Source organism: Musca domestica, unplaced genomic scaffold, assembly GCF_030504385.1.
Source record: "Musca domestica strain aabys unplaced genomic scaffold, Musca_domestica.polishedcontigs.V.1.1 8, whole genome shotgun sequence".
In the NCBI taxonomy this organism is placed as follows: Eukaryota; Metazoa; Arthropoda; class Insecta; order Diptera; family Muscidae; genus Musca; species Musca domestica.
Genome location: NW_026712409.1, coordinates 21,092,956 through 21,237,134, shown reverse-complemented (window position 1 = coordinate 21,237,134; position 144,179 = coordinate 21,092,956). Strand labels below are relative to the sequence as shown.

The 144,179-nt window shown below is 35.6% G+C and overlaps 9 protein-coding genes across 10 annotated transcripts; 8 read left to right on the top strand and 1 right to left on the bottom strand.

Moving 5' to 3' along the window:
- The first annotated feature begins 27,062 nt into the window (after positions 1-27,062).
- Positions 27,063-27,979, top strand: LOC101896328 (uncharacterized). Its single transcript, XM_005177688.4, has 3 exons — positions 27,063-27,220; positions 27,294-27,494; positions 27,562-27,979. Exons 1-3 carry the CDS (start codon positions 27,182-27,184, stop codon positions 27,868-27,870), a joined length of 549 nt encoding a protein of 182 aa, XP_005177745.1. The 5' UTR covers positions 27,063-27,181; the 3' UTR covers positions 27,871-27,979.
- Positions 27,980-37,502: 9,523 nt separating this feature from the next.
- Positions 37,503-38,309, top strand: LOC101898763 (Apolipophorin-3 precursor). Its single transcript, XM_011298347.3, has 3 exons — positions 37,503-37,661; positions 37,738-37,956; positions 38,027-38,309. Exons 1-3 carry the CDS (start codon positions 37,620-37,622, stop codon positions 38,300-38,302), a joined length of 537 nt encoding a protein of 178 aa, XP_011296649.1. The 5' UTR covers positions 37,503-37,619; the 3' UTR covers positions 38,303-38,309.
- Positions 38,310-72,377: 34,068 nt separating this feature from the next.
- LOC101898933 (trichohyalin-like) lies at positions 72,378-76,248 on the top strand. The gene is made up of 4 exons (XM_020034743.2): positions 72,378-73,653; positions 75,398-75,502; positions 75,577-75,673; positions 75,737-76,248. Exons 1-4 carry the CDS (start codon positions 72,463-72,465, stop codon positions 76,108-76,110), a joined length of 1,767 nt encoding a protein of 588 aa, XP_019890302.1. The 5' UTR covers positions 72,378-72,462; the 3' UTR covers positions 76,111-76,248.
- A 3,432-nt stretch (positions 76,249-79,680) lies between these two features.
- On the top strand, positions 79,681-85,634 carry LOC109611668 (coiled-coil domain-containing protein 96-like). Its single transcript, XM_020034739.2, has 3 exons — positions 79,681-81,329; positions 83,057-83,153; positions 85,171-85,634. The coding sequence occupies exons 1-3, from the start codon at positions 79,770-79,772 to the stop codon at positions 85,542-85,544; spliced, it is 2,031 nt and encodes a 676-aa protein (XP_019890298.1). The 5' UTR covers positions 79,681-79,769; the 3' UTR covers positions 85,545-85,634.
- Positions 85,635-88,089: 2,455 nt separating this feature from the next.
- On the top strand, positions 88,090-92,630 carry LOC101896505 (uncharacterized). Its single transcript, XM_020034741.2, has 2 exons — positions 88,090-88,228; positions 91,553-92,630. Exon 2 carries the CDS (start codon positions 91,569-91,571, stop codon positions 92,466-92,468), a length of 900 nt encoding a protein of 299 aa, XP_019890300.1. The 5' UTR covers positions 88,090-88,228; positions 91,553-91,568; the 3' UTR covers positions 92,469-92,630.
- LOC101896866 (prolyl endopeptidase) lies at positions 88,094-117,190 on the top strand. 2 transcript variants are annotated; one of them, XM_005177691.3, is made up of 2 exons: positions 88,094-88,228; positions 114,625-117,190. In XM_005177691.3, the coding sequence occupies exon 2, from the start codon at positions 114,702-114,704 to the stop codon at positions 116,979-116,981; it is 2,280 nt and encodes a 759-aa protein (XP_005177748.1). In that variant the 5' UTR covers positions 88,094-88,228; positions 114,625-114,701; the 3' UTR covers positions 116,982-117,190. The 2 variants fall into 2 exon arrangements, with proteins under 2 accessions (XP_005177748.1, XP_058987084.1); XM_059131101.1 differs by lacking the exon at positions 88,094-88,228 and adding an exon at positions 112,068-112,126.
- LOC101897036 (prolyl endopeptidase-like) lies at positions 88,123-125,084 on the top strand. Its single transcript, XM_059131102.1, has 3 exons — positions 88,123-88,228; positions 122,603-122,633; positions 122,706-125,084. Exon 3 carries the CDS (start codon positions 122,717-122,719, stop codon positions 124,898-124,900), a length of 2,184 nt encoding a protein of 727 aa, XP_058987085.1. The 5' UTR covers positions 88,123-88,228; positions 122,603-122,633; positions 122,706-122,716; the 3' UTR covers positions 124,901-125,084.
- On the bottom strand, positions 104,132-105,413 carry LOC101896687 (muscle-specific protein 20). Its single transcript, XM_005177690.4, has 3 exons — positions 105,254-105,413; positions 104,745-105,077; positions 104,132-104,672 (listed from the first exon to the last, which is right to left on the bottom strand). The coding sequence occupies exons 1-3, from the start codon at positions 105,281-105,283 to the stop codon at positions 104,481-104,483; spliced, it is 555 nt and encodes a 184-aa protein (XP_005177747.1). The 5' UTR covers positions 105,284-105,413; the 3' UTR covers positions 104,132-104,480.
- A 2,288-nt stretch (positions 125,085-127,372) lies between the features above and the next one.
- Positions 127,373-129,674, top strand: LOC101899280 (prolyl endopeptidase-like). The gene has a single exon (XM_059131104.1). The coding sequence runs from the start codon at positions 127,457-127,459 to the stop codon at positions 129,638-129,640; it is 2,184 nt and encodes a 727-aa protein (XP_058987087.1). The 5' UTR covers positions 127,373-127,456; the 3' UTR covers positions 129,641-129,674.
- Positions 129,675-144,179: the final 14,505 nt, after the last annotated feature.

Below are 144,179 nucleotides of genomic sequence, written 5' to 3'. Positions count from 1 at the left end.
ATTTTATAGAAACTTTTTCATTGGCCTCTTATGGCCTACATAATCGTATAGAAAAACTTTCGTTAAACTCTCGAGGTATACAAAATTTTATGTACAATCTTTCCTTGGCCTCTCAGACCTACAAAATCTTATTAATAAAATATTCCTTGGCATCTGGAGCCAAAAAATGTTATAGAATATTTGTTGTTGGCCCAGACTATAATAGAAAAATTACATGCATTTTCTTCACAAAAATACAGGGTGAGATGAAAAATCTGCAACCAACTTCAGACTGCTGTCATTTCCAAGCCACTCGTCCGACAGTTGTTAAAATTATTCCAGTCAAATGGTTCGAAAAGTAAAGAAGCGACTTGATTGAAACCCGCGTCGCAGTGGCCGAAAAATGGCTTGTGAGCTGAATATATCGCAATATTCCATTCGGCAAATATTGAAAAAAGCCCGGGGTAAAGCCATTGAAATTCCAAGAAGTGCAAGAACTTACACCGCAACAGAAAGAGCTAAAGAGTTGATTCGCTTGGCCGAAAGTGGTGAACTGACGAATTTGGTTTTCTCCGATGAGAAAATATTCGTTATCTAGAAGTTTGTAAACAAACAAAATGATCAAGGTCAGCTGAAAATCTGCACCTTCGGTTGGCCACCAGAACTCAAGCGCCGGCCATGATGATGGTGCGGGCCGCCATAACAGCCGATGGTCGCTCTCCGCTCGTATTAATCGCTCGACCGTGGCATCAAAATAAATGCCGAATATTATCGCGAAAATATTCTGGAGGGTGTATTAAAGCTTTGGGCACGCAAACATTTTGGACACAGGCCTTGGACATTCCAACAGGACTCAGCACCATCGCACTCAGCACGCGCCACCCAAGAATGGTTACAAAATGAGGTTCCTCGTCTCAGTTCCAGCGCACAATGGCCAACAAAATCTCCGGATATCAATCCGTTGGACTATTGTATCTGGAGTATTTTGGAATACAAGGATGGCACTAAAAAATACCAAAGTGTCGATCACTTCAAGCAAGCGCTTCGCTGGGAATGGGCCACAATACTGCGGAACAACATTCGGACAGCGTGCGACGGTTTCATTGGCCATTTGAAGGCCATAATTCGTGCCAAAGGTGACCAATTCGAACAAATTTAAACTTATTCTAAAATTTGATGCTATTTCCGACATTTCTAACTTCAATAAAATTTGAATAAAAAAGTTTGACTTTGTTGCTGTTCTTTTATCTCACCCTGTATGGGAACTAAAGTTATATCTGAACCGATTTCCTCCAAATTTGACGTGCTTGCTTCTAGACTGAATTTGGTCGGATGTACCCATAAGGTCATTTGGAGTGATATTGGGTATTCGGTGCATAAAAAACCCGAAATAGGTTGAATCGGTTGGGAGCTATGACTAACTTTGTGCCAAACAAATATGGTTTGGAAAATTTAATCTCAATCAGACAACAAATGCGACCTGCATTTTGTTCACAAAAATACATGGACAGACGGACGGACAGACCGACTGACATGCATAAATCGACTCAGAAAGTGATCCCATGGAGATCCTCAAAAGTAACTATGGGTCTATCTCGCTTCCTTCTCCATGTTACAAACAAATGCACAAAGACATAATACCCTTACCACTATGTGGCGTGGGTTATAAATATTTGCAATGAGTCGGAATCCTACAAAAATATTCCTTAAAATCAAATTTTTTTGAAGATTGAAAAATGTTATTTTCAAAATAGCTTTTCAAAATATATTTCAATATAAAATTTATTTGATCTGAAGCATTTTTATTTTTCTTTAACAGAACTCTTAAAATCTGCTTGTTTTCCTCTTAAATCTCCTTGAGTACTGCTTTCAAAAGCTGATGATAACTATGACGCTGTTCAATGCTTTGCAGTTCCATCAGAATGGAACGAATTCCGTCCAGACGAACTAACGAATCGGACAAAGCCTTGACCAAGTCCTTGTGCTGGGAACTGTTGTAATCATCTCCGTTCGTTTGTGTTGTCGATTTAACCAAATATTCGATATGGTAAGCATCATTTTTCAAATCTTCCGTATATTTATGATATTGATTTATTGCCAAATTGAACTTGTCCAAATATTCTGAGTGGGCCTGATTCAATATTTCACTATTTCGTGGTGAATAATTTAGGGCATGCGTCATTTTGATAATTTTTTCACCACTGTCTTCGTCATCAGCTTGAACATGGTGAGAACTTGGATGGCTTTCAGACGGGCCTGTTCCAACAACGTGATAAAAAAAATTCATATCAGGTGGAAGAGGGAACTTAAGAGTTGTTGGTAGCGTTGGCATCAAGAACACTGCGGGTGCTTCTGTAATCGTTTCGTCGGAGTCTGATTCATTTGATTGTCCAGCGTAATCATCATCATCGTAGTTAACCTCACTATTTCCATTTTTATCTTCGTTGCTCTTTGAATCATCATCATTGCCACTTTCATGTTTCTCCTCGGTCTTCAAATAAATGGAATATTGCAAATGTTGTTTCTCACTTGATTCCTTGCTCTCAGGCGAAGCGTCTTGTAAAATATGCTCCTCCTTTGATTCCTTGCTCTCCGGCGAAGCGTCTTGAAAAATATGCTCCTCCTTTGATTCCCTGCTCTCCGGCGAAGCGTCTTGTAAATGTTGCTCCTCCTTTGATTCCTTGCTCTCGTCCGGCAAAGCTTCATGTAGATTTTTCTCCTCCTTTGATTCCTTGCTCTCGTCCGGCAAAGCGTCTTCAGTTTGGAAATCAATGTCATGGTGCGCTACTTGCCACTGATAGTCATAATCGAATTCATACATTCCTGGCCCAAAGTCTCGATTGTTAAAATTTCTTGGATAATACTCCGGAAAGAACCGACCATGCACCATGGCAAGGGTGCCAAAACTTAGAAAAAGTATAAATAACTGCATTGCTTGGTTGTAACTTGAAAATGCTCAGCTTGGAATATTGGTCCACACTGAATCCCTAGCCTCCAGCGGTGTGCCTTTTATATGGAAATTATTTGTGGAAAACACTTTTTTTTTCATATTTAGCATCTTTTCATTCTCTCTGAAAAACCTAACAATAACAACAACAACAAGTGATAAGAATCGCATGTAAATGCGTTTTAGTTGACAAATCACAGAAACGGGAAGTGTTGTTGCAATTGTGGAGATATCGCAAGGCGATGCAAATAATCTTGATTAGGCGATTCATTAAATAAATGTGTTTATGATGCATCCAATGAATAAAGATGGTAAATCCCAAGTCAGGATAGATCAAAACAACCGACAATTGAAAGTGAATTTCTAGGTTTTAATACCCTCCACCATTGGGTAAAAAACAGTCTTATATACAATTATCTGAATTTAAACGAGCTCCACTTTAAACCGCAAATACCAGTGAAACCGGTCGAATAATGCTGTTAAATTTTTCAAAAAACTATACAGAGGGTGAGGCCCGCATGTGGAGGCCATACCGAAACGGGAACCTCCAAAAACAATTTTATATTTCAAGGATTGTCACCTACAAAATCTTCTTAAATACCAAATTTGAAACAATTTACTGACGTAAATGTGACTAGGATTACCAAAGTACCGAATATCGGTGGGTATCGTTATACTTACAGGGTGAGATAAAACAAGTTAAAAAGCAGTAAGTTCGGCCGGGCCGAAATTTAAATAACCTCCACAATTTGGATCGAATTTGGCTATTTCAAAAAAATAAAATCGATTAAAAATTCTGTTAAAATTCTAAAAATACCGAATGTAGCCGTTATATTAGAGTCTATAGGACGACGTGGACATGCATAGGCAACTTTTGTCATAAGCTATAACAATATTCAAATGCGAAACCTAAAAAAATAGGTGAATAATGTAGCTGAAATCATCAAAATACCGAATACAGGGAGGTACCGTTATATGAGGGATATACGAAGACGTGGACTTGCACAGACAATTTTCTGTCTTAGGCTGTAGTATCCATTACGAACCTCTAATACCAAATTTGAAACAATTCCGGTGAATAATGTCGCTAAAATCATCAAAATACCGATTATCGGAGGTACTATTATATGGGGGCTATACGAAGACGTGGACCTGCATAGAAAATTTTCTGTCATAGGCTGTAGTATCCGTTAAGAACTTCAACAACCAAATTTGAAACAATCCCGGTGAATAATGTCGGTAAAATCATCAAAATACCGAATATCGGGAGGTACCGTTATATAGGGGCTTTACAAAGACGTGGACCTGCACAGACAATTTTCGGTCTTAGGCTGTAGTATTCATTGCGAACTTCAAATACCAAATATGAAATAGTTCCGGTAAATAATGTCTCTAAATCATCAAAATACACAATATCGGGAGGTACCATTATATGGGACCTTCAAAAAGACGTGGACCTACATGTATTATGCTGTAGTATCCATTACGAACTTCAGAACCCAAATTTGAAACAATTCCGGTGAATAATGTCGCTAAAATCATCAAAATACCGAATATCGGGAGGTACCGTTATGTGGGGGCTATACCAAAACGTGGACCTACATGGCCCATTTCCAATACCAAAAGTTCTGCAGACATAATATACATTTAAGTAACATTTTATCAACCTACTTCATTTCGTTCGGAAGCTAGAGTGATTTCCACAGACGGACAGACATCGCTAAATCGACATACAATGTTATGCTGATATAGACAATTTTTTATTTCTAGGATTGTCATCTACCAAATCTTCTTAAATACCAAATTTGAAAAAATTTTCCCACGTAAATGTGACCAGGATTATTAAAATACCGAATATAAGTAGGTATCGTTGTATGTGCGCAATGGGGAAACGTGGATCATGCTTGATGCAAATGCCAATTTTTAGACAAATCTGTGGAAAAATGTGGCAAAAGTCATCAAAATACCGAGTACCGGGAGGTACCGTCATGTGGGAGCTATACCAAAACGTGGACCTATACATACAATGTTTCGCCACAAGAGCAAGAACCCATTATGACCTACAAATACCGATTTTTAGACAAATCCCTGGAAAAATGTGACAAAGATCATCAAAATACCAAATATCGGGAGGTACCATTATATGAGGGCTATACCAAAACGTGGACTTATATATAAAATGTTTCGCATCGCAGCTAGAGCTGATTATGACCAACAAATACCAATTTTAAGACAAATCCGTGAAAAAAATGAGGCAAAAGTTTTCAAAGTACCGAAATACCAAATATCCCAGACACTGTACCGTGATTTCAACAGACAAACGGACATTTTTAAATAGACTTAGAATTTTATGCTGATCATGAATATATATACTTTATGGGGCCTACAACGAAAATTTAGGGATGATACAAACGTAATATACCCTCCTTACTATGTTTAGGGTATAACAAGTATATCTGGTCCTTGAAACGAAATTCTTAAAGACATCCAAGTTTTTAGCATTGATATAAATTCCTAAAATATACACGAAGGCTATAATCTTCACAGCCCTAAAAACCAAATTATTTAAAAAAAAAATTAGAGTTCTGTCAGTTCCGGAAATTTTTAGTTTTAAAATATTTTCTTTTCTTTGCAAATACTCCTTATTTTTTGTCATAGTAGCCCTTAAAAAAATTCTTTAAAATTTCATTTTTTTTGGGTCCTGGTCCTTGAGCATAACTTTAAAAATCCATATTTATGAGTCGGATGGTCCTTGAAAAAAATTCTTCAAAAATCCACGATTATGAGTCTGATGGTCCTTGAACATAACCTTAAAAACACATATTTATGAGCCTAATGGTCCTTGAACATAACTTTAAAACACATAAATTTATGAGCCAAATGGTCCTTGGATTTTTTTTTAAATCCAAGTCTATAAGTATGATGGTCCTTTGAAAAAAATCTCTAAAAAATCCACGTCAATAAGTCTGATGGTCCTTTGAAAAAAAATCTCTTAAAAATCCACGTCTATAAATCTGATGGTCCTTTGAAAAAAAATTCTCTAAAAAATCCACGTCAATAAGTCTGATGGTCTTTTGAAATAAATTCTTCAAAAATCCACGATTATGAGTCTGATGGTCCTTGAACATAACTTTAAAAACACAAATTTATGAGCCAAATGGTCCTTGGATTTTTTTAAATCCAAGTCTATGGTCCTTTGAAAAAAATCTCTAAAAAATCCACGTCAATAAGTCTGATGGTCCTTTGAAAAAAAATCTCTTAAAAATGCTCGCCTATAAATCTGATGGTCCTTTGAAAAAAATCTCTAAAAAATCCACGTCAATAAGTCTGATGGTCCTTTGAAAAAAAAATCTCTTAAAAATGCACGCCTATAAATCTGATGGTCCTTTGAAAAAAATCTCTAAAAAATCCACGTCTATAAGTCTGATGGTCCTTTGATATAAATTCTCTAAAAAATCCACGTTTATGGTGTTCCTGAAGAAAATTCTTTCAAAAATCCACGTTTATAAGTCTGATTGTCCTTAGAAAAAAAATATCTAAAAATCCACGTTTATGGTGTTCCTGACAAAAACTCTTTAAAAAAATCCAAGTTTTTTGGTGTTCCTGGCAAAAACTCTTTAAAAAATCCAATTTTTTGGTGTTCCTGAAAAAAATTCTTTAAAAAATCCACGTTTATGATTCCAAAATAGTACCTTAAAAAATCCACGTTTATGATTCCAAAATAGTACCTTAAAAAATCCACGTTTATGATTCCAAAATAGTACCTTAAAAAACCCACGTTTATGGTGTTCCTAAAAAAAGTTCTTAAAAAAGTCCACGTTTATGGATCGAAAAAAATGTTTTAAAAAATCCACGTTTAGGGTCTAAATTCCCCAATAGCCTTTGAAGAGTTCTTGTTTAAGCTAAAAAGTATCAGTCGGTTATGTCGACAGATGTATACTCTCAGCCAATGTTCGATTGTTTTGCAATATATTTTGAATTCTGTTATGAATACTCAAATTGTTGTATCATATGGAATATGTTCCGAAGGAGCGAATTGCTGACTTGTTTCGGAAGATATGACAGATAAAAGCATTGAAAACTGTAACCCTTTGTATTAAGAGAACCGGATGCTAATTTCGAGGCACCGATATTGTCCATATCCGAACTATAACTAAGTTTGATTTAAATATTACCATGTACCAAATTAGGATCAAATCGGATACTCCCTTCCAGAGTTATCGTGCACACCAGCCAGACAGACGGACATCGGTAGATCGACTCCAAATGTCCTGAAACTTATTTGGTCCAAAGAGACCTAGGGTCAAAAACCGTTATTGCGATGGGGCACGTTTTGACCGTATCAAATGATATATACCCTCTCTAGCCATGTGGCTGAGGGTATAATAATCCAAGTTTATGGGTCTAATGGTTAATGAAAAAATTGCTGAAAAAATCTACGGTTATGGGTCTGATGGTCTTGGAAAAATCTCATTACAAATCCAGCTTTATGGCTCTGAGAGTTTTTGAAAAAAAAAAAAATAATAATAAATACCCACTTTTATGGCTATGAAGGTCCTTGAAAAAATCCACGTTTATGGTTCGAAAATAATTTTAAAAAATTCATGTTTATTGTGCTCTTGAAAAGACATTCCAATTCACGTAAATCCTGATCCATCCACACCGTAAATCCTGATAATCGACCACTCTTCATCCCGACATCCATTCATTTGAAGTTTCCAAATACCTTCAAATAATCAACATTCCGAACGTCGACATCAATTCTAACACTTTTTCCGATTTTTCACACCAACCAACATCTGTAGACCATACACATTCGGGGTGAGATAAAAAATTACAACAAAGTCAAACGCCATAATTTTTACATTTTTTTTTTTTTTTTAATTTTATTGAATGAAAGCACAAAATGTCGGAAGTAGCATCAAATTTTAGAATAAGTTTAGAATTATTCGAATTGGTCACCTTTTGGCACGAATTATACGGCCAATGGCATACTGCGATATGTTAAGCTCACGAGCCCTTTTTCGGCCACTGCGACGCGGGTTTCGACCAAGTCGCTTTTTTATTCACTTTTACATGTTGGAGTGTTCTAACGATAGCCACCTTAGCCACACTATCATCACGAATAATTTTTTTCAGGAAAATTCTCACCAAAGTGCTTTTGTACCCTTGTAAACAATATAATGAGCTGTCACTGGTATAATTTTAAAAGCTGTCAGACGAGTGGCTTAGAAATGACAGCAGTCTGAAATTAATTGCAGTTTTTTCATCTCGCCCTGTAGATTGTAATTTTGCTAATTAAGTGGAGCGCCACATAACAATTAAAAGTTTTTATGGGAGAATTCAATCATACACGCTATGATTATAATTATAATTTAAAGTTCAAAGGACTAAATATGCCGAAGCATTTGTATCTTTTAAATTCGGAATTGTATTGCCCATTTGGTGCACAATTAATTTGAAATTGGATAAAGATATATATATGGGAGCTATATCCAAATCTGAACCGATCTCGATAAAATTTGGCAAAGATATTTCCGTATTTGATATATTTCCCTGAATATCGTTGTTACGGAGTGCATATGACGGTTGTGGGTAACAAATCGGATGAATAATATATATGGAAGCTATAGCTATATCTGAAGCGATCTTCACCAAATTTGAAATACTAGCTTCTAGACTCAATTCGGTCGTAAGTGCCAAATTCCATCCCATTTGGACAAATATTAGACGTTTGGTGCACAATAAAAGGCAAATCGGACGAAGTTATATATGGGAGCTATATCCAAATCTGAACCTATCTCGATAAAATTTAGCAAATGTAATTCTGAGCTGTATTTGATATATTTCCCCAAATATTGTTGTTGCATAGTGCATATTACGGCAGCGGTGGACAAAAATAACAAATCGGATGAACAATATATATGGGAGCTATAGCTATACCTGAACCGATTTCGATCAAATTTGGCATACATATTTTCAGGCCTAATTTGGGTGTATATGCAATTCCAATTCCATACAATTTGGGCCAATAAAAGGGTAATCGGACGAAGATATATATGGGAGCTATATCTAAATTGTGACCGATTATCTCCGATTTCAATAGGGTTCGTCCTTGGGCCAAACAAAAGATCTTTGCAAAATTTCATCTGGATCGGGCAATAAATGCGACCTGTACTTTGTTTACACAGACAGACGGACGGACGGACATGCATAAATCGACTCAGAATGTGATTCTATGCAGATCATCAAAAGGAACTATGGGTCTATCTCGTTTCTTCTGCCTGTTACAAACAAATGCACCAAGACATAATACCCTGACCACCTTGTGGTGTAGGGTATAAAAATGCAATTTCATATCCTGCATAAATAATTAACAAATGCATGTCCTGGTTTTAGAAAAAAAAAATTATATATATATATATATATATATATATATATATATATATATATATATATATATAACACACGTTCTCGTCATGGAAAATAAATTTAAAAACCCTCCAAATCCAAATATTTCTAAATATATAGTCCAAATCCTTAAAAAAATAATTTCAAAACTTGAATTTATTGATATTATCATATATGAAAAATGAAGTAATAAAACAGTACCAGTAGATAATATTTTTTTATGTTTTTATGAATGTTTTTTTTTTTCAGTCGATTTTCCAGAATTCCTTTAGATTTTTTCTCAGATTTCCTTGAGTATTGCCTTCAAAAGCTGGTTCAATGAATCGGACAAAGCCTTAACCAAAACCTCATGCATGTGGCTATTATTGTCGTCTCGATTGTTTTGCGCTGCCATATTGACCAAAGGTCTCATATGGGTAGCATAATATGGCAACATTTGTTGATGTTGGTGCAATAGCAATTTGAATTTGTCCAGATACTCCAAAAAGGCGCGGTCCAATATTTCACTATTCACTATTGGTGGTGAATGATCGATGGCCTTCAATATTCCGATTTCATCTGAATTGAGGTCGTGGGTGAATTCCGAAATACCCAAAATATGACCCTGGACGATTTCTTCGTCGCTGTCGATGTCACAATCATCTTCCTGAGAAATGCTAAGACCGTCATCCGAAGTATGGCCCTGAATAAAATCCACTGTGCTCGAAATTGTACTTGGGATATTTCCTTCACCACTCTCTTGGTATTCGTTATCCTTGTTAGAGATTATAGCAACTGCAACCTCCATTAGTTTCTTTAACCCGGTTCGAAGAACTTCCCAATCGGATTTGCCCTCAGCTTTTGGCTTTTCAGTCCTCTTCTCAAAGATTGTGGTGAATACTGGAAAAAATATATCTTCGAAAATATTCTTGGGTGAAATTCTAACACCTTCATCGGAACTATGACCCTGGAAAAAATCCACTAGTTTCGTCATTTCGATGTCATGCGAAATGTGCACCTGGCTAAAATCTTCAGGCACCCTCATTTTGGGCTCATGCGAAATATGACCGGGCATGATTTTAAGACCTACATCCTCCATTAGTTTCTTTAGCAAGGTTCGAACAACTTCCCAATCCGCTTTGCCTTCAGCTTTTTGCTCTTTGGCCTTCATTACATCGATTGTGGTGAATATTGGACAAATTATCTCATCCAAAATGTGGCCCTGGGATGAATCTACATGCCCCCTCATTTCGATCTTATTCAAAACATGACAGGGCATGATTTTTTCGCCGCTAACTTCGTCATCCGCATCCTTGTGAGAAGTTGTAAGACCTTCATTCGAAGTATGTCCTTGAATTTCGTTTTCGCCACTGATAGTGACTGCATCAACCTTGGGTGAAATTCCAACACCTTCATCCGAACTATGACCCTGAATAATATCCACTGGCTTCATCTTTTCGCTTTCATTCGAAATTGTGCTTTGGATATTTCCCTCAATTATAACAACTGCATCCTCCATTAGTTTCCTTGACAAGGTTCGAAGAACTTCCCAAACCGTTTGGCCTTCAGCTTTTGGCTCTTCAGCCCTCATCTCAACGATTGTGGAGAATACTGGAAAAAATGTCTCTTCCACAATATCCTTGCGTGAAGTTCCAACACCATCATCGTAACTATGACCCTGGAAAATAGCCGCTGGTTTTGTCATTTCAATGTCATCCGAAATGTGGACCTGACTAAAATCCTCAGGCACCCTCATTTTGGGCTCATACGAAATGTGACTGCCGCTAACTTCGTCATCCGCATCTTTGTGAGAAATTGTAAGACCTTCATTCGAACTATGTCCTAGAATAACTTGTTCGCCACTTTTATTTTCCTCAGCATATTTGGGTGGCATTGCAACACCCTCATCCGAACTATGGCCCTGAATAAAATCCACTGGCTTCATCTTCTCGCTTTCATTCGTAATTGTGCTTTGAATATTTCCTTCACCACTCTCTTGGTATTCGTTATCCTTGTTAGAAATTATGAGACCTGCATCCTCCATTAGTTTCCTTAACAAGGTCCGAAAACCTTCCCAATCCGGTTTGCCATCAGATTTAGGCTCTTCAGCCCTCGTTACATCGAATGTGGTGAATATTGGAAAAATTATCTCTTCAGGTGATTCGTGGGAGGTGTGCTCATTCGAATCTCCATTAACCTTATTATCATCTTCATTCATAGCTTCATTACTTCGTAAATTGTCCTTCTCCTCTGAATGATGGAAATTTTCCTCTGATTCCTTAACTTCTTGAGCAGTACCTGCTCCAGTCCGAACATCCATTCCTAGAATCCTGTGATGACTATTCATGAGATATCGCTGACGCTCATGATGGTCCATTCTTGACAACATGTCTCGATCCGAATGATACCCTCTATAATCGGGAAAGAACCTACCCGTCACAACGGCAAGACTGCAACCGCTAATCAGGAAGAGTAGAGCAAACTGCATTTCCGTTTTTCGCCTCGAATAGATTTTGCTGGGAGTTTTCGAGCAAACTAAATGTCTGCCCTACAATGGCCGGCCTTTTATATGGAAATTATTTGTGTTATCTGTTTACTTCTTATACGGAAAACCCGAACAACAACAACAACAATAGGTGAAAAGAATCTATTGTTACTTCATTAAAGTTCTACGAAAAGCGTGCAATTGTGATTATATCTTAGGCGATTTAATCAAATCAATGATTCATGAGCCATTCAATCAACGACATAAGTTCTCATTCAAAACTAATTTATCGTCGGGAAAGTTGAGAGCATTGGGAAATATTAGACTATGGCGTAGAAGTTTTTTTTTTTTTTCTATAACCTTAGTCATATGACTCATTTGATACGGCCGCAACGTGTCTTCTTGAAATAACGATTTTAGACCCCAGGACTCTTTGGATCAAATACATTCCACGACTTTTGGAGTTGATCTAGGGGTGTCCGTCGGTCTGTCTAGCAGATGCCCATGCTAACTCTCGAATGGTAGTATCCGATCTGGCTCAAACTTGGTACATCGTATTGTAATTATCAAACTTTGATCAAGTTCGAAATTGGGCCAGATTGGTCAACTCCTTTTGGTACCTCCCCCACAAAAGGTCAAAATTGTTACGGAAAATAAATTATCGTGTAGAAATAGAGAGACGATCATCAATTTCTGTGAAGCGAAGCCTGAAGTAAAAAAAAAAAAACAAGAAAAAAAAACATTAAGTTCGGCCGGACCGAACTTTTTATACCCTCCACCTTAGGGTAATGGAAACATTAGAACCAATTATAACCCACATATAGGGCTACACCAAAGCGTGGACCTATATATACAATGTTTCGCCACACGAACTAGGACCCATTATGACCTACAAATACCAATTCTCAGACAAATCCGTGAAAAAATGTGGCAAAAATCATCAAAATACCGAATATCGGGAGGTACAGTTATATGGGGGCTATACCAAAACGTGGAATGTTTCGCCACCGGAGCTAGAACCCATTATGACCAACAAATACCAATTTTTAGACAAACCCATGAAAAATTAGGCAAAAATCATAAAAAAGCGAATATCGGAAGGTACCGTTATATGGGTGTTACACCAAAACGTGGACCTATACATACAATATTTTGTCACCGGAGCTAGAGCCCACTATGACCAACAAATATCAATTTTTAGACAAATCCATGAAAAAATGCGGCAAAAATCGTTAAAATACCGAATATCGGGAGGTACCGTTATATGGGGACTATACCAAAACGTGGACCGATATGTGTCATTTTCAATACCAATCATCATAGACACAATACAAATTATTCTGCTAAATTTTGACGCTCTACGTCAAATAATGTGGCCTGTATCGTGATTTCAACTGACGGACAGACAGACGGACATCGTTAGATCGACTTAGAATTTTATGCTGATTATGAATATATATACTTTATGGGGTCTACGACGAATATTTAGACATGTTACAAACGGAATGACAAAGTTAATATACCCTTCTTTCCAAGCTGGAGGGTATAAAAACAAGTAAAGAAAGGCTATAGTCGTACGGGACCCACTATGTAATATCCTACAACACCACAATATGTTAGAGGCCCTTTTATGTCCAAATCCATTTTAGAAGATTTCGCTTTCGAAATTATGTCACGGAGCACTGCCCAGATATTACCTTTAGCATTTTGAAAAGGTACACTTGCCCAATATTTACGCAGAAGTTCGCCTTTTGTGTATTTCGGATATCATCTGTAAGTAATGTTGGTATTTTTCACGCAAAAGTAGTGGTCCACTCTACCCGCTGTCCTAAACTCTAACTTCATGCGAGATTTTGTGTCCTTTGGTTTCTATTTGTAACCTTTATAACGGCTGCGAAATCAGGAACATTTTTGTTGGTCCATTTCAACCCCTGAACACATTGCGGACATCTTTGAAAACAATATGCCTAGCCCTTCTGAGCTGACAAATTCTGAATTGACAAAATTTTTCTAAAACGGCCCAGGCATTCTTGAGATATAAGCACTAACATCCTCTTCCTTTGTATATGTACATTGTATATATTTCGCTATATATATCCGATATATTTACTATTGGCATCTACGTAACGGTCAGAATTGACCTTTTCGTCTATTTGTGATTTCGCCGGGATAAAAAATATTCGCGGTTTAATGAAAAATTTGACATTTATTTAAAACAATTGCTATGATCTACTTCACCCACTAAATATTATCCGATGACCATCAAAATCGGAAGATTTCTACCCAGTCCTAAGATCTAGCCCCATGCAAACTTCCGCATCGATTGGTCCATAATTGTGACCTGTAGAGCAACTACAAAATCAGGAAAATTTTCCTAAATATTATGCGATCACCTCTAAAAGCAATAGGCTTCTATTAGGGCTCTAATCCCACCTCCATTCTAAATTTCGTGAAAATTGGGCCATAATTGCGACCTGTAGAGTGATTACAAATTAACATGGACAGACGGACAGACGGACGGACGGACATACATAGCCAGGTCGTCTCAGCTCGGCAAGATAGGAAGATCCATATATACTTTCCTATGTGGGAAACCAATATTTCGAGGTGTTACATAATTTTTGGCCCAATCCAACTTATGATACCCCCAACACATAGTGTTGTAGGATATAACAACTTAAGTTCGGCCGGGCCTAACTTTTAATACCCTACACCATTTTAAAGATATTGAAATTGAAAAACTTAAAAAAATACCCATTAAATGAGAAAGAACTGTTATATGGGGGCTATATTAATAGGAGGACCTGCATTAGTAATTTTTAATCATAGGCTGTAGTACCGATTCCGAATTTTAAATAAAAAAGTTATATCAAATCCGGTCTATAATGTAGCTAAAATCATCGAAATAACGAATATTGAGAGGTACCGTACGAAAACCTGGACCAACCAATTAAAAAAGAAAGCAAAGGCTATAGTCGTGTGGAGGCGACCATGTGATAGCCTACAACACTACAACGTATGGGAAACCCTCCTTAGGTCCAAGCCCATTTTAGTCTTTTTTTTTTCAAATAAAGCCATACAGTCCTGTACAAATGTTACCTTTCGTTTTTGACCGGGGCATTTGTCCTATACTTAACCTTACCTCCATTTCGTGAGAAACAGACGAATATAATTCCCTCAAAAAAAAAACTGTTGCAGGGTGTAAAAAATAATAACAAATATACAATTCAAAATTATAAGTCAAATATGAAAAAATCGCATGCGATGCGAAAATTAAAAAAAAAAAATCAGTTTTTTATACCCTCAGCCATATGGCTACAGAGGGTATATATCATTTGATACGGCCAAAACGTGCCTAGTCGAAATAACGGTTTTAGACCCTAGGTCTCTTTGGACCAAATCCGTTTCAGAACATTTGGAGTCGATCTAGCGATGTCCGTCCGTCCGTCCGTCCGTCCGTCTGTCTGGCTGGCTGGTGCGCACGATAACTCTCGAAGGGAGTATCCGATTTGGTCCAAATTGGCTACATCGTAATATTTTTGTCAAACTTAGATCGAGTTCGGAGATGGGCAATATCGGTCCACTCCTTCTGGTACCTCCCCCACAAAAGGTCGAAATTTTCAAAAAATATATTTTTTTGCACAGGAAGAGAAAGGATAATCCGAATTTGCTCCAACTTTGCAAATCCTAATATTTGCGTCAGTGCTAGGTCAGGTGTGAAAATGGGCAATATTGGTCCACTCCATCAAGTACCTCCCCCACAAATGGTCAAAATTTTGAATTATTACAACTCTCATAAAATGTTATGTAACAGTCCGATTGTCTTCAAATTTCACACATCCCAATATTTATATTAGCCCAAGGACTGGTGTTAAGATGAACAATATCGGCCCACTCCTTCCGGTACCTCCCCCACAAAAGGTCGAAATTTTCAAAAAAAAAAAAAAAACATATTTTTTGCACAGAAAGAGAAAGGCTAATCCGAATTTGCTCCGACTTTGCGAATCCTAATATTTGCGTCAGTACTAGGACAGGTGTGAAAATGGACAATATCGGTCCACTCTATCAAGTACCTCCCACACTAATGGTCAAAATTTTGAATAATTACAATCTCATTAAATGTGATGTAAAAGTCCAATTGTCTTCAAATTTCACACATCCTAATATTTGTATTCGCCCATGGTCTGGTGTGAAGGGGGAATACATCGGTCCACTCCTTCTGGTACCTCCCCCACAAAATATTGAAATTTTGAGTACCCATGAAGCTCATAAATCGCCAAATTAACATCCGACACATCTGTCGAAATATTTATATCATATTTTGGGTCCGATAGGAAATGGGCAATATTGGCCCATTCCTTGGGGATCTGCTCCATAGAGGGTCAAACGTTTGAATAACCTTAACACTAGTCAAAATAAATTTAGATAATCGAACATAGGCTGAGGGTATATCTCTGGCGGCAATACCGACTGATACTTTTTAACTTGTTTGGCTATTTTTTGACATATTTTTCGCGATTTTCTTATATGTTATCCTTTTCTGACAAGAGGCCATTCCGAATTGGTGAGAGTTGCCAAAAGGAGTCCAGCGGTTTTTCACTTATAAGCGAAATAATTAACATACATGTCATGTGACGGTCTCATTGGCCATAATTTCTGCCAGTCCATTTGGGCTGATATTAGTCTCGATAATAATCGATAATCTCGATCAAATTTGACAGACATATTTTTGAGCTGCATAAGTTATCTGGTACCAAATATCAATCATGTCGGTTGCATATTTCGCATTTGACGGACTTAAAACCCCAAATTGGATGAAGCATATGTATATATAGAAGCTATGACTATATTTGAGCCGATTTTCTCCAAAAATGATGTACTTGCTTCTAGGCTGAATTCGGTTGGATGTGTCAAAATTCAGGCCATTTGAACATATTTTGTCCATTTGGTGCACAAAAAAACCTGAAATCGGATAAAAATATATATGGGAGCTATATCCAAATCTGAACCGACTTTGACAAAATTTTTACCACATATTTCTGAGCTGTATCTGATATCTGGTACCAAATATCATATCGGTCGGATGTGCCAAAATTCAGGTCATTTGTTCTGATATTGGCTATTCGGTGCACAATTAACCCAAAATCGGTTGAAGATATATATGGGAGCAACATCTAATATTAAACCGATTCTCACCCACGTTCATGGATCTGAAAGTTCTTTCAATATTTTTTTTTTTTTTTTTAAATTCACGTCTATTGTTCCTATGTCTTGTTAATCAACGTTTAAATCCACAAATACTTCAAATCTACATTTATGGCTGTAAAACTTCTTAAAAAATTGTTTAAAATATGCATTTCTAAAACAGTTTTTTAGAGTTTAGAGTAAAAAAGGCCCTAACATATGAAAATACTCATAAAAAAATTAAAACCTGTAACACACTTATCCCTAAAAGTCCGCTTTTACAGCTCCAAAAGTCTTTAAATTGATTTTTCCTAACTAGTTTTCAAAAAAAAAAAAAAAAATAGTAAAAATAGTTTTTCTTTAACATTAAAAAGATCACAAAATTTTATTTGAAACATAGAGTAATACCAAAAATAATACTAATACAACATTGTTTTCTCTTACAATTAATTGGAATAACCTTAAATCATTCTTCATCTGAATCGATTTCATATTTTGGCTGGGGTTTTCTCATTTCTGCTTTCCGCTCCAGCTGAGGACTGTTCATAAGCAGCCATTTATATAATTCATATTCATCCGGATAATTGTCATACATCTCTTTGCTATCGAGCTCTGTATAGAAATTGCGATTACTCTTCGATGTGATCAAGCCATCATCAACATCACCATCAGATGTATCTTCGTTATAGGGTTTTGTCTGTGCCCTTCCTGTAACGGCAATTATCAGCAGCAAGACGACCAATGACACCATGGAATACTTCATTGTCTTGGATGATTTAAATGTTGTGCTGTTGGAGATTGGAAAACTATAATTTCTCAAGAAACCCCCGTATGCGGTATTTATAGCGGACGGGCACAGACATCAGTAATCTGTTTCGATGCATTGCGTTCTCCAAAGAACGTTGATAAGCCGCAGGCAGAGACGCACTGCGTTTTATTGCTCCGGGTTTCGTTCTATAATTAAAATAGGAAAAAACAGTTCAGATCAATCATGGTTTTTCTTGATCACCCTACACCGAATATTTTCATAATATTTTGATATTGATTATTGAGATATCGGAAAATGAGGGAAACTGTGTGTGTTATTTTCCCTTCTACTCCCCCTTTTTTATTTTTATTAATTATTCCAAGTTCGATTAACTCAATACCGAAGAGAACTTATTTAATCGAAAAATAATTTGGAATTGATTGATTTTCAATATTTTTGATGATATTCTAATCATCAGAGCAAGAAAATCAATCCAACTGTTAGCTTGAATGTTTTATTCGTCAGCCAGCAATAAGTACGGACGTATGTATGTATATTTGACAGCATATGATTTTATAGCATTCGTTGCTGATAAAACAAATGGTTGTTTTGACAAAATCCATCGCATACTTCTAGGATTGAAAATAATATTATTAAATTTATTTCAATTGCGGATTACTCGGACAGAAATGTTGTAGCACTTAAGGCAGTGATACAAATTTACTCTGGAATACAAAAATAGAACAAGTTAGGAGATATCAGACGGTTTGGTGATAGATATACAGGGTTAGATAACAAAACTGCAATAAAGTCAAACGCCATAATTTTTACATTATATTTTAAATTTTTTTAAATGAAAGCAAACCAGTAAAAAAGTTGTATGTTCGGCCGGGCCGAACTTTGAATGCTCTCAAAAAAAAAAAAAAAAAAAAAAAAAAATAAAATCCGTTAAAAATTCTGTTAAAATTTTCTAATTTAAAAAGACATTAAGTTCGGCCGGGCCGAATTTTTAATACCATCCACCCTAGGGTAAAGGAAACATTAGAAGAAATGTGGCAAAAACCATTAAAATGACGAATATCGGAAGGTACCGTTATATGGGGGTTATGACAAATCATGCAATGTTTCGCCAAAGAGGTTAGAACCCATTATGACCTACAAATACCAAATTTCAGACAAATGAGGCAAAAAACATCAAATTACCGAATATCGGGAGGTACAGTTATATGGGGGCTAAACCAAAACGTACACCTATAATTACAATGACTCGCCACACGAACTGGGACCCATTATGACCCACAAATACCAATTTTTAGACAAATCAGTGAAAAAATGTGGCAAAAACCATCAAAATACCGAATATCGGAAGGTACCGTTATATGGGTGCTATACCAAATCATGGACGCATACATGCAATGTTTCGCCACCGGAGCTGGAACCCATTACCAATTTTTAGACAAATCCGTGAAAAATGTGGCAAAAAAATTAAATTACCGAATATCGGGAGGTACCTTTATATGGGGTTAAAACAAAACGTGGACCTATACATACAATCTTTTGCCACAAGCACAGAGACCCGTTATGACCTACAAATACCAATTTTCAGACAAATCCGTGAAAAAATGTGGCATAAATCATCAAAATACCCAATATCGGGAGGTACCGTTATATGGGGACTATACCAGAACGTTAACCGATATATCTCATTTTCAATACCAACCATCCTAGACACAATGCAAATAGCTCTGCTAAATTTTGGAGCTCTACGTCAAATAATGTGGGCTGTATCGTGATTTCAACAGACAGACGGACGGACATCGTTAAATCGACTTAGAATTTTATGCTTGTACAAAATACTTTGTACATCCTTTTGTGTGCGGTTGAGGCGCTGGGAAAATCCAAAAATTAAAAATAAATATTTAAACATTATCAGTTTCCCAGCGGTCATAAAATACCACATGTATACAATTCAGTGATCTTGTGCGCTGTCGCATATGGTAATGTGTAAAATAATAAAGTCCATGACCCACACACACACACAATTATCGATGCGCCAGTAGGTAGCCAAGACCACTTGAATGAAGGGACAAACAGCTACGCAATGGTTCATTGTAAATCTAAAAATAGATAAGGACAATTGTGTGGCTGCGAATAGGTTAAGTTAGATCAGTTTTTGTAGCAGTTAAGAATATTTTTGAAAATAAAATCAGATTTAAACCAGCAACCCAAACGAGCGGTTGTGTTTTATTTCTCAGGAGTGAGATTTGGAACTGATCTCAACACAGAGTGTTTGGTTTCTCTTCTCATTCAATGCTGATTATGAATATATATATTTTATGGGGTCTACGACGAATATTTAAGGATGTTACAAACGGAATGACATAGTTAATATACCCTCCTTTCCAAGGTGGAGGGTATAAAAATATTGAATGTAGCCGTATATTAGGGTCTATACGACGACGTGGACCTGCATAGGCATCTTTTGGCATAAGCTATTATAATATTCAAATGCGAAACTTGAAAAAAGTCTGTTTATAATGTAGCTAAAATCATAAAAATACCGAATATAGTGAGGCACCACAGATGTTATAAAACGTGGACCTGCACGTACAATTTTCTGGCATCGGCTGTAGTATCCGTTACGAACTTCAAATGCGAAATTTAAAACAATTCCGGTAAATAATGCCGCTAAAATCATCAAAATACCGAATATCGGAGGGTAATGACGGACGGACATTGCTAAATCGACATAGAATTTTATGCTGATCAAGAATATATGTACTTTGTGGGGTCTAAAATGTATATTTCGAGGTGTTACAAACCGAATGACAAACTTAATATACCCTCCATACTATGGTGGCGGGTAAAAGTCGGAAATAACATCAAATTTTTGAATAAGTTTAGATTTGTTCTAATTGTTCACCTTTGGCACGAATTATGGCCTTCAAACGGCCAATGAAACCGTCACACGCTACGCGAATGTTGCTCGAAGCAAGCGGCGAAGAGCTGATGCCACGGTCGACCATCACCATGGCCGGCGATTGAGTTCTGGTGGCCAACCGAAGGTGCACATTTTCAGCTGACAGCTTTGTGCAAGTAAACACGATCATCTTGTTTGTTTACAAACTGCTGGACAACGAATGTTTCCTCATCGGAGAAAACCAAATTCGGTAGTTCACCACTTTCGGCCAAGCAAAGCAACTCTGTAGCCCTTTGAGTCTATTTTCTTTATGTTGCGGTGTAGGTTCTTGCACTTTTTGGAATTCCAATGGCTTTACCCCGAACTCATTTTTCATTTGTGGTGTGGTGTAGAGTATAAAAAGTTAAGCACTTCTTCCCTTTTAGCTGCAAATTTACTAATAATTTAGACAGTTTTGACCATATACAAAGGGACTCCAATTGGAAATATATTTCCCAACATTTAGTCTAGATCTTTGAAATTTGGATTACATCCAGAATTATTAGTAAAAAATGGATTATATTGGTCCACCTATTGGTAAAGCCCTCCCATTTTATCTATTTTTTACGTTTTAACCATGTTTACCATTTCAATACCCCAAATTCTGCCATTTTGAGTAATTATTATTTTTTAAAAAAGGTATCAATATATTAGTCTATCTGCAAATTTCCAAATTTCTGGAAGTGGGAGGACTTGCCCCCTTCTATTTTTAGCTCTATTTTCATAATCTGCTGAATTTGCCATGCATTATATATATACATATATATATATATATATATATATATATATATATATATATATATATAAGAAAGTTGTGTTAGTTACTACGCTTATAACTTAAGAACCGCTGGACTGATTTTAACGATTCATACAAATTCGGAACTGTCTCCTTTCCGAAAAGGATAATATCCAAAAAAAATCGCGTAAAAATGTGATATATTAACATTTTCATTTTGACTTTTGAAATGTACAATAGTAATGTTTTATTTTGCATGATTTTTTTCCATTTTGACTTACTTTTTTCTAATGTACATTTGTAGTGTTTTTTATGTTTTATTTTTGAATTCGAATATTAATATCAATTTATTTAATTGACTTGATTTCTTGAGAACTGAAATTGATGGCGGGTTACATGGAAGTGTAGTACCGAATTATGTGGGGGCGAAACGGAATAGATGATATCGAAATAATTTAACGCGGTCACACCAAAGTGAAAAAATAATTTATTTTTCAAAATCGCTAAAAAATCACGAAAAAGAAAGAAAATATTCAATGGAATCGAATTTTAAAATAATAGTACAAACTTTTTAAGGATCTTTAAAAATTTGCTGTAAAAATCAGCAAACATGTTGAAGATTTTTTCAATTTGTTATTCTTTTTTTGTCAATTTTTTTCAATTTGTATTATCATATTGAATTCAGTGGATTTTTTGTGAACAGAATAAAGAGTAATTTTTCACTATATACAATTTCATACCAAAAAATGAAATGAGTGCGAAATAGGATGTTAACTGACATCTACCTTTCAACTCCAGGGCCAACATCGTGGTTCAGCTGGAAGATGCGAACACACTTAAACAAACAAAAATGACCAAAAAAGCCTAATGGGGCTCATTTCAAAGCGTGGACCTACTTTTTTCATGTGACAATAATCCGTCCAATGAGAGCTCAAAATGCAACATTCTTATTATTTGCATCTTTGTTTCTAAGGGGATAGAGAATCTCTACGCATAAAATTTGAAATTTTCAGAGTAGGGCCCATTTTGGTCTTGACCACATTCATCAATTGATTGGCTAAAAAATGTTATTTATGCTACCCTGGGTTAGGGAACCATCATACAGATAATTGCCACATAGGAATTTAATTAAGTAAAGCCCCCACATTGGAGTATCCCCAAGTCCACTTTCACATCTAATTTGTGGTCAGAAAAGAAAATTTTGTATTCTATTGAATTTCTATCCCCCAAGAGAATATTGGTTGGGTCACGTTTTGGAATAACCCTCATATGAATATATCCCTGATTTCAGCTATGACTGTGGTCTTGGCCACGTTTTTAATTGATTAGGTTATTATTTGGCATCTTGGCTTTTCTATTTCGAGGGTCTTGACCACATTTTCCAATCGATTTTGCTGTATTTAGGCTACTTTGTGAGTAGAGAACCATCTTACAGAAAAATGCCAACATAGGTAAATATTTTGGTACAGTCCCCATATAGTTCCCAGGGCCGCCGATCTATAGTGATTTTTACCGATTGGCGGACAACAACACGGGCATTGTTTAATCGTCATTGAATTTTACTATGAACAAGAACATATACTTTTTGGGGACTCTAATGCGCAATTTGAGGTGCTATGGTAATGGGTGTAAAAGTGTAATTAACTTTGACTATTCAGAAATTATTTTGCCCTTCTTCCATAGGTATTGTTCACCTTTATGAGCCAGATTTGTGAAATATTATTGTATACAAAATTTGCATTAAAGACTAAAACTACGGACCGGCAACGCGGACCGGGCCAGCTAGTATATATATATATATATATATATATATATATATATAAGTTTGTCGCACAGTGTTATTTGTCACAAAAGTCCTAGACAAATGTTCGAAATATCAATGCTTTTTAAAAGGAAGGTCTTGATATAAAATTGTTAAAAAATATATGCTCCTTTTCTTTAAAACTCCTGATATTTAAGATCAATCCACGGTCTCAAAATCTTCGAAAAAAATCTTAAAAACATCAAACTTAAAATAAATTCAATTCTTGAAAAATGTTCTTCAATAATACAGGCACTTTAAAATTTTTAAAATATCATAGTCTTAAAAAAATTAACATTCCGTTTGCAACACACCCTATCACTTCAGAAAACTAATTTAAAGCCAATACAATTGTATTGTGACAAAAATGAAAATTGAAAGTGACAAAAATTGAATTGTTTACGAGCATAGCTAAATTAAATGCAATAACGCTGAGCACTTCATTCCGAATTCAGTGAATTCATCTCCAAACATCTCTACGCTTCTGTCAACGCGGATATAATTTTCCACTCGAAATTAGGTTGAATTGACAAGAAATACTTTCAATTATAAGTCAAGTCAAGCAAAGCATTATATATATTTTTTTATCAGTGCTGATGCGGCATAACAGCCTCTACAGTTCAGACAATGCAAAAAACGAAATAAAGGGAGCCTGGCTGGGACAGTGGACGACAAAGATAGTATAACCATTTTATTTTTTTATACCCTACAACACTATGTGTTGGGGGTATTATAAGTTTGATTGGGCCAAAAATTATGTAACACCTCGAAATATTGGTTTCCCACATAGGAAAGTATATATGGATCTTCCTAGCTCGCCGAGCTGAGTCGATCTAGCTATGTATGTCCGTCCGTCCGTCTGTCCGTCTGTCCGTCTGTCCATGTTAATTTGTAATCACTCTACAGGTCGCAATTATGGCCCGATCTTCACGAAATTTAGAATGGAAGTGGGACTGGGGTCAGAATAGAACCCTATTGCTTTTGGAGATGATCGCCAAATGTTTAGGGGTTGAAATGGACCAAATACTGAAAAAATGTCGGATTTTGCAGCAGCTATACAGGTCGCAATTATAGACCAATCGACGCGGAATTTCGCATGTAGCTAGTGCAGGGAAGAAGCCTACCAATTTGGGTGGTCATCGGATAATATTTAGCGGGTAAGATAGACCATATCTTTTGTGTCGAAAAAATTCAAAATTTTTCATTAAACCGCGAATATTTTAAATCCCGGCAAAATCACAAAGCCATGACAAGGTTACTTCAGATCTTTACATTGATGTTAACATCCAACAAATCGGATATATAGCAAAATATGTGCGATATATATGTCTATTAAAGAAGATATGCTTGAAAGATCTCTTATATGTCGAGAACGGCTGAACTGATTTCGACAGTTCTCATTAATTCAGAATGGCCTCTTGGCAGGGAAGAAAAAACGTCTAAAAAAATCGCATAAAAATATCTCTCTAAAGATGAAAATATTGATTTTGTAACATTTTCTCATATTTTTTTCAATTTTGTCATATTTTTGGCATATTTTCATTTTGAATTAAACATTTGGTAATATTTCTACAGCTAACAAAACTAAGTAGTTAGGATATCAGGATATCATATACAGATCGCATTTATGGCCCGATCCTTACGAAATTTTGCATGGGGATAAGATGAGGGTCAGAATAGAAGCCTACTCTTTTTGGAGATGATCGTCATATATTTAGGGGTTGAAATGGACCAAAAAAAACTGCAAAATTGTCAGCAGGTCGTAATTATTGCCCGATCCTCAAGCACATTTGGATGGGGGTTATCTTTTGCCACGTCTGAGGGATTATAGGTCTTTGGGAAATATTGGTTCCAGATCTAGGAAGACCATTTACGTGCAACATCTACCAAAAAATTGGAAATGAGCAAATTAGTTTAAGTTGCTATTTTTCGAAAATTAGAGAACGAAACCTGATGGTTTTCTTTTATTATTTGTCACAATATCTTGTGGAATTCTTTCGAGTAACTCGCCTATATAAACAGTATCGTTTATTATAGTGTTGTAGGGTATTCAACGGTCGGCCCCGTTCGACTGTAGCCTTTGCTTACTTGTTTTTTTTTTTAAATTCTGGAAATTTGCCATAGGTCTGTTCATTTAATGGAAGTTTTCTAGGAAGACCTGTAGAAGGTATTTTAGCCGTAGAAGACCTCTAGAAGGCCTCCTAGCCGTAGAAGATCTTTTAGCCATAGAAGACCTACAAAAGGTCCTCTAATCGCAGAAAAAATGTAGAAGGTCCTCTATCCTTAGAAAACTTATAAAAGATGTCCTAGCCATAGAATACCTATAGAAGTCTTCTACCCGAAGGGCACCTATAGAATATATTCCAGCCGTAGGAAATCTGTTTTAGATCTTCTAGCCGAAGGAGCCCTATAGAAGGTCTTCCAACATTAAAAGACCCGTAGAAAGTCTTCTCGCCGTCGAAGATCTATAGAGGTTTTTTTAGTCGTAGCAGAACTGTAGAAGCCTCTTAGCGCAGAAGACCTATAGAAGGTCCTCCAGCCGTAGAATACTTGTTGAGGGTCTTCCAGTTTCAGAAGACCTGTAGAAGGCCCCCTGACCGCAGAAGACCTATAGAAGGTCTTCTAGCCGTAGAAGACTTTTAAGAGGTGTTCTATCCATAGAAGAACTATAGAAGGTCCTCTAGCCGTAGAAGACCTCTAACCGCAGAAAACATATAGAATGTATTCCAGCCGTAGAAAACTTTTAGAGTGTCTTCTAGCCGTAGATCACTTGTAGAAGATCTTCTAGCTGTAGAAGACCTGTAAGAAGTCTTCCAGCCATAGAAGACCTGTTGATGGTCTTCTGGCTATAGAAGACCTTCTGGCCATGGAAGACCTATAGAAGATCTTATAGCCGTAAAAACCTGAAGAAGGTGTTTTAGCCATAGAAGACTTTTAGGAGGTCATCTATCCGTAGAAGACCTGTAGAAGGTCCTTTAGCCGTAGAAGATCTGAAGAAGGCCCTCTAACCGCAAAAGACATATAGAAGGTATTCTAGCCGTAGAAGACTTGTTGAGGGTCTTCTAGCCGTAGATCAATTGTAGAAGATCTTCTAGCTGTAGAAGACCTGTAAGAAGTCTTCCAGCCATATAAGACCTGTTGATGGTCTTCTGGCAACAGAAGACCTTCTGGCCATGGAAGAGCTATAGAAGATCTTCTATCCATAGAAGACCTGTAGAAGGTCCTCTAGACGTAGAAGACCTGACGAAGGCCCTCTAACCGCAAAAGACATATAGAAGGTATTCTAGCCGTAGATCAATTGTAGAAGATCTTCTTGCTGTAGAAGATCTGTAGAAGGTCTTCTTGCCATATAAGATTTGTAAATGGTCTTCCAACTGTAGGATACCTGTAAAAAGTCTTCTTACCATAGAAGACCTGTTAAGGGTCTTCTCGCTATAGAAGACATTCTAGTCGTAGAGGACTTGTATAAGTTTTTCTACCCGTAAAGGGTTTTCTAGTCGTAGAAGTCCTGTTTAAACTCTTCCAGCTGTAGAAGATTTTCAAATATTTCTTCCATCGGCAGCTGTAGAAGATTTTCAAATATTTCTTACATCAGCAGTCACAACATCATTACCCGACACTGTTCTTTATATTTTTGCCGGCGATTGCAATGTCTATCAATCCCATACGATTCGATTCGATCCGATTCCACCTTTGACACCTCTGTAACAGTTTTATTGTTCGTTGTTTTCTTCTTCTATTTTTGTTCTGTTCTGATTGATTGGTTCACATTCGTCAGAAAAATAACAATATGTAATTGGTGCACATGCACACGGTACGATAAGAGTGAAACTGTTATACTGGGCAGACTGGTATAACATATAAATGGATTGAGGTAGATTCGACTGAAATCAGAAGTGTCTGAACTTTGGGAAGAGAAATAATACCGGCTCCTAAAAACTATAATAACAACATGAAACAAATTCTAATTATTGGTCTGGCGATTATTGCTGTAAGTTTCCACGTCATATAGGCTAAAGGAGGAGCAGCAGATTTTTATGAACAATTATTAAAATCTGTTATAGGTCGCCTCAGCTCGTGTTGTACGTGAAGTACCCAAAACCGATGATTTATCGGAAAAAATCGATTCGGGTCTCAAGGATGTGGAGAAGTTTGTCCAGGACCTAACTGGATCCAATACCGATGAAATGAAACAGAAGGCCGGCGAACATGTAGAGTTTTTGGTCAATCAATTCCATTTGTGGACTACCAAGCTGAAGGAGCAGGTATGCTACTGCATCGGAAATCTTTGTTAAGTTATTAATAAATATTTGTTTCTTCTTTTTTTCGCAGGCCAAGGAATTGGAAAACAATGACATTGTAAAGGATTTACGCCACACCATCGATCAGGGCATTGAAACCGTCAAGGAAAATGTCGATAGCCAAGTGGCCAAGTTTAAGGAGGAAAAACCAGAAGCCTATAATAATATCTCCCAGCATGTCGACACCGTGAAATCCACTTCATCGGCGATTATTGCCAAAATCGAAGAGCTGACAAATACCGAGGAGGCCAAACATTTGAAAGAGTCATCATTGAAATTCATCGACGAAGTCAAGAAGTCACTGCTGCCCGAACACAAGGATGGTGAGAAGACAGAATAAATAGGTATTAGTGATTCGAAGTGTCATGTCTTCAAACAAAATAAAAAATTGAAATTTTTTTAAACATTTAAAAATCTAAAATAAAGTTTTTGCATAATTGACCCAGTAACCTCTTGAAAAAATAGTTTTATAACAAATCCAAATTTTTTGAAGGAAAGTTCAGACTCATGACTTTTCGGCAGAAATTCTTAAAAATATCTTAAGTTATTTTAATTAATTTTTGAATATTTTTCAGAAAATTTAATGATTTTTCAAAAAATAAAATGGTATATTTAAAAATAATTTTTTTTAATCCTAAAAATCTTAAATTTTTATGCATTTGAGGAAAATGTTGAAAAAATGACTTTGTACCAAGAAAACCTTCAAGAGTTTGATTTTTAACTCCAAAATTTTTAGACATGGAATCCTTGAAAAAAAAATCCTTTTTTTTAGCAGGAAGTTCCGTAATTATTTTAAATTGCCCAAGATTTTTACGTATGAATTCATTAGAAAATAATGGGAATTTGTAAGAATAAGCTTTAAAAATTCGCGAGTTTTCCCAGGAGTTCATAAATAAAATTTAAATAAGTCCTTATTTCGATGTTCTTATCAGAAAGTCCGTAAAAATTTGTTTTAACTAAATTTTTATACCCGGAAGTCCTTTGAAATGTTTTCTTAAAAAATCAACGACGCCTGGGCATAAAGTGATTAAAAAATTGAAAATGTACACTAGATAGATTTTACAATAGATAAAAAGATTTGTAATTACTTTTTGATATTGGTCCTAGAAATTTAAAAACAATGTAGACCCTTTGTGGAGGAGGTACGAGAAGAGGTAGGTCGATAACAGTAGTCTTAACAATAGATCTTGTGTTGGTATAAATATTGGAATGTGTAATGTTTAGAATGAATCAGATGCTTATTTCGAGTTTTATGGGCTTCAAAATTTGGGCGAGGTGTCAGAAAGAGTGGTCCAAGAATTGTCCATATTCCAACCTGCACTAGAGCTTACAAAAATATTAGGATTTGCAAAAATTGCACAAAATTGGATGATCCTTTAAATTCTATAAGCCAAATTATTTTTTGCGGACATTTTTTAACTTTGTGGAAAATTGTGGTCCGAAATTCCCCATATCCGAAATCGATTTGAGTTTGATAATAATATTACGATGTACAGAGTTTGAATCAAATCAGTTACTGCCTGCGAGAGTTGTCGTGCACACAAGCCAGGCAGACATACATGCGGAAGGACACACTGAGATCAACCACAAATGGCCTAAAATGGATTTCATCCAAAGAGAGATAGGCCCGTATCAAATGATAAATATCCTCTGAGTGTATACGGCTGAGAGTACAAAAGTAGATTCCACTTCCATTAAAAATAAAAAATACACAATCTTTTTCCAATACCAGCAAATATCTATGATTTTTTAACCAAAAAAATTTTGAAAAATGTTTAAAAACCCACACAGTCTTTGAAAAAGTTCTAAAAAAAGAATCCTTTGAAAATATTTAAAATATTACAAATATGCATCTTTTTAAAAATATATTTAAAAAAATCCAAAAAGAAGTCCTTGAAAAATATATTAAAAAATCACAATTCTTAACCAATAAATATATGATATTTGGGCTTATCAACTCTTATACCATCGATGATTTTTGCAAAAAATTCTTAGCAAATTAAAAAAAAAAAATTAACAAAATAATGACATAAAACTTTGACCACGTTTTAGCCAGAAAAAAAGAAATTCTTAAAAAATCCTTGATTTTTTTTTTTTTTTTTGTTTTTATTTTGATTTTTTAGGCACAAAGTCCCTGGAGATCCATGAAAAATATTTATAAAAATCGCTATTTTTTATGTAAATAGGAAGTTATTAATAATTGACCATGAAGTCCTGGGAAATTAAAAAAAAATCACGTTTAATATATGAACAGCAAGTCCTTGATTTTTAAATTATTGATTTAATTTACTTAATTAGTGGACTGGAAGCCCTAAAAAATTGCCTTAAAAAATCAACGATTTATTCATGGACAGGGATTCATTGATTATAAGCCAGGAAGAACTTGGAAAGTTTTTCTTAAAAAAATATTATATATTATATATATATAATATATATATAATATATATATATATAATATACATATATATATATATATATATATATATATATATATATATATATATATATATATATATATATTATATAAAGCGACTATTCGGCTTGATTCTGGTTCTATGAAAAACTGAAATCAAAACTTGTATTAAGTATAAAGGAAATATTTTTCTTTTCATAATTTCATAGAACAAAAATCCACGATTTGGAAAAATCTGTGTCCATCATCCAAGTTAAGTCCACAATTTAAATTAATTCGGAGAGCATTATTCGAGATTCTCCAGTTTTTACAACTTTTGACATTATTTCGAATGGGGGGTTAGCAGAGCAAATGGACCTATGTCCTTTCATTAAAAAAAAATGGCCTAAATTTCATAAAAAATATTACCATATTCGAAATATAAATTTGGCCGTTTGTGGGTACAAATAAACCAATATCCCCAATTTTTGCTATACTCTATATTGGCAAACAACCTTAAATCTATAGTTTAAAAAAAAAGGATTTTTTGGAACTTATTTCAGAGCTGTATCTGATATCTGGTACCGAAGATCATTGTTGTCGAGTGAATATTATGCATGTGAGGGACTCAAAACCCCAAACGGATGAAACATATATATGGGACTATATCTAAACCGATTTTCACCAAATTTGAAGTACTTGTTTCTAGGATGAAACTAAAATTCAGTTCATTTGTGCTGATATTAGCCATTTGGTGCACAATAAACCTGATATCGAATAAAGATATATATATGGGAGCTATATACATATCTGATCCGACCTCAATATTTCACAGCGGTATTTCTGTCCTGTATTTGATATCTGGTACCAAAAATCATTCTTATGGAGTGCATATTACGCATGTGAGGGACTATAACACCAAATCGGTTGAAACATATATATGGGAGCTATAACTACATCTAAAACGATTTTCACCAAATCTGATGTACTTGCTTTTAGACTGAATTCGGTTGAATGTACCAAAATGCAGGTCATTTGGATTGACATGGGCCATGTAATATGGGAGCTATATTTAAAATTGAACCGATTTTCACTAATTTCAATAGTCCTTGGGCCAAACAAATATTGTTAAGAAAATTTCATCTCAATCGGATAATAAATGCGACCTGAGTTTTGTTCACAAGAATACATGGGCAAATGGACAGGCGGACTGACTGATATGCATATTATGAGTCTACCTCGCTTCCTTCTCCATTTGACAAACAAATGCACAAAGACATAATGTGGTATAGGGCATAAATACGTTCGAGAGCACTTTTCAGTGATTGAAATTCATATGACAGAACCCGTTTTTATACCCTCCACCTTGGAAAGGAGAGTATATTAACTTTGTCATTCCGTTTGTAACATCCTTAAATATTCGTCTTAGACCCTATAAAGTATATATATATATATATATATATATATATATATATATATATATATATATATATATATATATATTCATAATCAGCATAAAATTCTAAGTAGATTTAACGATGTCCGTCTGTCTGTCTGTCCGTCTGTCTGTCCGTCTGTGTGTCTGTTGAAATCACAATACAGCCCACATTATCTGACGTAGAGCGCCAAAATTTAGCAGAGCTATTTGCATTGTGTCTAGGATGGTTGGTATTGAAAATGAGATATATCGGTCCACGTCCTGGTATAGTCCCCATATAACGGTACCTTCCAATATTCGGTATTTTGATGATTTATGCCACATTTTTTTTAACGGATTTGTCTGGAAATTGGTATTTGTAGGTCATAACGGGTGAGCGTGTGGCAAAACATTGCATGTATAGGTCCACGTTGTGGTATAGCCTCCATATAAAGGTACCTCCCTATGTGCGGTATTTTAGTTTTTTTTTTGCCACATTTATTCACGGATTTGTCTAAAAATTGGTATTTGTGGGTCATAATGGTTTCCAGCTCCGGTGGCGAAACATTGCATGTATGGCTCCATGATTTGGTATAGCCCCCATATAACGGTACCTCCCGATATTCGGTATTTTGATGGTTTTTTCCTGATTTGTCTAAAAATTGGTATTTGTGGGTCATAATGGGTCCTACTTCGTGTGGCGAAACATTGTAATTATAGGTCCACGTTTTGGTGTAGCCCCCATATAACGGTACCTCCCGATATTCGACATTTTAATGGTTTTTGCCACATTGCTTCTAATGTTTCTTTTACCCTAAGGTGGAGGGTATTAAAAGTTTGGCCCGGCCGAACTTAATGTTTTTATACCCTACAACACTATGTGTTGGGGGTATTATAAGTTTGATTGGGCCAGAAATTATGTAACACCTCGAAATATTGGTTTCCCACATGGGAAAGTATATATGGATCTTCCTAGCTCGCCGAGCTGAGTCGATCTAGCTATGTATGTCCGTCCGTCCGTCTGTCCATGTTAATTTGTAATCACTCTACAGGTCGCAATTATGGCCCGATCTTCACGAAATTTAAAATGTAGATGGGGATGGGGCCAGAATAGAACCCTATTTCTTTTGGAGATGATCGCCAAATGTTTAGGGGTTGAAATGGACCAAATACTGAAAAAATGTTGGATTTTGCAATAGCTATACAGGTCGCAATTATAGACCAATCTATCGCATGTAGCTAGAGTTTAGGGCGCGGAAGAAGCCTACCAATTTGGGTGGTCATCGGATAATATTTAGCGGGTATAATAGACCATATCTTTTTTGTTGAAAAAATTCAACATTTTTCATTAAACCGCGAATATTTTAAATCCCGGCGAAATCACAAAGCCATGACAAGGTTACTTCTGATCTTTACATCCAACAAAACGGATATATAGCAAAATATGTGCGATATATATGTCTATCAAAGAAGATATGCTTGAAAGATCTCTTATATGTCGAGAATGGCTGAACTGATTTCGACAGTTCTCATTAATTCAGAATGGCCTCTTGGCAGGAAACAAAAAACGTCTAAAAAAATCGCATAAAAATATCCCCCTAAAGATGAAAATATTGATTTTTTAAAATTTTCTCACAATTTTTCAATTTTGTCACATTTTTGGCATATTTTCATTTTGAATCAAACATTTGGTAATATTTTTACAGCTAACAAAACTAAGTAGTTAGGATATCAGGATATCATATACAGATCGCATTTATGGCCCGATCCTTACGAAATTTTGCATGGAGATAAGATGTGGGTCAGAATAAAAGCCTATTCTTTTTGGAGATGATCGCCATATATTTAGGGGTTGAAATGGACCAAAAAACTGCAAAATTGTCAGCAGGTCGTAATTATCGCCCGATCTTCACGCACATTTGAATGGGGGTTACCGGACATTGCAAAAGCCAAGCAGTTTTGGATGGCCATCCAAAAATATTCAATGTGTGAAGGAGTTTGCCAACTTTTGTAGACAAAATACGAAAATGTCCATTCCAGTGACTTTTTGGAGAATTCACTTCTGACTATTTCGTTAACGCTGATTTCGTTGAAGAATATTGTCAAATGTCTGTATCTCATATAAATGCGTTTCAGTCAAAAACCAATAATAAATGTTAATCTTTTGCCACTTCTGAGAGATTATAGGTCTTTGGGAAATATTGATTCCAGATCTAGGAAGACCATTTACGTGCAACATCTTCCAATAAATTGGAAATGAGCAAATTAGTTAAAGTTGCTATTATTCGAAAATTAGAGAACGAAACCTGATGGTTTTCTTTTATTATTTGTCACAATATCTTGTGGAATTCTTTCGAGTATCTCGCCTATATAAACTGTATCGTTTATTCTAGTGTTGTAGGGTATTCAACGGTTGGCCCCGCTCGACTGTAGCCTTTGCTTACTTGTTTTACTTGTTATAATTTTCTTTAGTTTTAATTTCAAACCAAAATACTGGGCGATAATGTAAAATACACACCATCATCAACCCGTTACCTTATGGTGTTTTCAAATTTTATTGTAAACAAATTATGGTGTAAGCACGCGACACAAAGAGCAATGTTCAAGGCCGGAAATAAGCAAAAAATATTCGATGCCTTTGTTCAAAAAAATAAGTTTGACCAAACAGCATTTCTGTAAGAACACGACAGTATGTTTGTATGTATGTATGTACAGAAATATATATGTTTCATAAACTTTTCAAATATTTCTAAACTATTATTATTATTATCTTGCATTGTTCAATGTGTAGAACATACGTAAGTGTTTGGGGAGGCTATTTTTGAAACCGAGCTCCAAGTCCAAAGTGTTTTGTGGGGAGGCTGATAATAACACAGGGAGAAATGTGTGGCAAAATATTTGTATGTTTGTCTGTTGATTAGTTGCATTGTAAATGTGTATGTGTGTAGGTATGTGTTTAAGTTTCGATTGTCGAAAACACAAAAACATGAACTTCTGGTTATGTTTTTTTTTTTTTTTGTTCTGTCAAATAAAATTCAAAACTAGAGTTAGTTTAAGTTTTTGTGATAAGAAGTAGACAGTGCTTACAGTGAAAAGCAAAAGATTGGTTTGGCCCCACAATTTGGTAGGGTGAGGGTATGAATATTTATTGTGGTATTCAATTTGCAACACCTTTAAATCTTTATGGGAAACCCTATGGAATATAATTACTTTTTTGATTAGCATAAAATTCTAAGCCCTTTAACACCTCACTCTATTGTGGTGATGTGTTTTGAAATTTGATTTCGAATGATTAACATTAAATGGGAATATGGGATAAATTTTCCCAGCAGAAAATTTCATATATACGTCTACTGTTGTGTATAGTACCTAAATGGCGGCACTTCCTAGCTTTCGATATTTTAGGGTTTCAGCTAAAATTACACTGTGCAACATCAAAAATAATAATATAAAAAAATTCAGCAAATTGATTGAGCTAAACATAGAAGACGCTTGTATCGGCGTTTTGAAAGTTGATAGCTCACAGTAACCAAAATAGAGGGGGCAAGATCTACCCTCCCTTCAACATTTTTGGAAATTTTCGAAAAAAGATTCCTTGGAATCTATTCATTTTATGCATACAGGCTGCAATGAAAAAACTGCAACCAACTTCAGACTGCTGTCATTTCCTAGCCACTCGTCCGACAGCTGTTAAAATTATTCCAATGACAGCTCATTATATTTTTTACAAGCGTACAAAAGCATTTTGGTGAAAATTTTCCAGAAAAAAATGGAATTCAAGTGTGATGGTGTGATTTCTTTATATTTGGCTGGAAACCCGCAAGTGGCTATCGTTGGAGCACTCCAGCATTTAAATCTGAATAAATCTTTTGAGTCTCGTACCATGGCTCGTTACAGTGATACTGTTAGCGTAGCCCGACGTCAAGGAAGTGGACGGAAGAAGACATCAACAGAAATGGTTCGAAAAGTAAAGAAGCGACTTGATCGAAACCCGCGTCGGGTCGTCAGCTCGTGAGCTGAACATATAGCAATATTCCATTCGGTAAATACTGAAATAATATTGAAAAATGACCTCGAGGTAAAGCCATTGAAATTCCAAAAAGTGCAACAACTTAAACCGCAACAGAAAGAAAAAAGACTCAAAAGAGCTTGGCCGAAAGTGGTGAACTGCCGAATTTGGTTTTCTCCGATGAGAAAACATTCGTTGCCCAGCAGTTTGTAAACAAACAAAATGATCGTGTTTACTTTCCAAAGAGGTCAGCTCAAAATGTGCACCTTCGGTTGGCCACCAGACACCAGAACTCAAGCGCCGGCCATGGGGATGGCCGCCAAAACAGCTGATGGTCGCTCTCCGCTCGTATTAATCGATCGTGTCATCAGAATAAATGCCGAATATTATCGCGAAAATATTTTAGAGGGCCTTGAACATTTAAACAGGACCTTGAACATTTAAACAGGACTCAGCACCGTCGCACTCGCACACTGTGAGAGTGGTGGAGAGTGCTCCCGCTTTACAAAATTAGGTTCCCTCATTTCCAGCGCACAAAATCTCCGGATACCAATCCGTTGGACCATTGTGTCTGGAGTATTTTGGAAAGCAAGGTTGGCACTAAAAAACACCAAAGTGTCGATCAACTCAAACAAGCGCTTCGCCGGGAATGGGCCAAAATTCCGCAGAGCAACATTCGGTCAACGTGTGACGGTTTCCTTGGCTGTTTGAAGGCCATAATTTGTACCAAAGGTCGAAGGGAGTATCCAATTTGGTTCAAACTTGGTATAACGTAATATGATTATCAAACTTCTTCTGAAATGAAATTGGTCCACTCCTTCAGGTACCTCCCCCAACAAAAGGTCGAACTTTTCAAAGACAGATTTTTTACTACACAGAGAGAGAGAGAGAGAGAGGGCAATCCGATTTTACAGCAACTTTGCAAATCCCTATATTCGCATCTCTGCTAGGTCAGATGCGAAAATGGACAACATCGGTCAACTCCATCAAGTACCTCCCCCACTAAGGGTCTAAATTTTAAATAATTATAACTCTTATAAAATGTGACCTAAGAGTCCGATTATCTTCAAATTAAACACATCACCAAGTTTTTATTAACCCAAGGTCTGGTGTGGAGAAGGAGTATCCATGAAACTCATAAAACGCAATATTCGATTCCATTCAGGCATCTTGGCACATCTCAATATTTCTATCAATCTGTTAAAAAGATGGTCGAGATAGGACCATTCCTTCTGGTACCTCTCCCACAAAGGGTCAACGTTTTGAATAACCAAAACGATTATAAAATTCCAAATAAGCATACGGTTCTCTTCATATTTCACACATCCCATAATTTCTACTAACACAAGATCTGCTGTGAAGATGGGATATATCGGTCCAATCCTTCTGGAACTTCCCCACAAAGGGTCAACATTTTGAATATCTATGAAGCTCATCACAGCACATGTTCTGTTATAAAGATGGGATAAATCAGACCATTCCTTCTGGTACTTCTTCAGCTAAGGGTCAAAATTTGGAATAATCACAACGCAAGTCAAAATATATTTAAATAATCGAACATTGGCTGATGGTAAACAGCTGCCGGCTAAACCGACTGATAACTTGTTTTTTGTTATTTCATATTTTTGGTAATCACCCATAACAATTCCTTAACTCAGCTTTCGTTAACTCTAGTTTTGGTTTTCCACAGCTCTCAGAGAAATCGCCGGTGTTAAACTTATATCCTGCATAAACGATTTTAGATTTTGGAAATTCGAGGTAGGGATGATTTCGAAGGTTTTTAGGTATGCCCTTTCCAAGGTTTTGTCAGTTTTCCAATATTTCTTGTATTGTGTCTTCCGTCATTGCACACGACCTAATCTTTGGCTAACTTAGTTTTAAAAGTCACATACGTCCTAAATGGGTTTGAATTCTATATTCTATTGGTACAGGGTGTACTTTCCCATTCGAACAGCCTCTGTCTCTTCAGTTCCTACAATTTCTCACTACCCACTGTACAAAAAAAAATACAAACGCTTTGATATTTTGACAATTTCCAATGCTAAGCTAGCTGATAACCACCATCAATGCGACAAATATAAGCTAGACTTGTATTACGGAACGCTTGGTGATAGCATGGAATTATGCTCTGGATGGCTTGGTGGCGGATGATAAGCAGCCAAAAGGGCATCATCATGATCACATCATCGCTGTATAAATTCTAATGGCCCGACATAGTTCAAATCACTTGTGTCTGAAACTTCGAAGGCAAAAGAACCACCACAAATCAAAATGTCGAAATTGTTCTTCCTTGTTGGTCTTACCATCTTGGCTGTGAGTATTGAGATTGTTGGCAAATGTATCCTTGAAATATCCTGGAATTAAATGTGGAATATAATTCTCTTTAAAGGCTGCCTCTGCTCGCGTTCCCCGTGAATCTGCCCCCGCCCCTGAGGTATCCGGCGATGCTGTCTTCAGTGCCATCCAAAATGGTTTGAAGAATTTGGGCAATGCCTTCTTTGAGGCCACCGGCACCAAGGATGCTGATGATTTCCAAAAGAAGGCCCTCGAACGTTTCAATGCTGCCCAAGAAAGAATGAAGGTCTGGATTGAGGGTGCCCAAAAGGATGTAAGTTTTTCGGAAAAAAAATTTCCTCCATTTGAAGGAAATACTAATTTTATTTTCTTCTCCCCCCCAGACCGAACAATTGAAGGAAACCCCCGTCATCAAGGATTTGCGCGCCGCCTTGGAAAAGCTCGGCAATGACTTCAAGACCGCCCATCCCGGTTTGAGCCAAGAAGTCTCCCAACAATTGAACAAGGTCAACGAAGGCGTTGAAGATGTTGCCAAGAAAATCAAGGCCTTGGAAAACTCCGAAGAAAGCAAGAAATTCAAGGAAACCGCCGACAAGTTGATCGAATCTGCCAAGCAACAACTCGAATCTTTGGCCAAGGAAATGAAGCCCCATGCCTAAATTTCTATGAAGTATTTTCAAAAAAACAAACACAAAAATCTAAAAAATAAATGCCAAGGCTGATTTTTTGGTTTTGGCGATAAAAAAAAATATTTTCAACTGAATGTTGTTATTTAAGAAATAATCTCCAAAGGCACTCTTTTAAAAGTTTGAAAAAAATCAAACAACCCCAGGATATTGAAAAGTGAGTACATGGACAATTTGATTAATTCAAGAATTTAGAACAACGTTAAGGTCAATTTTGTTGATGTTTGAGTTTTCTGAACACTTCACATTTGGGGGGAATTTAAATCAAATGTGAACCCAAAAATAGTAAGGTCATAAGGGACCTATTTTTTTCTTCGTCCCAGTTTGTATTCGCTGAATTCTAAATTAAAAAATGAACACCTGGATATCTGAATATCTCTAATACTTCGACATGATTGGAATTGTCGCGTGCCTTTTAATTTGAATAATCTGCAAAATTTTTTTTCGCTTTTCCAAAATATCGAGTAATATCATTATCAAATGAAAGCGGATATACGAAATTCATTGAACTATTGTGCCCCCACTTAACCTTGACTTATCTGCAAACAAACATCTTATTTTGGGAAATTTTTCGTATAAACTCTCAATTTGTTTTGACTAATTGTGAGACTGACGTGGCCTTAATTTATTATAACCACAGCATTATATCTACGACACAATATAGCCCATTCAATGTAGAAACAAGTAAAAAAGCTGTAAGTTCGACCGGGCCGAAGTTTTTATACCCTCCACCATTTGGTACAAATTTGGCAATTTCCAAAAAAAAACCGTTAAAAATTCTGTTAAAATCTTAAAAATACCGAATGCTTATACGACGACGTGGACCTGCATGGGCAACTTTTGTCATAAATTATTACAATATTTAAATGCGAAACTTGAATAAAAATCTGTTTATAATGTAGCTAAAATCGTCAAAACACGAATATGGGGGGTACCGTTATATGGGGGCTTGACGAAGACGTGGACCTGCACAGACAATTTTCTGGCATGGGCTGAAGTATCCATTACGAACTTCACATGTGATATTTGAAACAATCCCTGTAAATAATGTCGCTAAAATCATTAAAATACCGAATATCGGGGGGTACCGTTATATGGGGGCTTTTTTGACTTTGGATGAAGTATCCATTACGAACCTCAAGTACCAAATTTGAAACGATTCCGGTAAACAATGTCGCTAAAATCATCAAAATACCGAATATCGGGGGGTACCGTTATATGGGGGCTATATGAAGACGTGGACCTGCACAGATAATTTTCTGTCTTAGGCTGTAGTATCCATTACGAATTTCAAATACCAAAATTGAAATAATTCCGGTGAATAATGTCGCTAAAATCATCAAAATACCGAATATCGGGAGGTACCGGTATATGGGGCTATATGGTAACTTGGACCTACATGGCCCATTTACGAACTTAACCTGCCTACTGGGAAAATATACATGTGTGCAAAATTTTAGCCTCCTATCTCAATTTGTTCGAAAGATAGCGTGATTACAACAGACAGACAGACAGACAGACGGACATGGCTAAATTGTCTTAGAATTTTACGCTGATCAAGAATATATATACTTTGTTGGGTCTGACATGAATATTTCGAGGAGTTACAAACGGAATGACAAAATTAATATACCCTCCATAGTATGGTGGAGGGTATAAAAAGGTATCTTACTAATTTTTTAGGCCCCTATGATCGTTGAGGGGAATCCTCTTCAGAAAAATTACACATACAAAATCCGTTAACACCCTCCCACCTAATCGTCGCTGTAGTATATTCGTCAACATTTTCTATGATGATAACCAGTTGAAAAATCTATAACTGAGAGTCCGTAAACCATGTCCTGAACACTTCGTTATTTATGTAAACCCATCTTTCAAAAATAAAACCTTCCTTCCCTTGGAGATTTGAAAACGTATTGTCCGTCCGTCCGTCTTTCCATGTATCTTTGTAAACAAAGTACAGGTCGCTTTAATTGTCCGATCCAGATGAAATTTTGCACAGATCACTTGTTTGGTCCAAGGACAAACCCTATTGAAATTCGAGATAATCGGTCAAAATTTAGATATAGCTCCCATATATATCTTCGTCCGATTTGCCTTTTATTGTACACCAAACGTGTAATATCAGCCCAAATGGTGTGGAATTTTGCACATACAACCAAATTAGGCCTGAAAATAAGTATGCCAAATTTGATCGAGATCGGTTCGGATATAGCTATAGCTCCTATATATATATTGCTCATCCGATTTGTTATTTTTGTCCTCCGCGGCCGTAATATGCACTCAGTAACAACAATATTTGGGGAAATATATCAAATACAGCTCAGAAATACATTTGCTAAGTTTTATCGAGATCGGTTCAGATTTGGACATAGCTCCCATATATAACTTCGTCCGATTTACCTTTTATTGTGCACCAAACGTTTAATATTTGCCCAAATTGGATGAAATTTGGCACTAACGATCGAATTGAGTCTAGAAGCTAGTATGTCAAATTTGGTGAAGATCGGTTCAGATATCGGTTCATTCGATTTGTTATATTTGTTACCCACAGCCGTAATATGCACTTCGTAACAACGATATTCAGGGATATATATCCAATACAGCTCAGAAATATATTTACCAAATTTTATCGAGATCGGTTCACATTTGGATATAGCTCCCATATATATCTTTATCCGATTTCTAATTAATTGTGCACCAAATGGTCAATACAAGTCCGAATTTAAAAGATACAAATGCTTCGGCATGTTTAGTCCTTTGAACTTAAAATTAAAATTATAATCATAGCTTGTATGATTGAATTCTCCTATAAAACTTTTAATTGTTATGTGGAAAGTGGTGTAGGGTATCAAAAAGTCGGTTCCGCACGACTTTAAGACTTTTTTTTATTGACTTTTCCTAGATCCATTTATCCATTCCTTTTTGTTAAAGTTCCTTTAATTTTTATACCCGAACAACAATATGCATGTGTTGGGGGGGTATTATGATTTTGATTAGGCCAACAAATTTGTAACAACTCGAATTATTGGTCATTGAGCCACGATGTTATACATCGATCTTCCAATCTCGCCGAGCTGAGTCAGTTTAGCTATGTGTATACATGCATCCGTAACGCTACCGGTCGCAATTATAGGACGATCCTCTCGAAATTTTGTATTGACTAAAGGATAGGGTCAGAATAAAGGCCTATCGTGGTGATAATATTGCAAAATTTCTGACTTTACAGTTACTCTACAGGTCACAATTATAGACCGATCGACGCGAAGGTGCATGCAGCTAGAGTTTAGGACAGATCAGAAGCCTAGCATTTTGGATAGCAATTGACGTAAATATTCAGGGCCAATTCCACCGGTCAAAAACCAAAGCTAATATTTTTGCAGAACTGTTTAACTTTATTTCAAAAAGGAAATCGATCAAAATGCTTTCATTCAATAGCACTTAAAAAATGTAAAAATTGTGGCATTTGACTTTGTTGCAGTTTTTTTTATCTCACCCTGTACATTTAGTTATAAAGAGCACTTAGTTATGCAGCTTAAGTATTGATTGAAGTTCTAAACCCAGAATATTGAGTTTTAAAAACTCGAGTGAACACCGGTACTTTTAAATAATGCATGGGTAAAAATACTGTTCCTGGCTCCGACTAAAACTCCTCAAATACTTTTTACAAATTTTAAAAATTTTACGCTTAAACGTTATACATTTTCTCCACTCACTTCTTATTCGAGACACAACGTTTCAAATCTCTGTGCAATTCTCTGGTTGATGATAAGATTCTGATTTTTGTTGTTGTGTTTCCATTACTTTCTAACTTTAGATTCCTCGGGTTCAGCAAAAAAGGTCACCATTGCTGATTTCTAGGTGATGCAATGCTGAGATTATTTCCTAGAAATCAGTTTAAAATTATTAAAAAAATTGCGTTCATTTCAATAACAAGGAAGGAAGATTTTTAAAAGGAAAGAGACACAAAATCTACTGATTAAAATTCCTTTGGAGCAAAATCTTAAAAAAAAAAACAAGTTGCTATGGTCCATACGAAAAATTTTTGGGTAATATACATGATAGTAGATCCGATTTTCAGTACGGGTATTGAAGAGAAAAATCCATGTTTATGAGTTAATGGTAACAAAAAAAAATATTTTAAAATTCCACGAGTCGCGGAAAAAATATTCTTAAAAATAGCCAAGATTCCGTCTCCAAAAGTCCTAAAAAATTTTTTACTTAATCCACATGACCCTTAAAAATCCAAGACTATCGGCAGATGAGCTTAAAAAAAAATTATTCTTAAAAAAAGATCCATGAAAAAAATACTATGAAATATAAATATTTGCATGAGTTTCATGTTTATAGGTAAATGATTCTTGAAAATCTCAATGGGCTTGCTAGTCCTTGGAATATTCTTTAAAAAATCCACGTTTATGGTCCTACTAGTCCTTGTAAAAATATTCTTTAAAAAATCCACGTTTATGGTCCTACTAGTCCTTGTAAAAATATTCTTTAAAAAATCCACGTTTATGGTCCTACTAGTCCTTGTAAAAATATTCTTTAAAAAATCCACGTTTATGGTCCTACTAGTCCTTGTAAAAATATTCTTTAAAAAATTCAATTTTATGGTCCTACTAGTTCTTGAAAAATATTCTTCAAAAATTCCAAGTTTATAGTATAGCTAGTCCTTGAAAAAAATTCTTTAAAAAATCCACGTTTATGGGTTTGCTAGTGCTTGAAAAATATTCTCTAAAAATCCACGTTTATGGGCTTGAAAGTCCTTGAAAAAGGTTCTTTAAAAAATCCACGCTTATTGTTTTACTAGTCCTTGAAAAATATTCTCTAAAAATCCACGTTTATGGGCCTGAAAGTCCTTGAAAAAGGTTCTTTAAAAAATCCACGCTTATTGTTTTACTAGTCCTTGAAAAATATTCTTTAAAAAATCCACGTTTAGGGATCTGATGGTCCTTTGAAAATATTCTTTAAAAAATCCACGTTTAGGGATCTGATGGTCCTTTGAAAATATTCTTTAAAAAATCCACGTTTAGGGATCTGATGGTCCTTTGAAAATATTCTTTAAAAAATCCACGTTTAGGGATCTGATGGTCCTTTGAAAATATTCTTTAAAAAATCCACGTTTAGGGATCTGATGGTCCTTTGAAAATATTCTTTAAAAAATCCACGTTTAGGGATCTGATGGTCCTTTGGAAATATTCTTTAAAAAATCCACGTTTAGGGATCTGATGGTCCTTTGAAAATATTCTTTAAAAAATCCACGTTCAGGGATCTGATGGTCCTTTGAAAATATTCTTTAAAAAATCCACGTTTAGGGATCTGATGGTCCTTTGAAAATATTCTTTAAAAAATCCACGTTTAGGGATCTGATGGTCCTTTGGAAATATTCTTTAAAAAATCCACGTTTAGGGATCTGATGGTCCTTTGAAAATATTCTTTAAAAAATCCACGTTTATGGATCTGATGGTCCTTTGAAAATATTCTTTAAAAAATCCACGTTTAGGGATCTGATGGTCCTTTGAAAATATTCTTTAAAAAATCCACGTTTAGGGATCTGATGGTCCTTTGAAAATATTCTTTAAAAAATCCACGTTTAGGGATCTGATGGTCCCTTGAAAATATTCTTTAAAAAATCCACGTTTAGGGATCTGATGGTCCTTTGAAAATATTCTTTAAAAAATCCACGTTTAGGGATCTGATGGTCCTTTGAAAATATTCTTTAAAAAATCCACGTTTAGGGATCTGATGGTCCTTTGGAAATATTCTTTAAAAAATCCACGTTTAGGGATCTGATGGTCCTTTGAAAATATTCTTTAAAAAATCCACGTTTAGGGATCTGATGGTCCTTTGAAAATATTCTTTAAAAAATCCACGTTTAGGGATCTGATGGTCCTTTGAAATATTCTTTAAAAAATCCACGTTTAGGGATCTGATGGTCCTTTGAAAATATTCTTTAAAAAATCCACGTTTAGGGATCTGATGGTCCCTTGAAAATATTCTTTAAAAAATCCACGTTTAGGGATCTGATGGTCCTTTGAAAATATTCTTTAAAAATCCACGTTTAGGGATCTGATGGTCCTTTGAAAATATTCTTTAAAAAATCCACGTTTAGGGATCTGATGGTCCTTTGAAAATATTCTTTAAAAAATCCACGTTTAGGGATCTGATGGTCCTTTGAAAATATTCTTTAAAAAATCCACGTTTAGGGATCTGATGGTCCTTTGAAAATATTCTTTAAAAAATCCACGTTTAGGGATCTGATGATCCTTTGAAAATATTCTTTAAAAAATCCACGTTTAGGGATCTGATGGTCCTTTGAAAATATTCTTTAAAAAATCCACGTTTAGGGATCTGATGGTCCTTTGAAAATATTCTTTAAAAAATCCACGTTTAGGGATCTGATGGTCCTTTGAAAATATTCTTTAAAAAATCCACGTTTAGGGATCTGATGGTCCTTTGAAAATATTCTTTAAAAAATCCACGTTTATGGGCTTCCTAGTCCTTCAAAAATATTCTTTAAAAATCCACGTTTAGGGATCTGATGGTCCTCTGAAAATATTCTTTAAAAAATCCACGTTTAGGGATCTGATGTTCCTTTGAAAAATATTCTTCAATCTAAAAATTATGACTCCGATGATCCTTGAAAGACTATATATCTAAGTGGACATGAAAAATATTCCTTAACATTTTTAATCATATATGTATGCCCACAATGGGTTAATTTTGTTTTTTATTAATTTTTTTCCTTGTCTCAGCGAGATTTTTCTAGTAATTTATTTACAATTTTCAAACTGATCAGCAACCAAATGAACACCTCCATTAGTCATCTATGCATTTTCTAGGAATTCATTTTTCATCTGCGTTATCGCCAACGTAAAAACCCAACAACATAGAAGAGTCGTAAAGTTTAAATACGTTTTACACAACTAATCAGTTCCGATCCAGACGTCTTGGAATACAAACAACACGTTGACATCAAATAAATTCATCATGAAGCTCACAATCCTGCTGTGTCTCTTTGCATTGCAGATGTCAGGAATTATGTCACTGCCCCTCTGTGTCCCAAGTGCCGACGATGTGCCTTGTGAAACCAAGGGAAATTTCTTCCAAGTTGATTGCATGGAAAAGCTGAAATTTAAAAACTCCAAAGCTTCCTGTTTCATGAACTCAAATGAGGAATTCATTATTTTGGCCCTTAACAATCAGGGGCGCGACAAGCGATCGCTGCCAACCGAAGATCCTGAGAACTATCAATGCCCCTACAAGGGCAAAGTTGAAATTCATCGGGTAAGACGTGACGCTGTCACCGAAGATGAGCTGCGTGCTGATGTTTTGAGTGCCAAGGATTTGAACGACATGAAGAACAAGCAAAATGAAATTGCCACAGAGAGTCCTGTCGAAGAAATAACAGCAACGCCATCGGAAACACAGGATGGAGAGTCGAACGACGGCCACATTGTGGGAATTATTTTTGTCATCACTGGCGTCAGTGATGATGAGGAAAATAACGAGATAACTCCCGACCTGAATGAAACATCGCCATCGGTACATACAGACGACGATCTGGCCGAAACTCTTGTTGGGCTGTTTTTGTTGGGCGCCATATTGGATGAACTTAAGAAAACGCAATTTGCTGAACGGAATCTAGAAGAAGAAGATGACGATTAATTGAGTTCTTCTAGAGGGCGCAATATAAGCGCTTTAAAGTTTCCAAATTAAAATAATACTGAATTGTAAAGTTGTGTGTGTGAGTTTTTTTTTTTATTTTCTCAATCATAGATTTTTAAAGGATATTTCTTCAAGTACCATCTGGTCTATAAACATGAATTTTTAAAGGATATTTATTCAAGGACCATCTGGCCCATAAACGTGGATTTTTAAAGGATATTTCTTCAAGTACCATCTGGTCCATAAACATGAATTTTTAAAGGATATTTATTCAAGGACCATCTGGCCCATAAACGTGGATTTTTAAATGATATTTCTTCAAGGACCATCTGACTCATAAACGTAGATTCGATTATGGGCCAGATGGTCCTTGAAGAAATATTCTTTAAAAATTAATTCATAATTAACTTGATAGTCTATGCTTTAAAAAATCCAAGTTTTTTAATATTCTTTGAAAAATCCACGTTTATGTCCCTTGGAGTACTTGAAAAAAATATTCTATAATAGGGTCCTTGCAAAATATTCTTTGAAAAATCCACACTTATGTCCCTTGGAGTACTTGAAAAAAATATTCTATGAAAAGTCCAAGTTTATGGGCCATAGGGTCCTTGAAAAAAATATTCTATGAAAAATCCAAGCTTATGGGCCATAGGGTCCTTGAAAAATATTCTTAAAAAAATTCACGTTTATGTATCATAGGGTCCTTGAAAACTATTCTTTATAAAATCTACGTTTATGGGTCAGATGGTCCTCACGTTTATGGGTCTGCTCCTCCCTAAAAAATATCATTTTAAAAGTCTACGTTTAAGGGTCTACTACTCCTTGAAAAAAATTCTTTAAAAAATCCGCCTTTATGGGTCTGCTACTCCTTGAAAAATATGCTTTAAAAAATCCTTGAAAAGTATCCTTTTAAAAATCCACGTTTATGGGTCTGCTACTCCTTGATAAATATCCTTTTAAAAATCCACGTTTATGGGTCTGCTACTTTAAAAAATCCACGTTTATGGGTCTGCTACTTTAAAAAATCCACGTTTATGGGTCTGCTACTTTAAAAAATCCACGTTTATGGGTCTGCTACTTTAAAAAATCCACGTTTATGGGTCTGCTACTTTAAAAAATCCACGTTTATGGGTCTGCTACTTTAAAAAATCCACGTTTATGGGTCTGCTACTTTAAAAAATCCACGTTTATGGGTCTGCTACTTTAAAAAATCCACGTTTATGGGTCTGCTACTTTAAAAAATCCACGTTTATGGGTCTGCTACTTTAAAAAATCCACGTTTATGGGTCTGCTACTTTAAAAAATCCACGTTTATGGGTCTGCTACTTTAAAAAATCCACGTTTATGGGTCTGCTACTTTAAAAAATCCACGTTTATGGGTCTGCTACTTTAAAAAATCCACGTTTATGGGTCTGCTACTTTAAAAAATCCACGTTTATGGGTCTGCTACTTTAAAAAATCCACGTTTATGGGTCTGCTACTTTAAAAAATCCACGTTTATGGGTCTGCTACTCCTTGATAAATATCCTTTTAAAAATCCACGTTTATGGGTCTGCTACTTTAAAAAATCCACGTTTATGGGTCTGCTACTCCTTGATAAATATCCTTTTAAAAATCCACGTTTATGGGTCTGCTACTCCTTGATAAATATCCTTTTAAAAATCCACGTTTATGGGTCTGCTACTTTAAAAAATCCACGTTTATGGGTCTGCTACTCCTTGATAAATATCCTTTTAAAAATCCACGTTTATGGGTCTGCTACTTTAAAAAATCCACGTTTATGGGTCTGCTACTTTAAAAAATCCACGTTTATGGGTCTGCTACTCCTTGATAAATATCCTTTTAAAAATCCACGTTTATGGGTCTGCTACTTTAAAAAATCCACGTTTATGGGTCTGCTACTCCTTGATAAATATCCTTTTAAAAATCCACGTTTATGGGTCTGCTACTCCTTGATAAATATCCTTTTAAAAATCCACGTTTATGGGTCTGCTACTTTAAAAAATCCACGTTTATGGGTCTGCTACTCCTTGATAAATATCCTTTTAAAAATCCACGTTTATGGGTCTGCTACTCCTTGATAAATATCCTTTTAAAAATCCACGTTTATGTGTCTGCTACTCCTTGATAAATATCCTTTTAAAAATCCACGTTTATGGGTCTGCTACTCCTTGATAAATATCCTTTTAAAAATCCACGTTTATGTGTCTGCTACTCCTTGATAAATATCCTTTTAAAAATCCACGTTTATGGGTCTGCTACTCCTTGATAAATATTCTTTTAAAAATCCACGTTTATGGGTCTGCTACTCCTTGATAAATATTCTTTTAAAAATCCACGTTTATGGGTCTGCTACTCCTTGATAAATATCCTTTTAAAAATCCACGTTTATGGGTCTGCTACTCCTTGAAAAATATTCTTTTAAAAATCCACGTTTATGGGTCTGCTACTCCTTGATAAATATCCTTTTAAAAATCCACGTTTATGGGTCTGCTACTCCTTGATAAATATCCTTTTAAAAATCCACGTTTATGGGTCTCCTACTTTAAAAAATCCACGTTTATGGGTCTGCTACTCCTTGATAAATATCCTTTTAAAAATCCACGTTTATGGGTCTCCTACTTTAAAAAATCCACGTTTATGGGTCTGCTACTCCTTGATAAATATCCTTTTAAAAATCCACGTTTATGGATCTGCTACTTTAAAAATCCACGTTTATGGGTCTGCTACTCCTTGAAAAATATCCTTTTAAAAATCCACGTCTATTGGTCTGCTACTTTAAAAAATCCACGTTTATGGGTCTGCTTCTCCTTGAAAAATATCCTTTTAAAAATCCACGTTTGTGGGTCTGCTACTCCTTGAAAAATATCCTTTTAAAAATCCACGTTTATGGGTCTGCTACTCCTTGAAAAATATCCTTTTAAAAATCCACGTTTGTGGGTCTGCTACTCCTTGAAAAATATCCTTTTAAAAATCCACGTTTATGGGTCTGCTACTCCTTGAAAAATATCCTTTTAAAAATCCACGTTTATGGGTCTGCTACTCCTTGAAAAATATCCTTTTAAAAATCCACGTTTATGGGTCTGCTAGTCCTTGAAAAATATCCTTTTAAAAATCCACGTTTATGGGTCTGCCACTCCTTGAAAAATATCCTTTTAAAAATCCACGTTTATGGGTCTGCTACTCCTTGAAAAATGTCCTTTTAAAAATCCACGTTTATGGGTCTGCTAGTCCTTCAAAAATATCCTTTTAAAAATCCACGTTTATGGGTCTGCTACTCCTTGAAAAATATCCTTTTAAAAATCCACGTTTATGGGTCTGCTACTCCTTGAAAAATATCCTTTTAAAAATTCACGTTTATGGGTCTGCTACTCCTTGAAAAATATCCTTTTAAAAATCCACGTTTATGGGTCTGCTACTCCTTGAAAAATATCCTTTTAAAATTCCACGTTTATGGGTCTGCTACTCCTTGAAAAATATGCTTTTAAAAATCCACGTTTATGAGTCTGCTACTCCTTGAAAAATATCCTTTTAAAAATCCACGTTTATGAGTCTGCTACTCATTAAAAAACATGCTTTAAAAAATCCACATTTATGAGTCTACTACTCCTTAAAAAATCAACCTTTATGTATTTAAAAAAAAAAAAAAAAAAAAAAACATGTTTATAGGTCAGATGGCCCTTAAAAAATATATTTGAAAAATATTCTTTAAAATAATCCACGTTTATTGACTTGCTGGTCCTTGAAAAATATCCTTTTAAAAATCCACATTTATGGCTCTGGAAGTCCTTGAAAAAAATATTCTTTGATAATTCTCGTTAAAAAACTATTCATCAAAAATCAATGTTTTGGGTCTTATGAAGCTGCTGTCATACGATGAACCGATTATAGTTTGTGACCTATGTAACCTTTGTGGCTGGTGCTCGATTTGAGATTAAATGCGTAGAAATACTGATTACATGTCTATTGAGGAATTTTCTGTTTGACTCAAATCTAAAAAGGGGAATCACCGATTGAAACGAAAACATGGGCAAAAAGACATCTCGTGATTGGTTCTTGAGACCTGAAGGTCTCTTTTTGATATCCATGTGCTCTGCTGAGGTAATAATGGATATTGGAAGTTAAATGGGACAAGACTAACAATCACCCCTTTTTTGTGACCAATCGGTTTTGTATACCCTCAACCATATGGCTAGAGAGGGTGTATATCATTTGATACAGCCAAAACGTGCCTCATCGAAATAACGCTTTTAGACCCTAGGTGTCCTTGGACTAAATCCTTTTCAGGACCTTTGGGGTCGATCTAGCGATGTCTGTCTGGTGCGTACCATAATTTTCTTAACTAACTTAGATCGAGTTCGGAAATGGGCACTATCGCTCCACTCCTTCTGGTACCTCCCCCACAAAAGGTCGAAATTTTCAAAGAAAATATTTTACTGCACAGAAAGATTTTTTCTAATTTTAATATTTGCATAAGTTCTAGGTCAGTTGCGAAAATGGACAATATCGGTCCTCTTTATCAAGTACCTCCCTCACAGAAGGACAAAATTTTGAATAATTATAACTCTTATAAAATGTGATGTAAGAGTCCGATTGTCTTCCAATTGGCACACATCACAATATTTTTATTAACCAAAAATCTATTATTAAGATGGAATATATCGGTCCACTCCTTCTGGTAACTCCCCCACAAAGGGTCAAAGTTTCGAATAACCAAAACGATTGTTAAATCCTAAATAAGCATCCTGAACTCTTTATATTTGACACATCCCTATTTCTATATTCATAATTTCTATTAACATAAAATCTGCTGCGATAATGGGATACATCGGTATACTCCTTCTGGTACCTAGCCCACAAAGGGTCAAAATTTTGCATAAATTTTGAAAATTAGAATTCGATTCCATTCAGACTTAGCAAATATCAATATTTCTATTAACACAAGATCTGTTATAAAGATGGTAGAGATCGGACCATTTCTTCTGATACCTCCCCCCAAAATGTATCAAAATTTTGAAAAAACAAATAATCATAAAATCTAAAATGAGCATCCGGTTCTCATCAAATTTCACACATACCATTATTTTTACTAACACAAGATGTGCTGTGAAAATGGAATATATCGGCGCACTTCTTCTTAACCCTTCCCCCCCCCCCCCCCCCCCCCCCCTTACGTGAATATGTTATAAATATACAATATTGGCCAACTGTTTCGGAAGTTCCACCTTAAGGGTCAACAGTTGGAATAATCATAACTCAAGGCTGGGGGTATACATCAGTAGGTAAAACCGACTGATGCTATTTACCCTGTTTAAAATATATATATTTTTATATAAGAAAAAAATGTTTTCTTATAAAAAAAAATATTCCCATTAGAGAAAATCTTTTTATTTTTGAGATCAGACAACTTATATATTTTTAAGAAACTGTGACTTTATGTTCCGTACTATCCTGTTTCGTTTTTATACCCTACAACACTATGTGTTGGGGGTATTATAAGTTTGATTGGGCCAAAAATTATGTAACACCTCGAAATATTGATTTCCCACATAGGAAAGTATATATAGATCTTCCTATCTCGCCGAGTTGAGTAGATCTAGCTATGTATGTCCGTCTGTCCATGTTAATTTGTAATCACTCTACAGGTCGCAATTATGGCCCGATCTTCACGAAATTTAGAATGGAGGTGGGGCTAAGGTTAGAATAGAACCCCATTTCTTTTGGAGATGATCGCATAATATTTAGGGGTCGAAATGGACCAAAAACTGAAAAAATGTCGGATTTTGCAGTAGCTATACAGGTCGCAATTATAGACCAATCGACGCGGAACTTTGCATGTAGCTAGAGTTTAGGGCGGGGAAGAAGCCTACCAATTTGGGTGGTCATCGGATAATATTTAGCGGGTAAAATATACCATATCATTTGTGTTGAAAAAATTTAAAATTTTTCATTAAACCGCGAATATTTTAAATCCCGGCGAAATCACAAAGCCATGACAAGGTTACTTCTGATCTTTACATCCAACAAAACGGATATATAGCAAAATATGTGCGATATATATGTTTATCAAAGAAGATATGCTTGAAAGATCTCTTATATGTCGAGAACGGCTGAACTGATTTCGACAGTTCTCATTAATGCAGAATGGCCTCTTGGCCGGAAAGAAACAACGTCTAAAAAATCGCATAAGAATATCTCTCTAAAGATGAAAATATTGATTTTGTTACATTTTCTCATATTTTTTTCAATTTTGTCATATTTTTGGCATATTTTCATTTTGAATTAAACATTTGGTAATATTTCTACAGCTAACAAAACTAAGTAGTTAGGATATCAGGATATCATATACAGATCGCATTTATGGCCCGATCCTTAAGAAATTTTGCATGGGGATCAGATGAGGGTAAGAATATAAGCCTACTCTTTTTGGAGATGGTCGCAATATATTTAGGGGTTGAAATGGACCAAAAAACTGCAAAATTGTCAGCAGGTCGTAATTATCGCCCGACCCTCACGCACATTTGAATGGGAGTTACCGGACATTGCAAAAGCCAAGCAATTTTGGATGGCCATCCAAAAATATTCAATGTGCGAAATAGTTTGCCAACTTTTGTAGACAAAATACGGAAATGTCCATTCCAGTGACTTTTTGGTATATATCTCATATAGATGCGTTTCAGTCAAAAACCAATAATAAATGTTAATCTTTTGCCACTTCTGAGAGATTATAGGTCTTTGGGAAATATTGGTTCCAGATCTAGGAAGACCATTTACGTGCAACATCTACCAATAAATTGGAAATGAGCAAATTAGTTTAAGTTGCTATTATTCGAAAAATAGAGAACGGAACCTGATGGTTTTCTTTTATTATTTGTCACAATATTTTGTCGAATTCTTTCGAGTATCTCGCCTATATAAACTGTATCACTTATTATAGTGTTGTAGGGTATTCAACGGTCGGCCCCGCTCGACTGTAGCCTTTGCTTACTTGTTTTATTTTCCTTCAGTTTTTTTATTGAATTTTCAAGTATGTTTTAAAAAGTGTTAATTGCAATTTTCATTTAATTTTGTAAAATTCTCCCAATTTAGTTACATATCCACACACACTTCAGCCGGCAATTGCCAATGCCAGGATACCCAAAAGAACTATCGCAGCTGCATCTTCCTCCTCCTTCTTTTTCTTCTTCGCTTCGGCGAGTTGTTGCTCACGTTTCATATCTTCAGGCGTGACTTCTTCTTCTTCTACTTCATCAGATTCGGATTTTGTTTCCAAAGGATTCTCGGTCCACAGTTCGTTAATGCCATCCGGCCGATAGGTTGCTCCCTTGCTTTTATCCATTGTCATTATCATAAAGTCTCCATTGTCATTCATGAAACAGGTGGCCTTGGGATTGACAAATTGCAATTGTTCGGCACAGTCGACCTGATAGTATTTTCCTTTGCGATTGCAGTCCTTATCGCTGACAGGTTTACAAATTACTCCTGTGATCAGGCCAAGGACAATTACCACTAACGGTACAATGTTCATTTTAATATGAAACTGAAGCTGAAATGATGTTTGACTTGTAAAAATCTGAAATGTACTGATGGCAAATGGCGGGACTGGAAATCATATATATGATTGATATAAGTGTAAATGTAAATTGATAAGAATATTGTAAAAAAGAAACAACAACAAAAACCATACTTACCCATGCATGATCTCTTGATAGAACTTGAGAGCAAGGCTTTACACATTTTTCATAGAGATTGAAGAAAATGCATGGATGGCATTTGCAGATAATGTTGTCTACTGGTCAATGGATGGAATTGGCAGTGAGATAAGCCAAGGACCTTTTGAGGCAAATATGTAGTTTTCTTAAATACTATTTTTCAAGGATCTTCAGAGCTAAGCACTCTTATGTCTTAAAGAATATTTTTGAAGGATCTTTAAAACTAATGTCGTCGATATATTCAATTTCTTTAAGGAACTTTGGAACCAAAGTCTTGGAATAAAAAACAAAAATCAAGGACCTGTAGAGCTATAATCGAGGATTTTAAAAAAATCTTTTTCCAGGACTTTCAGAAAATGACGTGGATTTTTAATGACTATTTTCCAAGGACTTTCAGACCCTTAAACATGGATTTCAAAGACTATTTTTAAGGACATTAAGAGCCATAAACGTGGATTTTGGAATATTATATTTTCAAAGATTTTCAGAGCCATGAAAGTGGATAATTTTTTTAAAGGACTTTAGAGCCATAAACGTGGATTTTTAGGGATTTTTTTCAAGGATATTCAAGTTGAGGATTAGATTTTTTATAGAATATTTTTCAAGGACTATAAACGAGAATTTTAAAGACAAAAACGTGGAATTGATAAATAATATTTTCCAGGGACTTTTTGAGTCATCAAGGTGCATTTTTTTAAAAATATTTTTTCAAGCACATTTAAAGCCATAAACATGGATTTTTAAAGACTATTTTTTAAGGACCTTCAGACACATAAACATGGATTTTTTAAGATTATTTTTTCAAGGACCTTCAGAGCCAAAGAAATGGATTTTTAAAGAGGCAAAGACGTCAATTTTTTTTTTCAAGGCTAAGCACTCTTACGTGAATTTTTAAAGATAATATTTTCAAATGCTCTTAGATCCATAAACGTGGATTTTTTAAGACCATTTTTTTCAAGGACTTTAGGAGCATATAGCTCGTTGATTTTTAAAGATTATTTTTAGGGATCTTTAGAGCGTGTATTTTCTAAGACATGTATTTTTTAAGATCATTTTTAAGAACCTTAAGAGCCAAAGACATGGATTTTTAAAGATTTTTTTCAAGGACCTTTAGAGCCAAATATGTGAATTTAAAAAATCAAGCCATAAACGTGGATTTTTAAGATTATTTTTTTAAGGACCTTCAGAGCCATAAACGTAAATTGTCAGAGAAAATGTTTTCAAGGACTTTCAGAGCCATAAACGAGGATTGTCAGATAATATGTTTTCAAGGACTTTCAGAGCCAAAAACGTGTATGTTTTCAAGGACTTTCAGACTGATAAACGTGAATTTTTAAAGGATTATTTTTTCAAGGACTTTCAGACTGGACAAGGACTTTTGGAGCCATAAAGGAGAATTTTTCAAGGACTGATGGTAAAGGCTTAGGTTTTTTTAAAGAATATTTTTCAAGGACTGTAAACGTGGATTTTTTAAAAAATATTTTTTGAAGGACCTCTAAATTCAAAAACGTGGATTTTTTTAAAAATATTTTTGAAGGACCTTTAAATCCAAAAACGTGAATTTTTTTAAAAAATATTTTTGAAGGACCTTTATATCCAAAAACGTGTATTTTTTTCTAAATATTTTTGAAGGACCTCTAAATACAAAAACGTGCATTTTTTTTAAAAAATATTTTTTGAAGGACCTTTAAATCCAAAAACGTGGATTTTTTTAAAAATATTTTTGAAGGACCTTTAAATCCAAAAACGTGCATTTTTTTAAAAAATATTTTTGAAGGACCTTTAAATCCAAAAACGTGTATTTTTTTCTAAATATTTTTGAAGGGCCTCTAAATACAAAAACGTGCATTTTTTTTAAAAAATATTTTTTGAAGGACCTTTAAATCCAAAAACGTGGATTTTTTTAAAAATATTTTTGAAGGACCTTTAAATCCAAAAACGTGCATTTTTTAAAAAATATTTTTGAAGAACCTTTAAATCCAAAAACGTGGATTTTTTTTTTTAAATATTTTTAAGGACCTTTAATCCAAAAACGTGTATGTTTTTAAAAAATATTTTTGAAGGACCTTTAAATCCAAAAACCTGGATTTTTTTAAAAAATAATTTTGAAGGACCTTTAAATCCAAAAACGTGGATTTTTTTAAAAAAATATTTTACAAAGACTTTTAGAGCCAAACAACATGGTTTTTTAAAGAATATTTTCCAAGGGCTATCAGTGGAATCGACGAGGACTTTTTAAATATTTTTTTCAAAGACTTGCAGAGCCATAAACACGGATTTTTAAAGATTATTTTTTAAAGGACTTTCAGAGGAAAAAAAGCTGAGTTTTGGAAGAATATTTTTTCAAGGACCTTCAGAGCTAAAAAAAGGATTTTTTTTTTTTTTTTGGAATATTGGAATATTTTTTCAAGGGTCATAGACACAAAAATGTGCATTTTTTGAAAATTATTTTCGCAAGAACTTTCAGAGGAAATAAAACGGGGCTTTTCAAAGATTATTTTTTAATGACTTCCAGACCAAATCATGTGGATCTTTGGAAGCATATTTTTCAAGCACTTTCAGAGCCAAAAAAACCTGGATTTTATAAGAATATTTTATTTTTTCTTTTTTAATATTTTTTTCAGTTTTTTTTTTTTTTTTTTTTTTTTTTTGTTTCCAACCTTTGATATCTAATTTCAAAAATAAAATATCATTTTTTGTATGAAATACAAAATAGAATATTATTCACGACACACATATGCCCACACGTGTTTCTGAACAATTCTAATTAAATTTTGAAAGGATAAACTGTTGTTAGCCACCATCCAACTTGAACGTATGAATATTTCATTAAACACGTCCATCAGCGCGAACACATCAGAATTCCATTTATATCCTCTAATTTAATTTAGCTATCTCTCATGATGGGACAGTCGGAACACCACACACACGCGCACTTGCATGTTCCACTCCTTAATTTATTCATACTCCACCATGTCCGCTAATGAATGCCATAACTACTCCTAACCAGATGTGTGTAAACTAAGCAAATTTTTAAAAATAATAATTTAAATCTCTTACGACCATTAAAAAATGAAACAGAAATTAATTTGAAATGCAGCGAGGGTGTTGAATGCAGGCAAAATATGTTGAGGTCTTGGGCGGAAAGGAATATATTTTTACTGCTGCATACTAATAATGAGCTGTGGTTATGATAAGCTGGGTCGTAGACTCATAAATCATACAAACGGGAAAGAATATGTTTATGTTAATTATGCAATGTGTGAACGTGCTAAAAATGTGGAATATTTAACACAGCTGCTAATTTTTTGCATCAAATATTTTTATACCCTACAACACTATGTGTTGGGGGTATTATAAGTTTGATTGGGCCAAAAATTATGTAACACCACGAAATATTGGTTTCCCACATAGGAAAGTATATATGGATCATCCTAGCTCGCCGAGCTGAGTCGATCTAGCTATGTATGTCCGTCCGTCCGTCTGTCCGTCTGTCCATGTTAATTTGTAATCACTCTACCGGTCGCAATTATGGCTCGATCTTCACGAAATTTGGAATGGAGGTCGGGGTTGGGCCAGAATAGAACCCTATTTATTTTTGAGATGATCGCCAAATGTTTAGGGGTTGAAATGGACCAAATACTGAAAAAATGTCGGATTTTGCAGTAGCTATACAGGTCGCAATTATAGACCAATCGACGCGGAATTTCGCATGTAGCTAGAGTTTAGGACGGGGAAGAAGCCTACCAATTTGGGTGGTCATCAAATAATAATTAGCGGGTAAAATAGACCATATCTTTTTTGTTGAAAAAATTCAAAATTTTTCATTAAACCGCGAATATTTTAAATCCCGGCGAAATCACAAAGCCATGACAAGGTTACTTCTAACCTTTACATTGATGTTAACATCCAACAAATCGGATATATAGCAAAATATGTGCGATATATATGTTTATCAAAGAAGATATGCTTGAAAGATCTCTTATATGTCGAGAACGGCTAAACTGATTTCGACAGTTCTCATTAATTCAAAATGGCCTCTTGGCAGAAAATAAAAAACGTCTAAAAAATTGCATAAAAATATCTCTCTAAAGATGAAAATATTGATTTTGTAAAATTTTCTCATATTTTTTCAATTTTGTCATATTTTTGGCATATTTTCATTTTGAATTAAACATTTTGTAATATTTCTACAGCTAACAAAACTAAGTAGTTAGGATATCAGGATATCATATACAGATCGCATTTATGGCCCGATCCTTATGAAATTTTGCATGGGGAAAAGATGAGGGTCAGAATAGAAGCCTACTCTTTTTGGAGATAATCGCCATATATTTAGGGGTTGAAATGGACAAAAAAACTGCAAAATTGTCAGCAAGTCGTATTATCGCCCGATCCTCGCGCGCATTTGAATGGAGGTTAACGGACATTGCAAAAGCCAAATAGTTTTGGATGGCCATCCAAAAATATTCAATGTGCGAAATAGTTTGCCAACTTTTGTAGACAAAATACGAAAATGTCCATTCCAGTGACTTTTTGGAGAATTCACAAATACAGGAAAGACGCACTTCTGACTATTTCGTTAACGCAGATTTCGTTGAAGAATATAGTCAAATGTCTGTATCTCATATAGATGCGTTTCAGTCAAAAACCAATAATAAATGTTAATCTTTTGCCACTTCGGAGAGATTATAGGTCTATGGGAAATATTGGTTCCAGATCTAGGAAGACCATTTACATGAAACATCTACCAATAAATTGGAAATGAGCAAATTAGTTTAAGTTGCTATTATTCGAAAATTAGAGAACGAAACCTGATGGTTTTCTTTTATTATTTGTCACAATATCTTGTGGAATTCTTTCGAGTATCTCGCCTATATAAACTGTATCGTTTATTATAGTGTTGTAGGGTATTCAACGGTCGGCCCCGCTCGCCTGTAGCCTTTGATTACTTGTTTAGAATTCAGTTGAGTATTGAAAGAACTGTTACTAAAGCCTGTTCATGCATCATATTAGAGTTTTCCACATTTATATTCTTCCTTTCACATCATACCTTAAGTGTACAGGGTGAGATGAAAAAACTGCAACCAACTTCAGACTGATGTCATTTCTAAAACACTCGTCCGACAGCTGCTAAAATTGTTCCAGTGACAGTTCATTATATTGATTGGCTGGAAAACCACAAGTGGCTATCGTTAGAGCACTCCAGCATTTAAATGTGAATAAATCTTTTGTGTCTCGCACCAGTGCTCGTTGCAGTGATACTGGTCGCATAGCTCGACATGTGTCAAGGAAATGGACGCAAGAAAGCACCAACATCAGCAGAAATGGTTCGCAAAAGTAAAGAAGCAACTCGATCGAAACCAGCGTCGCAATGGCCGAAAAATGGCTCGTAAGCTGAACATATCGCAATATACCCTTCCGCAAATATTAAAAAATGAGCTCGAGGTAAATCCATTGAAATTCCAAAAAGTGCAAGAACTTACACCACAACAGAAAGAAAATAGACTCAAAAGAGTTAAAGAGTTGCTTCGCTTGGCAGAAAGTGGTGAACTGCCGAATTAAGTTTTCTCCGATGAGAAAACATTCGTTGCAGTAGTTTGTAAACAAACAAAATGATCGGGTTTACTTGCCAAAGAGGTAAGCTGAAAATGTGCACTTTCGGTTGGCCACCAGAACTCAAGCGCTTGCTATGGCGATGGTCGCTCTTCGCTCGTATTAATAAACCTTGACATCAGAATAAATGCCAAATATTATTGCGAAAATATTTTGGAGGGTGTATTAAAGCCTTGCGCACGCAAACATTTTGGCCGCAGACCTTGGACAATCCAACAGGACTCAGCATCATCGCACTCAACACACGCAACCCAATAATGGTTACAAATGAGGTTCCTTGCTTCATTTCCAGCGCACAATGGCCACCAAAATCTCCGTAGAATAAGTTTAGATTTGTTCGAATTTGTCACCTTTGGCACGAATTATGGCCTTCAAACGGCCGTGGCATCAGAATAAATGCCGAATATTATCGCGAAAATATTCTGGAGGGTGTATTAAAGCCTTGGGCACACAAACATTTTGACCGCAGACCTTGGACAATCTAGGTCAGGACTCAGCATCATCGCACTCAGCACACCCCACCCAAGAATGGTTACAAAATGAGGTTCCTCGCTTCATTTCCAGCGCAAAATGGCCACCAAAATCTCCGGATACCAATCCGTTGGACTATTGTGTCTGGAGTATCTTGAAAAGCAAGTTGGCACTAAAAAGTACCAATGTGTCGATCACATCAAGCAAGCACGTCGCCGGGAATGGACCAAAATACCGCAGAGCAATATTCGGATAGCGTGTGACGGTTTCATTGGCCGTTTGAAGGTCATAATTCGTGCCAAAGGTGACCAATTCGAATCTAAACATATTCTAAAATTTGATGCTATTTCCGACCTTTTGTGCTTTCATTCAATAAAATTTAAAGAAAAAATGCAAAAATTATGGCGTTTGACTTTCTTGCAGTTTTTTTTATCTCACCCTGTAGTTCTAAGCACGAATTGGTATTGGGAAATGTTAAATAAACACAATTTGTTATATCTCAAGTTGTTCAATTTTATTTTGAAACGTATTGGCATTTTCAATTGCCTTAACTTTGCAAATCAGTATTTCTGTGCAAATACTTTGCAACGCACATTCTTCAAATGTGCTGAGAGGGGTGTGGCGGCGCCCAAACAAAATCCGGGTGAAATGTTAAACTTTCAAGAGATGACATTTTTATTTGAATGGTTGTGGTTGGTGACAAGTTTACGTTTTGTGGTTCTATTGAATACAAATATTTCCTTTGGGTAATTTGAGCCACTTTTAGGCTTTTGGGTTGTTCGACTCGACTCAATTTCAAAGGAAAAGTCAATAGGATTTCAAAGAATATTTTTTTCAACAACATTGGGAGCACCTGATTGAGAATGTAAATGACACTGGAAGATGATTGGGAGTGACAGATACGTATATTTCGTACACATATGTACATATGTATGTTTGCCCTTTGGGATTCCTTTAATGTTTGTAAAATGTTTATCGAAAAGTTAAAAGCCAGACAAATTAAGTTCATTAAACATCTAAAGGAGGTAATTTCACTTAAACGCATGTCATTTTCAGATAATGCAGAGATTTGAGTTTTGTTGGACTCTTTTTTATTAAAACAAAAATTTATTTTATTTCAACAAAAAAAAAAAAAAAAAAACAGTAAGTGGGGCATTAGAAGAGGTAGTCTAGAAGGGGATCAGTTTTAAACAATTTTAGGAAACCTTTTGATTACTTTCTAAAGTAGGAAGACTAATTTGGGCTATTTGAAATCGCAAACTTGAATTTTGTAAGAATATTTTTCAAGGACTTCCAGAGTCATAAACACCAAAAATATCTCTCCAAGGACATTTTAAGAAATTAATTTGGATATTATAGGAACATTTTTCTGGGACTTTTGGAGCTATAAATTTGGACTTTTAAAGAGTTTTTTTCGAGGACTTTTAGAGCCATAAACTAGGATTCTATAAAAATATATTTTTCAAGGAATTTTCAGAGCCATAATTTTGGATTTCTAATTCTACAAGGACTTTTGGAACTTTAAAGATTATATTGGATTTTTTAAACACATTTTTTTTTTTTTTTTTTTTTTTTTTTGGAGCCACTAACTACGATTTTAAAAAGAATATTTTCGATGATTTTTAGAACAATGTCCGTATTTTTTTAATATTTTTCCAGGAAAGTACATTTTAAAAAAATATTTTTTCAAAGAAATTTGAATTTAAAAACAAATATTTTTGCGAATTTTTAGAGCTTTAAACGTGGATTTTCAAAGAATATTGGCCAATGTCTTTTGGAGCCAGAAACGTTGATTTTTAGAAAATGTTTTTGAGGGATATTTTTTCACGAATTTTGGGAACTATTGAATTGATTTCTTAAAGACATAAAGAAACTCTAATAAAATTGATTTTCTATAAAAATGTTTTAGGCTTAAATGCCCTTCTCCTTGCTCGTTTACAAAGACTGAAAACTGAATCCAAAAGTACTCCATCCAATTTGTCAAAAATGAGTCTCAAGGGCTTGGCGAGTCCAAAAGGAAGACTATAATTACTTTTTACAGTTCGTCAATGAAGTCTCCTTCCAGCGCATCTAGGAATACAGGGTGAGATAAAAAAAACTGCAACAAAGTCAAACACTATAATTTTTACATTTTCTTTAAAATTTTATTGAATGAATGAAAAAAGGTCGGAAATAGCATCAACTTTTAGAATACGTTAAGATTTGTTCGAATTGGTCACCTTTCGCACGAATTATGGCCTTCAAACGGCCAATGAAACCGTCACACGCTGTCCGAATGTTGTTCTGCGGTATTTTGGCCCATTCCCGGCTAAGCGCTTGCTTAAGGCGATCGACACTTTGAATACTTGATTTCCAAAATACTCCAGAAAAAATAGTCCAATGAATTAGTATCCGGAGATTTTGGTGGCCATTTTGCGCTGGAAATGAAGTGAGGAACCTCAGTTTGTAATTATTCTTGGATGCCGTGTGCTGAGTCCTGTGGGAATGTCCCGGTCCAAGGCCCTCCAGAATATTTTCGCGATAATGTTCGGCATTTATTCTGATGCCACGGTCGATTAATACGAGCGGAGAGCGACAATCGGCTGTTATGACGACAATCGGCTGTTCTAGTGGCCAACAGAAGCTGCACATTTTCAGCTTACCTCTTTGCCAAGTAAACACGCTCATTTTGTTTGTTTTCAAACTGCTGGACAACGAATGTTTTCTCATAGGAGAACACCAAATTCGGCAGTTCACCACTTTCGGCCAGGCGAAGCAACTCTTTAGCTCTTTTGAGTCTATTTTATTTTTGTTGGCGTGTAAGTTCTTGCACTTTTTGGAATTTCAATGGCTTTACCCCGAGCTCATTTTTCAATATTTGCTGAATGGAATATTGCGATATGTTCAACTCACGAGCCATTTTTCGGCCACTGCGACGCGGGTTTCAATCAAGTCGCTTCATTACTTTTCGAACCTTGTGATGTTGCTGTTTTCTTGTGTCCACTTCATTGACGTCAGGCTACGCTACCAGAACCATGGTAACGAGCGATGGTACAAGACACAAAAGATTTATTCACATTTAAATGCTGGAGTTCTCTAACGATAGCCACTTGTGGTTTTCCAGCCAAATTTAAAGAAATCACACTATCACGCTTGAATTCCATTACGAATAACATTTTTCTGGAAAATTCTCACCAAAATGTTCTTGTACGCTTGTAAACAATATAATAAGCTGTCACTGGAATAATTTTAACAGCTGTCGGACGAGGGGTTTATAAATGACAGCAGTGTGAAGTTGGTTGCAGTTTTTTTCATTTCACCCTCTACTTCTTCCAGGGTCGTCTGTGGGGTCTCCCTCCAACTCGTCTGCGCAGAATTTCTGCAGCTCGCGTATATAAATCCCAGCACCTCGTCTATAAAAACACCCAGCCGCTCATCTATAGAAATTGCCAGCTATAAAAACTTTCAACAGCTCGTAGAGTCACTATCTCTCTGCAGCTCATCTATAGAGACTTTCAGCAGCTCGTCTATAGAGACTCCCTGGCAGCTCGTCTATAGAGACTCCATGGCAGCTCGTCTATAGAGACTCCCTGGCAGCTCGTCTATAGAGACTCCCTGGCAGCTCGTCTATAGAGACTCCCTGGCGGCTCGTCAATAGAGACTCACTGGCGGCTCGTCAATAGAGACTTCCTGGCAGCTCGTCTATAGAGACTTCCTGGCAGCTCGTCTATAGAGACTTCCTGGCAGCTCATCTATGGAGACTCCCAGCAGCTAATCTATAGGGACTCCCAGCAGATCGTCTATAGAGACTCCCAGCAGCTTGTCTATAGAAACTCCATCCAGCAGCTAGTCTATGATCTAGAATCTCTACAGCTAGTCTATGGACACTTTCTCCAGCTAGTCTATAGAAACTCCCTCCAGCTCGACTATGGAGACTCCCAGCAGCTCGTCTATAAAGACACCCTCGAGCTTGTATCCAGTTCATCAAGAGGGAGACTCCGTCCACAGACAGGCTCCCTCCAGCTCGTCTATAAAAACATCTTCCAACTTGTCTATGGAGACTTAAATTCTCACACACCTACATTACATATGTATTGATGTACTCCTATATATTATGTGCGGACATACATTTTTTTCACCAAATAAGTGATATTTAATGCTATCATTTGAATTCTTGGAATTCGGTTCATTTCCATATTTGAAATGCTACAATAACAAACAGATTTACTCTTATCGGTGAAGACTCTAATGAGATTTCGTAGAAAATCGAATATTGAATGAGTGATTTCAAGATTTAAATATCCTCATTTACGAAGAAATGGTGCAAAATGGCAAATAAAAAGATGCGACTTCATCATTTACGAGTGGCTGCATTGCGACAAATCAACCTCGAGGGCGTTTTTTTTTTTTTTTTTGTTTTTATTCTCGTTTTACGATGAGAACTGCTGTTCTTCATTTTTATGACACGGAGATGCAATGATTGCCCGCTCTGGTGGTGATTTACATATTTTCCGAATAAATGAGTCTGACCAAAGGTCATAAAATACACGTTCATCACAGAGAGAGAGAGAGTGAAAAAAGAAAAGAAATGAATAAAGATTCAGCAAAAAGGTCATAAAGAGCGAGCGAGCCACCGTAGGAATGGTAGAGAATACAACTCAAATTAAGTTACGACAATAAAAACTCTGACAAAGGATAAAGTTTTAATAGTCTCATTGAGTGGAAAAAAGAAGGGGGAGCAGAGAGTGTTAAACCTCTCAAACAACAATAACAACACTAACAAAATATGTTATGACTTTAATTTGATTGAAATTAATTTGAATTATGGGATTGAATTAATGTTCGTAGTTAAATTGGTAATGGGATAATAATGGTTTTCGAATTGCTTATGGCGGAAGTGAAAGGATATCAGCGAATAGAAAAAGTGAGGTGCAACTATAATAAATATTAAAAATGTACAGGAAACATTAAATTCGTAAAAAAAGTATGACTTTTTTTTTGGTAAAAATAGAATAATCAATGAGAGGATGTAGGAAAGATTGCATCTTATTTTGAATGACTCAGGATGAAGTCCTATATTGATACTTTTTGCTCACAGACACCTGGGTAAAGGTGTTAAATCAACAGTTCCGCGCCCGATTGGTTCTACCACGTCACACAGAGATTTCTTTTCAAAGTTCTCTAACTTTTGAACCGATACATACAGGTTGAGATGAAAAAACTGCAACCAACTTCAGACGGCTGTCATTTCTAAGCCACTCGTCCGACAGCTGTTAAAATTATTCCAGTGATAGCTCATTGTATTTTTTACAAGCGTGCAAAAGCATTTTGGTGAGAATTTTCCAGAAAAAAAGTTATTCGTGAAGGAATTCAAGCGTGGTTTCTTTATATATGGCTGGAAACCCGCAAGTGGCTATCGTTAGAGCACTCCAGCATTTAAATGTGAATAATTTTTCTGTGTCTCGTACCATCGCTCGTAACCGTGGTACTGGTAGCGTAGCCCGACGTCAAGGAAGTGGACTGAAGAAAACATCAACATCAGCAGAAATGGTTTGAAAAGTAAAGAAGCTACTTGATCGAAAACCGCGCCGCAATGGCCGAAAATTGGTTCATGAGCTGAACATATCGTAATATTCCATTCGGCAAACATTGAAAAATATGCTCGGGGAAAAGCCATTGACATTCCAACAAGTGCAAGAACTTAAACCGCAATAGAAAGAAAATAGACTCACAAGAGCTAAAGAGTTGCTTCGTTTGGCCGAAAGTGCTGAACTGCCGAATTTGATGTTCTACGATGAGAAAACATTCGTTGTCCAGCAGTTTGTAAACAAACAAAATTAACGTGTTTACTTGCCAAAGAGGTCAGCTGAAAATATGCACCTTTGGTTGGCCACCAGAACTCAAGCGCTGGCCATGGTGATATTGTGGGCCGCCATAACAGCCCATGGTCACTCTTCGCTTGTATTAATCGACCGTGGCATCAGAATTAATGCCGAATATTATAACGAAAATATTCTGGAGGGTGTATTAAGGCCTTGGGCACACAAACATTTTTGCCGCAGACCTTGGACATTCCAACAAGACTCAGCAGGGCCCCCCAGAATGGTTACAAAATGAGGTTCCTCGCTTCATTTCCAGTGCACAATGGCCACCAAAATCTCCGGATACCAATCCTGTGGGCTATTGTGTCTGTAGTATTTTGGAATGCAAGGTTGGTACTAAAAAATACCAAAGTGTCGATCACCACAAGCAAGCGCTTTGCCGGGAATGGACCAAAATACCGCAGAGCAACATTCGAGCAGTATGTGACGGTTTCGTTGGCCGTTTGAAGGCAATAATTCGTGCCAAAGGAGACCAATTCGAACAAATCTAAACTTATTCTAAAATTTGATGCTATTTCCGACATTTTTTGCTTTCATTTAATAAAATTTACAAAAACCAAATGTAAAAATTATACTGTTTGACTTTGTTGCAGTTTTTTTATCTCACCCTGTATATTCTGGATCAGCGTAAAATTCGAAGACAATATAGCGATGTCCGTCTGTCTGTGAGTCCACGTCTTCGTATAGCCCCCATATAAAGGTACCTCCCGATATTCGGTATTTTGATGATTTTAGCGACATTATTCACCGGAATTGTTTCAAATTAGGAATTTGAAGTTCGAAACGGATACAGACTAGGACAGAAAATTGTGTATGCAGGTCCACGCCTTCGTATAGCCCCCATATAACGATACATCCCTATATTCGGTATTTTGATGATATTAGCGACATTATTAACCGGAATTGTTTAAAATTTGGTATTTGAAGTTCGTAATGTATACTACAGCCTATGACAGAAAGTTGTCTGTGCAGGTACACGTCTTCGTACACCCCCAAATAAAGGTACCCCCCGATATTCGGTATTTTGATGATTTTAGCGTCATTTTTCACCGGAATATTTTCAAATTACTTATTAGGAGTTCGTAACTACAGTCTGTGACGGAAAATTGTCTATGCAGGTCTAGGTCTTCGTATAGGACCCATATACCAGTACCTCCCTATATTCCTATGTAGCTCCACGTCGTACAGACCCCAATATAACAGCAATATTAGGTTTTTTTAAATTTTAACAGAATTTTTTAAGGCTTTTATTTTTTGAAAATTTCTTAATTCGTTCCAAATGGTGGAGGGTATTCAAAGTTCGAACTAACTGCTTTTTAACTTGTTTTTTTTTTAATAAATTAAGATAATCTCACAATGCAATTAAATCGACAGTTCATGGCGTCTGATCGATGCTATTTTCAAGAAGTGTTAGGATCATGCCACTAATAAACTTTAAAACATCTTATCGTGATTTGTATTTATATCTTTTTAATCCGATAAATGTTTTACCTACCGATGATGTCATAAAATATTGCCGTTTGACCAAGAAATAACTGTGTGGCGCCCAACGTCATTGGAAAACATACCACTACCCATAATAAAGATAATTCACATGCGGAAGTATCCATCTAGTTTTATGTCTTTATTTGATGGCCTCAAGAAGTCCAATTAAGTACCTAGTCGATATCCACTCGGGTACATTTTTAAGCAATTCTTTAATTTTTACGCCTCCACATCAAAGTAAATTGGTAGACTTGTTTGCAAAATATTTTCTGTCATGTAATATCTAAATTGAATGCTTGGAGCAATTTCTAAATTCGCTACAGCCATTGAGACGGCCTGTCATTTACGTGTCAATCCATCAAAAAGTTCCATTGATGTATCCTGTCAATACGAAACGAAAAACAGTACACAAATATTGATGGCAAAGGAGGGGTACTCCCAAAAACGTGTGCAAATACCAATACCCATAGATTGCAAATATGTACTGTACCCACACATATACACATTGAATAAATAGTTATTGCTATTGTTATATCCTCTACGATAATGTGGAGAGTATACCAAGTTTGTCATGGTATTTATACCCTACACCACATAGTGGTAAGGGTATTATGTTTTATTGTGCATTTGTTTGTAACATGGAGAACGAAGCAAGATAGACCCATAGCTACTTTTGAGGATCTTTATGGAATCTCTTTCTGAGTCGATGTATGCATATCAGTCTTTCTGTTCATTCGTCCGCCCGTCTGTCTGTCCATGTATTTTTGTGAACAAAATGCAGGTCGCATTTATTATCCGATTGAAATGAACAATATTTGTTTGGCCCAAGGACGAATCCTATGGAAATTGGCGCGAATCGCTTCAAGTTTAGATATAGCTCCCATAAATATCTTCAACAGATTTACCTTAATTAAGCACCAAATGGGCAATATTAGTCCAAATACCCTGAATTTTATCACATACAAGCGTATTTAGACTAGAAGCAAGAACATCAAATTTGATGGAAATCGGTTTAGATATAGCTATAGCTCCCATATATATGTTCCATCCGATTTGGAATTTTAAGTCCAGTACATGCGTGATATGCGTTCCATAACAATAATATTTGTTAGCAGATATCATATACAGCTCAGAAATAAGTGTTTAAAATTTTGTCAAGATCGGTACAGACTTGGATATAGCTCCCATATATATCTTTATTCGATTTCAGGTTTATTTTACACCAAATGGCTAATAGCTGCCCAAATGTACTGAATTTTGGCTCTTCCGGCGGAATTCATCCTAGAAGCAAGTACTTTAAATTTTGGTGAAAATCGGTTCATATGTAGCTATAGCGCTGTTAGAACTTTGTTAAAGGCTTCATCTATAGGGTAGCAAAAATTCGTCTCGCCCCCAAACATAATGTAATTTCTACTTGTTGTTATTACTGTTCTTATTGCCTTGTTTTACCTTGGAATACGAAAAGTAATGCCTACAATTTTTTTTTTTTTTTTTTGTACAATTTAGTTAATAGTTTTCGGCATAGCTTACAACAAATTTAGCAACAACAACAACCGTCCATTCAATATTTTTCTTGAACACCAAAAACAAATACATGACCTTCAGTTACATAATTCCTAAGACACTTTTGTATTCGCAGTCTCAATTTCTAGGCAAATAAATTAAGGAAGTTATTAGAAGGTTTACTAAATAGCCAGGAAAAACAAACAGTTCACGTTTTTTGTTTGTCAAACTGGGTGTTATTCCTTTTTTTTTTTTTTTGGTGGGTAAACTGACTTCTCGCATTCCAGATAATGCATAATGGTTGGATGTCAATCATTAGAAAGGGAGAAAGTTAAATAGAGGGAGTTAAAATGTTATTTATACCTCAAATTAATAACTTAATATCGTTGGAGTAGTCACTTTCTTGCTACAAGTTAAGGGTCTCCAGGGACGAGTTGGAGATTGCCTCTATAGAGGAGCTGCAGGGAGTCCTATGGACGAGCTGCAGAGAGTCTCTATGGACGAACTGCAGATAGTCTCTATAGGGGAGCTGCAGAGAGTCTCCACAGATAAGCTGCAGAGAGTCTCCAGAGACGAGTTGCAGAGAATATCCAAAGACGAGCTGCAGAGAATATCCAAAGACGGGCTGCAAAGAGTCTCCATAGACGAGCTGTAGATGGTCTCTACATACGAGCTGTAGAGAGTCTCTATAGACGAGCTGTAAAAAGTCTCTATAGACGAGCTGCCGGGAGTCTCCATAGACGAGATGCAGAGAGTCTCCATAGACGAGATGCAGAGAGTCTCTATAGACGAGCTGTAGAGAGTCTCTATAGACGAGCTGTAGAGAGTCTCTATAGACGAACTACCGAGAGTCTCCATAGACGAGCTGCAGAGAGTCTCCATAGACGAGCTGCAGAGAGTCTCCACAGACGAGCTGCAGAGAGTCTCCACAAACGAGCTGTAGAGAGACTCTCTGCAGCTCGTCTGTGGAGACTCTCTGCAGACGAGCTGTAAAAAGTCTCTATAGACGAGCTGCCGGGAGTCTCCATAGACGAGATGCAGAGAGTCTCCATAGAATAGCTGTAGAGAGTCTCCATAGACCAGCTGTAGAGAGTCTCTATAGACCAGCTATAGAGAGTCTCTATAGACGAGCTGTAGAGAGTCTCTATAGACGAGCTGTAGAGAGTCTCTATAGACGAGCTGTAGAGAGTCTCTATAGACGAGCTGTAGAGAGTCTCTATAGACGAGCTGTAGAGAGTCTCTATAGACGAGCTGTAGAGAGTCTCTATAGACGAGCTGTAGAGAGTCTCTATAGACGAGCTGTAGAGAGTCTCTATAGACGAGCTGTAGAGAGTCTCTATAGACGAGCTGTAGAGAGTCCCTATAGACGAGCTGTAGACAGTCTCTATAGACGAGCTGTAGACAGTCTCTATAGACGAGCTGTAGAGAGTCTCTATAGACGAGCTGCAGAGAGTCTCTATAGACGAGCTGCAGAGAGTCTCCACAAACGAGCTGTAGAGAGACTCTCTGCAGCTCGTCTGTGGAGACTCTCTGCAGACGAGCTGTAAAAAGTCTCTATAGACGAGCTGCCGGGAGTCTCCATAGACGAGATGCAGAGAGTCTCCATAGAATAGCTGTAGAGAGTCTCCATAGACCAGCTGTAGAGAGTCTCTATAGACCAGCTATAGAGAGTCTCTATAGACGAGCTGTAGAGAGTCTCTATAGACGAGCTGTAGAGAGTCTCTATAGACGAGCTGTAGAGAGTCTCTATAGACGAGCTGTAGAGAGTCTCTATAGACGAGCTGTAGAGAGTCTCTATAGACGAGCTGTAGAGAGTCTCTATAGACGAGCTGTAGAGAGTCTCTATAGACGAGCTGTAGAGAGTGTCTATAGACGAGCTGTAGAGAGTCTCTATAGACGAGCTGTAGAGAGTCCCTATAGACGAGCTGTAGACAGTCTCTATAGACGAGCTGTAGACAGTCTCTATAGACGAGCTGTAGAGAGTCTCTATAGACGAGCTGCAGAGAGTCTCTATAGACGAGCTGCAGAGAATCTTCACAGACGAGCTGCAGAGAATCTTCACAGACGAGCTGTAGAGAGTCTCAACAGGCAAGCTGCAGATAGTCTCAATGGGCTAGCTGCAGGAAATCTCTATAGACGAGTTGCAGAGTGTCTCCAAAGACGAGCTGCAGAGAGTCACCAAAAACGAACTGCACAGAGTCTCCAAAGACGAGATGCAGAGAATCTCCCCCGACGAGCTGCAGAGAGTCTCCATAGACGAGCTGCAGTTGTAAATAGTCTCTCTAGGCGAGCTACAGGGAGCTTTGGGGATCTCTGCAGAAGACCTTTACGAAGTCTTTAGATATGACCTGGATGAAATCTTTGTAGACAACCTGCGAGGTAACCTGGAGACCCTTTGAAGTAGGTGTTCTCCTGAAAGTCTTTATAGAAAAGCTGCTGGAAGTCACCATAGACCAAAGGCGAGCTGTAAATAGTCTCTCTAGACCAGCAAGAGGGGGCTTTGGGGGTTTCTGGAGAAGACCTCTACCAAGTCTTTAGATATGACCTGAATGAAATCTTTGTAGACAACCTGCGAGGTAATCTGGAGACCCTTTGTAGAAAAACTGGGAGATTCAGGTTAGATGACCAGATATTCGATCTGTATCAGATCGATAGCCTGTCTCCATGAATATCACTAGGTCTTCTTCAAGAACATCTGTAGGTATTCTCCTGAATGTTTTGTAGATCTTCTACCTTAAGATCCGCACATTTTCCATCTGTTGAAGATCTGTAGGCAGTCCGAAAACAGATCTATATTCTCCTCTTAGAAGATCTATATATCTTATAGAAAATCTGTAGATATTCTCCTAAAAGATCTGCACATCTTCTGCTCCACGTCCTTTTCTAGAAGATCATTAGATATTTTCCCTGAAGATGTGTAAATCTTCGATCTGTAGACAGTCCCAATAAATATCCGTAGATCTTGTCCTAATTTATCTGTAGGGTTTCCCCTGGAGGCTCTATAGACTGTCTCGAAGATCCACTTCTCTTAGATCTGTAGATCTTCTTTTACAAGTTCTATAGATCTTTTTTAGGTGATCTGCAGATTTTCTCCCTTAACATCGTTCTATAGAAGATCTGTAGATCTCGTCCCATAAGACAAGAAATTCTTCTAGAAGTTCTGTAGATCTTTTCCATGAAGATACCTTCTCCTCTTGAGTTTTCCCTATCTGTAGATTTTCTTCCTGAGGATTTGTAGATTCTTATGTCTCGAAGAGATCTCCTTCCAATAGATCTGTAGGTCTTCTCCTGGCAGTAGAAGGTCTCTAGATGTTCTCCTAGTTGATCTGCATGTTTTCTCCTAAAATAGCTCTAGATCATCACAAAGAATATCTGTAGATCACTTCTAAAAAATCTGTATATCTTCGATCTGTAAATAATCCCAATATGTTGGTCTACTCCTGAAATGTCCGTAGATCTCCTCCTTAAAGTCCTTCTCCTTTAGATCTTCTCCCTGAACATTTGCAGACCTTCACTCAGTAAAAGATCTGTAGACCGTCTCTGAGGAGATATGTAGTTCTTCTCCTGGAAGTTCGGAAATATCTTATGAATGTTTTTTCGACATTCCAAAATTTGTTCTCTTTCACGAAACATTCTAAGTATGACTCTCGCAATATTATTCGGAATTTTTCCTGAACCTTGCTTTTTTAATGTCAAAATTATTTTATAATTAAAAAAATATCATATTGCGTATACATATATATTTTGTATCAAAAAAGCTCTCTTTAACCATATTCTAAGAAACCTAATCTCTTGGAACATACACGCCCAAAAGAGCATGCCATCAGCAAAGCAAAAAACATCGGTCTTCGCAAAAAATCAATCCAAATCTGAATTTTTCCATGAAAGCAAGTCCAACTCCAAATTATCTTCATTTTCATCCTCTTCGAATGCCTCGCCACTGTCCTCAGAAACATCGCTTTCAAATTATGAAGAAGATGAACAGGAAAAGATAGACTTTTTTCAAGATTTCTATGAAACCGATAGCGAATCCCTGGAGGAAGAGGAACCTGTCCATCTCAGCCGTCCAACATTGGAAGCAAAGGTTGAGTTTTTAAAAGATTTTGCTTCAGTTCCTGATTTAGACAAAATATCCGAGGAAGTTAGTACCAAGGTCTCGATAACGAACACTACAAAAGCTGAATATCCTACTCAGCAGCAAAGTGATGTGGGATATTTTGCGGATCCATTAACGGGAAACAGAATACTCTCCATTTCTTCTGTGTCAGTTGTAAAGAAGGAGCTGCCAAAGTTGGAAGATGACAAAAAAGGCAGTTTTGCTACATTTTTGGAATTGGAAGAAATGGATGTTGAAGAGGAAGCCGATGAAATAGAAGATTTGGTTTTGGATTTTAATCAGGAAGAAGATAAAGATTTAAATAACCCAATCGATGAGGAGAAGGCCTTAGAAACTTTCTTTGAAATGGAAATGCAAAAACAGACTTCAGCTACCGATCACAGTATCGATTGGGAGGCCATTTTGAAACAACAACAACAGCAACATCTCTGCGAATCAATTTCAAAACTTCTTAACGATCTCATTGATAAAGTTGTGGAATCCGCAGAATATATAAACCCCGAAGTTATGCTACGTAAAAATTTAGACAAACATAAATTGATATCGGAAATTTCCAAAACAGTACGCCAAAGAAATGTTGAGCGTAGCGTTTGTGAGTTTCTCAATCGTAAAGTTCTTGATTATTTTAAGCGTAAAAAAATATTTCGCTCCATTATGCCGGATAGCAAAAGATATGCTGGATTGGAAATGCGCAAATATTACCAAAATATCCAACATTTGGATGATTTATTGGCAAAGGAAGCCAGTGTTAAGTTGATGGCGCTGCAGACTAAACAGAAATTGGAGAATGATCTGAGCGAAGCCAGAGAGAGAAGTGAGCGGATGGTAGCAGAGTTGGAGAATGTGATGAGAAGGAGTTTATATTGTGAAACGCGTCCCAGGTGTAATGTGGTGAGTTGGGAATTTGGTTAAATGCTCTTGAAATACCTCTGGTGGAGGTTCTTCCAAATGATCGAAAATTTCGAATTTTGGGTTGATTTGAGCGTAAAATCGGATGAATATGTATATCGAAGGTATATACAAATCTGAACCGATCTTTATAAAATTTGGCAAAGATATTTTCGAGTAGTATCTGATGCCCGGCATCAAATATCATTGTTGTGGAGTGCATATTACGCATGCTAGGGACTTCAACACCCCAAATCGGATGAATCAAATTTGAAGTGCTTGTTTCTAGACTGAATTCGTTCGGATGTGCCAAAATTCAGTCCATTCGGGCTAATACTAGCCATTTGGTGCACAAAAACCTGAAATCGGATAAAAATATATATGGGAGCTGAACCGATCTTGACAAAATTTGACAGAGGTATTTTTGAACTTCATAAGTTATCTGGTACCAAATATCATTGTTGTGGAGTGCATATTATGCATGTGCGGGACTTAAAACCCAAAATTGGATGAAATATATATATATGAAAGCTATAGCTACATTCGAACCGATTTTCTCCAAATTTGATGTACATACTTGCTTCTAGACTGAAGTCTCCATAGACTAAAGGCGAGCTATAAGTGGTCGCTCTAGATCAGCTAGAGGGGACTTTGGGGGTTTCTGGAGAAGACCTTTACGAACTCTTTAGATATAACCTAGATGAAATCTTTGTAGACAACCTGGGAGGACCCCTGGAGACCCTTTGTAGAAAAACTGGGGCATTCAGATTAGATGACCAGATATTCGATCTGTAGCAGATCCATAGTTCATCTCCTAAAAGATCTATCTCTTCTCCCTTAACATGTTTAGGTCTTTGATCCGTCGACAGTGTTAATGAATAAATCTTTTCCTAATTGATATGTGGGGCTTCTCCTGAAGGCTCTATAGATTTTCTCCTAGAAAACTAATCTTCTTCTTATAAAAGTTCTGTAGATCTTCTTGTAGATGATCTGCAGATTTTGTCCCTGAACATCCGTAGATCTTCGATCTAAACAAATATCGGTAGATCTCATCCCGTAAGATTAACGGGCTTCTCCTGAAAGTTCTGTAGATCTTCTCCATGAAGATATGTAGACCTTCTCCTCTTGACTCTCTCTTAGAAGATCTGTAGGCCCCTGAGGATCTGAAGATCTTTCACCAGAAGATCTGTAGAATTTCGATCTGTAGACAGTCTCGAAAAGATCTACTTCCAATAGATCTTCATTTCATCTACTTGAAGTTTTGTAGATGTTCCTCTAGAAGGCTCTAGATATCCTCCTCGTTGATCTGTATGTCTTCTCCTAAAATAGCTGTAGATAATCTCATAGAATATCTGTATTGGATGAAAAATATACATGAAAGCTATAGCTTCATTGGAACCGATTTTCTCCAAATTTAATGTACTTGCTTCTACCCTGAATTCGGTCGGATGAGCCAACATTCAGGTCATTTGGATTGATATTGACCGTTAAATGTATGGGAGCTATGTGTAAATTTGAACCGATTCTCACCAATTTCAATAGGGTTCGTCAATGGGCCAAACAAATATTGTTCAGAACATTTCATCTCAATCGAATAATAAATGCGACCTGCATTTTGTTCACAAGAATACATGGATTGTCTCAGAAAGTGATTACCTGAATATTCTCAAAAGTAACTATGGGTCTATCTCGCTTTCTTCTCCACGTTACAAACATAAACATAAAGATATTTCCTTTATTTTTGCAGCTGATAGAAAAACTTCTTATTGAAATGGCCAAATATCGACAAGAGGTACATGAAGTTCGATTTGAATTAATTCTTAAACAACATGCTGAGGCCAATTTAAGAGAGGTAAGACTTTCATACAAAAACTCGAAAAAAATCCAAAAATCAACAAAAAAATATCCAAATTTTTTATTCTTCAGAAATTATCCAAAATCCAAGACCTAGGCAATGGATTGACAATGAAAAGTTTTGAGGGTCTGCACAATGAAACACAAATTTTAGATCACAAGATTGAAGGTAAATTAAAACATCATAATTTTTATAACATTTTAATTCTCCCCCTTCCCCCACGTGCTGTAGAACGCAACATCGAATTGCGAAAGCTACATGAACGCCTGCAAAGAGACATTCATGCCATGGCCCATTACAAGGAGCAGCAGAAAATGTCACGCAACTCTATGATGGCCCAACGTTTGGCTATGGGCGAATTGTTAGAGGAAAAACAACAACTACGGCAACGTATCTATGAATTACGAATGAAACGTAACAGAATCAAAAAACAACTGCAAGAATTAAGTTTTGAAAGTGGTCTCTTAGACAAGCCGTCTTTGATGCTGGACTATGATGAGACACATAATATGATTGTACAACAGCGCGACACTATAAATTGCCTACAGAAAAAAATCAGGGACCTGGAAAGGAAAATCAAAAAAAAATTGAAAAGAGTGTGGTGAAGAGAAGGTATTCCTAAGAGGAGAATGAATTTTAATAGAGATTTTATTTTTTTAAGGGTTATTAATTGTATTCATTATGGTTTCCGATGTAGCCACAGTGTGACAATAAAGATAGGATTTTTTCCTATGAATATTACGTCAAAGCTACAAATTGCAAAAACACTATCTCAGATTTCTATTGTTTAATTTTCATTGGGGGTTCTTCAACTATTTTTAAGGGATTTTCCCATAGAAAATAAATGAAATGTCCCTCTTAGGACTTCTATTGTATTCTTCTAAAGTCATTCATTAATTCAATTGCTTCTTACAATTGGGTACAACTATGCCTTTTTATACCCTCCACCATACTATGGAGGGTATATTAACTTTGTCATTCCGTTTGTAACTCCTCGAAATACTCATGTCAGACCCAACAAAGTATATATATTCTTGATCAGCGTAAAATTCTAAGTCGATTTAGCGATGTCCGTCTGTCTGTCTGTCTGTCTGTTGTAATCACGCTATCTTTCGAATGAATTGAGATAGATGGCAAAAATTTTGCACACATGTTTATTTTTCCAGTAGGCAGGTTAAGTTCGTAAATGGGTCATGTAGGTCCACGTTTTCATATAGCTCCCATATAACGGTAACCCCCCTATATTCGGTATTTTGATGATTTTAGCGACAATATTCACCGGAATTGTTTCAAATTTGGTATTTGAAGTTCCAAATGGATACTACACCCTAAGATAGAAAATTGTCTGTGCAAGTCTATGTCTTCGCATAGCCCCCATATAACGGTACCTCCCGATATTCGGTATTTTGATGATTTTAGCGACATTATTCACGGGAATTGTTTCAAATCTGGTATTTGAAGTTCGCAATGGATACTACACCCTAAGACAGAGAATTGTCTTTGCAGGTTCACGTCTTCGTATAGCCCCAATATAACGGTACCTCCCTATATTCGGTATTTTGATGATTTTAGCGACGTTATTCACCGGAATTGTTTAAAATTTGGTATTTGAAGTTCCAAATGGATACTACACCCTAAGACTGAAAATTGTCTGTGCAGGTCCACGTCTTCGTATAGCCCCCATATAACGGCACCTCGCTATGTTCGGTATTTTGATGATTTTAGCGACATTATTAACCGGAATTGTTTAAAATTTGGTATCTGAAGTTCGTTATGGGAACTACAGTCTGTGACAGAAAATTGTCGGTGCGGGTCCAGTTTCGAATCTGAATATGATAATGGCTTATGACAAACAATGCATATGCATGTCCAAGTCGTATAGACCCCAATATAACCGCTATATTCGGTATTTTTAAAATTTTAACAGAATTTTTTAAGGATTTTATTTTTTGAAAATTTCCAAATTCGTTGCAAATGGTGGAGGGTATGAAAAGTTCGGCCCGGCCAAACTTACTGTTTTTTAACTTGTTTATTTTTAAAGCCTTTGTGTGAAATATTATTTCATGGGTGCCTGAAAGTATGCTTCAAAAGGATTCATATGAAAATAAATTATTTATCAAAAAATTTGTAGTTCTGCAGAAAAGACAAAAACTCTTTGTCGAGAAAAAAAAACGGAGAAAGTAAGAGAGAGAAAACCAGTAAAGAAAGTCTTAAAGTCCGGCGGGGTCAACTTTATGATACCCTACACCACTTTGCTAATTTAGTACAACTCCACATAACAATTCAAAGTTTTTATGGGAGAATTCAATCATACACGCTATGATTATAATTATAATTTAAAGTTCAAAGAACTAAATATGCCAAAAGCATTTGTATTTTTTAAATTCGGACTTTTATTGCCCATTGCCCAAGATATTTCTGAGCTGTATTTGATATATTTTCCTGAATATCGTTGTTACGGAGTGCATATTACGGCTGTGGGTAACAAATATAACAAATCTGATGAACAATATATATGGGAGCTATAGCCATATCTGAACCGATCTTCACCAAATTTGACGTACTACCTGCTAGACTCAATTCGGTCGTAAGTGCCACATTTCATCCCATTTGGGCAAATATTAGACATTTGGTGTACAATAAAAGGTAAATCGGACGAAGTGATATATGGGAGATATATCCAAATCCGAACCGATCTCGATAAAATTTAGCAAAGGTATTTCTGAGCTGTATTTGATATATTTCCCCAAATATTGTTTTTACAGAGTGCATATTACGGCTGCGGAGGACTAAAATAACAAATCAGATGAACAGTATATATTGGAGCTATAGCTATATCTGAACCGATTTCGATCAAATTTGGCATACCTATTTTAAGGCCTAATTTGTTGGAATGTGCAAAATTACATACTATTCGGGCTGATATTACACGTTTGGTGCACAATAAAATGCAAATCGGACGAAGATATATATGGGAGCTATATCTAAATTTTTACCGATTATCTTCAATTTCAATAGGGTCCGTTCTTGGGCAAAACAAATGATTTGTGCAAAATTTCACAAAAATACATGGACAGACGGACGGACAGACGAACGGACATGCATAAATCTTCAAAGAAAAGCGTATTGTCTTTTGATATAGAAGATTAAACAATCTACTACAACCGACCTTCAGAGGTCTTCTCCGATATAATACTATGACGTCCTCTCATTCAAAAGACCACTAGGCATTCTCCTATAGATGACCACTTGGTCTACGGTTGTAGAATATCATTAAATATTATCCGATGGAAGACCACCAGGTCTTCTCCTATAGAAGACCCCGAGGTCTTCTCCGATAGATGACCACTAGGTCTTCTACTATAGAAAACCAATAGGTCTTTTACTCTATAGAAGACCAATAGATCTTCTGTTTGGAAGACCGCTAGGACTTCTGGTATAGCAGATCAGGTCATCTGGTGTAGAAGACTAGATCTTCTGGTATAGAAGACCACGAGGTCTTGTACTATGCAAGACCACTAGTTCTTCTAGTATGGTACTGGTACTGAAGTCCACTAGGTCTCCTTCTGTAGAAGACTACTAGGTCTTTTACGATGCAAGACCACTAGGTCTTCTATGCTGGTCCTATAGAGTACCAGGAGGTCTTGTACTATAGAATACCAAGAGGTATTCTGCAAAGAAGCACACCAAGTCTTCTGCAATAGAAGCACACCAGGTCTTCTACAAAAGAAGCACACGAGGTCTTCCGCAATAGAAGTACACGAGGTCTTCTGAAAAAGAAACCACGAGGGCTTCAACAGTAGATGACAACGAGCTCTTCTTCTATAGAAGACAACGAAGTATTTTTCTATAAAAGACCACGATATCTTCTCCGGTAGAAGACCATGGAAGATATCGAGGTCTTCTTCTATAAAAAAAATCCCATGGTCTTCTATAGAACACTAAAAAATCTCATATTTTTTAGAATACCAGATGTTCAAGTTTGAAAGTTCACACATATTTTCATTGAAGACCTGAACATTTTTCAGTGCCAGGCTACTGTGTTTTTTCTACAGAGACATAAAAATTTGTCTTCTATAGAATACCATAAGACCTTTTTCTTCTTAAGTAGGCTTTGAGTCTCCTTTCAAAAAATATATATTTAATTGTTTTATTTTATAAGAAGTCAACGGCTTGGAAGACTCTTGGGTCTCTTTATTTTAATACCTCTTTTTGAAACAGGGAATCCATCGATATCAACTTAATCTTATTACTCTTAGTAAAAATGCCACCAAAAACAAAGGCAAAGTTCGGTAAGGAAATACCAAAGAAACTTAAAAAGAAAATGGCGCCCAAGGAAAAAGGAAATGTAAAAGCAAAAGAAAATAAAAACAAAAGCAAAATAGGAAAGGAAAAGGGAACTGCATCCGCTACCAAAACAGATCTTGTCCCCACCACTCAAAAATCCCAGACCACTGGCGAGGAGCTCAATAAAAATGCCGCTTCGGAGCGAGAAAATAGAAAGAGATCCAGCGAGGAGTCCTTACTCTCTGCTAATGAAGATATTCCCACCAAGCAAGCTACACCTGCCAAGAAGCTACGTCTAACCGAAATCAATCCCTTGGAAAAGGCCATTGCAGAAGTGGTAATGGAAGGTGATGGAAGTTCAGAATCCACATTTATTGAGCCCAGTCCCCAGAGTTCCATGGAATCGTTCATTACAAATGCTGAAAAGTTTCTAGAACTACCCGAAATTTCCGATGAAGAAGATAGTCAAGGTTCCAAAGATGACGAATTGGAATATTTAAAGCAGAAGGAATTGGAACTTACCCCAGACTTTTTTGAAAATTTTCAAAATGTCCCCGATGTGGAGGATGTATCTTTAGACTCTGTGGTGGATGTGGCAAAAGTGAAACACAAAGCTAAGGATCAATCGGGTCGTTTAGATTTGGGAACATTTGTTAATCCTTTGACGGGTGAAATTAGTTCTTCCTCCAAGGAATCCGTGAAAATCACAATAGAAGAACCCAAGGAAGTGGTGAAAACCAAGGCAGATATTCCCGGAGTCGAAGAAGAGGACGATGTGGAGGACATGGAACAGATATCCATCGATATACCCATTTTATCAGATCAAGAGGCAGAAGATGAGGCTAAAAAAGTGGCCGATGAGGAAGATACCTTCAATCAATTTTTAGAATTGGAAACCCAAGGACCTACGGTGACGGAGGAAGAAATCGATGTTGAGGCCTTGGCAAGGGCCGAAGCTGAGCGCCAACTTCGCGCTCAGACAATCGAATTTGTTTATGATCTAATTTCTCGGGCCGTCGACAAAGCAGAATATGTTGACCCAAAGGTAATTCTTCGACAAAATCTCGACAAACGTAAACTCATGAAAGAACTGCAAGAAAAGTTGTCGCTTTTGGAAGTGGAAAAGAGAGGACAACAATTTCTAAATCGTAAATGTGTTGAATATTTTCGACGCAAACGTTCATTCCGCCCGATTTTGGATGATAATCCCAAAATGTTACATCAGGAAATAAGAAAATATCAGGCAGCTGTGAATAATTTGGATAAATGGTTAATACGGGAGCAGGAGGCGAAGTCCTTAACGGAAAATAATTTACAAACTCTAAACATGGAATTGAATATTACACGGCAGAGGTCAGAGGATGAAATCAGCAATTTACAGAATACGCTTCGCAGGGCATTGAAGAGAGAAAATTTCGATAAACTTCAAGTGGTTGTGGAGAATTCGTTGGCAAAAATGCAGACAGTGAGAGGAGAAATTGCAAAAGTCAGATTTCAATTGATCCAGAAGCAACATGATATGGCAACACTGGTCGAGGTAAGTATCAGTTTTTTTCTCTTTACTTTTTCAATGGTAAAACTAAGAAGTTAAACAGTATCAGTTTCGCGTTTTATAAGCTCCATAGATACTCAAAATGTTGACCCATTGTGGGGGTACCAGATAGAATGCGCCGATATATCCCATTTTAATAGCTCATGTGTTAGTAGAAATAATGGGATGCGTGTAATGTGAAGAAAACCAGAAAATTATTTCGGATTTTACAATCGTTTTTTGTCATTCAAAACTTTGACCCTTTGTGGGGCAGGTACCTGAAAGAACGGTTCGATCTCTACCATCTTTATAACAGATCTGGTGTTTATGAAAATATTGAGATATACCTAGTCTGAATGGAATCTAAAAAAAATTTTCACCTTTTTTGGGGAAGGTACCAGAAGGAGTAAACCGATATATCCCATCTTTACACTAGACCATGGCTTAATAAAAATATTGTGATGTGTGTAATGTCAAGAGAACCGAATGCTTATTTCGGATTTTATGATCGTTTTTGTTATTCAAAATGTTGATGGAAATATTCAGATTTGCCAAGTCTAAATGGAATCGGATGTTAATTTTGCGTTTTATATTCAAAATTGCAACCTTTTGTGGAGAGGTACCAGAGGGAGTGGATCGATATATTGTATCTTAGCGAGCCACCAGATCTTGAGTGTGTGAAATTTTAAGACAATCCGATTCTTAGATCACATTTTTTAATAGTTGTAATTATTCAAAATTTTGTGGAGAACTTGACGGAGTGGGCCGACATTATCCATTTTTCACCTGACCGAGAACTGAGGCAAATATTACGATTTGCAAAGTTTGGTAAAAATCTTATTATTGCATCTCTTTCTGTGCAGAAAATATTGTTTTTGAACATTTCGACCTTTTGTGGGGAGGTACCAGAAGGAGTGGGCCGATGTATTCTATCTTAGCACCAGATCTTGGGTTAATAGAATTATTGGGATGTGTGAAATTTGAAGACAATCTGATTCTTACATCACATTTTAGAAGAGTTGTAATTATTCAAAATTTTGATGGAGTTGACCGATATCCTTCGCACCTGACCTAGCACTGACACAAATATTAGGATTTTCAAAGTTGGAGCAAAATCGGCTTATCGTTTCTCTTTCTATACAGAAAATATTTTTTTTTAAATTCGACCTTTTGTGGGGGATGTACCAGAAGGAGTAGACCGATTTTGCCCATCTCCTAACTCGATCTAAGTTTGACAAAAATATTACGGTGTACCAAGTTTGAACCAAATCGGATACTCCCTTCGAGAGTTATCGGGCGCACCAGCCGGCCAGCCAACCAGACAGATGGACGGACATCGCTAGATTGACTCCAAATGTCCTGAAACGGATTTGGTCCAAAGAGACCTTGGGTCTAAAACCGTTATTTCGACTAGGCACGTTTTGACCGTATCAAATGATATATGTGTACCCTCTCTAACCATATGACTGAGGGTATAATTACCGTCCTCTCTCAGAAAGAAGTTGTAGGACAATTCCTGCAGGAAGGGTAACCAAACACAACTATTTTGTCTGATAGAGCATTTACTGAAGTGAAAATTTCGAACACGCCTAGTAAGTATTTTATGAGTTGTATGTATTGGAAATCTTCTACAGACCTCAAGTGTATTGAATAAATATCATTTTTGATTAGCGATATTAATGAAAGGATGCATATTTTCCTTTCTTGCTTTTGATGTACATTTTCCTTTCTAGCAACTACGCGATCTGGAAGATCTTGGCAATGGGCTGACAATGCGTAACTTTGAGACGATTCAAACCGAAACCCAGGCTTTGGGAAAGAAAATAGAAGGTAAACAAATTATAATTGTAGAAATAGTAGAATACCAATTTTTGGACAAATCAGTGAAAAATGTGGCAGAAACCATCAAAATATCGAATATTGGGAGGTACCGTTATATGTGGGCTATACCAAATCATGGACCCATACATGCAATGTTTCGCCACCGGACCTGGAACCCATTCTGACCAACAAATACCAATTTTTAGACAAATCTGTGAAAAAATGTGACAAAAAATATTAAAATACCGAATATTGGGAGGTACCTTTATATGGGGGCCATACCAAAACGTGGACCTACACATGCAATGTTTTGCCACACGCACAGGGACCCGTTATGACCTACAAATACAAATTTTCAGACAAATCCGTGAAAAATGTGGTAAATCATCAAAATACCGAATATCGGGAGGTACCGTTATATGGGGACTATGTGGGCAGTATCGTGATTTCAACAGACAGACGGGCATCGTTAAATCGACTTAGAATTTTATGCTGGTTATGAGTATATATACTTTATGGGGTCTACGACGAATATTTAAGGATGTTACAAACGGAATGACAATGTTAATATACCCTCCTTTCCAATGTAGAGGGTATAAAAAGGTAACTTTGTTAAATTTAAGTAAATAGAAACAAGTAAACAAGTAGATAAGTTCAGCCGGACCGAACTTTTAATACCCTCCACCATTTGGAAGGAAGTTGAAGAATTTAAAAAAAATCGAAAACTATCACTTAAATGAAAACCGTCATATGGGGGCTATACGAAGACGTGGACCTGCATACGAAATTTTTTGCCATAATACCGAATATCGGGAGATACCGTTATATTATACGAAGAACCTGCACACAGCAATTTTTGTCATAGGCTGTTGTAGTACCCATTACGAACTTCAAATACGAAATTTGAAATAATTCCTGTTAATAATGTCGCTAAAATCAGTAAAATATCGAATATCGGGAGGTACCGGTAAAATGGGGGCTATACGAAGGTCTGGACCTGCATACAAAAATTTTTGTCATAGGCTGTAGTACCCATTACGAACTTCAAATACGACATTTGAAGTAATTCCGGTTAATAATATCGCTAAAATCATGAAAACACCGAATATCGGGAGGTACCGTTATTTGGGGGCTACACGAAAATGTGTTCCGACATGGCCAACCGTGAACCGACGTAACCTACTTACTGGTAAACAATGCATGAATGCAAAATTGTAGCCTTCTAAATCAGTTTGTTCGAAAGATAGCGTGATTACAACAGACAGACCGACATCGCTAGATCGTCTTAGAACGCTGATCCAGAATATATATACTTTGTAGGGTCTATTATAAATATTTCGAGGAGTTCCAAGCGGAATGACAAAGTACCCTCCATAGAATGGGGGAGGGTATAAAAAGGTTGCCATCTATGATTTATGTTATTGTAGAATAAAGAAGGCAAAGTCAGACAATCACTTGTTTACACTTGTTTTTTAATTGTTCATGTGACAAACATCTAATTTTCAAAATCTATATTTACAATTGTATACGCGCAAATCAGAAATGGGAAACTGTTTTCTATGTAGAAAATGCTGAGGTGGTTATGCTTATATAAATGCCTTTACTTTCTTAATTTTACCATGGAATTAACAATGAAATGCTGTCAAATGTAACATTTTGAATAATAAATAAACACACCAGTATTACTTTTCGAAGTCACCTTCTTAATTGTACCGTCCAAATAAGGCTGGAGATACATAAAGCGCATATTTGGCTTGCTTAAGTTATCGCCTGGCTTCTTCGTAGATGAACAAAGGAGTTTTAGGTTGACCTAGTTCAATTTTGGGCCTAGTCTCCTTTGTTCATTTCCGAAGAAGCCAGCCGATGTCTTAAGCCAGCCAAATAAGCGCTTTATGTATTCCCAGCTTAAGCAGCAAATTTTAAATGCTATGAGTCGCTTTATTTTATAAAAGTTTTTTATTCATATTATAAATGCTACAATTTCGCAAATTAATAAATGTATTTATCCTCCTTCCTCCCCCCATAGAACGCAACACGGAACTCAATAAGTTACGTTATCGTTGCCACGGCGATATTCATCGACAGGCCCACCTAAAAGAGAAGCAGAAAATGCTGCACGAAACTATCAACTTTCAGCGTCAATATCTCGCCGAACTTCAACTTGAAAAGCAACGCCTACGGGAAATTGTGTTTCAATTGAAAATTGAACGATGTCGTTTACGAAAAGAATCCCAAGATATAAGTTTTCAATCGGGACTATTAGATAAACCAATTTTGATGAAAGATTTCGATGCAACCGTTGAATATTTGGAAGAGTTGCAAGAACGTGTAGCACAAGAGAAAATTGCGATCAGTGAATTGAATGAAAAAATTACGAGTGTGGAAAAATCTTGTTCGTAAAGCGGATATTAAGAGGGGTTATGTCAGTTTGTTGATTGATTTTTATTAAAATAAATACAAAATTTAGTATAATTTCGTCGGAGATCCAAATTCAGCTGTATTTCGGATTTTCTCCTCTTAAAAACAATATAATAGTGCATGGTGCAATAAGGAGCTCATGGTAGAAGAATGCAGGTAGTCGCATCGGCATAGCTGCTGGGACAATGAACTATCAAACCAATTTTGGAATTGCATTTTTTTAGTGAAAAACTATTCAAATTTGTAAAAAATGTTAAAAATACATACCATAAGAACCTCCGATTTACGTCGTATAGGAAAACATATACAAATCTACTTATTAAAAATAACATTTAAAACCTTAAAACCAAGCGTTGTATTCTTCTACCATGCAGGAGATGAAACATTCTTGTTCATTTTACTTAAATACAGCATTGCGGCCATTCCGCTTTCTGTCAGATTTCTTCAAAATGACATTCAAATAGTGTCTCCCATGTTTTTGATATTTTCCTTCATTTTCAAAAAGAACTAAAAATCGCGAAAAAAATTAAATTACATCAGATGCTTCATCAAATCTGTTTCATAATTCCCTTCCATGGCAGAACTGTTAAAATTCTTCTATGCACGAGAAGAAATAAACATGGTAGAAGAAAATAGGTAGACGCATCGACACAGTGCTGGGACCAATTTCGGATTTGAAAATGTTGAATGAAAAATTATTTAAATTTGTAAAAACTGTTGGAAAACGCGTATTATAATAACCTCCGAATGACGTCGTATAAGAAAACATATAAGAATCTACTTATATTAAAAAAAAAACATTTACAATTTTTTGACATATCAATGTTTCCAAGCGTTGATGCATCTACCTATATTCTTCTACCATGGAAATAAGCACCTTAGCTTATTATACCGTCTACCTTAGAAAGAGGGGTAGCTGCACCCCCCGATATTCGGCATTTTTATAGTTTAAGCCACAGATTTCCTCCATTTTGTCTAAAAACTAGTATTTGTACTTTGTTATGGGTTGTAGCTCCGGTAGCGGAACTTTGTATACAAAGGTCTACGTTTCCGTATAGCCCCCATATTGGTATTTGTAGGTCATAATGGGTTTTAGCTCCGGTGGCGAAACATTGTATGTATAGGTCCACGTTTTTGTATAGCCCCATATAATGGCATCTCCCGATATTTGGTATTTTGATGATTTTTGCCATATTTTCCCACGAATTTGTCTAAAAATTAGTATTTGAAGTTCACAATGGTTTCTAGCTGAGGTGGCAGATCATTGAATATTTAGGCCCATGTTTTTCTATTGCGCGCATATAACGGTACCCACCGATATTCGGTATTTTTGATAATCCTAGCCACATTGACCCACGAAATTGTTTCAAGTTTGGTATTTTAGAAGATTTGTTAGATGACAATCCTTGAAGTATGACATTGTCTATGGAGGTTCCCGTTTTGGTATTGCCCAATATAACGGCCTAATCCACTGTATGGTTTTTGAAAGTTTAACAGCATTATCCAAACAATTTTGCTGCTTTTTGTAGCTTAAAGTGGAACACGTTTGAAATGACAATTTTGGCCCCGCCGAACTTAATGTTTTTTACTAGTTTTCATTGATTTTGAAAATATTTTTATTTTCTTCAACAATAAATACCAACAAAGGAATGACATGCTCAGAAAAAAATGTAATAAGCTGGTAGTTCTACCCATGGTAAATACAGCCCTAAGGCTATGCCTGCTTCCTGTCAGAATTTTTAAAAATTATATGCAAAATTTGCTTTTATTTATTTGACATTTCAATTGTCATTTTTAAATGGAGTTAAATAGCGTTAAAATTAATAAATTCCAGGTATTTTTTCAAAAATTTGATTCAAAATGCTCAATCTTACAATTTCATAGCTAAACTGGTTAACAGGTTTAAAGCACGAGCCGCAATTTATGTGTCTTCCAATCATTGGTTTTGAAAATATTTTGTTTTCATTTTTCAAAACAATAAATGCATGCAAAAAATTGGCAGAAGTCGGCCATGCTTAGGAAAATATTGCAATCAGCTCGTAGCTCTACCTCATCTTTTTATTGTGCCATGGTTCCACCATTCCTTTTTTTTTTGTAACTAATCGTTATATGTTTGTTTTATTATGTTTGATTATTTAATTACTTATTTTCTTAAATACTTATTTACTATATTATTTAATAAAATATATTTTATTTAGTTATAACAATAACATATACATTATACATATATTAGGTTATTATTTTATTTATTTAATTATTTATTATTTTATTTATTTATTTTACTTTTTAAATGAAATGAACTATGCATCAATTTTTATGTATTTTCATACTTTTCTTCTATTTTTTTTATTTCTAATTATTACTATATTTATTATTAAAACGTTTTTATTTTTATATTGATATGTCGGCTCGAGCTAATTTAATACAGTAATAATCAATTTCTTCAGTGTATTTCATCCATTTGATAGCTCATATTCACCACCAAACAAAATGTTACCATTGTTTCCCCACAACAATGTGGCAACCCCCGATTTATCCACAGCCAAACAGCTGTTTTGCACTTTGTTGGCCGCATTTGAAGTTTTCACTGGAGAAGAAGTTGAAGTGTTTTTTCTTTTAAAAAGTTGAAAAGTGCATTTTTTTGTTATCTAAATACAAATTTAAAGGTGAATAAATCAATTATTGTTAAGAAATATTCAATAAAATATTTTAGTTTAATAGTAAACCCCTCTTACTGCCTTTAAGAATCTGTACAAGTTTCAACCGGGAAATAATGGTGGTGTGCAAAATAAAATATGCCAATGCATGCATTTTGTGCCATTGGCAAGCATGAAATTGCTGTGCGACAAACGAAAAAATGCAATATGATATCATCTTGAGTGCAATAAAATCGAAATTGCATACCTAATTATATGGCTAGTGAGATAAGTTTTATAACAAAAGAAGTAAATTGTTTTGCATTCTAGATGTTTCTGGAATGATTTGCAAAAAAAAAACATATTGTTGTGTATTGTCCCCCACTAGAATAATATGAACAAACATACAATATAACCTCACTGTATGAAATGAAGAAGGAGGTCGCCCAAAGAATCTAACCGTGGCAAAACACGATTGGAAGAACTATTGTCACATTCCATTTGAGTTTGGGACTTCCTTTAAGTTTCTGTTCCGCAAATAAAGTGTGACTCAAGCCTTTCGAATGAAGATTTTGTTGGTGTAATGGTAGATGATTGTGATATAGGAAAAAAAGCTTAAATGCCGATTAACCGCAGAATAAAATGTTTTCCAAGGATAGACGACTGAAGACTGGATATCGATATAGGTCTCTTATTTTAGAAGAAAATACCTCGGAACTAATTAAAACCATATGCCACAATGCATGTCTTATGAGAGAAGATTTTCCGTAGCAATAACAAGTAAAAAGACGGCCGGGGCGAACTTCTAATACCTTCCACTTTAAACTACAAACTCCAGTAAAATTGGTGGGAGTTAGAGCAGCTATGCAGTTAGAGTTTTCAAAAAACAATACAGTGGTTGGAACTGTTATATGGGATTCATGCCAAAACGAGAGCCTATATAGACAATTTTATACTACAAAGGTTGTAATCTATTGCGAGTCTTAAATACCAAATTTGACATATTTTCGTGGATAAATGTGACTAGTTGTATGAACCGTTGTATGGAAACCGTTGACCAATATCGACAATATTTTGTCATTGGTTGTAGAACCCGGAACTATATGTACAATGTTCCTCTATCAGAGCTTGAACCCAATACGAACTACAAATACCAATCCGACCAATATATCTTATATTCAATACCAACAATCCTAGATACAATAAAATCTACTGTGCTAGATTTTAAAGCTCTACGTCAAATAATGTGGACCGTATCCTAATTTAACAGACAGACAGACGACATCATTAAGTCGACTTAGAATTTAATGCTGATCATGAGGATATATGTATACTTTATGAGGCTTATGACGTTTTACAAACAGAATGACAAATTTAATATACACTACTTTCCCAGGTGGAGGGTATAACAAAACCTTGGAGACCTTCTTGTATCTTAAAAGGTGTATTTTTAATAGTCTTTTACAGTTAAAAGCTTGAATTATATATCAGCAACCTCGAACATTTGTTTAAACTGATGGGAATGGCCGTCCTCAGGTGGCGAGGAAGCACCTATGTCTGTTGCATGGTGTCAAAAGTGAGCAAAGATCTTTCATAGCAACAATATGGAAGAACTTAAAAGTCGTCCATAAAATGTTTAATAACTCAAAACCTATTTGTATTACTATGTACGGTTTAAGAACTTTTTAGATATCTTGATTAACACTATGTCGGATGTCATTTAAATAACTATTAAAGATCTCAAAGGTCTTATATAACATTATGGAAGGCATCAGCGTTAATATACGTTGGATACCCTCTTCATGAGTTTTCTATGGTAGTATAAAATACATCAATAGTTTTCAACAATAATTTGGAAGACTTTAAATATCTTAAGCAGGTATTGTGTTTCTTCTGTAGTAATGTGAAAGACTTCGGGACTGTTTCACTTAATCTATTATTATTAGAATATAGAAGATCTGATGGTATCATGGTAACACACAAGTTTTACTATACCCACATGGATAGCTCAAAGGTCCAGTATACTACTATGGAAGCCCTCGAAATCCTTCTGTGCAAATATGGAACACTCCAAAGATCTGTTCAAATTATATCGAGCATATCAAAGGTCGCCCAATTCCCACAAAACACACAAGGAAGTAATGAGCAGTAGGCTTTCTGCAGGGATATTTAAGGCATCGAAACATTTTTATAGTAGTAAAGTAGAAGTATAGTAGCAGAACTCTTATATAGTTAAATGTAACCACGTCTGTGAAAAACGAAAATGATCTCAGGGCGTTAAATCGTAAGCAAAAATTTCTGTCACAGGCTGTAGTTCTCATTAGGAATTTCAAATACGAAATTAGAAGCAATTTCGGTGAATAAAGTCGCTAAAATCGGGAGGTACCAATATTTAGAGGCTATACGACGACCTGGACCTACATAGACAATTTTCTGTCATAGATTGTAGTACCTATTAGAAAATTCAAACAGGAAATATCAAACAATTCCGAATAATAATGTCGCCAAAAACATCAAAATATCAAATCTAGGGATGTACAGACGTGGACCTATATAGCCCATTTTCAATAACAAAAGTCCTGCAAACCAAACACACATTTGAATAAAATTTTATCAACCTATTTCAATTCGTTCGGAAGCTAGTGTGATTTCTACAGACGGACGGTAATCGCTAAATCGACATAGAAATTTATGCTGATCAAGAATATATATTTACTTTGTGGGGTCTAAAACGTATATTTCGAGGTGTTACAAACGGAATGACAAACTTAATATACCATCAATACTATGGAGGAGGGTATAAAAAGGGGGCAAAGTTTCAATGTAAAAACTCGATTTTTGGCCAAATCGGCTACCCTCTATATCTCTTAAACTTGGAAGTTTCATTATTTTTGAGAAGAGTTTATCAACGAAGACAGGCAGACAGACGAGCCAATGGACATACATTTTACAGGTCTTGAAAACAGAATTACAAATTCAATATACCCTCCATTTTATGATAGAGGAAATACGAATTACAATTATCCAATCTAGTAGTTATATTTGCGAGTAGGGTTATGGAGCGCTTCCTCTCGCAAATTTGAATTATGGAGTATAAGTACTCCGTCCGTTTAGTATATAAGTATTAAAAAACTTGGTGTTAAAAAGTTTGCAATTCGTGTTTATAAATGAAGAGTGTTTAAACATGGTACGTTAATGAAAAAAGGAAGAACTTGACATGTGCATGATAACACCTATTTGGATAACAAACAAACAAAAAATATATAACTACACTTCCTTAAAATAGTTTTCAAAATTTCTGTAAATCCCATTTAAGCAATTGGAAGTCACTACTATTTTTTCCTACATTTACAGTTCGCAAGCCAAAAAAATGGAGAGACAGCCAAAAAATCTACAAGACCTGCTCAAATTTGCCATTCGTTATCAGACAAACGAAGATTGTGGCCCGTCCAAATATGATGAAATGGATCCGGAGAAAAAGGAATTTTTAGAAAAGGTACTCAAATCCATGACTGTCGATGTTATGGATGAATTGGCAAAGGCGATACAAATCTTGGAGGATCCCGCTACCAGTGATGATGATAAAGTTGATGCACTCGACGTCGTTCGTGACTACATTGACAATATGGATTTTGCAAATAGTTTTGTAAAACTTGGCGGAACAGATATTCTTATAAAATGTATCAAAAGCGATGTAGTGGCATTGCGAACAAATGCCATCAAAGTGCTGGCCGAAATGTCTCAAAACAATGTCTACTGTCAACAGCATTTTGTTGAAAACAACATTGTGGAACTTTTGATATCCTATCTGCAGGATAAGGATCAAGAAGTTGTGGCCAGTTCGTTGTATGCCCTATCATCGCTAATGCAAAATTATGAACCGGCCACATTGGAGTTCAGCAAACATGGTGGAATTGTTGGAGTTCAAAATTGTTTAAGTAGCCTGAATTCAAGGGTGTTTGTTAAGTCCTGTTTTTTGATTTCATCAATTTCCGCACAATTTCCTAAAATCTGTGAGGAATTTGTCAAAGGTAACACATTTGCAAAATTGTGCGAAAACTTGGAATGTGTCGGTGATTTTGATATAAAAATTGAGGCATTATTAAATGCCATGGCCACATTGACAGATAGTGGAAGTTTTGATGCAAAATCGGTGGCCAGCAACGATGTCACTCCAGTTTTGGAGAATATGTTGAAAAATATCAAAGGACTGCCACAGTGCGAAGAAATGGAAATGTATGCTCGAAAAATACAAGAGAAATTGAGATAAATTTCACTTGCATTGGAATTGGATTTCTAGATTGTGTCTAGAAATGAATTCTATCGAAATATAAGTAATAAATTTAGTAATGTAAGTTTCTAATTATAATAACCAATTTAAAATTCATATTTAATATGGAATAAATTAACCTACACAAATCATTAAGAGAAATACATAATGTCTTTTATTGCAAAGTAACGCAAACCTGGTACTTAGAATTAACTCCCAAAAGGATATTGGGTCTTTAGCGGCCCATACAAAAATATATTTTTAGCAACATATAACATTAATTATTCTAAGAAGATAATAAAAAATTGAATTTCTAGGCGTACTTTTTGAATCGGTCCAAAAGAAATTATATATTGAAAAGTCGTCTCAATTTAGTTTTCTTATATTTTTAAGGCGAAATCATACATACCAATTACAGAATCTATATTTGAGGTCTGAGGCACCTTAACTAAATAATAATATAACTAGTAATATTCACATACTATTTTAATTTGTATAAGCGCAAAAAAGTAACATATTAGGATTTTTTATTTTTTAACACGTAAGAAAAGGTCAAAAGTCAGGCGGGCCGACTATATGATATCCTACGGAGACTTTTGTATCTACATGATATGACATCGATAAGAATTATATTAAAAACTATTTCTTGGAGCAATAGATAAAACTAATCGAGTTTCAGCAAATGGAAAAACTCGGTTGAATATGAAAAAAATCTATCCAATTTGGGCTGAAATTACTTATATGGTGGACAATAACCGTAAAATCAGGTAATAAAAATCAGAACCGATCTCGATAAAATTTGGCAGAGGTATTTTCGAGCTGTATTTGATGTCCGGTATAAAAAATCCTTGTTTCGGAGTGCATATTACGCATGTGAGGGACTTTAATAACAAATCGAATAATTCTGATCTGATTTTCACCAAAATTTGAAGTACTTGCTTCTGGACTGAATTCCGTCGGAAGTGCCAATATGTAGTGCATTTGGGATGATATTAGCCATTTGGTGCACAATACACCCGAAATTCAATAAATATATATATGGGAGCTATATCCAAATCTGAACCGATCTTGACAATATTTGAGGCACTTATTTCTTAGCTGTATCTGATATCTGGTACAAAAGATAATTGTTGTGGGATGCATATTACGCATATGAGGGACTTAAAACCCCAAATCGGAAAGAACAGCTTTTTGGCAAAATTTAAAGTACTTTTTCCTACGATGAATTCATATTAAACTAAAGATTATTGTTGTGGGAGGCTTTTTACGCATGTGAGGAACTTAAAACCCCAAGTCGGATAAAACATATATATGGGAGCTATACCTATATCTGAACTGATTTTTACTAAATTTGATATACTTGTTTCTAGGATGAATTCAGTCGGAATTGTCAAAATTCAGCCCATTTGGGCTGATTTTAGCCATTTGGTGCACATTTAACCCGAAATCGGTTAAAGATATATATGGGAGCTATATCTAAATTTGAGCAGATTCTCACCAATTTCAATAGGGTTGTCCTTGGACCAAACAAATATTGTTTGGAAAATGTCATCTCAATCGGATAATAAATGTCACCTGCATTTTGTTCACGAAAATACATGGACGGGCGGACTGACATGCATAAATCGACTAAGAAAGTGAAACTATGAAGATCCTCAAAAGTAAATATGGGTCTATCTCGCTTCCTTCTCCACGTTACAAACAAATGCACAAAGATATAATACCCTTACCACAATGTGGTGTGGGGTATAAAAATAATAAAATTTGTTCCCCTCTCCATCCAGGAGATCTGTTGGAGCTGAGCATCTTCGACGTTGGTAAATCCAAACTGTACCACATATTTTTGTGTGTTTTTTTTTTTTATTTTATTTTGAATCGGCTTCACTGTGAGGGGCACAAAATTGGCTTAAGCTTTTTCTTACGAATTCTTGCCACCATCGTCCTTAGTTGGGCAGCAAAACTTTCTCGCAACATTAAACCATGGTGTTTATGGAGTTCCACTACATTTATGATTTCATTTGTAAATTATTGACCAGAATAAGCCAAGGTAGTAAAATATCTGAAAGATGAGTAAAATGGCTCAAAACTAAAGCATTAAAGTATCATACCACCCCTATTCGCCATACCACCCTTTGTTTTTTTTTTAATTTAATAATCCACCCTTGGAAAGTATAAAAGTAATAAATTGGAAAAACAGGCCCGCAAATGACCAACGTTTTTTTTCGTTTTGCAAGAAGTAAGGGGGAAATAGGAAATTTGCGCAAAAGTTTTGTGATTTATGGAATGGTGCTAATAAGTTCAGGCTTGTAGAATATTAAATTGGCTACAGTAAATGAAATTTAATTGGGAAATGGGAGGAATGATGAGATATTAAAGAGTGGAGCTTAAGGAGGCTACGGCAAGTGGGATATGACACTTTTCGCGTTCTGGACATGCTCGCATCCTGGACATACCAATAAGTCGCAATATCTTAAATGTAGGTGATATAATTTGTGATATCATGCCAACTTTTTTGAATTGAGTTACATGACCGTCTGGCCTCAGACGGTTCCAATGTATGAATGCACCGGTGATGGCATATTCTGCCTTACGTTATGATAGGTTAAAGGATGGGCGGTTCTATAAACATCCATTCTACTCGGAGACCTATTGGTCCATTGTGTTCATCTTTATTTAAAGAAGATATGAGAATAGAATAAAGAAAAGAGAAGGAGACGAATAGCAGGTAGTGAAGAAGCGAGAATCTGAATAAAGAGTGGAGAAGTAAGTAGGTTTGTATTCACGGTGGTATCAGCGTGTCGTCCTTAGTCATTTTAGCCTTCTGGCTAACTGAAGAATGACGCTGGCATGAAGTCAGAGAGGAGGGACAAGTTTGGCAGAATTTTCTTACCCAGTAGACTCTGACTCACTCTTATAAGAGTTGGGCATTGGCAGAATAAGCGCTCCACCGTCTCAGTTTCCTCCTCGTCCTGACAAAGCTTGCAGTATTCAGTGTCGTCAAACCCCCCATCTTCCATTTGGATGCCCTGGCTTTTATGTTGCACTGTCCTGTAATTAGGCCCACCACAAACTTCAAGTCCAGCTTCGTCATGGATATGAGCGACCTTGATCTTCTTTCGGATTTCACCGGTCAAATCTTTTTGGAGACATTACTTCCCCTTCCAGTTAGCCAGTTCTGTTGAAATCTCCCAAGATAACGCTTAGGCAGTACTTGTAGCGATGTAGCACATATTGTTACAATCAAGAAGGCAGCCCATATGGTAATAAAGAGTGATTTGTTAAGAGCTTGATAACTTTTTTTTAAAAAAAAAACGCATAAAATTTGCAAAATCTCATCGGTTCTTTATTTGAAACGTTAGATTGGTCCATGACATTTACTTTTTGAAGATAATTTCATTTAAATGTTGACCGCGGCTGCGTCTTAGGTGGTCCATTCGGAAAGTCCAATTTTGGGCAACTTTTTTGAGCATTTCGGCCGGAATAGCCCGAATTTCTTCGGAAATGTTGTCTTCCAAAGCTGGAATAGTTGCTGGCTTATTTCTGTAGACTTTAGACTTGACGTAGCCCCACAAAAAATAGTCTAAAGGCGTCAAATCGCATGATCTTGGTGGCCAACTTACCGGTCCATTTCTTGAGATGAATTGTTCTCCGAAGTTTTCCCTCAAAATGGCCATAGAATCGCGAGCTGTGTGGCATGTAGCGCCATCTTGTTGAAACCACATGTCAACCAAGTTCAGTTCTTCCATTTTTGGCAATAAAAAGTCACAATCGCATTAATTGTTTGCTCACTTGGTCGATTATGTAGACCATAAATCGGACGTAAAGCGCGAAACACATTTCGAACCGAACACTGATTTTGGTAATAAAATTCAATGATTTGCATGCTTTGCTCGTTAGTAAGTCTATTCATGAAGAAATGTCAAAGCATACTGAGCATCTTTCTCTTTGACACCATGTCTGAAATCCCACGTGATCTGTCAAATACTAATGCATGAAAATCCTAACCTAAAAAAAATCACCCTTTATATTGAGGAAAGAAATGAGTTATGAATTGATTCGGGATGGTTCCCAGTCGAATAATCTATCGATTGGTGAGACTATCAAATGTCACTGATAAGTAATTATATAAGCTATTTAAAAAAATCTTCGCCGTGGAGATGGAGCTATGAAGCCGGATACAAGGTATCTAAGGCCGTATGGTCGACAATCTGTGGAAAAATAACATGTTCCCTTCTATCAGTTTGTAGATTAGATATAGGAATTGCGGTAGTAATATTGACTGGCCACTATAGTATCAGATATCAGACCTCAAAAAGAAGTGGATAACGTTCTACTGTATACTATATGCGGATTAAAAAGTGGCGAAGGAGATTAAACATTTAAAATCCACATTTGCTAAATCCATCCACTGGCTAGGGAAGCCACTCCGTTAAAACAACTCTATCAACCTTTCTTTTTTTCTTCTATATTTTCCTTCTATCCAATCTCTAATTCGTCATAGAATGGTCACATTGGATCAAAAGTTTGCCAGTGAATCAACTGCTAACTCCTGTGTAGATGGGCATCCTGAAACCAAACCATGTTTGAGGTTAATAGTAACTGAATTTGAATATCTTCGAAAAGACCTCAGATTTTTTTGATAATTTTTTTCTTTGGTAGTATTCAAGCCCTCAGACAGATAGGCGTTGTAGATATTTAAGCGATCTAAATAACCTATCGAAATTTTTGGAGAGCTAAAATAATTTCAATGTGAATATGGAAGATAAATATGGAACTCCTCAGAGGTCTTCTATAGAGACATGGAAATCAGTAGAAATGCGGAAAACTTTCATAAATATTTAGCATAAAATTCTATGTCGATTTAACGAAGTCCCTTTGTCTGTGAGAACAATTTGTGTTTAGGATGGTTGGTATTGAAAAACAGATATATTGGTCCACATTTTGGAATAGCCGCCATATAACAATACCTCCTGATATTCGGTATTTTGATTTTTTTCCATGGATTTGTCTAAAAATTGGTATTTGTCGGTTATAATGGGTTCAGCTCCGGTGGCGGAACATAGTATGTATAGGTCCACGTTTTTGTTTAGCCCTCATATGATGGCACCTCCCTATTTTCGGTATTTTGATGATTGTTGCCACATTTTTCCATAGATTTGTTTAAAAATTGGTATTTTTTGGTCATAATGGGTTCTAGCTCCGGTGGCGAAACATTGTATGCATAGGTCCACGTTTTGGTATAGCCTCTATGCAACGGTACCTCCCGATAGTCGGTGTTTTGATGTTTTTGCAACATTTTTACTAAAAATTGGTATTTGTATTTCATAATGTGTTCTAGCTTCCGTGGCAGAACATTGAAAATTTAGGTCCACGTTCGATACCCAGCGATATTCGGTACATTCACACACGAAATTGTTTCAAATTTCTTATTTGTTGAAGATTTGGTAGATGACAATCCTCGAAGTATAACATTGTTTATGGAGTTCTGCCTGGCCAAACTTAATTTTTTTTACTTGTTTTCTGTCGTATTATAATCTGTGAATGTAATTAACAATTTTGTATAGATATGTCTAATTTGTTGCCAATTTGCTTACAATTCTGCATATTTGTTTATACAAACATGTTTACAATATGTAAGGCCAAATTCCAAAGCAAGGCCGTAATCAACAAAGAGAAAAGAAAATGAGAATAGTAATGAAATCATCATATCAAAAGTTAAAAAAAGACAAGAAACCATTTTTCGTTGGCTTGGGTAAGATCGTGGTACCAAGCGCGTCTGTGTAATAAATATTTTGAAACGAATTATGTAAAAAATTCTATTGGAAGTTGAACAGAGGTTTTTCTTTATTTTTTTTTTTACCGAGAATTTAAATAATAAAATTTTCTAGAAAAATATGATCGGAAAGGGAAACGTTGAGATTTTTCAAAAAAAATTTAATATATTTACTAAAAACTCATTTTTATTCCCTATAAATATAACCAATTTTACTAAATTTTGGTTTTAATTGCAAAGGAAATATATAAATAAATAATGAATTTTTTTCTTTTTTACAATGTTTTCATAAATTTAAGTAAAAATACCTTAAAATACCTCAAATTATTTAATAAAATAATACCTTCCAATATTGGACTCTGAAACTTTCGAAAATATGTCTATAAATATCTATTATATAGATGATTTATATATCTATTCTTTTTCTAACAATTAATTTATCCCAAAAATCTAAAACACATTCCATTCAGTAAAATATAAAATTGTGACAAACGAAGATTTATGGATATTGTTGCTATTAATAGCAAATTTAGGCTGAGGTGTTTGGAAATGCGTAATGCTCAGTTTCTGTGACGAAAGTCTCACCGGAGAAAGTTTTCGTGCTGACGTATCTCCACCATCCTAGTTTATTAGAATTTTATTGGAATTTTTTTTTTCGTTATTTGAAGGTCAACATACGGTTGTTTTGGAAAAAAATATTTCATGGGCTGAAAAGTAATTTTGTAACACAAATATTTTCAAAATAACAAACATAAAAAAATTATATTTTCATGTTGATCACTGGTGAGCAAAATAGAGATAATAAAAACAATTTTTTCAAATTAAAAATTTTTGATTTTTCATTGAAATAAATTAAATTCTTGAAATAAATAAATACATAAATTAATAATCTTAGTTAATTTAAAATATGTTTTATAAACCTTAAATATATAAATAATGTAAAATATGATCGAGATTTATTTCAAATGGTCTTTTGAAGAAAGGGAAACTTGAGATTTTTAAAATACTTTAAGGAGTCGTCAAATTTATTTTCATGAGTTTTTTATATACTCTTTTAACGGTCTATCAGGGTCTAAAAGTTTAAATTATTTGAGATTTTGAATTCAAATTGAATATTATCAATATTATTTTTGAGGGACCTTCAGAACAGCAATACAGGGTGAGATGAAAAAACTGCAACCAACTTCAGACTGCTGTCATTTCTACGCCACTCGTCTGAAAGCTGTTATAATTATTCCAGTGATAGCTCTTTATATTGTTTACAAGCGTTCAAAAGCATTTTGGTGAGAATTTTCCAGAAAAACAAAAAAACGTTATTCGTGATAGGATTCAAGCGTGATTTCTTTATATTCGGCTGGAAAACCACATAAGGCTATCGTTAGAGCACTCCAGCATTTAAATGTGAATAAATCTTTTGTGTCTCGTACCATTGCTCGTTACCGTGATACTGGTAGCGTAGTCCGACGTCAAGGAAATGGACGGAAGAAAACAGCAACATCAGCGGAAATTGTTCGAAAAGTAAAGAAGCGACTTGATCAAAACCCGCTTTGCAGAGGCCGAAAAATGGCTCGCAATATCGGCAAATATTGAAAAAATGAGCTCGGAGTAAAGCCATTAATATTCCAAAAAGTGCAAGAACTTACACCGCGACAGAAAGAAAATAGATTCAAAAGAGCTAAAGAGTTGCTTCGCTTGACGGAAAGTGATGAACTGCCGAATTTGGTTTTCTCCGATGAGAAATAGTTCGTTGTCCAGCAGTTTGTAAACAAACAAAATGATTGTGTTTACTTGCCGAAGAGGTCAGCTGAAAATGTGCACCTTCTGTTGGCCACCAGAACTGAAGCGCCGAACATGGTGATGGTGTGGGCAGCCATAACAGCCGATGGTCGCTCTCCGCTCGTATTAATCTACCGTGGCATCAGAATAAATGCCGAATATTATCGCGAAAATATTGTGGAGGGTGTATTAAAGCCTTGGGCACGCAAACATTTTGGCCGCAGACCTTGGACATTCCAACAGAACTCAGCACCATCGCATGCTCCACCTAAGAATGGTTAAAAATGAGGTTCCTCGCTTCCAAAATCTCTGGATACCAATCCGTTGGACTATTGTGTCTGGAGTATTTTGGCGCTTCCCCGGGAATGAGCCAAAATACCGCAGAGCAACATTCGGGCAGCGTGTCACGGTTTCATTGGGCGTTTGAAGGCCATAATTTGTGCCAAAGGTGACCAATTCGGACAAATCTGAACTTATTTTAAAATTTGATGCTATTTTCGACATTTTTTGCTTTCATTCAATAAAACTTAAACAAACAAGTAAAAAAGCTGTAAGTTCGGCCGGGCCGAACTTTTAATACCCTCCACCATTTGGTACAAATTTGGTAATTTCCAAAAAATAAAACCCGTTAAAAATTCTGTTAAAATCTTAAAAATACCGAATGCTTATACGACGACGTGGGCCTGCATAGGCAACTTTTGTCATAAATTATTACAATATTTAAATGCGAAACTTGAAGAAAAATCTGTTTATAATGCAGCTAAAATCGTCAAAATACCGAATATGGGGGGTACCGTTATATGGGGGCTATACGAAGACGTGGACCTGCACAGACAATTTTCTGGCATGGGCTGAAGTATCCATTACGAACTTCACATACGAAATTTGAAACAATCCCTGTAAATAACGTCGCTAAAATCATTAAAATACCGAATATCGGGGGGTACCGTTATATGGGGGCTATATGAAGACGTGGACCTACATGGCTCATTCTTTGACTTTGGATGAAGTATCCATTACGAACTTCAAATACCAAATTTGAAACAATTCCGGTAAACAAAGTCGCTAAAATCATCAAAATATCGAATATCGGGGGGTACCGTTATATGGGGGCTATATGAAGACGTGGACCTACATGGCTCGTTTTTTGATTTAGGGTGTAGTATTCATTACGAACTTCAAATACCAAATTTGAAACGATTCCGGTAAACAATGTCGCTAAAATCATCAAAAAACCGAATATCGGGGGGTACCGTTATATGGGGGCTACAGGAAGACGTGGACCTGCACAGATAATTTTCTGTCTTAGGCTGTAGCATCCATTACAAACCTCAAATGTCAAATTTGAAATAATTCCGGTGAATAATGTCGCTAAAATCCTCAAAATACCGAATATCGGGAGGTACCGTTATATGGGGGCTATATGATAACTTGGACCTACATGGCCCATTTACGAACTTAACCTGCCTACTGGGAAAAAATGCATGTGTGCAAAATTTTAGCCTTCTATCTCAATTTGTTCGAAAGATAGCGTGATTACAACAGACAGACAGACAGACGGACAGACAGACAGACAGACACACAGACAGACAGACGGACATGGCTAAATCGTCTTAGAATTTTACGCTGATCAAGAATATATATACTTTATTGGGTCTGACATGAATATTTCGAGGAGTTACAAACGGAATGACAAAATTAATATACCCTCCATAGTATGGTGGAGGGTATAAAAATAATAATAAAGTCCGTTAAAAATTCTGTTAAAATCTTAAAAATACCGAATGCCTATACGACGTGGACCTGCATAGGCAACTTTTGTCATAAGTTATTACAATATTTTAATGCGAAACTTGAAGAAAAATCTGTTTATAATGTAGCTAAAATCATCAAAACACCGAATATAGGGGGTACCGATATATGGGGGCTATACGAAGACGTGGACCTGCACAGACAATTTTCTGGCATGGGCTGAAGTATCCATTACGAACTTCACATGCGAAATTTGAAACAATCCCGGTAAATAATGTCGCTAAAATCATCAAAATACCGAATATCGGGGGTACGGTACATGGGGGCTATACGAAGACGTGGACCTACACAGATTTTTTTCTGTCTTAGGCTGTAGTATACATTACGAACTTCAAATGCCAAATTTAGAACGATTCCGTTAAATGATGTCGCTAAAATCATCAAAATACCGAATATCGGGGGGTACCGTTATATAGGGGCTATACGAAGACGTGGACCTACACATATTATTTTCTGTCTTAAGCTGTAGTATCCATTACGAACTTCAAATGCCAAATTTGGAACGATTCCGGTGAATAATGTCGCTAAAATCATCAAAATACCGAATATCGGGAGGTACCGTTAGAAGGGGGCTATATGATAACTTAGACCTACATGGCCCATTTACGAACTTAACCTGCCTACTAGCAAAATATGCATGTGTGCAAAATTTTAGCCTTCTATCTCAATTTGTTCGAAAGATAGCGTGATTACAACAGACAGGCAGACAGACGGACATGGCTAAATCGTCTTAGAATTTTACGCTGATCAAGAATATATATACTTTGTTGGGTCTGACATGAGTATTTCGAGGAGTTACGAACGGAATGACAAAATTAATATACCCTCCATAGTATGGTGGAGGGTATAAAAATGTAAAAGTTATGGCTTTTTGCTTTATTACAATTTTTTATCACACCCTGTATTGCTAATTGTGGATTTTTAGGAACAGTTTTCAGAAGCCATTGGAATCATTTTCGGGATGTTGAAAAAAATAGTTTCTCCAAAAGTGGCCATTATTTTTTATACCCTACACCACATAGTGGTAAGGGTATTATGTCTTTGTGCATTTGTTTGTAACATGGAGAAGGAAACGAGATAGACCCATAGTTACTTTTGAGAACCTTCATAGAATCACTTTCTGAGTCGATTTATGCATGTCAGTCCGTCTGTCCGTCCGTCCGTCCGTCTGTCCATGTATTCTTGTGAACAAAATGCAGGTCGATTGAGATGAAATTTTCCAAACAATATTTTTTTGGTCCAAGGACGAACCCTATTGAAATTGGTGAGAATCGGATCAAATTTAGATATAGCTCCCATATATATCTTCATCCGATTTCGGGTTAAATGTGCACCAAATGTCCACTATCAGTCCAAATTACCTGAATTTTGGCACACCCAACCGAGTTCGGCCTAGAAGCAAGTATATCAAATTTGGAGAAAATCGGTTCAGATATAGCTATAGCTCCCATATACATTTTTCATCCGATTTGATCTTTAAGTCCCTCACATTCCTATTATGCACTCCACAACCGTGATATTTGGTACCAGGTATTAGATGGAGCACAGAAATAGCTGTTTTAAATTTTATCGAAATCGGTTCAGATTTGGATATAGCTCCCATATATATCTTCATCCGATTTCGGGTTAAATGTGCACTAAATGGTCAATATCAGTCCAAATCACCTGAATTTTCGTACATAAGACCGAATTCAGTCTAGAAGCTAATACGTAAAATTTGGAGAAACCCGGTTCGGAGATAGCTATAGTTCGTAAAATGCACGATAGAATTAGAAAATCTATCGATTTTGTACCAAATATCTCATAGAGCTCTGAAATTCCCTATATAAACCTTTTTGCGAGAGCTCTACTAAATATGCATAGTGGTGTAGGGTATCATATAGTCGGCCCCGCCCGACTTTTGAGCTTTCCTTACTGGTTTAAATATTATTCAATGATATTCTGCCTCTTTTATTTACTTAGATAATCGCGATATTTTATTAACTTTCAAAATCTTTAATTTTTGATTTTTTTTAAAACAGGTTTCAATACTCCGTCTGAGCCTAAAACGTGAATATCTTTTAAAAATATGTTTTTTTAAAAATATTATTTATTTTAAGAAATCAAAAAAAATCTTTTCATTTTTCCTAACAATTTTTTTTTTTTTGATGAACAATCAATTTTTTTCATTATTTTTATTCTTTCATTATTATATTTTTATAGTTAAATTGAAAATTGTATTTTATATTTTTTATTTATTTTTGGTTTCTCAGTGTTTTTCAGTACTAACTTCATCCTTCTGAAATAAAAACACACATGGAACTTGTTGTTTTGTTGGTTAGGTTTTATCAGTTCATTTTTTTGAAACGCGTTTCTTTATTATTATTTTAAAAAATTTTCTCTTTTTTTTGTTTAATTTAACTAATTTTACAATTTTTTTTTTGTTGGTTGGCTTTATATAAAATAACTTAAACATAAACTTATGTTTACTTTATATAAAATACAAAACGTTGTTTCCACTACATTCTCTTGCATGTGTAGGTGGGGTGGGTTGTGGTGGGTGTATGTGTGTATAAACAGTGTGTATTTATTTAAGTGTTTTGTTGTTGATTGCAAGGAATTCAAATAAAAAAAAACTTAACTTAAAATGACTTTGTAAATCTGGTTGGAATTTACTTGTTCAACAAGATCTTGCGGCTGGCGCCCAAGTTCTGGCCAGCTTGGGTGGCACCCTTGTTTTGACCGGCTTGCAAGCCAATGATGGTTTGGCCAGCCTTCAATTGTTCTTCGGTGAATTCACGCTTGCACTCATCGGCGGGCTTGGGGCCCAAGTAGGGACCGGTGAATTCAGGGTGTTTGTAGCACTGTTTGGAAAAAGGGAGAGAAACTTATAACTTGCCATCCATGAATGAGGTCATGACGTTTCAAATACTTACAGCACGGCCCAAAGCAAAGATGGTGTTGGTCACTTGAGCAATGTCCTTCTTTTCCCACAAGTCAACGGTTTGGAAGACATCCAAATCGGGGACACCGTAGGCCTTCAAGGCCTTTTGGAAGTTGTTGATGTTTTCCATCATCTTGAATTGGCCACCGCTGCTGTTGATCTTGGGCACGGCATTGGGGGACAAGATGTTGATCAGCTTGCACAAAACTTGACCGTCCTTGAGGTGATCTTCGTATTCAACACCGCCGGGGAACTTTTCACCCAAAATGGCTTCAATCCATTCTTGGGCTTCTTTGTCCATCTGGGGATTGCGCTTGGCGGCAATCTGTAAATAAAAATTAGCACACAATTTTTCCACATTAGTATCGTATCACACCATATTTGGTCACTACACATTTTTTATTCGATTAACATTTATTTTTGTAATTTTTTTTTTTTTTTTTTTTTTTTGTGATTCTAAAAATAAAATTATTTTTTCTTTTTTTTTTTTTTTAAATTCACCTTGGCTTTAACGGCACGTTCAAGAGACATGTTTGGATTTAGTTTTGACTTTAGCTAACGGTTCTTCACTAGAAGACTATCCAAAGTTGACTGATGCCGATCCTCGCCGTTGCCTGAGTTTATAAATGCCCATGATGATGGACCCAACGACCACACACCTAACGAGAAAAATCCACTCAAATCCATTGGATGATTCTCGGCAAAATTTCCACATTCTCAATCGAACACACATCATCACACACCTCACCACTTTGGGGTATGGGGTGGGAAAATCTAAAATTCAAGAATTTTCCAAAATATGAATTTTCTCAGCATTTTTCTCAAAACAAAAAGATGCTCAAGAGAAATGTACAAAACAGTGCGTGGGCGTTGTTTTTCAAAATCATCATCATGATGATGGTCTACACACTTAATAATTATGTTTTTTTTTGAAAATAATTATCATTAAAAATACTGTTGTTGCTCTCGTCATTTTCACCAAGCGCAGAGTTAAGGAAAATTTCCGATTTTTTTGTTTTTGTTTATTTATTATTTTTTTTAATTTCCATGTATTTTTCACTTTGTGTCAATGATGAGTGTTCAATTTAAAATTAAACTAACACTTAATTCCACTAGCAGAGATTGGCACACGCATGCCCACCCCCACCTTTTTTGATGGAAATTTAACGGTGGCGGATGTGGGGTGATAGTTGGCCTTTTTTGAAGCGACACGTTTATTTAACATAGATGTGGGGGAGTATTAGGGTCGTAATTGTGGACATGTGCAAAGGATATTATTTATGGGCCTATTGTGGGTCTCGTAAAAATTATGATTTTATTTTTGAAATTTTTTGTGGGTCTTAAAAAGCTATAAACGTGGATTTTAAAAATATTTTCGGAGAAGCCAATAGTACATTCTATTATAATATTTTTTTCGAGGCATACAGAACGTAAAATTGTTACCCTAAATATAACGGAATACTTTTTTATTCTTTTATTAATTTTTATACCCTACAACACTATGTGTTGGGGGTATTATAAGTTTGATTGGGCCAAAAATTATGTAACACCACGAAATATTGATTTCCCACATAGGAAAGTATATATGGATCTTCCTATCTCGCCGAGCTGAGTCGATCTAGCTATGTATGTCCGTCCGTCCGTCTGTCCATGTTAATTTGTAATCACTCTACAGGTCGCAATTATGGTCCGATCTTCACGAAATTTAAAATGGAGGTGGGGCTAGGGTCAGAATAGAACCCTATTTCTTTTGGTGATGATCGCATAATATTTAGGGGTTGAAATGGACCAAAAACTAAAAAAATTCCTGATTTTGCACTTGCTCTACAGGTCGCAATTATAGACCAATGGACTCGGAATTTCGCATGTAGCTAGAGTTTAGGGCTGGCAAGAAGCCTACTCATTTGGGTGGTCATCGGATAATATTTAGCGGGTAAAATAGACCATATCTTTTTTGTTGAAATAATTCAAAATTTTTCATTAAACCGCGAATATTTTAAATCCCGGCAAAATCACAAAGCCATGACAAGGTTACTTCTGATCTTTACATTGATGTTAACATCCAACAAATCGGATATATAGCAAAATATGTGCGATATATATGTCTATCAAAGAAGATATGCTTGAAAGATCTCTTTTATGTCGAGAACGGCTGAACTGATTTCGACAGTTCTCATTAATTCAGAATGGCCTCTTGGCAGGAAACATAAAACGTCTAAAAAATCGCATAAAAATATCTCTCTAAAGATGATAATATTGATTTTGTAAAATTTTCTCATATTTTTTCAATTTTGTCATATTTTTGGCATATTTTCATTTTGAATGAAACATTTGGTAATATTTCTACAGCTAACAAAACTAAGTAGTTAGGATATCAGGATATCATATACAGATCGCATTTATGGCCCGATACTTACGAAATTTTGCATGGGGATAAGATGAGGGTCAGAATAAAAGCCTATTCTTTTTGGAGATGATCGCCATATATTTAGGGGTTGAAATGGACCTGCAAAATTGTCAGCAGGTCGTAATTGTGGGGGTTACCGGACATTGCAAAAGCCAAGCAGTTTTGGATGGTCATCCAAAAATGTTCAATGTGTGAAGGAGTTTGCCAACTTTTATAGACAAAATACGAAAATGTCCATTCCAGTGACTTTTTGGAGAATTCACAAATACAGGAAAGACACACTTCCGACTATTTCGTTAAGGCTGATTTCGTTGAAGAATATAGTCAAATGGCTGTATCTCATATAGATGCGTTTCAGTCAAAAAGCAATAATAAATGTTAATCTTTTGCCACTTCTTAGAGATTATAGGTCTTTGGGAAATATTGGTTCCAGATCTAGGAAGACTATTTACGTGCAACATCTACCAATAAATTGGAAATGAGCAAATTAGTTTAAGTTGCTATTATTCGAAAATTAGAGAACGAAACCTGATGGTATTATTTTATTATTTGTCACAATATCTTGTGGAATTCATTCGAGTATCTCGCCTATATAAACAGTATCGTTTATTATAGCGTTGTAGGGTATTCAACGGTCGGCCCCGCTCGACTGTAGCCTTTGCTTACTTGTTTTTTTATCATTTTAGCTACTTTTATAAATTTAAAATATTTTGGAAATAACTTTTCGATCTTACTCGTATAATATTAGACCATATTTTCAGGTAACTTCAAAATCTTTATCGTTGATGTTTTTGGGCTGCTTTAGGATACTAATCGTGGATTTAGAAATAGTTTTTAAAATTTTCTTTTGAATACTTTAAAGCTGCGAAATTGTGGTCTCACTTCGAATGTTAAGAATGTTTGATGAGGGAGCTTTATAGCTATATTTCGTGAATTTCGAAAAAATTATTTTTTTTACTTTTTTTATATTTCATTTCATTCAAATTATTGGTACGGCTAAAAACGCGCCCCATCGAAATAACGCTCTAGCCAAGCCCTAGGTCTCTTGTATCAAATCCGTTTTCGAATTTGGGTCAGTCTCGAATTTGGTCAGTCTTGATGGCGGTAAGCGTACGATAAGCAAGGATTTTTGAAAATTAGTACTAGAAGGGTATGAAAAGTACTAAAATGACCTAAAAATTGAAAAATTTGTATAGGACAAACAGAATAAATTCTTAAATTTTGGATGAGAGTCACAAATGGAGTGCAGGACAGATATACAAAAGCTCTTTTCGATCTTTATGATTACGAACAGTTCTAAAATGGTATAATTTGGTATTATGTGAACGGATACAGCTAAAAAGATAAAATTTAATATGAGATAAAATTTAATATGAGAATAAGGGTCCATACATAGTATGGAGGGTATGTAGGCCTAGGGTAGGCCTAACAAAGTATATATATTCTTGATCAGCGTCAAATTCTAAGACATAATCATGCTAGGGTTAAAAACTAATTAATTAAGCTATAATTTTGTTCGAAGGTGGGCTATATCGGTCCACGATATCAAATGCCACCCCCACCCCCCCACCCCAGATAACGGTACCACAGATATTCCGAATGTTGATGGTTTTAGGCGCATTTTTCAATGGAATTGTCTGGTACCGCCTGATATTCTGAATTTTGATGTTTTTAGTCACATTTTTCAATGGAATTGTCTAAAATTCCACACAAGGAGTTCTCTATGCGTACTTTTTACCCTCAAAGAGAATTTTCTATGTAGGTCCTCGATATCGTATAGCCCCCATATAACGGTACCCCCAATATTCGGTGTTTTTTTTTTTTTTTTTTTTTTTTGATTTTAACCACATTTTTCAATCGAATTGTCTGAAACTCTACACAGTGAGTTCTTCGTGACTACTTTACCCCTTTGAAAAAGGATTGTCTATATAGGTAGGATATCGTATATCCCTCATATTACTAACTCCCGACCTTAGAGATTTTGATGATTGTAGTCACATTTTTCAATAGCATTGTCTGAAATTCTACACAAGAAGTTCTCTGTGAGTACTTTACCCCCTTAAAGAGAATTTTCCATATAGGTCCACGATATCCTACAGCCCTCATACAATGGTACCACCGATATTCGGAGGGGTAAAATGACGTTTTTATACCCTCCCATACTATGAAGGGTATATTAACTTTGTCATTCCGTATGTAACTCCTCGAAATACTTATGTCCGATCTAACAAAGTATATATATTCTTGATCGGCGTAAAATTCTAAGTCGATTTAGCGATGTCCCTCTGTCTGTCTGTTGTAATCACGCTGTCTTTCGAACGAATTGAAATAGAAGGCTAGAATTTTACACACATGTTTACTTTTCCAGTAGGCAGGTTAAGTTCGTAAATGGGCCATGTAGGTCCACGTTTTCGTATAGCTCCATATAAATGTACCTCCCGATATTCGGTATTTTCATGATTTTAGCGACATTTTTTAACAGAATTTTTTCAAATATGGTATTTGAAGTTCGTAGTGGATACTACAGCCTATGACAGAAAATTGTCCGTGCAGATCCACGTCTTCGTATCGCCCCCCTATTTCAGTACCTCCCAATATTTGGTATTTTGATGATTTTAGCGTCATTATTTACCAGAATTGTTTCAAATTACGTATTTAGAGTTCGTAATGCGAACTACACTCAGTGTAAGAATATTGCCTATACAGGTCCAGGTCTTCGTATAGACCCTATACATCAGTAGCTCCCTATATTCGGTTAGGTATTAGGTACAATACCCACCAAAATTGTTTGAGTTGTCGTATTTGAAGTTCGTATAGGCCCTATACATCAGTAGCTCCCTATATTCGGGTAGGTATTAGGTACAATACCCACCAAAATTGTTTGAGTTGTCGTATTTGAAGTTCGTATTGGATGCTACAGCCTGTGACAGAAAATTGCAGGTCTTCGCACAGCTCCTACATAACGGTATCTCCCTATATACCATATTTTGATGAATTTAGCTTCACCGTTTTCGAATTTAAATATGGTAATGGCTTATAAAAAAGAATGTCTATGTAGGTCCACATCGTATAGACTCCAAAATAACGGCTATATTCGGTGTTTTTAAAATTTTAATAGAATTTTTTAAGAATTTTATTTTTTGAAAATTTCCAAATTTGTTCCAAATGGTGGAGGGTATTTAAAGTTCGGCCCGGCCGAATTTACTGCTTTTTAACTTGTTTTTTTTTTTTTTTTTTTCAAATAATATCAGTAATGGATTATTGGAGGACCTTTAAACGAATAATCATCTTTATTGGAAAAATTTGTGAGTATCCTATGGGGAATCTTTCAGTCTTTTGTTTTGCTACAATTTAGCACTTTAAGGCCCCCTTTTGAATTTCAAACATTTCCCCCTTTCCCTACCCTGTTGCATTCTTTTCGCGTTCCCAACAAATTTACTTTTATTTAATAATTTAATGCCATGTTTTTTTGTGTATCAAAAACATTTGTTTACACAAAAAAATATTTGTTTGCTTTGCATATCGAACTAAAATTGAGTGCATTTTTTCCAATGTTTTTTTTTTTTTTTTTTCTTTTTTTTTGATCTTGGAAATATTACGAAATTTGTTCAAACGAAACGAAACATTGTTTATTGCTGACAAGACTCTTTCCAATTGCACTGTGAAATATGTCTTGGATCAGTCATCGATTTAAAATTAACCAGTAAAGAAAGTCTTAAAGTCGGGCGGGGCCGACTTTATGATACCCTACACCACTTTGCTAATTTAGTAGAGCTCCACATAACAATTAAAAGTTTTTATGGGAGAATTCAATCATACACGCTATGATTATAATTATAATTTAAAGTTCAAAGGACTAAACATGCCGAAGCATTTGTATCTTTTAAATTCGGACTTGTATTGACCATTTGGTGCACAATTAATTTGAAATCGGATAAATATATATATGGGAGCTATATCCAAATCTGAACCGATCATGATAAAATTTGGCAAAGATATTTCTGAGCTGTATTTGATATATTTCCCTGAATATCGTTGTTACGGAGTGCATATTACGGTTGTGGGTAACAAATATAACAAATCGGATGAATAATATATATGGAGGCTATAGCTATATCTGAACCGATCTTCACCAAATTTGACATGCTAGCTTCTAGACTCAATTCGGTCGTATGTGCCAAATTCCATCCCATTTGGACAAATATTAGACGTTTGGTGCACAATAAAAGGTAATTCGGCCGAAGTTATATATGGGAGCTATATCCAAATCTGAACCGATGTCGATAAAATTTTGCAAATGTATTTCTGAGATGTATTTGATATATTTCCCTAAATATTGTTGTTGCAGAGTGCATATTACGGCAGCGGTGGACAAAAATAACAAATCGGATGAACAATATATATGGGAGCTATAGCTATATCTGAACCGATTTCGATCAAATTTGGCATACATATTTTCAGGCCTAATTTGGTTGTATGTGCAAAATTCCATACAATTCGGGCTGATATTACACGTTTGGTGCACAATAAAAGGCAAATAGGACGAATATATATATGGGAGCTATATCTAAATTTTGACCGATTATCTCCAATTTCAATAGGGTTCGTCCTTGGGCCAAACAAATGATCTGTGCAAAATTTCATCTGGATCGGGCAATAAATGCGACCTGTACTTTGTTTACAAAAATACATGGACAGACGGACGGACGGACGGACAGACGGACGGACGGACGGACAGACGGACGGACGGACATGCATAAATCGACTCAGAATGTGATTCTATGCAGATCATCAAAAGGAACTATGGGTCTATCTCGTTTCCTTTTGCCTGTTACAAACAAATGCACAAAGACATAATACCCTGACCACCTTGTGGTGTAGGGTATAAAAAGGAGAAGCCCACCACCACCCCACTAGATGTGTGAAATATTTTCATAATTTTGTGCTTTGCTATTTTTATACAAAGTGTATGTGTGTGTGTGTTTGTTCGCTTAACAGTGTATCGGACATTATCAAAAAAGAAAGAAGTGCCAAAAATATGATTGAAAATCCATGTTTATTGATTTTTGTATAGATGCATGTGTGTGTGTGTGTGTTGATACTCTTGCCCCTAATTACATTAAACGTAAACAGTAATGCGGTTCATTGGCGGCATCACTTTTCCAATTTGGTTTTCCCAAATTGAATTATGAAAAGTCGAAATGTTTTCAATATTTCACAAATCATTTTATTTGTAATCAATTATCCGCAGACTGAGAATGCCAAGTGTTTGGAAATGCAGTTCAAAAGAAAATTTTGAATAGATGTTTCTTTTTGAAAATTTTGAAATATTACTTAGCACAGATGTTTGAAAATATGTAAAGTATTTGGAAAAAATCAAATGTAATTTTTTTTTATTAAAAGAATGACTGGAATCGGATGTTAATTTCGCGTTTTATGAGTTTCATGGATATTCAAAATTTTGACCCTTTGTACCACAGGCACTGGACCTATATATCCCATCTTCTCCGCAGATCCTGTTAGTAAAAATAATGGGATGTGTGAAATCTGAAGAGAACCGCATGCTTATTTCAGATTTTATGATAGTTTTGGTTATTCAGAACTTTGACCCTTTGTGTGGGAGGTACCAGAAGGAATAGTACGATCTCTACCATCTTTATAGCATATCTAGTATTAACGGAAATATTGGGATGTGCAAAGTCTGAATGGAATCGGATGTTTATTTCGCCTTGTATGTGCTTCATAATTATTCAATGTTGACCCTTTGTGGGGGAGGTATCAAATGGAGTGCACCGATATATTTCATCTTCACACCAAACCTTGGGTTAATAAAAATATTGCGATGTGCGTACTTTGATGACAATTGGAATCTTTCATCGCATGTTATAATATTTATAAATATTCAAATTATTTACCTTTTGCGGGAGATGTACTTGATCGAGTGGACCGATGGGTCCATTTTCGCATCTCACCTAGCACTGATGGTGATATTAGAATTTGCAAAGTTGGAGCTAAATTCGATTATCCTTTCTCTTCCTGTGCTGATTTTTTTTTTTAATTTCGACTTTTTGCCCATATCCGATCTCGATCTAAGGTTGATAATAATATTACGATATACCAAGTTTGGACGAAATCGGATAATCCCTTCGAGAGTAATCGTGAGCACCAGCCAGCCAGACAGACGGACGGACATCGCTAGATCGACTCAAAATGTTCTTAAAAAATCCAAAATATATTCCGATGGTCCGTGAAAAAATATTTTAAAAAAATCTACGATCTTAAATCCGATGGTCCGTGAAAAAATATTCTAAAAACAATTCCACCATTTTAGATCCGATGGCTCGTGAAAAAATATTCTTAAAAAACCCACGATTTTAGACCCGATGTTCGGTGAAAAAATATTCTGAAAAAATCCACGACTTTAGATCTGATGGACCATGAAAAAGTATAGCTCCGGTGTTCCGTGAAAAATATTTTGAAAAAATCCACGATTTTAGATCCGATGGTCCGTAAAAAATATTCTGAAAAAAAACACGATTTTAGATCCGATGGTCCGTGGAAAAATATTCTTAAAAAATCCACGATTTTAGATCCGATGGTCAGTGAAAAAATATTCTGAAAAAATCCCGATGGTCAGTGAAAAAATATTCGTAAAAAATTCACGGTCCGTAAAAAAATATTCTGAAAAAATCCACGATTTTAGATCCGATGGTCCATAAAAATATTATGAAAAAATCCACGATTTTAGATCCGATGGTCAGTGAAAAAATATTCTTAAAAAATCCACGATTTTAGATCCGATGGCCAGTGAAAAAATATTCTGAAAAAATTCACGATTTTAGATCCGATGGCTAGTGAAAAAATATTCTGAAAAAATCCACGATTTTAGATCCGATGGTCAGTGAAAAAATTATTCGGAAAAAAATACACGGTCCGTGAAAAATATTCAGAAAAAATCCAGTTCAAAAAATTCTTGAAAATACACGATTTTGGTCTAGTGCTCCTTCTTTCTTCTTTCGTTGGGTTCTTGAATGCTTTTTTTTTTTCTTTTAAATCTTACAATTATTGTTCTGTTGGTTCTTGAAAAATAATATTTAAAAATCTACAATTTTCGGTCAGATGGTCCATAAATATTATGCTAAGATTAGTCCTTGATGGTATTTTAAAAAATTCACTAAAAATCCACGATTATTGACGGTCCTTGAAATAATATTCAAGAAAAGTCTCGATCCTTGAAAACTATTCGTTAAAAATTCGGGATAATTTTATCAGATCCTAAAAAATGCTCTTAAAATCCATGATTCGTAATCTGATAGTCTTCCCAATAAATATTCTTAAAAATTCACCCATTGTGGTTTGATGCTCCTTGAAAAAAAAAATCCTTAAAAATTCCACGATTATGGCTTTGATAGTCTTTAGTAAAAAATGTTTTCCTATTTTTTCTTTTTTTTTCTTTTTCCAACAGATTTCCCGAGGGACACTTCTTCAGGAAAAGAAAATTTTCAAAAATCTTTCAAATCCCCAATTTAGGAAACTTCTTGAATGCAATTAACCGGACTACGAGTTGCCCAGAACGTATCAACACTACTTAGACGGCATATTTCAGTAAGTCTTAAAGCTAGCATCAACGCCACCACAATGACTGCCGATACCACTGCCAATTTGATAGGTTCTGAAACTAATATTTCCCCCCTCAAGTATCCGGTGGCACGCAAAGATGAAAGCGTCGTAGAAACCCACCACGGTGTTGAGGTCAAAGATGTCTATCGTTGGCTTGAGGATCCCGATGCGGAGGAGACACAAAAATATGTCGAGGAACAGAATAAAATCAGTCAACCCTTCTTGGAAGGTTGTGAGTCGTGGAAGAAAATCAATGAGAAACTAACCAAACTGTGGAACTATGAAAAGTATGGTTGTCCCATGAAACATGGAAAGTATTATTATTTCTATAAGAATTCCGGTCTGCAGAATCAGAGTGTTATGTACCAGCAGGACTCGTTGGATGGGGAGCCACGTTTGTTTTTCGATCCCAATGCCTTGTCCAGTGATGGCACCATTGCCCTGGCCCAAAAATCCTTTTCCGAGGATGGCAAATATATGGCCTACGGTTTGAGTGCCAGCGGCTCGGATTGGATCAAGATTTATATTCGCGATGTGGAGACGGGTAAGGATCAGGAAGAGGTATTGGAAAAAGTGAAATTTTCTGAAATTTCATGGACCAAGGACAACAAGGGCTTCTTCTATGGTCGCTATCCCAATCAGGAGGGTAAAACCGATGGTTCAGAAACCAAATCAAATGAAAATCAAAAATTGTATTACCATTATGTGGGCCAACCTCAAGAGAAGGATGTTCTCATTGCCGAGTTTCCCGAAGAGCCCACATGGCGCATACAATCTGTGGTCTCCGATTGTGGCAAATATCTGATACTGGCAATTGTCAAGGATTGCCGTGACAATATTGTCTACTATGCCGACTTGGAGCCCGGTGCAGAAATAACCGGCAAATTGCAAGTCAAGAAAATTGTTACCAAATTCGAATCCGATTATGATTACATCACCAATACCGGCTCCAAAGTGTACTTCCGCACGAATAAAGATGCCTCCAACTACCGTGTCATCATGATTGATTTTGAAAACCCTGCCCAGGAAAATTGGCAAACTCTCATCCCCGAACATGCCACCGATGTTTTGGATTGGGTCCATTGTGTCAATGAGGACAAATTGGTCTTGGGCTATATTCAGGATGTGAAGAGTGCACTGCAGGTTAATTCCCTGCAAACCGGGGAGTTGATACATAAATTTGATTTGGACATTGGTACCATTGTGGCCTTATCGGGAAAGAAGAAAGAATCCGAGCTGTTCTACAACTTTTCTTCTTTCCTGACACCGGGAACCATTTATCATTATAACTTCAAGTGGAATAATTTTACACCCAAAGTTTTGAGGGAAATCAAGCTAAACTTGGAAGGTTTCTCACCCTCCAACTACAAAGTGGAACAGGTGTTCTATGAAAGCAAGGACTCCACCAAGATCCCCATGTTTATTGTGTACAAAAATACGAAGGCGGAAAAGAGAACACCACGCCCCTGCTTTTTGTATGGCTATGGTGGTTTCAACATTAGCATGCAGCCCTCGTTTGGTATCACGGGTCTGATGTTCATCGACACCTTTGATGGTGTCATTGCCTATCCCAATTTACGTGGTGGCGGAGAGTATGGTGAAAAATGGCACAATGCCGGACGTTTGTTGAACAAACAAAATGTTTTCAATGACTTCCAAGCGGCGGCTGAATATTTAGTGGCCAACAACTATACCACCAAGGATCGTTTGGTAATACAGGGTGGTTCCAATGGTGGGTTGCTCGTAGGTGCCTGTATCAACCAACGTCCTGATCTCTTTGGAGCCGCCGTGGCCCAGGTGGGTGTTATGGATATGCTGCGTTTCCACAAATTCACCATTGGCCATGCTTGGTGTTCCGACTATGGCAATCCCGATGAAAAGGAACATTTCGAGAACCTCATCAAGTATTCTCCGCTACACAATGTCCATACACCCAAGTCGCCGAGTGAAGAATATCCCTCAACTTTGGTGCTCACTGCCGATCATGATGATCGTGTTAGTCCATTGCATTCGTTGAAATTCATTGCCGCCCTGCAAGAGGCCGTACGCAATTCGGAATACCAGAAAAATCCCATTTTGCTGCGTGTCTATAGCAAGGCAGGTCATGGTGCCGGTAAACCCACATCGAAACGCATTGAAGAGGCAACGGATGTGTTGACCTTTATGCTGCGAAGTCTCAACATTGATAAGGTCAATTTGTAATGAAACAACTTGTCATTGTGTTTGTGTCGTTACTATTTTTGGGCAGAAAATATTGAAATAAATCAAAACAAATTCAAATTATTATCGTAAAGAAAAGCTTGTAAATTTTGCTTCAACTTCTTCTTCTCATTATATTGTATTTCTCCTCCCATTCTAAATATCTTTTTAATTAATAAAAAAATTAATAAATTAAAAAAGATATTTGAATATTTGAATTTTTATTATTATTTCGATTTGTTTGTCGATGCCGTGGATTGAAAGTTTTAGTTTGTTTCATAGCCAAAGGAAGTAATTAGTGGGTTATATTTTAGCTTTACAAGAACGACGGACAATATTTCTTTTATTTTAAATAAAGTGACTGTGCTATTTGAGTGAACATCACGTAAGTATATTTCGTATACTCGTGGTGTCATTTTTGCTGTGTATTAGTTGTTGCATTTACCGCCAACAACCATTTTCAAGGCTCTAAATTACGGCGTAATTTAGAACCCAAATTACAGATCCTTCGTCATTGTGGGAATCTGTACACCGGCAAAATTGTATATATGAACATTATAGTATTTTGAATAACAACTCAAAGTGTGGGGTCTAGGAGGTCTATTGACTCTAGTTGTGTCAATGCACTTTATGTATACGATTTTGTGACTAAGTAACATTTATCTGAACTTTTTTATAGATACGATCCAATTCTCGTGGAGTTAGCTGTGAACTGTCAAATTATTAGACCAATGTGAGGACTTCTAACGCCATAATCCTGAAAATATCAAGGTGTGGAAATTGATGAATTGATTTGATACTGAAATAATAAAAATTCCTTTTTGAAACCTCTCACATACCATGCCTACGCATGGTCTATTGATGCATTAAGGTACCAAATAGCTTCGAATTTCCTCATATCAAGAATAAATTGGTAATCAATCATTCACCAAGTTCTGGAGATGGTGCAGTGTTGGTGTGGAAAGAAAATGATTTAAAAGTTGAATGTATTTAAAATTGTTGCCCTCATGGATTATTTCATGATAGGGATTCTTATAGGGATATATTTTGTTTTGAGACAAATCACATCTGAACGTATGCCCTATTGCCATCTTCACGATCCTCAAAACTCAAATTCTGTAGATGCTTTAGTTGTTGTGGATATAAATTGTAAATTCGATTTTACTGATATTGAATTGCATACATCGTTTCGATATCGAAAGAGGCCTATCTTACCTTAAATTGGGTGCTCAGAATTTTCTCCCATGAAGGTAAACTGTGTATGCCAGCTGCTACCGAAAACACTTACCGTGATCTTCATAACTCATCTTGGGAATTATGAAATTTATTTGAAAGTAAATGTTCTCTTCATTCTGAATTTCATGATTGTGAAATAAATAGGAATATTCTATTTTTACCGCACTACTAAAGCAATTGTGGCCTTAAACAAGTAAGCAAAGGCTACAGTCGAGCGGGGCGACCGTTGAATACCCTACAACACTATAATAAATGATACAGTTTATATAGACGAGATACTCGAAAGAATTCCACAAGATATTGTGACAAATAATAAAAGAAAACCATCAGGTTTCGTTCTCTAATTTTCGAATAATAGCAACTTAAACTGCGTCTTTCCTGTATTTGTGAATTCTCCAAAAAGTCACTGGAATGGACATTTTCGTATTTTGTCTAGAAAAGTTGGCAAACTCCCTTACGCATTGAATATATTTGGATGGCCATCCAAAACTGCTTGGCTTTTGCAATGTCCGGTAACCCCCATTCAAATGTGCGTGAGGATCGGGCGATAATTACGACCTGCTGACATTTCAACCCCTAAATATATGACGATCATCTCCAAAAAGAGTAGGCTTCTATTCTGACCCTCATCTTATCCCCATGCAAAATTTCGTAAGGATCGGGCCATGAATGCGATCTGTATATGATATCCTGATATCCTAACTACTTAGTTTTGTTTGCTGTAGAAATATTACCAAATGTTTCATTCAAAATGAAAATATGCCAAAAATATGACAAAATTGAAAAAATATGAGAAAATTTTACAAAATTAATATTTTCATCTTTAGAGAGATATTTTTATGCGATTTTTTTAGACGTTTTTTCTTTCCTGCCACGAGGCCATTCTGAATTAATGAGAACTGTCGAAATCAGTTCAGCTGTTCTCGACATATAAGAGATCTTTCAAGCATATCCTCTTTGATAGACATATATATCGCACATATTTTGCTATATATCCGATTTGTTGGATGTTAACATCAATGTAAAGATCAGAAGTAACCTTTTCATGGCTTTGTGATTTCGCCGGGATTTAAAATATTCGCGGTTTAATGAAAAATGTTGAATTTTTTCAACAAAAAAGATATGGTCTATTTTACCCGCTAAATATTATCCGATGACCATCAAAATTGGTAGGCTTCTTCCCCGCCCTAAACTCCAGCTACATGCGAAATTCCGCGTCGATTGGTCTATAATTGCGACCAGTATAGCTACTGCAAAATTCGACATTTTTTCAATATTTGGTCCATTTTAACCACTAAATATTATGCGATTATCTTCAAAAGAAATAGGGTTCTATTCTGACCTTAACCCCACCTCCATTCTAAATTTCGTGAAGATCGGACTATAATTGCGACCTGTAGAGTGATTACAAATTAACATGGACAGACGGACAGATGGACGGACGGACATACATAGCTAGATCGACTCAGCTCGGCGAGCTAGGAAGATCCATATATACTTTCCTATATGGGAAACCAATATTTCGAGGTGTTACATAAATTCTGGCCCAATCAAACTTATAATAAATACCAAATTTTGAAATTGGTTATACTGATTCAATATAAATGAAATATTGACATTTTTAATTTTATTTGTCATATTTTTTTATATTTTGCAAATTCCTTCCATGTAGCGGAGGGTGTTCAAAAGTACCGACCGGCCGAACTTAGCTGCTTTTCATTGCTTGTTTTTCTGAATATAATTCGGATCGTTCTGGTTTTTGGCACTGCATTTAACCTTTGGTTATTAGTGCCTAACCATGCTATGGTCTTCAATAACTTCCATTTCTTCAAATAGACACCGGTTATAAAATTCAATCCCAAATATTTGCAGCAAAATCAATTGGTAGGGAAAATGTGGTGCAAAATTGGATGGTAAAAGAAGGATAAGTCGTTCCGACCTGTGACCAAATCACCGCATTCGTTATCCAGTTCTGTAAATTTTTGTGGATCACCGCATTCAATCGTAATTTTTTTTTATCAACTACTTTTTTATACCCTCCACCATACTATGGAGGGTATATTAACTTTGTCATTCCGTTTGTAACTCCTCGAAATACTCATGTCAGACCCAACAAAGTATATATATTCTTGATCAGCGTAAAATTCTAAGTCGATTTAGCCATGTCCGTCCGTCTGTCCGCCTGTTTGTTGTAATCACGCTATCTTTCGAAGGAATTGAGATAGAAGGCTAAAATGTTGCACACGTGTTTATTTTTCCAGTAGGCAGGTAAAGTTCGTAAATGGGCCATGTAGGGCCACGTTTTCATATAGCCCCCATATAACGGTACCTCCCTATATTCGGTATTTTGATGATTTTAGCGACTTTATTCACCGGAATTGTTTAAAATTTGGTATTTGAGATTCGTAATGGATACTACAGTCTATGACAGAAAATTGCCTATGCAGACCCAGGTCTTCGTATGGGCCCCATATATCAGTACCTCCCTATATTCGGTATTTTGACGAGTTTAGGTACAATACTCGCCGAAATTGTTTAAGATATCGTATTCGACGTTAGTAATGGATGCTATAGCCTATGACAGAAAATTGTCTATGCTCGTCCAGGTCTTCGCACAGCTCCGATATAAAGGTACCTCCCTATATACGACATTTTGATGATTTTAGCTATATTATTCACCGTTTATTTCAAGTTTCGAATTTGAATATGGCAATGGCTAATGGCAAACAATGCCTATGTAGGTCCATGTCGTATAGACCCCAATATAACGGCTATATTCGGTATTTTTTAAAATTTTAACAGAATTTTTTAAGGATTTTATTTTTTGAAAATTTCCAAATTCGTTCCAAATGGCGGAGGGTATTCAAAGTTGGGCCCGGCCGAACTTACTGCTTTTTAACTTGTTTACATTGCTGTAAACATATGATAATAAGAAATTCGAAAGCGAAAGATAATTTCAAAATAAATTCTTGTGATCGAAATATGTCATTTCTGAGAAATTTGTATTTTTTTGGTGTGATAAAATATATATTTAAAAAAATATATTATGAATCCAAGTGTTTTTTTTTTTGTTTTCCTCGTCTTTGGTTTCAGAAAAAAACATCACAAAATCCGTGGTCCATTTTACAGCTAAATATAATCCAATGATCACCTCAATTTTTAATTTCGTGGGGATCGGGCCATAATTCCGACCTGTAGCTTGATTACAAATTAACACGGATGGACGGATATACATAGCTAGATCGACTCACTTACCTTTTACCGCGCAAAAAATCACTACATAATTCGTATTCGACAATATACTACCTATCGTGTACAACTTCGTCATGGGGCCCGTCATGATTTAAATAGATGTCAGGAGTATGCAAATGAAAAATGTCCCTATATTCGTTGCTCTTAATCTGCAGTATGTTTCAAGGTTTTATTAAGATATGACTTTTTTGAAATTTAGACATGAATTAGCTGTGACCAAAAATAATTCTGGTCGGATATCTATTTGAAAGCAATGAATATCGAAAATTATTTGTATTAAACTAAATAAACCCGAATTGAATAATGCTATTATAGCCATAATATCGAGTTCATACAAGGATTAGTCAGCATCCTGTTCCATGCCCAAATGAACAATATCGCTCTACTTTGACAATCTGCACAAAATATAAATTTTGGTCGGTTGTCAAATCGATAAGTGGGCCGAAATTCGAAAAAAATATCACTCCATTTAAAAATTTTCACGGAGATTCCAATGGGGCTATTTTATAAATGCTTGTATAGATCTAATTGGGTCATTTGGTAGCATGTTTTGGTCATATCCTATTTGAGGTTCAAAGAAGTGCTTAAAAACTGATTTATTGATTTTAAGTACGAATTCTCACGCGTAAAGTTTGTCGGAAACAAAATCGTGTTTTTTGGAGACCAAGGCCCGAAAAAGAGACATTTACCACATTTAATTTCCCTCATTCCAAAATAAACACACTTTTCTTTTTGGTTTACTTTCTCCATGTGTTTATGGACTAAAGACCCTGAATTGAAAAAGAAACAAGTCTACCATTTATGAACCTGAAAATATTGGCAGTGCGTGTTATACTTATTTTAGAAATTGTAATCAAACCAGTAAAAGTACCCATTACTTTGGTAAGGCATGTCGCTCGAAGTAAGTAGTTATTTTTTGTTCTCCAAAAGTCTAAAAAATGAACTTTTTCGTACTTTTTTAGATGTACTTATTTATTGAATGTTAGTGGTTCGAAAATAATTTTTATTTTGTGCGATATGCCTTTGTTTAAATAATGGGTTGGTAACCACATTTGTAATGGGTATTTTTGCTGGGGATATATTACTATTTAATATATGCTTCTAATTTCAACTTCATCTATTGCTCTCTTCCACAGATCTCGCCAAAAATTCAAAGGATATTTAAAGGTAAATATTGAACAATCAAGATAATAACAGCCTAAAAATTGTTTCTACCATACTTTTTATCCAATCCCACAGGACCTAGTACCATGACTGTATACGACGCCTCCACATTGCTGGGTTGTGATAACAAAATTTCCCCCCTCCAATACCCTGTGGCCCGAAGAGATGAAAGTGTGGTGGAAACCCATCATGGTGTCGAGGTCAACGATGTCTATCGTTGGCTGGAAGATCCCGATGCGGAGGAAACTCAAAAATATGTCGACCAACAGAATAAAATCAGTCAACCGTTCTTGGAAGGCTGTGAGGCATGGAAGAAAATCAATGAGAAATTTACCAAACTCTGGAACTATGAAACCTATTATTGTCCCGTTAAACATGGCAAATATTATTATTTTGAAAAGAACACTGGCCTCCAAAATCAAGATGTGATGTATCAGCAGGACGCCCTGGATGCAGAGCCAAGATTATTTTTCGATCCCAATGCCTTATCCGAAGATGGCACCATTGCCTTGGTGGAGAAATCATTTTCCGAAGATGGCCAATATATGGCCTATGGTTTGAGTGCCAATGGTTCGGATTGGTTTAAGATACACATACGCAATGTAGAGACGGGTAAAGATTTGGAAGATGTATTGGAAAAAGTGAAATTCTCAGAGATTTCTTGGACCAAAGACAATAGGGGATTTTTCTATTGCTGCTATCCCCATCAGGAGGGTGTAACAGACGGATCCGAGACGCAAATGAATGAAAATCAAAAACTCTACTATCACTATTTGGGCCAGCCTCAGGAAAAAGATGTTCTTATAGCCGAGTTTCCCGAGGAGCCTACCTGGCAATTTCAAACTGTGGTCTCGGATTGTGGTAAATACCTTGTTATGTTAATTTCCAAGGAATGTCGTGACAATTTAATCTACTATGCCAATTTGGAACCCGAAGCAGATATAACCTCAAAATTGCCGATTAAGAAAATTATTGAAAAATTCGAATGTGATTATGAGTACATTACGAATAATGGTTCCAAAATGTACTTCCGCACCAATAAAAATGCCTCCAACTATCGTATCATCATGATTGATTTTGAAAATCCCCGGGAGGAGAATTGGCAGACCCTGATACCGGAACATGCCACCGATGTTTTGGATGCTGTACGCTGTGTAAACGAAGATAAGCTGATCATTCACTATCTGCATGATGTGAAGAGTGTCTTGCAATTGCATTCCCTGCAGTCGGGTGAATTGTTACATAAATTCCAATTGGACATGGGCAGCATTGTGGGTTTGACGGGAAAACGAAAATCCTCGGAATTGTTCTATCAATTTTCATCATTCCTAACACCGGGAATCATTTATCACTACGACTTTAAGTGGAATAATTTCACTGCCAAGGTGTTGCGGGAAATAAAAATCAATTTGGAAGGATATTCGCCCTCCAATTATAAGGTGGAACAGGTGTTCTATGAAAGCAAGGATGCCACCAAGATTCCCATGTTTGTGGTCTACAAAAACTCCAACTCGGAAAAGAAAACACCACGACCATGTTTTCTGTACGGCTATGGAGGTTTCAATTGCAGTATCTATCCCTCGTTTAGTGTTAAGGATGTCATGTTTCTGGACACTTTCGATGGCGTCATTGCCTATCCGAATATTCGCGGTGGTGGGGAGTATGGTGAAAAATGGCACAATGCCGGACGTTTGTTGAACAAACAAAATGTTTTCAATGACTTTCAAGCCGCTGCTGAATTTTTAATTGCCAACAACTACACCACCAAGGATCGTTTGGTAATTCAAGGTGCTTCCAATGGTGGGTTGTTGATTGGAGCCTGCATTAATCAGCGTCCAGATCTCTTTGGAGCCGCCATAGCTGAAGTGGGAGTCATGGATATGCTGCGTTTTCACAAATTCACCATTGGCTATGCATGGTGTTCGGATTTTGGCAATCTCGATGAGAAGGAACATTTCGAGAACCTCATCAAGTATTCACCGCTACACAATGTCCACACACCCAAGTCGCCGAGTGAGGAATATCCCTCAACTTTGGTGCTCACTGCCGATCATGATGATCGTGTTAGTCCATTGCATTCGTTGAAATTTATTGCCGCCCTACACGAGGCCGTACGCAATTCGGAATATCAAAAAAATCCCATTCTGTTGCGTGTCTATAGCAATGCAGGTCATGGTAGTGGTAAACCAACTTCGAAAATCATTGAGGAAAATGCCGATATATTCACCTTTATGTTACGCAGCCTCAACATTGATAAGGTACATTTGTGAGATGGTGATATTTTTGTGTGATACCCATGGTGCTCGGAAATGGATGAATGAAAAAAGCATTTATAAAAATTTATATCTTAAAATTGCATATTTTCCTCTTTTTGCCTTTGTATTTTTTTGATCCAATATTTATAAATGAATGCATTTATATAATCGAATTTTAATAAAATTATATATTTTAAAATTAATTGCTTCTGAATTATAGGACAAGATAATACAGGATTATATATTTTAGAAAGTATTGTTATCGGTAAATCTTAAAGAAGCCGTTTTCCATTGGAAAGGTTGCTATCGATAAAAGTTTTCTATAAAAATAGTTGTTATCGAACAACTTTTCTATAGAAAAAATTGTTTCTATAGAAATAGTTGTTTCTATAGAAATAGTTGTTATCGAAGAACTTTTCTATATAAATAGTTGTTATCGAACAACTTTTCTATGGAAATAGTTGTTATCGAACAACTTTTCTATGGAAATAGTTGTTATCGAACAACTTTTCTATGGAAATAGTTGCTATCGAACAACTTTTCTATAGAAATAGTTGTTATCGAACAACTTTTCTCTAGAAATAGTTGTTATCGAACAACTTTTCTCTAGAAATAGTTGTTATCGAACAACTTTTCTATAGAAATAGTTGTTATCGAACAACTTTTCTATAGAAATAGTTGTTATCGAACAACTTTTCCATATAAATAGTTGTTATCGAACAACTTTTCTATGGAAATAGTTGTTATCGAACAACTTTTCTACAGAAATAGTTGTTATCGAACAACTTTTCTACAGAAATAGTTGTTATGGAACAACTTTTCTATGGAAATAGTTGTTATCGAACAACTTTTCTATGGAAATAGTTGTTATCGAACAACTTTTCTATGGAAATAGTTGTTATCGAACAACTTTTCTATGGAAATAGTTGTTATCGAACAACTTTTCTATGGAAATAGTTGTTATCGAACAACTTTTCTATGGAAATAGTTGTTATCGAACAATTTTTCTATGGAAATAGTTGTTATCGAACAACTTTTCTATAGAAATAGTTGTTATCGAACAACTTTTCTATAGAAATAGCTGTTATCGAACAACTTTTCTATAGAAATAGTTGTTATCGAACAACTTTTCTATAGAAATAGTTGTTATCGAACAACTTTTCTATAGAAATAGTTGTTATCGAACAACTTTTCTATAGAAATAGTTGTTATCGAACAACTTTTCTATAGAAATAGTTGTTATCGAACAACTTTTCTATAGAAATAGTTGTTATCGAACAACTTTTCTATAGAAATAGTTGTTATCGAACAACTTTTCTATAGAAATAGTTGTTATCGATCAACTTTTCTATAGAAATAGTTGTTATCGAACAACTTTTCTATAGAAATAGTTGTTATCGAACAACTTTTCTATAGAAATAGTTGTTATCGAACAACTTTTCTATAGAAATAGTTGTTATCGAACAACTTTTCTATAGAAATAGTTGTTATCGAACAACTTTTCTATAGAAATAGTTGTTATCGAACAACTTTTCTATAGAAATACTTGTTATCGAAAAACTTTTCTCTAGAAATGCTTGTTATCGAACAACTTTTCTATAGAAATACTTGTTATCGAACAACTTTTCTATAGAAATACTTGTTATCGAACAACTTTTCTATAGAAATACTTGTTATTGAACAACTTTTCTATAGAACTACTTGTTATCGAACAACTTTTCTATAGAAATACTTGTTATCGAACAACTTTTCTATAGAAATACTTGTTATCGAACAACTTTTCTATAGAAATACTTGTTATCGAACAACTTTTCTATAGAAATTCTTGTTATCGAACAACTTTTCTATTGATATAATTGTTATCGAACAACTTTTCTATAGAAATAGTTTTTATCAATCAACTTTTCTATGGAAATAATTGTTATCAAACAACTTTTCTATGGAAATAGTTGTTATCGAACAACTTTTCTATAGAAATTGTGGCATCGAACAACTTTTCTATAGAAATTGTTGTTATCGAATAACTTTTCTATAGAAATAGTGGTTATCGAACAACTTTTCTATGGAAATAGTTGTTATCGAACAACTTTTCTATGGAAATAGTTGTTATCGAACAACTTTTCTATGGAAATAGTTGTTATCGAACAACTTTTCTATGGAAATAGTTGTTATCTAGCAAGTTTTCCATAGAAAATGCTGTTATCGAGCAACTTTTCTAAAGAAAACCTTGTCAATAGAGAATATTGTTATCGGACAACAGAACATGTTGTTATCATACAAAATTCCATTTAGCATGTATGTTATCCAATAACTTCTTCCTTTTTCCATTGTATCTTATATGCACTTTACAACGACATTTGTAATCGTGAATGCAACCGCATATCACACCCTGCAATCAACTTTGTTTACTGACCACCGCAAATTCTCATTCCCATAGTCCAGATAAAAAATAAAATTATATGCAAATAATAAAACAGACTTCAGTTTAAACTTGAAGTCATTGGAGAAAGGCGCAAAAATAGAAGCGAAGAATAAAAGAAAAAAAAAACTAGAACAATCAGAAATTTAACTATGTCCTCGGAAAGCAGCAACAATTTGGAAGGCTGTGACGTTAAGGTCTCTAACCTGAAATATCCGGTGGCCCGGAAAGATGAAAGTGTTGTTGAAACACATCATGGTGTTGAAATAAAAGATGTCTATCGTTGGTTAGAGGATCCTGATTCGGAGGAAACAAAGAAGTTTATTGAGGAGCAGAATAAAATCAGTCAGCCCTTCTTGGAAAGCTGTGATGCTCGCCCGAAAATATCGGAAAAGTTAACTAAGCTGTGGAACTTTGAAAAATATGGTTGCCCCATGAAATATGGAAAATACTATTATTTCCATAAGAATACGGGACTACAGAATCAAAGTGCTATATACCAGCAGGATTCGTTGGATGGGGAGCCACGTTTGTTCTTCGATCCCAATGCCCTGTCTAGCGATGGAACCATTGCTTTGGTGAAAAAATCATTTTCTCACGATGGCAAATACATGGCCTATGGTTTGAGTGAAAATGGTTCGGATTGGTTTAAAATTCATATACGTGATGTGGAGACGGGTCGAGATTTTGAAGAGATCCTGGAAAAACTGAAATTTTCGGAAATAACTTGGACGAAGGATAATAAGGGATTCTTCTACAGCTGCTATCCCAATCAAGAGGGCGCCGCTGATGGTTCGGAAACCAATGCAACCGAAAATGAAAAGTTGTACTATCACTATTTGGGACGGGCGCAGGAAGCGGATATTCTTGTTGCTGAATATCCCGAAGAGCCCAACTGGCAAGTTGTGTCTGAAATCTCCGATTGTGGCAAGTATTTATTGATATTTATCGATAAAGATTTTCAAGGGGTTTTGGTGCACTATGCCGATTTGGAAGGCCAGACGGAGATATCCTCCAAATTAGAAGTGAAGAAAATTATTGACAAATTCGAATTTGAATATAGCTACATTACCAATACTGGTTCCAAAATGTATTTCCGCACAAATAATGGGGCTGCGAATTATCGTATTGTCGTGATTGATTTGGAAAATCCAACCGAGGATAATTGGCAGACCCTTGTACCAGAACATGCCAGCGATGTTTTGCACTGGGCACAGTGTGTGGATGGCAATAAATTGGTCCTGCACTATGTACATGATGTAAAGAGTCTATTGCAGGTAAACTCCTTGGAAACCGGAGAATTACTTGGAGTATTCGACTTGGATATTGGCAATATTGATGCTTTCTGGGGTGACAAGTCCGAGTCGGAGTTGTTTTATAAGTTTTCCTCATATCTTACACCGGGCATCATCTATCACTTCGACTTCAAATGGAAGAATTTTAGCCCCAAAGTTTTGCGGAGCACCAAACTAAACTTGGAAGGATTTTCTCCGTCGGATTATAGAGTGGAACAGGTATTCTATGAAAGCAAGGACTCCACCAAGATTCCCATGTTTGTGGTCTACAAAAACTCAAACACAGAACAGAGAACACCTCGTCCATGTTTTCTGTATGGTTATGGAGGATTTAATTCCATCATGAATCCCTCCTTCAGCATTAAGAATCTAATGTTTATTGAGACCTTTGATGGTGTTGTTGCTCATCCAAATTTGCGTGGCGGTGGGGAGTATGGTGAAAAATGGCACAGGGCTGGTCGTTTGTTGAACAAACAAAATGTATTCGATGACTTCCAAGCAGCTGCTGAATTCCTGATAGCCAAAAACTACACAACCAAGGATCGTTTGGTCATTAAAGGTATTTCCAATGGTGGCCTCTTGGTTGGTGCCTGTATCAATCAACGTCCTGATCTCTTTGGAGCTGCCGTGGCCCAGGTAGGGGTCATGGATATGTTGCGTTACCATAAATTCACCATTGGTTATATTTGGTGTTCTGAATATGGTGATCCAGATGAAAAGGAACATTTCGAGAACCTACTCAAATATTCACCGCTGCACAATGTCCGTACACCAAAGTCGGCCGAAGAAGAATATCCCTCAACGTTGGTCATAACTGCCGATCATGATGATCGTGTAAGTCCATTACATTCGTTGAAATTTGTAGCCGCTCTCCAAGAGGCCGTACGCAATTCGGAATATCAGAAGAATCCAATACTTTTGCGCGTTTACAGCAAGGCTGGTCACGGTGAAGGTAAGCCAACATCGAAAATTATTGAAGAGGCAACCGATGTATTGACTTTTATTCTACGAAGTCTTAATATTGATAAGGTAAATTTGTAAATCTTCGAATATTGAATAAAATTTTAAATTACAATTTTTTCAGAACGAATTTTAATTTTTATCATAGCTTTTGGTTTCTACGTCGTTGCATCAAACGATTTTTGATATAAAATATTGTTAACCGTCAACATCGACAATTTTTTTTGGAAATTCATTTAATTCCATAATTTTTCTGTTGTAAATCCTGCCATCGAACAACTTTTCTATGTTGTTATCGAACAACATTTCTATAGAAAATGTTGTTATCGAAAAACATTTCTATAGAAAATGTTGTTATCGTACAACATTTCTATAGAAAATGTTGTCATCGAACAACTTTTCTATAGAAATAGTTGTTATCGAACAACTTTTCTATAGAAATAGTTGTTATCGAACAACTTTTCTACAGAAATAGTTGTTATCGAACAACTTTTCTATAGAAATAGTTGTTATCGAACAACTTTTCTATAGAAATAGTTGTTATCGAACAACTTTTCTATAGAAATAGTTGTTATCGAACAACTTTTCTATAGAAATAGTTGTGATCGAACAACTTTTCTATAGAAATAGTTGTGATCGAACAACTTTTCTATAGAAATAGTTGTTATCGAACAACTTTTCTATAGAAATAGTTGTTATCGAACAACTTTTCTATAGAAATAGTCTTAATATTGATAAGGTAAATTTGTAAATCTTCGAATATTGAATAAAATTTTAAATTACAATTTTTTCAGAACGAATTTTAATTTTTATCATAGCTTTTGGTTTCTACGTCGTTGCATCAAACGATTTTTGATATAAAATATTGTTAACCGTCAACATCGACAAATTTTTTTGGAAATTCATTTAATTCCATAATTTTTCTGTTGTAAATCCTGCCATCGAAAAACTTTTCTATAGAAAATCTTGTTATCTGACAACTTTTCTATAGAAAATGTTGTTACCGAACAACTTTTCTATGTTGTTATCGAACAACATTTCTATAGAAAATGTTGTTATCGAACAACATTTCTATAGAAAATGTTGTTATCGAACAACATTTCTATAGAAAATGTTGTTATCGTACAACATTTCTATAGAAAAAGTTGTCATCGAACAACTTTTCTATAGAAATAGTTGTTATCGAACAACTTTTCTATAGAAATAGTTGTTATCGAACAACTTTTCTATAGAAATAGTTGTTATCGAACAACTTTTCTATAGAAATAGTTGTTATCGAAAAACTTTTCTATAGAAATAGTTGTTATCGAACAACTTTTCTATAGAAATAGTTGTGATCGAACAACTTTTCTATAGAAATAGTTGTGATCGAACAACTTTTCTATAGAAATAGTTGTGATCGAACAACTTTTCTATAGAAATAGTTGTTATCGAACAACTTTTCTATAGAAATAGTTGTTATCGAACAACTTTTCTATAGAAATAGTTGTTATCGAACAACTTTTCTATAGAAATAGTTGTTATCGACCAACTTTTCTATAGGAAAAAAATGTTATAGAACAACTTTTCTGCACAAAAAAATGTTGTTATCGAACTACTTTCCTGTAGAAAATATTGTTATCGAACATCTTTTCTATAGAAAATATTTTTATGGAAAATACCATTGTATAAAAATTTTTGTCAACGAACAACTTTTCTATAGACGATGCTATAGAAAATAATTTACTATAGAAATTATTGCTGGCGAACAAATTTTTAATAGCAAACATGGCTATTGAAAATTTTTTAATAGAAAAGCATATTATCAAACATTTTTCCCATTGAAAATTTGATTTTTTTATTGCAAATAAAACAAGAAAAACAATAAACATTTTTTTCATATTCGTAAAAATCATAACCTTTTCAAAATTTGCCATAATTTTAATTTATTAATAATACTTAAATAAATAAATAAATTATAAAAGATTTTTGCACTCATGTTCCGAATATAAATGTCAATTAGAGAGATTTAGAAATGCAAATATAAGCTGGTGAATTTATTTAATCGAAAAAAATAAACAAATTCAAATTCAAGGTTAAGGGGAAAATTAACAAAAAAAGATGTGTATGGTAGGTGGGTGGTTAGGCATGCATGGACGTATGCTCATGGAAATGTTTATATTTGTTTTTATTATAAACATAAAATTAGATTGTGCAACAGTTTTTTTATGTTAGGGCTTTTTCACCTTTCATTCTTGTCGAGAGTGTTTAGTTCTTAACTCGCTGTGAGAGAAGAAATATTTGAAATTTTAAAATGAAATAATAATTCGGAGGAGATCTTTTTTTAGATGGTTATTTAAAATAGTCTAATGTGAAATTTTTGAAACATGATTGAAAATGTAATACAATTCAAAAAAAAAGTGTTTTTCGTGAATGATTTCAAGCTTGATCCACTGTCTGTAATTATTTATCAGTCTGCAAATAGTATATTTTGGTCGAGCAATTGGTATACGATTAAAATTTCAAAATTGTATACAAATTAGTAAAAATTGGAAAGTAATGTTATATTGAAGCACGGTTTTAAGCGTGTACTCTGTTTTAATTTTTAAATTCTTTTTCAATTTATACAGGGTGAGATAAAAAACTGCAACAATGTCAAATGCCATAATTTTTGCATTTTTTTATTCAATAAAAAAAATGTTGGAAATAGCATCAAATTTTAAAATAAGTTTAAATTTTTTTCGAATTGGTCAACTTTGGTACGAATTATGGCCTTTAAACGGTCAATGAAACCGTCACAAGCTGCCCGAATGTTGCTCTGCGGTATTTTGGTCCATTCCCGGCGAAGCGCTTGCTTGAGGTCATCGACACTTTGGCATTTTTTAGTGCCAACCTTACTTTCCAAAATACTCCAGGCACAATGGTCCATCGTATCGGTATCGCGAGATTTTGGTAGCCATTGTGCGCTGGAAATGAAGCGAGGAACCTTCTTTTTGTAACCATTCTTGGGTGGCGCGTGCTGAGTCCTGTTGGAATGTCCAAGGTCTGCGGCCAAAATGTTTGCGTGCCCAAGGCTTTAGTACACCCTCCAGAATATTTTCGCGATAATATTCGGCATTTATTCTGATACCACCCACGGTCGATTAATACGAGCGGAGAGCGACCATCGGTTGTAATGGCGGCTCACACCATCTCCATGGCCGGCGCACATTTTCAGCTGACCTCTTTGGCAAGTAAACACGATCAAATTCGGCAGTTCATCACTTTCGGCCAAGCGAAGCAACTCTTTAGCTCTTTTGAGTCTATTTTCTTTCTGCCACGGTGTATGTTCTTGCACTTTTCGGAATTTCAATGGCTTTACCCCGAGCTCGTTTTTCATTATTTGCCGAATGGAATATTGCCATATGTTCAGCTCACGAGCCATTTTTCGGCCACTGCGACGCGGGTTTCGATCAAGTCGCTTCTTTACTTTTCGAACCATTTCTGCTGATGTTGCTTCCGTCCACTTCCTTGACGTCGGGCTACGCTACCAGTATCACGGTAACGAGTGATGGTACGATACACAAAAGATTTATTCGCTTTTAAATGCTGGAGTGTTCTAACGATAGCCACTTGTGGTTTTCCAGCCCAATTTTAAAGAAATCACACTATCACGCTTGAATTCCATCACGTATAACTTTTTTCTGGAAAATTGTCCCCAAAATGCTTTTGTACGCTTGTAAACAATGTAATGAGCTGTCACTGGAATAATTTTAACAGCTGTTGGATGAGTGGCTTAGAAATGACAGCAGTCTGAAATTGGTTGCAGATTTTTCATCTCATCCTGTATTCTACTTTTTAAACATTTCTGTTACTCAAATTTGGTTTGAATACGAAAAAAATCCTGAAAAAACCCAATTTCAATTTTGGTTTTCTTATCTCATCATTCCTGGAAAAAATTTCCACATTTCCGGTTTGTTTATTGACAAAGCAGCAGCAACAACAACAAACAAAATCCTAAACAAACAACAACGATACATCTCGTTATCGCCAGCAAGGACATTGAAAAATTCCTGCCATTGACAAATGTTTAAATTTCCTTTCGTGTGAAAAGAAAAAAATATTATCAATTTCCTTGGCACTTTCATTTCAAAATAAAAATGTATTGAAATTCTGTTTCCAAATATGACAAGACAAATGTTTAACCTCCTTCTGTGGATTCAGAAAAATACACAACTGTCGATTACGTGTTCAAATTGTATAAATTTTCAAATAAATGTAATTCCTTACTTCATCGCTTTCCACTCAGACCGGGTGGGGAGAAGAAGATGCCAGGAGATGTCATTTTGTATTTTTTTGGGAATTCTGGAATGTTATTTTGAACTATTGACGCTGCTGGTGCTGCTTTTGTTTTCACTTTAATACAAAAATAAATTTGGAAAGAAAAATACACTCACTCACAGCCGGCTGACATCAAGCGTAGCGAAACAAAACTATGACGAAGCATTGCTATTTTTAAAATAAGAAAAAATATTTTTCATTTTTTTTTTTGCTTTTCGTCGAATTGTTTCCACCTGTTTCAGATAGAAATGAACAATGCCAAGAGTATGTTTTGCGGGTGGAGACTTTAGTTGGATGGTTGTCAGTCGCATTATTTTCTGAGTTTTGTGATGAAGGTTCTGACTAGTCATTGGAAAACTATTGTATTTGAAAATGGAAATATGGAAAGGAATGGTGAACAATAACTCAGACTTGTTTTCGGTAGTATCTGGAAAATTGTTGAAAATTTTATTTTGTAAACAAAACGGATTTAACTTGGCTCTAAATTCAGGTAAATATTAGAAACTATGTAGTTGGTCCGCAAAAATTTTCTTCGAAACAGTTTCTATGACATATTGCAGGTTTTCGAAGACTACAAACACACTTTATTAAAATGTTTAGGCCATTGCAGTGAAATAAAATTTTTCTGCATTTTTTGAGAATGTAATATTTTCAAGAAAATATAGAAAAATTATTTTTTCAACATTTTGAGACTTAGAATTCTTTTTGAATTTGTTTAAGCTTTACAAAAAAATTTTGTGGAACTCATAGGCATAAGAATATTTTCCAATAAAATTTGTTTCAAAAAAATATTTTATAGAATTTTGTAAGCTAAGATTAATAATTAAAAAAATGTAAAGTTCATAAAAAACGTAGGAAATTTTTTTGAGAACCAGAAGCCTATGAAAGAATTTTAATAAATCTAAAAAATCAATTATTATTTTTTTTAATTGAGACATAAAAAATGTCTATAAAGTTGTTTAAGCCTTAAGACTTACAAAAAATTCTATAAAATTTTGTGGAACTCATCACAACATTCTACAATGCAATTTGAATTCAGAGGGCCACAAAATACAAATTTTATAAAATTCTGTGAAAATAGGAAGGAGAGCCCGTAATGGAGTGCATGATAGATGTACCAAAGAATTTTTGGAAAATCGAACTTTAAGACTACAAAGGGTTCTAAGGTGGTATTAAATTTCTAATATGGTACCATTTGGACGGACAGAGTTAAAAATTGAAATTTGATATGAAAATCAAGGTTGAAAAGTAAGTTTGATATATGAAGGTGATTTTGGAAAAGTGTTTGTGTGCACACTGTGCTAAATGGTACCAAATTTATGGTTGGTGTGCGATAAAGAGTTGGTTTTGGAAATGTGTACGAAAAGTACTAGATAGTACTATATTTGGTATTGGGTGATGAGATTGCTACATTAAATTCTGAAAATTGATATTGTGATTACTGATGGTATCTATGCTGGAGATTTGGCTTGATAGAACGATGTGGTAGTACTACAATTTGTATTGAGTGTAGGGATGGAGCTTGAATCCTCAAATTTGACATTGAGGTCTCTGTTGGTATCTGAAATTGATATACGGAGGTGGTTTGGGGAGTGCGTACTACAGGGTGAGATAAAAAAACCTGCAACAAAGTCAAATGCCATAATTTTCACATTTTTTTTTTCAATTTTATTGAATGTAAGCAAATAATGTCGAAAATACTATCAAATTTTAGAATAAGTTTAGATTTGTTCTAATTGGTCACTTTTTTGAAACGGCCAATGAAACCATCACATTTTTAGCGAATGTTGCTTTGCGGTATTTAGGCCCATTCCCGGCGAAGCGCTTGCTTGAGTTGATCGACACTTTTGTATTTTTTATTGCCAACCTTGCTTTCCAAAATACTCCAGAAACAATAGTCCAACGGATTGGTATCCGGAGATTTTGGTGGCCATTGTGAGCTGGAAATGAAGCAAGGAACCTCCAACCAGCCAGTAACCATTCTTGGGTGGCGCGTGTTGTGTGCGATGGTGCTGAGTCCTCTTGGAATGTTAATGGTCTGCGGCCAAAATGTTTGCGTGCCACGGTCGATTAATGCGAGCGGAGAGCGACCATCGGCTGCTATGGCGGCCCACAACATCACCATGGCGGCGCTTGAGTTCTGGTGACCAACCAAAGGTGCATATTTTCAGCTGACCTCTTTGGCAAGTAAAACGATCATTTTGTTTCTTTACAAACTCCTGGATAACAATTGTTTTCTCATCGGAAAAACCCAAATTCGGTAGTTCACCACTTTCGGCCGAGCAAAGCCACTCTTTAGTTTTTTTGAGTCTATTTTCATTCTGTTGCGGTGTAAGTTCTTGCACTTTTTGCTCATTCTTTTTTGGCCCAAGGGAATATTGCGATATGTTCAGCTCACAGGCCATTTTTCGGCCATTGCGTCGCGGGTTTCGATCAAGTCGCTTCTTTACTTTTCGAACCATTTCTGCTGATGTTGCTGTTTTCTTCCGTCCACTTACTTGACGTCGGGCTACGCTACCAGTATCAGTATCACGGTAACGAGCAATGGTACGAGATACAAAAGATTTATTCACATTTAAATGCTGGAGTGCTCTAACAATAGCCACTTGTAGTTTTTCAGCCAAATATAAAGAAATCACACTATCACGCTTTAATTCAATCGAGAAAAACTTTTTTTTCTGTAAAATTCTCACCAAAATGTAAACAATATAATGAGCTGTCACTAGAATAATTTTAACAACTGTCGGACGAGCTGCTTGGAAATGAAAGTGGGTTGCAGTTTTTTCATCTTACCCTGTATATCTAACTAATCGAGCATTGGCTGAGGGTATACATCTGACGGCAAAACCGATTGATACTTATCACCTTGTTTTATTGAAAATTTGTCGTTAGCTCTGAGGCACATATAACTTCACAAACATTTTTTTAGGCAACTGAGGCCCTCATATGCTGCATTATATATTTTTTTTCGCAGACCTTCCCTGGCTTCTGAAACCTAAAAAAAATTAAATGTATTTTTTCAGGGAAGCATTTTAGGCGAAAAATGCTTGGTAAAACTTAAAGAAAAATTATAAAAAATAGGTTTTTATTTTATTTATTTAACGGATTACGTTTTTAAAGGAACCAAATATGTACCTCATCTAACACTCTTCAAAATTGTGAACAATGTCTCTGTTTATATAGGATTATATTGTTTGACAAAATATATTTACTTAAAAAAAATTCACACTGAAGGTGACTAAGATTTAGTGAACTAGAAAGTGAAAACACTTGAAAATTGTTGACACGTAGAGGCCAAAATAAACAATTATTTTTTGTGTGTGGCTAGGATGGAAAATAGGATAACAAATATTTTCAATAAATTCCATTTTCATTCTAAATTTTATGCCGTATTAATAAACATTCATGTGGGTACCTAAAGGAATTCTTTTAAAATAATTCTTTCCTTTTTTTCTTAAGAAATATATATTTTTATAATATTGTGATATGTATCTAATGTCACAATCTGCCATCAAACGATTTTCAACACATTGCAACACCACAAACAACAACATTAAAAACAATGATGACAACAAAACAGTCAACATTGATGACAATTGAAAAATAAATTAACACTTCTAAAATCCACACTATTTGCAAGACCAAAAAAAAATTAAAATAACAACAAACAAACACATAAAAAAATACAATCCGACAAATTAACACAAAGTGCCAGAATTTGTGACATTGAAATATTTTCATTTAATGGGCGGAACATTTATATTATTCTGAGAGCCGAACAAAAAAAATTGTATGATTTACAATACAAATGACATTGGCGGAAAGTTATTTGCTCTTCTTGCCCCCCGTTCTTCGGAAAGCGAGTTTTCTTTTGCAATGATGCCAAAAAAATAATGTTATTAAAAAAATACATTGAAAACTATTTGTGGCGTATACATTACGGAAGCGTCCAACTGTCTGATGGATATCAATCATACGTCCCTCATTGATCAAGTCGTGGCAGACAGGCGTTCAATGACAACTGTGTTTTTTCGCTAAAAATAAAGAAGACCAAGTTAAAAAGTATCAGTCGGTTTTGCCGACAGATGTATACCCTCTGCCAATGTTCGATAATTTAAATATATTTTGACTTCTGGTATGATTATACAAATTATTGACCCTATATGGAGTAGCTTCGAAAGGAAAGCTACCATTACGTCTCGGACCTAAATAAATATGATATAAATATTGCGACGTGCCAGAGTTGGACTATATCGACTGCTTCCAACAATTTGTACGGGATATGTGATAATTTTTTGAAATGTTAAAATGTGCATTAGTTGACAGATGTGGATGAAAAATCGTATATTTATATTAAAATTTTATGCGAACTCATAAATTTCATATTTATTCCAGGTTTCTAGTTGAGAGAAATATTTAGATATAGCAAGTTGTGAAGAATCGCTGACTTGTTTCGCAAGTTATGAGAGATAAAAGTATTGAAAATTGTGACCCTTTATGGGTGATTTACCAGAAGGGACTAGCAGATACATATCATCTTCACAATAGATCTTTTGTTAGCAAAAATGTTTGTATGTATGAAATCTGAAGAGAGTTGGATGCTTATTTAGCTTTCTTTGGGGGTTTTGTTTTTCAAGGTAGGTACCCGAAGAAATGGTCCAATCTTTACCATTTTTATACCAGATTTTTTGTTGATGGAAATATTGAGATTTGCCAAGTTTGAATGGAATCGAATGTTAATTTCATGGCTATGGATATTCAAAATGTTTATGGTTTTTGGGGGGGGTGATACTAGAAGGAGTGGACCGATATGTCCCATCTTTTTAGCAGATCTTGTGTTAGTAGAAATAATGGGATGTGTAAATTTTGGATGGAATCGGATGTTTCTTTCGTGCTTCATAAACGTTTTATTTATTCAAACCCTTGACCCTTTGTGAGGGAGGTACCCGAAGGAATAGTCCGATCTCTACCATCTTCATAAAAGATCTAGCGTTGATAGAAATATTGAGATGTGCTAAGACTGAATGGAATCGGATGTTAATTTCGCGTTTTATGAGCTTTGTGGGTATTCAAAATATTGACCCTTTGTGGGGAAGGTACCAGAAGGAGTAGACCGATATATTCCATCTTCACACCAGACCTTAGGTTAGTAAAAATATTGTGATGTGTGTATTTTGAAGACAATCGGACTCTTACATCACATTTTATAAAAATTAAAATTGTTTTAAATTTTGACTCTTTTGTGGAGGGAGGTACATAATGGCGTTGGCAGATATTGTCCATTTTCGCACTAGTGCACTATTTCGATTTTCAAAATTGGAGCAAAATCGGATTATCCTTTCTCTTTCGGTGCAATAAAATATTTTTCTTTTTTTTTTTTAAAATTTCGGCCTTTTTTTTTAAATTTCGGCCTTTTGTGTGAGAGGGAGTGACCGATATTGCCCATCTCCGAACTCGATCTAAGTTTGATAATAATATTACGATGTACCAAGTTTGGAACAAATCGGATACTCCAACAGACAGACAGACGGACGGACGGACGGTCGTGAAACGGATTTGGTCCAAAGAGACTTAGTGTCTAAAACCATTATTTCGATGAGACACGTTTTGGCCGTATCAAATGGTATACCCTCTCTAAGTATATGACTGAGGGTATAAAAATTATTTTTTTTTCATGCTCCACCTTGAAAAGAAGGATATATTAACTTTATCATTCCGTTTGTAACATCCCTAAATATTCGTCTTAGATCCCACAAAGTACATATATTCATAATCAGCAAAAAATTCTAAATCGATTTAACAGTGTCCGTCTGTTTGTCTGTCAGTCTGCCTGTTAAAATGCACAATATTTGACGTAGAGCTTCGAAATTTGGCAGAACAATTTGTATTGTGTCTAGGATGGTAGGTGTTGAAAATGAGATATATCAGTCCACGTTTTTGCATTACCCACATATACCTCCCGATATTCGGTATTTTGATGATTTTTGCCATATTTTTCCATGGATTTGTTTAAAAATTGGAACTTCTAGGTCATAATGGGTTCCAGCTCCGGTGGCTAAACTTAGTACATATATGTGCACGTTTTGGTATAGGCCCCATATAACGGTACCACCCGATATGCCGTATTTTGATAATTTTTGCCACATTTTTCCACGGATTTGTCTAAAAATTGGTATTTGTCGGTCATAATGGGTTCTAGCTCCGGTGTCCGGTATAGCCTCCATATATCGATACCTTCCGATATTCGATATTTTAATGATTTTTTGCACATTTTTCCACAGATTTGTCTAAAAATTAGTACTTGTTAGTCATAATGGGTTCGAGCTCCGATGGAGGAACGTTGAAAATTTAGGTCCACGTTTTGGTATAGCGCACATATAACAAGACCCACCGGTGCTCTTTAGTTTGATAATCCTAGTCACATTCAACTACGAAATTGTTTCAAATTTGGTATTTAAGACGATTTGGTAGATGACATTCCTTGAAGTATAAAATGGTCTATAGAGGTTCCCGTTTTGGTATGGCCCCCATATAACGGCCCCACCCACTTTATGGTTTTTGAAAAGTTCAACTGCATTATCCAAACGGTCTTACTGGTATTTTCTAGTTTAAAGTTGAGTACATTTGAATTCAGATACTTTTATATAAAAATGTTTTCCTTACCCAATGGTGGAGGGTATTAAAAGTTCGGTCCGGTCCATTTTTTTTTTACTTGATTTACAATTAGATGAATTAATATAAAATTCAGACGTTTTGCGGTGTTTCGTTACAAATGAGTAGACAGTAAAATTTTTGTATGTCTTCAATTGGCAGAAGGCCTTGTACAGCTCTTCAGTATATGGTATTCTTTTTGTAGAGATTTTTAATAATCAATGAGACAATTGGGACAAATTTTTTTTCTAATATTTTGTAGACTTCGAACATTTTTCAATTAAATTTTAAAGGCCTTAGAGATCTAAGGAAATGCTTTTATTAAATTTTTTAGCCCAAAAAAAAAAATCAAAAATTGCGAAAATTTTCTACAAATTTTTGTAGGGATTAGGTGACTTTATTAATTATTTTTTTTTTTTCAGAAAAAAAAAATCCAATACATATTAGGGCTATTTTCGTATGGAACTCTTGATCGCTACAATAAAACGTGTCGCCCCTAATCCATTTGTATACCCCCACCTACCTAATAATTCATTAGACCAGAGCATTGACCCAATTGAAAAGGCAAAAATATTTATGACCCACAAAAATCTGTACAAATCCCAACAAAAAATATTTATTTTCAAATTCAATAAATCTCCTCAAAGCACCACAAATTGCCTTCACATAGCAAACATTCAGACACTTGACGCTCTCTCTAGAAAAAAAATGTAGAATAATTAACAAAGAAATGCAAAATTATTTAGGCTAATGGCATGCACAGATATTTCCCAACATTTCAAGGTCCAGAATATTATGGTTCGATTTCGATTTGACCTGTTGACAGATAATTGCAAGTAAAATATTCACATTTAGATAATCTACCACCACTTGTTTCATCTCTTTCCCTTCTCGAATTGTGTGAAAAGGCGTCTGAGTAACAGCTGAAAATACCAGAAACGCAAGTTGCTGTCATGCTTAACCAATTGAAAAGCAATTTAGCAGTTTTCCTTCTATAATTAATCACGTCGTTCACACATCCATGAAAATATTCAAGATTTTCACCTGTGTTTTTTTCTTCTTCCTCTTTTTTCCTTGAATTCAGGGTTTTCTTTGGAGGAGGGGGGGGGGGGGGGTATATTTTCGAAAGAAAGAGAAAATCACTCATGCATAAGGATTGCATATTTGCTGAGTCGTAATGTTTGTGGGGATATTGGGGTGAGTCGATTTATGAAAATTGCAAATTTTCGAAACCATTTCCACATTGGACTTCGATTTCCTTTTTTTGTGGACAAGATGTAAAAATTACAATTTATCTAATATGTGTCACGTATCAAAAATATATTAAAATTTGTCAAGTTTCGAAAAGATTTTCGAATCACCCTTCTATATTTTTATCAGATTTCCTTTAGACTCCCAATTTAACCACTTGTGTGAGCATGTTATGTGTAATTGGATTTGTAGATATTTACGCACGATAGATATAAGTTCTTCTTAAAACATCTCTTCCACTTTATGTGAAATGGGGAAAATAACTGAGTTATAGATAAAATTGAGTGATTTGATGAAATGGTATGGGAATGGGAATTTTATTAGCTCAACTAATAAATGGACATAGTGAATACAGTTTGTATTAATGTTTGCATAAAATAATTCTGGAACATTTATTGTAAAAAATAAAAAAAAAAAATTTAAATTTATAAAATATCTTGAAGGCTTAAACCATTTTATAAGAATATTTTCGAGAATATTTTAAAATTAAATACATTACATAGGAAACTATGTGTGGATCTTCCTATCTCGCCGAGCTGAGTCGATGTACGTCCGTCCATCTGTCCATGTTAATTTGTAATCACGCTACACGAAATTGGAAATGGAGTCGGGGTTTGGAACAGAATAGAAACCTATAGTTTTTTGCTCGATAGGCCAAATTATAGACTAATTGAGTTAAAGTTTGGATGGTCATCGGACCATATTTAGAGGAAAAAAATACGCACATTTCCACTAAACCGCTTGTATTTTCAATCCCGGCGAAATCACAAATACATTAAAAGGTCACTTCTGACTATTATACAGGGTGAGATAAAAAAGCTGCAACAAAGTCAAAAGTCATAATTTTTCATTTTTTACACCCTACACCACATAGTGGTAAGGGTATTATGTCTTTGTGCATTTGTTTGTAACATGGAGAAGGAAACGAGATAGACCCATAGTTACTTTTGAGAACCTTCATAGAATCACATTCTGAGTCGATTTATGCATGTCAGTCCGTCTGTCCATGTATTTTTGTGAACAAAATGCAGTTCGCATTTATTATCCGATTGAGATGAAATTTTCCACACAATATTTTTTTGGCCCAAGGACGAACCCTATTGAAATTGGTGAGAATCGGATCAAATTTAGATATAGCTCCCATATATATCTTCATCCGATTTCGGGTTAAATGTGCACCAAATGGCCACTATCAGTCCAAATTACCTGAATTTTGGAGAAAATCGGTTCAGATATAGCTACAGCTCCCATATATATCTTTCATTCGATTTGATCTTTAAGTCCCCACATTCCTACTATGCACTCCACAACCGTGATATTTGGTACCAGGTATTAGATGGAGCACAGAAATAGCTGTTTTAAATTTTATCGAAATCGGTTCAGATTTGGATATGGTTCCCATATATATCTTCATCCGATTTCGGGTGAATTGACCACCAAATGGCCAATATTAGCCCAAATGGCCCGAATTTTGGCACATGTGACAGAGATTAGCCTTAAAGCAAATACAACAAATTTGGAGAAAATCGGTTCAGAAACAGCTATAGCTCCCATATATATGTTTTATCCGATTTGGTGTTTAAACGTCTAACATTCGTAATATGCACTCCACAAGAATGATATTTGGTACCAGATATAAGATACAGCCCAGAAATAACTGTTTGTAATTTTATCGAAATCGGTTCAGATTTGGATATAGCTCCCATATATATCTTCATCCGATTTCGGGTTAATTGTGCACCAAATGGCCGAAATAAGTCCAAATGGACTGAATTTTAGTACATCGGACCAAATTCAGCCTAGAAGCAAGTATATCAAATTTAGTGAAAATCGGTTCAGATATAGATATAGCAACCATATATATGTTTCATCCGATTTAGTGTTTTAGTCCCTTACATTCGTAATATTCACTCCACAACCGTGATATTTGGTACCAGGTATTAGATGGAGCACAGGAATAGCTGTTTTAAATTTTAAAATCGGTTCAGATTTGGATATAGCTCCCATATATATCTTCATCCGATTTAGGGTTAAATGTGCACTAAATGGTCAATATCAGCCCAAATCACCTGAATTTTCGTACATAAGACCGAATTCAGTCTAGAAGCTAATACGTAAAATTTGGAGAACCCCGGTTCAGAGATAGCTATAGAATTAGATAGAATTATATAGATTTTGATTTTGTACCAAATATCTCATAGAGCTCTGAAATGCACTGTATAAACCTTTTTACGAGAGCTCTACTAAATATGCATAGTGGTGTAGGGTATCATATAGTCGGCCCCGCCCGACTTTTGAGCTTTCCTTACTGGTTAATGTTCAAAAAATATTGAAATTCGTATAAAAATTTGTAAGATTTTAGACACAAATTTGGATTGGGAAACATTTAAAGAAAAATAAAAAGCCCTTATTTTTTTAC

Bases quoted from the DNA above. Each gene is read 5' to 3' on its own strand.
- LOC101896328 (XM_005177688.4), top strand. From the start codon at position 27,182: ATGAAACAAATTCTAATTATTGGTCTGGCGATTATTGCT. The intron at 27,221-27,293 runs GTAAGTTTCCAC...AATCTGTTATAG, and splicing joins TTGGTCTGGCGATTATTGCT to GTCGCCTCAGCTCGTGTTGT. The intron at 27,495-27,561 runs GTATGCTACTGC...TTTTTTTCGCAG, and splicing joins CTACCAAGCTGAAGGAGCAG to GCCAAGGAATTGGAAAACAA.
- LOC101899280 (XM_059131104.1), top strand. From the start codon at position 127,457: ATGTCCTCGGAAAGCAGCAACAATTTGGAAGGCTGTGACGTTAAGGTC.
- LOC101897036 (XM_059131102.1), top strand. From the start codon at position 122,717: ATGACTGTATACGACGCCTCCACATTGCTGGGTTGTGATAACAAAATT.
- LOC101896687 (XM_005177690.4), bottom strand. From the start codon at position 105,283: ATGTCTCTTGAACGTGCCGTTAAAGCCAAG. The intron at 105,078-105,253 runs GTGAATTTAAAA...TTTTATTTACAG, and splicing joins AACGTGCCGTTAAAGCCAAG to ATTGCCGCCAAGCGCAATCC. The intron at 104,673-104,744 runs GTAAGTATTTGA...TTTTCCAAACAG, and splicing joins TCTTTGCTTTGGGCCGTGCT to TGCTACAAACACCCTGAATT.
- LOC101896505 (XM_020034741.2), top strand. From the start codon at position 91,569: ATGGAGAGACAGCCAAAAAATCTACAAGACCTGCTCAAATTTGCCATT.
- LOC109611668 (XM_020034739.2), top strand. From the start codon at position 79,770: ATGCCACCAAAAACAAAGGCAAAGTTCGGTAAGGAAATACCAAAGAAA. The intron at 81,330-83,056 runs GTAAGTATCAGT...TTTCCTTTCTAG, and splicing joins ATATGGCAACACTGGTCGAG to CAACTACGCGATCTGGAAGA. The intron at 83,154-85,170 runs GTAAACAAATTA...CTCCCCCCATAG, and splicing joins TTTGGGAAAGAAAATAGAAG to AACGCAACACGGAACTCAAT.
- LOC101896866 (XM_005177691.3), top strand. From the start codon at position 114,702: ATGCAATTAACCGGACTACGAGTTGCCCAGAACGTATCAACACTACTT.
- LOC101898763 (XM_011298347.3), top strand. From the start codon at position 37,620: ATGTCGAAATTGTTCTTCCTTGTTGGTCTTACCATCTTGGCT. The intron at 37,662-37,737 runs GTGAGTATTGAG...TTCTCTTTAAAG, and splicing joins TTGGTCTTACCATCTTGGCT to GCTGCCTCTGCTCGCGTTCC. The intron at 37,957-38,026 runs GTAAGTTTTTCG...TCTCCCCCCCAG, and splicing joins TTGAGGGTGCCCAAAAGGAT to ACCGAACAATTGAAGGAAAC.
- LOC101898933 (XM_020034743.2), top strand. From the start codon at position 72,463: ATGCCATCAGCAAAGCAAAAAACATCGGTCTTCGCAAAAAATCAATCC. The intron at 73,654-75,397 runs GTGAGTTGGGAA...TTATTTTTGCAG, and splicing joins CGCGTCCCAGGTGTAATGTG to CTGATAGAAAAACTTCTTAT. The intron at 75,674-75,736 runs GTAAATTAAAAC...CACGTGCTGTAG, and splicing joins TTTAGATCACAAGATTGAAG to AACGCAACATCGAATTGCGA.